Source organism: Carcharhinus amblyrhynchos, chromosome 26 (assembly GCF_965287045.1).
Source record: "Carcharhinus amblyrhynchos chromosome 26, sCarAmb.v2.hapA, whole genome shotgun sequence".
Classification (NCBI taxonomy): domain Eukaryota; kingdom Metazoa; phylum Chordata; class Chondrichthyes; order Carcharhiniformes; family Carcharhinidae; genus Carcharhinus; species Carcharhinus amblyrhynchos.
In genome coordinates this window covers 42,603,616-42,708,311 of record NC_137349.1, presented here as the reverse complement: position 1 = coordinate 42,708,311, position 104,696 = coordinate 42,603,616, and the positions used below count along the sequence as shown (strand labels likewise).

Sequence of the window (104,696 nt, the reverse complement as noted above, 5' to 3'; positions counted from 1 at the left end):
CAGGACCCTAGAGCTGTGAAGCAGTAGTGCTAATCACTGCGCTACCGCGACGCCCCTTATGGACAGAAACTTTGTAGTGCTTTGGTGCAGAGGGATCTGGGTGTCCTTATGCATGAATTGCAGAAAACTAGTCTGCAGGTACAACAGATAATAAGGAAGGCAAATTGAATTTGCCATTTATTACTAAAGGAATAGAATATAAAAGTGAAGTGTTGCTGCGACTGTAGAAGGCAATGAGACCACACTTAGAACATTGGTCCCCTTATTGGAGGAGGAATGCAGTTACATTAGAGGCAGTGCAGAGAAATTCACTAGATTTATTCCAGAAATGAAGAGAGATTGGGCAGTTTATTCCCTGGAATTTAGAAGGACGAGAGAAGATCTAATTGGGGTATATAACATGATAAAGGATATTGACAAAGTAGACGTGGAGAGGATGTTTCCTCTTGTGGGGTAATCTAGTAGAAGAAATCATAGTTTTAGGATAAAGGGTAGCAGATTTAAAACAGGTGAGGAGAAATTACTTCTCTCAAAGGGTTGAGAGTTGGTGTAACTCACTACCCCAGAGTGCAGTGGATGCTGGGACATTGAGTAAACTTAAGGAGGAGATAGACAGATTTTTAATTAGTAATGGGTTTGAAGGATTACAGAGAACGGGCAGGAAAGTGGAGTTGAGGCCAAGATGAGATCATACGGAATGGTGGAGCAGGCTCAAGGGGCTGAATGGCCTCACCCTGCTTCACATCTTCTGATTCTTATGATCTCACTGCAATCATGTTTCACATGGTGGTGACTTCATATTAAAGATCACTCTGCAGCTGCCATAATCTCATTTATCATTATAAATCTCGGTATGTCCTGTCTTTATTAATGTGTTTTATCACTAATGACCAATTTATTGATGACTATTAATTAATTCAGACAGGTAATGAGGGATAATTTCACTAAAATTGACCCTGCTTGATCAAATAATCTTTGTTAATTCTCAGGCTGTGAGCTTCATTGGCAAGGCCAGCATTTATTGCCCATGTCTAACTGCCCTTGAGAAGTTAGCGATGAGCTGCATTCTTCTTATAGTCCATGTGGTATAGGTACACCTGTGGTGCTGTTAGGGAGGGAGTTCCAGGATTTTGACCCAGCAAAAGTAAAGGAATAGCGATATATTTCTGGTTCAGGATGGTGAGTAACTTGGAGGGGAACTTGGAAGCGGCAGCTTTTCTATGTTTCCCTTGTCATTGTCCTGGGCAGTTGTGGCTGTGGATCAGAGAGGAGCCTTGGTAAGTTGCTACAGTGCATGTGATATATGGTGCAAAGTGTAGCCACAGTGTACTCACTAGCGGTGGAGAGAGTGAATGTGTAAGATTGTGGATGAAGTCCGATAAGCTGCTTTGTCCTGGATAGAATCATTCTCCTTGAAAGTTTATGGAGCTCTACTCATCCAGGCAAGTGAAGAGTATTCCATTGCACTCTTGACTCCTGGATTTGGGGAATCAGCAGGTAAGTTACTCTCCAAAGAGTTTCCAGCTTCTGACCCAGTCCCGTCGCTGTAGTTTTTCTATGACTTGTTACGGTAGAGTTTCCGCCTTTATTCCATTATTATTCACTAGCACTGCCTCATCAATAATGACCAAATCTATTGACTCATGACTATCCTGTATTACCAACATATTTAACTGACTACCAGTCTCCATCACTAATTATTCGCTCAATGTCACCTCATTCACAATTATTACTCTGAATTAATAATTACCATATTTGCAGAATGTTGAATCTGTTTCTATTTCTCTCAGTAACTGTCTGTACTGTCTATCTTGCAGCCTTATCTATGATGATGTTGACAGACCAGGTATGGAACTCTTTCCTTTGCTTTGCTTTATTGTTCAATTATTCAGTGAGCTCATTTCTATTTTATTACCAACTTCTGGGAGCTTGTGTGCTAATTGGGAGAGCTGTCAGAATCACCATCACCATTCCTGGACATGCCCTGTCCCACCGGCAGGACAGACCCAGCAGAGGTGTTGGCACAGTAGTATACAGTTGGGAGGGAGTTGCAATCATTGATTTCAGATCCCATGAAGTCTCTCAGCACCAGGCAAAACATGAGCAAGGAAATTTCCTGCTGATCATTGCTACCTTCCATCCCCTCCCATTCTGATGAATCAATACTTTGTTGAACACCACTTGGATGAAGAACTGTGGATGGCAAGGACACAAAATGTCTCAGCATTACCGCCACAGACCGAGCTGGCTGGGTTCTAAAGGGTATAGCTGCAGCAGGTGATGAGGAAACCAACAAGAGCGAAAACATAATTGACCTCATCCTCACCAACTTGCCTGCTACAGACGCATCTCCCCATGATAGTATCGGTAGGAGTGAACACAGTACAGTCCTTGTGGAGACAAAGTCCCATCTCCACAGTGAAGATACTCTTCATCTTATTGTATGGCACTGCCACCAAGCTAAATGAGTATGAGCAGATCTTGCAACTGAAGGCTGGGCAGCTGTTAATGAGGTGCTGTGGTCCACCAGCAGCAGCAGATTTGTACTGACCCACAATCCATAACTTTATGCCATGGCACATCCCCCCACTCTAACATTACCACAAGCCAGGAGATCAATCCCAGTTTCATTTAGAGTCCAGGAGGGCATGCTAGGAGGAGCACCAAGTAAACTTAAAAATGAAGTATCAACATTGATAGGATGCAGAGCTGGGCCGAAAAGTGGCAGATGGAGTTTAACCCAGATAAGTGTGAGGTGATTCATTTTGGTAGGACAAACTTGAATGCGGATAGCAGGGTCAACGGCAGGGTTCTGAGGAGTGTGGAGGAACAGAGAGATCTTGGGGTTCACATCCACAGATCCCTGAAGGTTGCCACTCAAGTGGATAGAGCCGTGAAGAAGGCTTATAGTGTGTTAGCGTTTATTAACAGGGGGTTTGAGTTTAAGAGCCGTGGGGTTATGCTGCAACTATACCGGACCTTGGTGAGACCACATTTGGAATATTGTGTTCAGTTCTGGTCACCTCACTATAAGAAGGATGTGGAAGCATTGGAGAGAGTGCAGAGGAGATTTACCAGGATGCTGCCTGGTTTGGAGGGTAGGTCTTATGAGGAAAGGTTGAGGGAGCTGGGGCTTTTCTCTTTGGAGCAGAGGAGGATGAGAGGCAACTTAATAGAGGTTTATAAGATGATGAGAGGGATAGATAGAGTGGATGTGCAGAGATTATTTCCTCGGGTGGGTGTAGCTGTTACTAGGGGGCATAACTATAAGGTTCATGATGGGAGATATAGGAGGGATGTCCGAGGTAGATTCTTCACTCAGAGAGTGGTTGGGGTGTGGAATGCACTGCTTGCTGTGATAGTGGAGTCGGACACTTTAGGAACTTTCAAGTGGTTATTGGATAGGCACATGGAGCACACCAGAATGATAGGGAGTGGGACAGCTTGATCTTGGGATTGGACATAGCTCGGCACAACATTGAGGGCCGAAGGGCCTGTACTGTGCTGTAATGTTCTATGTTCTAAACCTGATGAACACAGGACTACATGCATGCCAAACATCATAAACAGTAAGTGATAGAGCTAAGCGATCTCACAACCAACAGATCAGATCTAAACTCTGCAGTCCTTCCACACTCAGTCAAGAATGGTGGTGGACACTTAAACAGCTCACTGGAGGAGGAGGATCCACAAATATCCCCATCCTCAATAATGGAGGAGCCCAGCACATCAGGGCAAAAGATAAAGCTGAAGTATTTGCAATAACTCCAGCCAGAAATGCCAAGTGGATGATCCATCTCAGCCTCCTCCTGAGGCTCTCAGCGTTACAGATGTAATTCTTCAGCCAATCTGATTCACTCTACAGCTAAAGGCACTGATACTGCAAAGGCTCTGAGACCTGACAATATTCCAACAATAGTACTGAAGACTTGTGTTCCAGAACTTGCTACTCCCCTAGCCAAGCTCTTCCAGTACAGTTACAACACCGGCATCTACCCAACAATGTGGAAAATTATCATAGAATCATAGAATCCTACAGTGCAGAAAGAGGCCCTTCGGCCCATCGAGTCTGCACCAAACACAATCCCACCCAGGCCCTACCCCCATATCTCCATATTATACCCACTAATCCCTCTAACCTACACATCCCTGGACACTAAGGGGCAATTTCTTAGCACGGCCAATCAACCTAATCCGCACATCTTTGGACTGTGGGAGGAAATCGGAGTACCCAGAGGAAACCCATGCAGACACGAGGAGAACGTACAAACTCCACACAAACAGTGACCCGAGCCAGGAATCGAACCCAGGATGCTGGAGCTGTGAAGCAGCAGTGCTAACCACTGTGCTACCGTGCCGCCATCTTATAAACTATTGCTGGAATATTGCCCAGGTATGTCATGTACACAAGAAATAGGATATATCCATCCCAACCAATTAGTGCCCAGTCTACTCTTGATCATCAGTGAAGTGATGGAAGGGGTTATCGACAGCTCTATCAAGCAGCACCTGCTCAGCAGTGACCTGCTCAGTGATGCTCACTTTGGATTTTGCCAGGGTCACTCAGCTCCTGACCCCATTACAGCCTTGTTCAAGCATTGGCAAAAAGAGCTGAACTCCAGAGGTGAAGTAAGAGTGACAGCCCTAGGTGGCGTTACCCACAACCTGTGACAGAAAAACAAAATATGCTGATCCGAAACTATTCTCTCCTGCTCAGATTTTTAAAATTACCTTCACAGGGTGTGGGCCTCACTGACTAGGGTAACATTTATTGCCCAACCCTAACTGTCCTTGAGATAGCTGCTGAGAGCTTGCTGAGCTGCCTCCTCGATCTGCTGCAGTCTGTGTGGTGTGAATACATCCACAGTGCTCTTAGGGAGTTCGAGTCAGAGATTTACAACATGGAAACAGGCCCTTCAACCCAACTTGTCCATGCTGCCCTTTAAACACCTAAGCTAATCCCAACTGCCCGCACATGGCCCCAATACCCATCTTATCCTTGTAACTGTCTAAATGCTTTTTAAAAGACAAAATTGTACCCCCCTCTTCTACTACCTCTGGCAGCTCGTTCCAGACACTCACCACCCTCTGTGTGAAAAAATTGCCCCTCCGGACACTTTTATATCTTTCCCCTTTCACCTTAAACCTATACCGTCTAGTTTTAGACTCCGCCAGCTTTGGGAAAAGACATTGACTTGGAAAAGATAACCCAAACCATCAGGTCCTGGTAGAATCCTAGTAAATCTTTTCTGCATTCTTTCTAGTTTAATAATATTGTTTCTATAAAAGGGTGGCCAGAACTGCACACAGTATTCGAAGTGTGGCCTTACCAATCTCTTCAACAAGACGTCCCAACTCCTGTATTCAATGTCCTGACCAATGAAACCAAGCATGCCGAATGCCTTCTTCACCACCCTGTCCACCAGTGACTTCACTTTCAAGGAGCTATGAACATGTACCCCTTGATCTCTTTGTTCTGTAACTCGCCCCAACACCCTACCATTAACTGAGTAAGTCCTGCCCTGGTTCAATCTACCAAAATGCATCATCTCACATTTATCTAAATTAAACTCCATCTGCCATTCGTCAGCCCACAGGCCCAATTGATCAAGATCCTATTGCAATCAGATAACTTTCTTCACTGTCCACTGTGCCACCAATCCTGTTGTCATCTGCAAACTTACTAACCATGTCTCCTATATTCTCATCCAAATCATTAATATAAGTGACCAATAACAGTGGACCCAGCACTGATCCCTGAGGCACACTGCTGGTCATAGGCCTCCAGTTTGAAAAACAACCCTCTACAACCACCCTCTGGCTTCTGTCAAGAAGCCAACATGTATCCATTTAGAACATAGAACATAGAACCCTACATTGCAGAAACAGGCCCTTTTGCCCATTTAGATACCTCACCCTGGATCCAGTGAGATTTAAACTTGTGCAACAACCTACAATGCGGTACCTTGTCAAAGGCCTTGCTAAAGTCCATGTAGACAACATCAACTGCACTGCCCCCATCTACCTTCTCGGTTACCCCTTCAAAAAACTCAATCAAATTAGTGACATGATTTTTTTACTCAAAGCCATGCTGACTGTCCCTAATCAGTCCTTGCATCTCCAAATGCCTGTAGATCCTGTCTCTCAAAATACTTTCAAATAATTTACCCTCCACAGATGTGAGGCTCACTGGCCTGTAGTTCCCAGGCTTTTCCCTGCAGGCCTTTTTAAACAAAGGCACAACATTTACCACTCTCCAATCTTCAGGCACCTTACTTGTGACTATCGATGATTCAAATGTCTTGGCTAGGGGACCCGCAATTTCCTCCCTAGCCTCCCACAATGTCCTGGGATACACTTCATCAGGTCCCGGGGATTTATCTATGTTGATGCACTTTAAGACTTCCAGCACCACCTTCTCTGTAATATGTACACTCCTCAAGCTCCAGGATTTTGACCCACTGACAATGAAAGAATAATGATATATTTCCAAGTTAGGATGGATTGTGACTTGGAGGAGAATTTTCAGCTGTGGCGTTCCTCCATAGAGTCTCCCACTGGTTCTGCTCCCTGTTGTTTTGTGCTACCTTGTCCTGAGAGAGAGAGAGAGGAATCAGTGGTTGTGTTGCACAGTATTTCATTGATGTTCCTGCCTCAACTGAATAGGTGAAGGTATGTGGAAGCAGTGAGGGTTATGTGACGCTGATAGCATTAGTCAGTGTGTCAGTACGTGGTGTATTAGCTGGATGTTGGATGTGAGTCCTGAGTTCTGGAGTGTGCTGTTAAACGCTAACACTCAGGAGGTAGAGATTATGTTAAAATGCATTCCCTGACCTCGGCCAGGTGTGTGAGCTCACTCGATGGTGTGTCACCAGCTGCCTGGTCTTTGCACTCAGGCATTGACCTTCCTGATCACATCTTCCAAACCCTTCTGAGGATGGCTGTTGGGAGTCTTCTGGCCCCCTGCGGAACAATGGCCATTTGCCTCATGTGCACCTCCATCACAAAGGCCTCCAACCCTGCATCCTTCACTCTGGAACTATCATTCTGTCCTGGTGTTTCCCCCATTTACAATTGTAACACTAGTATTCGTGATTCAATGCGGTTTCCCTTTAAGAATGGAAGTTTGGTTGCATCACGTGCTAGTACACACTGCTCGGCTCTCTGCTAAATTAGATGGTAGCAACAAATTTGCATACTGCCCTATCTACCTCCAAAGGGGGGGTCGCGAATCATAACTCCTGTCTGAGAAATTGGTACAGACACATTTTTATCCCAATGAGTTTGCTACTGAGCTCACCTTGTGTTTTCAAACTTGTGGAAATTGTCTGTCTCGAACTGACTTGTCCGGTCAAAGCAGTTCGCTTTCTCAATAATATTTCTTTTGACTACAATAGGCATGTACTGCAAGAACTAACAGGCAGAAGAAAACCGCACATTCCGTCAAAGTGTCAGAATTCGGCACTGCAAGGTTGAGTTGAAACGTTACATGCCCTGCAGTTACCTACAAGTGATAACATCACAACATCCTGAAGCTAACTAACCAGCAATGTCCATCTGCAGCCTTGGGGCCTGATTTTACCATTGCGTTTCAGGTGTGAAAACGTGGTCAAGTTGGGTGTGAGGCCATTAACACAATCCGTGCCTGCGTTCGCGCAGATTGCCACTTCACCGAAACCCAGGAATGGCGGCGATCTGCGTCGTGCCCGAAACGGGCGCAACGGCGATTTAAATATATTTGCACGTATTTAAATTGAAATAATGGACTGCCTGCCCAACTTTATCAGCATTTCCCCCTTAACACCGTGTTTGCCAATCTGGACACGCTGAATAGAAGTCCGAGTCAGGCTCTCCAGCTGCTGGGGAGAGCGTTCAGAGCTTCCAACAGCTCCCTGACTCAGACTGGGGCAGAGGAGGGAGGCGGGGAAGGTGTATCTCTGGGGTGGGGCGAATCGTTGTTGGGGGGGGGGGGGGGGGGGAGGGCTGATCATCGCCTGGTAAGGAGGGAGGAGGAGGAGGCAGGTTAGGTGTTCCTCTTGGGGGGGGTGGGGGTGGGGGGGTTGGGTGAGTGAGGCCAGACCATTCTCTGAGGGGGAGATGAGTGAGGCCAGATGGTTATCTGGCCGGAGGGGGGTGGGAGGGGGGTGGGAGGGGGGTAAGATATATCACTGATGGGGGGAAGGGGGGGAAGACCCAAGGCCCAATCACTCACTGGTGGTGGTGGGGGGGGGGGAACGGGCAAATGGATCTCTACTGGGGGTGGACAGGGGGGTCCACTGCCACTCTGTGGGCGATCAGTTGGGGCGGGGAGCGGGGGGGAGGAGGAGGAGGGGGGGCAGGGGTGGCGATTGGTCTGGGTAGCGGGGGGGGTAGATAATGGGGTCAGCGATGTGTGTGGGTAGTGGGGCGTGTAAAGGGGGACAGTGGTGTGTCGGGGGGGGGAGTGGATAAGGGAGACGGTGATGTCTGTGGGGGCCATCGCTCCCGCTTTCACAGTCCGGGAGCGATCCCACACGGGTATGCTTTTTCAATTCTTTTTTCTAACTGCACACGCGCAGTTCAGAGCCCGTAGCGCGAACGGAACTGGCGACTTTATTTTCAGGCTGAGTTTGTACGGGGGCGCCTGAAAGCAGATTTCCGAGTCAGATCTGCATTACGCCCAGATTCAGCATTTAGAATGAAAATGGTGAAATTGGCCCCTGGGTGTCAGAAGCTTCAGATTTTCAATAAGATTTGACCAATCTCAGTAAAACTGAGAGAAATATGAAGTAATTGTTCAGTCAGGTTTGAATGTGTTGGTTGCGGGGGGGGATAGGTGGTGGTTATCTTTGTAGCTGGCTGCCTCTCTCACTCCCTCTTTCATTAAACAATATATAATAAACAAGGTCTTGTCAATTTTTTGCCGTGATTTAACCCAGACATGTACTGTTTTGTAATCACTGACATTTTACTCAATGGCGATTGATGGAATAAATGCTTTTCTTTAACAAAATGATTTGAAAACGTTTCTAACCATCAAATGTGATTGCTGTCAGAAGATGCATCATTCAGATCCATTCTTTAAGAAGCAAATTTTATAATGTAACCAATGGAAACAGGCCGAGGGTGTCAGCTGACTGCCAGACAATGTAACCAATGGCAAAATGATGTGATGGTCAGCTGACCTGGCATAACTAGAAGGCAAATTGTGGGGAACTTGTCTGGCCTGAATGTTGGTACAATGAAGTTTCTTTATAATTGCCTGCATTTGGCCCATATCCCTCTATACCCAACTTACTCATGTAACTGTCTAAATGCTTTTTAAAAGACAATTGTACCCGCCTTTACTTATGCCAGACACTCACCATCCTCTGTGTGAAAGTATTGCCCTCGGGACTCTTCTGTATCTCTCCCCTCTCACCTTAAACCTAAGCCCTCTAATTTTAGAATCCCCTACTTTTGGGAAAAGTTATTGAATATTTAGCTGATCTGTGCCCCTTATTATTTTATAGACCTTATAACTCAAACCATGGTAGAATTCTAGTAAATTTTTTCTGCACTCTTTCCAGTTTAATAATATCCGTTCTATAATAGACTGACCAGAACTGTACACAGTATTCCAAGTGTGGCCTTACCAATGTCTTATACGACTTCAATGAGACATCCTAACTCCTGCATTCAATGTTCTAACTAATGAAACCAAGCATGCCGAATGCTTTCTTCACCACTCTGTCCACCTGTGACTCCAGTTTCAATGAGCTATGAACCTGTAACCCTGGATCTCTTTGTTCTGTAACTCTCCCCAATGCCCTACCATTAACGGAGTAAGTCCTGCCCTGGTTCAGTCTACCAAAATGCATCACCTCGAATTTATCTAAATTAAATTCCATCTGCCATTCGTCAGCCCACTGGCCCAATTGATCAAGATCCTGTTGCAATCATAACCTTCTTCACTGTCCACTATGCCACCAATCTTGGTGTCATCTGCAAACTTATTAACCATGCCACCTATATTCTCATCCAAATTATTAATATAAATGACAAATAACAGTGGACCCAGCACCGATCCCTGAGGCACACCGCTGGTCACAGGCCTCCAGTTTGAAAAACACCTCTCTACAACCACCCCTGTCTTCTGTCATCAAGCCAATGTTACATCCATTTAGCTACCTCACCCTGGATCCTGTGAGATTTAACTTTATGCAACAACCGACCATGCGGTACCTTGTCAAAGGCCTTGCTAAAGTCCACATAGACAACATCAACTGCACTGCCCTCATCTACCTTCTTGCTTACCCCTTCAAAAAATGCAATCAAATTTGTGACATGATTTTCCACTCACAAAGCCATGCTGACTGTCCTGAATCAGTCTTCGCATCTCTAAATGCCTGTGGATCCTGTCTCTCAAAATATCTTCTAATAATTTACCCACCACAGATGTGAGGCTCACTGGCCTGTAGTTTGGCTTTTCTCTGCAGCCCTTTTTAAACAAAGAACAATATTTGCCACCCTCCAATCTTCAGGCACCTCATCTGTGACTGTCAATGATTCAAATATCTCTGCTAGGGACTCACAATTTCCTCCCTAGCCTCCCACAATGTCCTGGGATATACTTCATCATGTTCCAGGGATTTATCTACCTTGATGCACTTTAAGACTTCCAGCACCTCCTTCTCGGTTATACGCACACTCAAGACATCACTATTTATTCCCCCAAGTTTCCTATCATCCATGCTTTTCTCAACAGTAAATACTGATGAGAAATATTCATTTAGAATCTTACTCAACTCTTGTAGATCCGCACATAGATGACCTTGTTGATCCTTAAGAGGCCCTACTCTCTCCCTTGTTATTCTTTTGCCCTTTATGTATTTGTAGAAGCTCTTTGGATTCTCCTTTGCCTTATCTGCCAAAACAATTTCATGTCCCCTTTTTGCCCTCCTGATTTCTCTCTTAACTCTACTCCTGCACCCCCTATTACGCTTCAAGGGATCCACTTGATCCCAGCTACCTATGCACGTCACGTGCCTCCTTCTTCTTGACAGGGCCTCAATATCCTGAGTCATCCAGGGTTCCTTACTTCTATCAGCCTTGCCCTTCACTCTAAGAGGAATGTGTTTACCCTGAACCCTGGTTAACACACTTTTGAAAATGTGCCACTTACCAGATGTCCCTTTGCCTTCCCACAGACTCCCCCAATTAACCTTTGGAAGTTCCTGCCTGATACCATCAAAATTGGCCTTACCCCAATTTAGAATTTTAACTTTTGGGCCAGACCTTTCATTCTCCATAACTATCTTAAAACTAATGGAATTATGGTCACTGGTCCCAAAGTGATCCCTCACTAACACTTCCGTCACCTGCCCTTCCTTATTTCCCAAGAGGAGGTCAAGTTTTGCCCCCTCTCTAGTCGGGCCATCCACATACTGAATGAGAAATTCCTCCTGAATACACTCAACAAATTTCTCTCCATCCAACCCTCTAATACAATGGCTGTCCCAGTCAATGTTGGGAAAGTTAAAATTCTCTATTACCACCCTATTTTTCTTGGAGCTATCTGTAATCTCCTTACATATTTGCTCTTCAATTTCCCACTGACTATTTGGGGGGCTTATAGTACAATCCTATCAAAGTGATTTCCCACTTCTTATTTCTCAGTTCCATCCATACAGACTAAGTAGCCAAACCCTCGGCTATATCCCCTCTCAGAACTACTGTGATGTTTTCCCTAATGAAAAGTGCAGCTGCCCATCCTCTCTTCCCTCCTGTTCTATCTTTCCGATAGCATCTGTACTCTGGAACATTGAGCTGCCAGTCCTGTCCCTCCCTTAACCATGTTCCAGTAATTGCTATAATTTCCCAGTCCCACGTATCCATCCATGCCCTGAATTCATCTGTCTTGCCCATTAGGCCTCTCGCATTGAAATAAATGCAGTTTAATTTGGACTTTCCTCGCTCTCTGTTCTGCTTTTGTCTGTTCTGTCTGGATTACTGACACTGACTTTATAATTTAATGTTCTCTGTTTAACTTCTGTGCTATCATCAACCTTCTCTTCTGTGTGCCGAATGCTTTGGGTCCCACACCCTACCAAACTAGTTTAAACCCTCCGCAATATCTCTAGTAAATCAGGATATTAGTCCCCCTCCAGTTCAGGTGTAACCTGTTCCTCTTGAACAGGTCATCCCTTCCCCAGAAGAGATCCCAATGATCCAAAAATCTAAATCCCTGCCCCCTGCGCCAACTCTCAAGCCATGCATTCATCTGCCTGCTCTTCCTATTCCTACTCTCACTAGCACGTGGCACCGGTAGTAGTCCAGAAATTACTACCATCGAGGTCCTGCACTTCAGCCTTCTGCCTAACCCTCTATATTCACACTTCAGGACCTCATCCCTTTTCCTACCTAAGTCATTGGTACCAATATGTACAATGGCCTCTGGCTGCTCACTCTTTCCCTTAAGAATGTCCTGCAATCACTCAGAGACATCCTTGGCCTTGGCACCAGGGAGGCACCACGCCATCCTGGAGTCTCGAAACACCTGTTTGTGCCTCTAACTAATGAGTGCCCTAATCCTACTGCTAGTTTGCTCTTTGCCCGAACCTGTTCCACAGCAGAACCAGCTGTGGTGTCGCAGGCCTGGCTGCTGCTGGTATCTTCCCCCGACAGGCTATCCCCCTCAACAGATTCCAAACTGTTATACCTGTTAAACCTTTTTCTTTGATTTACTTTGAAGTTAGTTATTTTGTTGCTTGTAACTGAAGTATCCTGACTGCTAAATGAATAACAAAGACAAGACTATTTATTTGTCCTGTGTTTGGTGCTAATTGATCTGATAGAAACTGTCATACAATCTCTACAGTACAGAAGGAGGCCATTTGGCCCATTGAGTCTGTACCAACCACAATCCCACCCAGGCTCTATTCTGTAACCCTCATTTATCCTGCTAATCCCTCTGACACGAGGATCAATTTAGCATGGCCATTCAACCTAACCCGCACATCTTTGGAGTGTGGGAAGAAACTGGAGCACCCAGGGGAAACCCACGCAGACATGGGAGAGTATGCAAACTCCACACAGACAGTAAACCAAGCCGGGCATCGAACCTGGATCCCCCACGCTGTGAGGCAGCAGTGCTAATCTTTGTGCCAGCATGCTGCACGAACTGGGAACCTATTTCCACAAGTAAGTAAGGTTGCCATAGTCCCAGATGATCATAGGCTACTCTCTCCTTTGAGAGGGACAGCTGACTCGTGGTAATTTAATCTGAGGATCACCACATCTCAGGTGAGGGGCAAGGTTGAAAAGGTGAGGCCTTCACAGATAACGTCAGCCACAGGAACTGAACCTATGCATTGTGGCAATTTAATGTCAAATTGATAGGTTCCCAAAGGTAAGTGCTGTATCCATGCTGTTGTTTACTTTGCAATATGGTGCAATTCAGCAGTAAAACATTCTCACTATGGACTTAATAGATGATGAGGGGTTAGATAGAGTGGACATGCAGAAACTATTTCCTCGGGTGGATGTAACTGTTACTAGGGGGCATAACTATAAGGTTCATGGTGGGAGAGATAGGAGGGATGTCCGAGGTAGATTCTTCACTCAGAGAGTGGTTGGGGTGAGGAATGCACTGCCTGCTGTGATAGTGGAGTCGGACACTTTAGGAACTTTCAAACGGTTATTGGATAGGCACATGGAGCACACCAGAATGATAGGGAGTGGGATAGCTTTTGATCTTGGGTTCGGACATAGCTCGGCACAACATTGAGAGCCGAAGGGCCTGTACTGTGCTGTAATGTTTCTATGTTCTATGTCCTATACTCTAATATCCTGGCCTCTTATTGGAGGAGTAGCAACAGCTCAGCTAGTATTCCTGTTTAGATTGATAGCCAGGTCTCCTGTAGGGAAAGGCATGGACGTGGTTATTGGGTTAGGGAGAGGGGTGGACTGAGTAAATAAATTGAGTGGCACAGTGGTTAGCACTGACTACTGTCTCACGGTCCCAGGGTTTGATTCCCAGCTTGGGTCACTGTCTGTGCAGAGTCTACACATTCTGCACGTTCTCCCCTCGAATGCATGGGTTTCTACTGGCTGCTCTGGTTTCCTCCCACAGTTCGAAAGATGTGCTGGTTAGGTGCAATGGTCATGCTAAATTCTACCTCAGTGTAGCCGAACAGATGCTGTAGTGTGGCAACTCGGGGATTTTCACAGTAACTTCTTTGCAGTGTTAATATAAGCCTACTTGTGACTAATAAATAAACTTAGGGCAGCATGGTAGCACTGCTGCTTCACGCTGCAGTGACCTGTGTTCGATTCCCGGCTCAGGTCACTGTCTGTGTGGAGTTTGCACATTCTCCTTGTGTCTGCGTGGGTTTGCTCTGTTTTCCTCCTACAGTCCAAAGATGTGTGGGTTAGGTTGATTGGCCATGCTAAACTTGCCCCTTAGTGTCCTGAGATGCGTAGGTTAGAGGGATTAGCAGGTAAATATGTAGGGATATGGGAGTAGGGAATGGGTGGGATTGTGTTCGGTGCAGACTCGATGGGCCGAAGGGCCTCTTTCTGCACTGTAGGTTTTCTACGATTCTATGATTTCTAAATCATCTAGTGTTGTTTGCTGCTCAGTCACCTCTTACCCAATGGGGCGGCACGGTGGCACAGTGGTTAGCACTGCTGCCTCAGAGCACCAGGGTCCCAGATCTGATTCCCAGCATGAGTCACTGTCTGTGTGGAGTTCACACACTCTTTCTGTGTTGGCACGTGTTTCCTCTGGGTGTTCCAGTTTCGTCCCACAGTCTGAAAGATGTGCCAGTTAAGCGCCTTGACCCAAACAGGTGCCACAGTATGACGATTAGGGGAATTTCACAGTAACTTCATTGCATTGTAAGAAGACTCACCTGATGGAGGAGCAGCATTCCAAAAGCTTGTGATTTCAAATAAACCTGTTGGACTATTAACCTGGTGTTGTGAGACTTCTTACTGTGACCACCCCAGTCCAACACTGGCACCTCCACATCTTGGGCATATAAAGGAGAATAGCAGTGGAAGGATACTTTTCTAACTGGAGGTCTGTGACAAGTGGTGTTGTGATTTTTGAAGGTCTATTGCAGAAGAAAAGTATCCAGTAAATGGTATAGTCCTTAGAAATATTAGCATAGAGGCATGCAGATCCCTGAAGCTGGCAACTCAGATGGACAAGATGGTCAAGAAGGCAAATGGCTTGCCTGTCTTCATTTGTTGGGATGTTGAGTGTAGGAATTGGAAAATCATGTTGCCATTGTATAAGACTTTGGTTAGGCCACATTTGGAATATTGTGTACAATTCTTGTCGCCACACTATCAGAAGGATGTTGATGCATTGGAAAGGGTGCAAAAAAGATTTCCCAGGATGTTGCGTGGTTTGGACGATATGGACAATGAAGAAAGGTTGAACAAACTTGGATTGTTTTCACTGGCGCGTTGGAGGATGAGGGGGGGACCTGATAGAGGTTTACAAGATTATGACAGGCTTGGATAGAGTGGATAGTCAGTCTTTTCCCAGGGCCAAAGGGTCAATTACTCGGGGGCATAGGTTGAAAGTGAGAGGGGGAAAGTTTTAAAAAGATGTAAGGGGCAGGTTTTTCACAGAAGGTGGTAAATGCCTGGAACACGCTGCCCGAGGTGGTGGAAGCAGATTCGAGAACAACGTTTCAAGAGACATCTGGATAGATACATGATTAGGCAGGAAATAGAGGGATATGGACCATGGAGAAAAAAGGAAAATATTTAATTAGAAAGGCATCTGTATCAGCACAGACGTGGTGGTCAGAAGAGCCTGTTTCTGTAATGCGCTATTCTTTGTTCTTAATCCATTACTTCAGCTATGAAAAGAAACAATTGGCCAAAAAATGCCCTGCCTGCTGCAGTTGTAAATGTGTCTAGTTTGGGGGCGTTTAAGAGATCCGTGGATAGGTTTATGGATGGAAAGGGTTTGGTTTAGGTTAGAGGGTCATTGTTTTTTAACTGGTCGGCGCAACATCACGGGCCGAAGGGCCTGTTCTGCGCTGTACTGTTCTATGTTCTATTAAATAAAGAAGATATGATGGTAGTGTCACTTTTCCATGGTGCTGGGTGTGATGGACAGTATCATGAGTAGATTGATCGATCTCAGGTAGTACAATGTTGTAAAAAGTCTGACAACACCAGGTTTCAGTCCAACCGATTTATTTGATAGTAAATTCACTAGCTTTCGGGTTAGCCCCTTCGTCAGGTGAATGACAAAGGGGCTAACCCGAAAGCTAGTGAATTTACTATCAAACAAATCGGTTGGACTGAAACCTGGTGTTGTCAGACTTTTTACTGGGTTTACCCCAGTCCAACGCCGGCATATCCACATCAGTGCAATGTTGGTCATTGATTGTAAATTCACCCTTAATGCATGAATGGACCATGAATGGTCTCAGGCCCACTACAAGTTCTCTGGTAATTTGCACAGACCAATGAACTACAAGGCTATCCTTTTAGCTAACCATTATCCTGGTCTTAAAGGGGAACTTACATTTGCAAGTTCCCCTTTAAGACCAGAATAATGCCAGTAAACATCTCTCAAATGCCTGGTTTAAATGGAATGCATTTTGAGAACCAGGTGGATCTGGTTGATCTTCTGGCTTGTGTAATAGGGTGCCCAGATTGTTCTAGCGATGACTGGTTTGTTTGGGGGAAAGGTAGGGGGGAGTGCTGGAGTGGAGGGTGATACTTGGATTTCGCTGGGTGCACCTGGTCTGTTCTGGAGTTCCTGGATTATTTGTCTGACCATGCGATACTCAGATTGCTCTGAGGGAATAACAGGGTTGTTCTGGGGTTGTCATTCAGGACATCAATGTAGAGATCACAGAATGTCATTTGCCCCAGGAGCATTGCATTGGGGTGACAGAGTCCCAGGTTCAACTGAACAGTTGCTAATAAGTATTAACAAATATTAACACAGGGCTGATCGCATCCAAAGGCGAACAGGGAAGATAGTGATTGGCTGGATGCAAATCCCGTTTTTCGCCCATGCTTAAATTTGGGGATCATATATGGTTCCCATCAAAGGGGACCAGGCATGATGGCCTCGCTGGTGGGACTAGAGGTTATTGAGGTGACCCGGGAGATCAGGGGTGGTTCTCCTTGGGCACTGCCAGCCTGGCACACTGGTAGTGTCCACCAGCATCCTGGCACAACCCAGAGGTCACCAGGCAGTGCTGAGGGGGTGGGACTAGATGGGGTTAGTGGGAGGCAAGATGGGAAGGAATTGGGGGAACTCTGCACAGGAGTGAGGTTGGGGATTGGAGGCCAGCCATTGGGAATAAGAGGGTGGGGGCTGGCTGTTGGGCAGGAGGGGTAGTAAGAGCCAGTGATCAGGGTGCTGCATCCGGCCATCAGGAGGAGGTTGGGCTGGTTGGTGGGGAGGCGGGTGGGGGGGGGTGTTAGCATTTGTCAACCAATCTCCCAGTATACCAGGAGATCCACGCATGTGCACTAGCCCCCTCTGCAATCCGTTGCTGGCCTCTCCAGCAGGATTAGCACCCCCCACCCTCCACTGACATATATCCCCCATTAATGTAAGCCTACTTGTGACACAGATAAATAAACTTTCAGACTTCTGCAAAGCACCTTTGACAACCTCATACACTTTCTCACATTCTGTTGCCCAGTCCCATGTCTGTTTTACATACAGTAAATTATGCAATGGCTTCAATAACGTAGATAAGTTAGGAACAAATTTGTCATAGTCATTTACTAATTCTAGAAAAGGCCTCTCTTGCATCACATTTGTTGGCCATGGTCCATTCAAAATAGCTACCATCTTTTTAGGTGCTTTCTGTAAGCTTTTACTATCAATAATGTTGTGACCGAAATACTGGGCTATTGTTTGGAAAAAGGCACTTTTTTTGATACGCAGACCATGCGCTTGAAGCTTATCCAATATTGCTTCTAAATCATTCAAATACTCTTGTTCACTGGGCCCTGTAATTAGAATAAAATCCAGGTAACATTGTGTTCCAGACAGAGCGTTTAAAATATGATCTATCAATTTTTGCAATGGGGCTGCTCTGGATATTATTCCAAAGGCCTTTACTCATGAAGGTCTTTTTCATTGTAATGATGGAAAGTAATGATAGTGATTCAACAGCTACATGCATTTGTAAATATGCTTGTGAAAGATCAATTTTACTGTATTTCTGCCCACCTGATAACCCAGCAAACAAATCTTCAATTAAAGGAAAGTTGTTTAAAATCACAAATATAAAATGAGCCATCTGGCTTCATGACAGGTATGATGGGAGCAGCCTATTCACTCATTGTAACTGGTACTAACACACCAGTGTGAACAAGTCACACTAATTCTTCTTAAACCTTGGGTCGAATTTCATCTAGCAACGCTCTTGCTTTGGAGTTTATGGTTGACTATTAGGCTTTAGCACTGCTGCCTCACAGTGCAGGGACACAGCTTCAATTCTGGTCTTGGGTAACTGTCTGGATGGAATTTGCGCATTCTCCCCTTGTCTGCGTGAATTTCCTCTGGGTGCTCTGGTTTCCTCCCACAGTCCAAAGATGTGCAGGTTAGGTGGATTGACCATGCTAAATCGCACCTTAGTGCCAAAACTTTGACTTTGACTTTTGAATGGGCCTCCTTGCTCTTTCTCTACACCCTAGCTGTGACTGTAACATTACATTCTGCACCCTCTTGTTTCCCTCTCTTTGAATGGTATGCTTTAGTGTAGAACGCAAGAGATAATACTTTTCAATGTATGATAATACATGGGACAATAATAAATCAAATCAAATAAAGATGTGCAGGTAACATGGATTAGCATTGGTAAATGTGTGGGGATAGGGCAGAGGAGAGGACCTGAGTAAGATACTCAGTCAGACAACTGATGCAGACTCAATGGAGGAAATGGCCTCCTTCTACATGACAGAGATGCTATTCTAGTGTAAAGGGCGGGGAGGGCTAAAGTTCTTCAGGAAAATTTTCTACAGCAGTCTGTGTTGAGCCCAACAGGGAGGATACACTATTGGACTTAGTTCTTGAAAATGAGGTGGGTCAAATAGATCAAGTGTCAGTGGGAAACATTTAGGAAACAGTGATCATTGTATTGTAAGGTTTAAGATGATATTTGAACAGAATAATAGACAATCCAGAATAAAAATGATTAACTGGGGAAGAGCTGACTTCAATGGGGCAAGAACGGAGCTGGGCCAGTTAGACTGGGATAAAAGGTTGGCGGGAAAAACTGTAGCTGAACAATGGGCGACTATCAAAATAGACATGGCCCAGGCAAAGTATATTCCCTTAAAAGGGAAAGGGAGGGCAAACAAATCCAGAAGTCTCTGGATGAGAGACAGGAGATAGGAGATATCCTGGCAGGAAGGTTTGCTAAGACAACTGGGGAGAGTTTAAACTAGAATGGTTGGGGGAAGGGAATCAAAATAAAGTGACTGGGAGAGAGGAGGTTAGCTCACAAATAGAGATTGTTGACAGTGTGAGAGGGAGGAGAGGCAGGTGATGGAGAAGGGGAGCACTCAGACCGAAGGTTTGAGATGTGTCTATTTTAACGCTAGGAGTGTTGCTAACAAAGTGGATGAGCTTAGAGCGTGGATCGCTACTTGGAAATGTGATGTGGTGGCCATTACAAAGACTTGGATGTCTCAGGGACAGGACTGGATACTTCAAGTGCCGTGTTTCAGATGTTTCAGGAGGGACAGGGAGGGAGGCAAAAGAGGTGGGGGAGTGGCACTGTTGACCAGAGATAGTGTCACGGCTGTAGAGAAGATGGACGCCATGGAGGGATTGTCTAAGGAGTCTCTGTGGGTGGAAGTTTGGAACAGGAAGGGGTCAATAACTTTACTGGGTGTTTTCTATAGGCTGCCCAATAATAACAGGGATGTTGAGGAACAGATAGGGAAACAGATCCTGCAGAGATGTAATAACAAGAGTTGTCGTGATGGGAGATTTTAATTTCCCAAATATCAGTTGGAATCTCCCTAGGGTAAGGGGTTTAGATGGGGAGGATTTCGTTAGGTGTGTTCTGGAGGGTTTCCTGACACAATATGTGGATAAGCCTACAAGAGGAGAGGCTGTACTCGATCTGGTATTGGGTAATGAACCTGGACAAGTGTTGGATTTCTCAGTGGGAGAGCATTTTGGGGATAGTGATCATAACTCTATCTCCTTCACACTAGCATTGGAAAGGGATAGGATCAGACAAGCTAGAAAAATGTTTATCTGAGTAAAGGGAATTATGAAGCTATCAGGCAGGAAATTAGAGGCATAAATTGGAAGGAGGTATTCTCAGGGAAACGTACAGAAGTAATGTGGCAGATTTTCAAGGAATGTTTGTCTGGAGTCTGCACGACAACGTTCCGATGAGACAGGGAAGTTTTGGGAGGTTACAGGAACCGTGGTGCATGAAAGTTGTAATGACTTTAGTCAAGAAGGAAAGAAAAGCGTATGAAAGGTTCAGGGAGCTTGGTAATGTTAGGGTTCTAGAGGAGTATACGACTTGTAGGAAGGAACTTAAGAAGGAAACTAGGAGAGCCAGAATGGGTCATGAGAAGGCCTTGGCAGGTAAGATTAAAGTAAAAGGACTTTGATGTTGTGGCCATTTCTGAGACATGGATAGAGCAGGGTCAGGAATGGATGTTGCAGGTTCCGGGGTACAAATGCTTTAGTCGGAGTAGAGAAGAAGGTAGAAGGGGGGGTGGGGTAGCATTGCTAGTCAAGGACTGTATCACAGTGTCGGAGAGAAAGTTTGATGAGGACTTGTCAGTTGAGGTAGTATGGGCGGAGATTAGAAATAGGAGAGGAGAGGTCACCCTGTTGGGAGTCTTTTATAGACCTCCTAAAAGTTCTAGAGAGGTTGAGGAAAGGATTGCGGAGACAATCCTGGTTAGGAGTGAAAGTAATAGGGTAATTGTTATGGGGGACTTTAACTTTACGAATATTGATTGGAGTTGCTATAGTTCTAGCTCGCTAGAGGGGTCAGTGTTTGTACAAAGCGTGCAGGAAGGTTTTTTTTTGTCTCAGTATGTAGACAGGCCAACTAGAGGTGAGGCTATATTGGATTTGGTGCTGGGAAATGAGCCAGACCAGGTGCTAGACTTGGAAGTTGGTGTGCATTTTGGTGATAGTGACCACAATTCGGTTACGTTCACCTTAGTGATGGGAAGAGATAGGCATGAACCTCGGGTCAGCAATTTTAGCTGGGGTAAGGGCGATTATGAGGCTATCAGGAGTGAATTAGGAAGCATGGATTGGATTAGGGGATTACAGGGACTGGGAACGTCTGAAATGTGGAGTTTTTTCAAGGAGCAGCTACTGCGAGTCCTTGATAGGTATGTCCCTGTCAGGCATGGTGGATTTGGTAGATCTAGGGAACCGTGGTGCACTAAAAGAGTTGAGTCGATGGTTAAAAAGAAAAAGGAGGCTTATGTTCGGATGAGATTGGAGGGCTCAGATAGTGCACTAGAAAGCTTTAGATTGGCTAGGAGGGAGTTGAAGAGTGAGTTGAGAAGGGCTAAAAGAGGACATGAGAAGACTTTGGCTGATAGGATTAAGGAGAATCCTAAGGCGTTCTATAGGTATGTCAAGAACAGAAGGTTGGTCAGGGCAAGATTAGGGCCAGTTACAGACAGCAGGGGGAAGTTGTGTGTGGAACCGGAGGAGATTGGAGAAGTATTGAACCAATATTTCTCTTCGGTGTTCACGCAGGGGGACATGAATATAGCTGAGGAGGACATTGGGTTGCAGGGGTGTAAAATAGACAGTATTACGGTTGATAAAGAGGATGTGCTGGAAATTCTTGAGGGGCTGAAAATAGATAAGTCCCCTGGTCCGGATGGGATCTACCCTAGGATTCTCTGGGAGGCTAGAGAGGTGATTGCAGAGCCTCTGGCTCAGATCTTCAGGTCGTCATTGGTCTCTGGTGTAGTCCCGGAGGATTGGAGGATAGCGAATGTTGTCCCATTGTTTAAGAAGGGGAACAGAGACTTTGCCGGGAATTATAGACCGGTGAGTCTTACTTCTGTTGTGGGCAAGGTTTTAGAAAAAATTATTAGGGATAGGATTTATAGTTATTTGGAGTGTAATGAATTGATTAGAAATAGTCAGCATGGTTTTGTAGCGGGTAGGTCGTGCCTTACTAACCTTATTGAGTTTTTTGAGAAGGTGACCAAAGAGGTGGATGGGGGTAAGGCAGTTGACGTGGTATACATGGATTTTAGTAAGGCGTTCGATAAGGTTCACCATGGTAGGCTTCTGCAGAAAATGCAGATGTATGGGATTGTGGGTAATCTAGGAAGTTGGATCAGGAATTGGCTATCAGATAGGAGACAGAGGGTGGTGGTGGATGGTAAATATTCATCATGGAGTGCAGTTACGAGTGGTGTGCCTCAGGGATCTGTTTTGGGGCCACTGTTGTTTGTAATTTTTATTAATGATCTGGATGAGGGTATAGTTGGGTGGATTAGTAAATTTGCTGATGACACCAAAATTGGAGGTGTGGTAGATTGTGAGGAAGGGTGTCATAGTCTGCAGGGAGACTTAGATAGGTTGCAGAGCTGGGCCGAGAGGTGGCGGATGGAATTTAATGCGGAGAAGTGTGAGGTAATTCACTTTGGTAGGAGCAACAGATGTGTCGAGTATAGGGCTAACGGGAGGACTTTGAATAGTGTGGATGAACAGAGGGATCTAGGTGTGTGTGTACATAGATCCCTGAAAGTTGGGAATCAAGTAGATAAGGTTGTCAAGAAGGCGTACGGTGTCTTGGCGTTTATTGGTAGGGGGATTGAATTTAGGAGTCGCAGTGTAATGTTGCAACTGTACACTACTCTAGTGCGGCCGCACTTGGAGTACTGTGTGCAGTTCTGGTCCCCGCATTACAAGAAGGATGTGGAGGCGTTGGAGAGGGTGCAGAGGAGGTTTACTAGGATGTTGCCTGGTATGGAGGGGAGGTCCTATGAGGAGAGACTGAGGGATCTAGGGTTGTTTTCGTTGGAAAGAAGGCGGCTAAGAGGGGATCTTATTGAAACATATAAGATGATTAGAGGTTTAGATAGGGTGGATAGTGATAGCCTTTTTCCTCGGATGGAGAAAGCTAGCACGAGGGGGCATGGCTTTAAATTAAGGGGGGGGTAGCTACAGGACGGATGTCAGGGGTAGGTTCTTTACCCAGCGGGTGGTGAGGGATTGGAATGCCCTGCCTGCTGCAGTTGTAAATGCGTCTAGTTTGGGGGCGTTTAAGAGATCTCTGGATAGGTTTATGGACGAAATGGGATTGGTATAGGCTAGTGGGTCATTGTTTTTGTAACTGGTCGGCGCAACATCGTGGGCCGAAGGGCCTGTTCTGCGCTGTAATGTTCTATGTTCTATGTTCTAAAACCCAAGGCCTTTTATAAGTATGTGAAGAGCAAAATGATGAGATGTGAAGGAATAGGACCTATCAAATGTGACGATGGGAAAGTTTGTATAGAACCGGTAGAAATAGCAGAGGTGCTCAATTAATACTTTACTTCAGTATTCACAGTGGAAAACAATCTTGGTGGTTGTAGTGCAAGTTTGCAGTGGACTGAAAAGCTTCAGTATGTTGACATTAAGAAAGAGGATGTGTTGGAGCTTTTAAAAAGCATCAAAATAGATAAGTCGCCAGGACTGGATGGGATGTACCTCAGGTTACTGTGGGAGTTGAGGGAAGAGATTGCAGAGCCCCTGGTGATGATCTTTGCATCATCAATAGAGACAGGAGAGGTTCCGGAGGATTGCGGATGTTGTTCCTCCAGTCAAGAAAGGGAAAAGAGATAGCCCAGGAAATTATTGACCGGTGAGTCTAGCCTCAGTGGTTGGTAAGCTGATGGAGGAGATCCTGAGAGACAGGATTTATGAATATTTGGAGAGGTATAGTATGATCAAAAATTGCACAGCATTGTCAAATGCAGATCGTGCCTTGCAAGCCTGGTTGAGTTTTTTGAAGATGTGACTAAACACATTGACGAAGGAAGAGCAGTGGATGTGGCTTATGTGGACTTCAGCAAGGCATTCGATAAGTTCCCCCATGCAAGGCCTATTGAGAAAGTGAGGAGGCATGGGATCCAAGGGGACATTGTTTTGTGGATCCAAAACTGGCTTGCCCACAGAAGGCAGAGAGTGTTGTAGAAGGGTCTTTTTCTGCATGGAGGTCGGTCACCAGTGGAGTGCCCCAGGGATCTGTTCTGAGACCCTTGCTCTTTGTGATTTTTATAAATGACCTGGATAAGGAAGTGGAGGGATGGGTTGGCAACTTTGCCGATGACACGGAGATCGGAGGTGTTGTATCTAGTTTGGAGGGATGTCAGAAGTTGCAATGAGACATAGATAGGATGCAAGACTGGGTGGAGCAGTGGCAGATCGACTTCAATCCAGACGAGTGTGTAGTGGTCCATTTTGGCAGATCAAATGGGATGACAGAATATAATATTAAGGGTAAGACTCTTAGCAGTGTGGAAGATCAGAAGGATCTTGGGGTCCGGGTTCATAGGATGCTCAAATCAGCTTCGCAGGTAGAGGATGTGGTTAAGAAGGCGTATGGTGTACTGGCCTTCATCAATCGAGGGATTGAGTTTAGGAGTCGGGAGATAATGCTGCAGCTTTATAAGACCCTGGTCAGACCCCACTTGGAGTACTGTGCTCAGTTCTGATCATTTCATTACAGGAAGGATGTGGAAGCCACAGAAAGGGTGCAGAGGAGGTTTACAAGGATGTTGCCTGGATTGGGAGGCATGCATTATGAGGATAGGTTGAGAGAGCTCGGTCTTTTCTCCTTGGAGAGATGAAGGATGAGAGGTGACCTGATAGAGGTGTATAAGATGTTGAGAGGTATTGATTGAGTGGATTCTCAGAGGCTTTTTCCCAGGGCTGAAATGGTCGCTACGAGAGGACACAGGTTTAAGGTGCTGGGGAGTAGGTACAGAGGAACTGTCAGGGGTAAGTTTTTCACTCAGAGGGTGGTGGGTGCGTGGAATCGGCTGCCGGCGGTGGTGGTGGAGGCGGATTCGATAGGGTCTTTTAAGAGACTTTTGGATAAGTACATGGGACTTAGTAAGATAGCGGGTTATAGATAAGCCTAGTAGGTAGGGATATGCTCGGTGCAACTTGTGGGCCAAAGAGCCTGTTTGTGCTGTAGTTTTTCTATGTTCTATGTTCTATTAAGAAAGGAAGAAAAAATGTACTTACAACAGGTGTCAGGTACAAAATATAGTTGGGAACCAAGAAGAACGCAGGAGATTCAGGGAGAAGTGAAAAAGCCCATTGGAGGAGCAAAGAAGGATTATGAGAAAAGACTGGCAGCCAACAAAGGGGAATCCCAAATTCTTCTCTAGGCACATAAATAGTAAAAGGCTGGTAAAAGGAGGAATAGGACCGATTAGGGACCTAAAAGGGAATTTACACAGCGAGCAGGGGGCATGGCTGAGGTATTAAATGAATACTTTGCATCCGTCTTTACCAAGGAGGCAGATACTCAACAGGCCATGGCGACAGATGAGAAAACTCTCTCCCTAGAAGGGTTCAAAATTGATCAGGAGGAAGTGTTAAATAGACTGTTGGTACTGAAAGTTAACAAGTCATTGGAACTGGATGAGATGCGTCAAGGCTGAGGATGTGAGGATGGAAAGTGAGGGGTACTGGCCATACTCTTCCAATCTTCTCTAGACTCAGAGGAGTTGTCAGAGGAAAGGAGAATTGTAAATATTGCACCCTTGTTCAAAAAAGGTTGTAAGGATAGCCCCAGCAATTACAGGGCAGCCAGTTTAACATCAGTGGTGAGCAAGCTTCTAGAAACAATTATTCAGGATAGAATTAGTCACATGGAAAAGTGTGGGTTGATTTGGAAGAGCCAGCATAGATTTCCAAACGGGAAATTGTGTTTAACTTATCTCCTCAAAAAAACTCCACATTAACAGAAAGGGTTAATGAGGGTAATGCTGTTGATGTGGTATACACGGACTTTCAGAAGGCTTTTAAATCAGCACCACACAACAGACTTATGAGAAGTTGTAGCTCTTAGAATAAAAGGGACAGTAGCAAAATGGACTGAATTATAGGAAGCAGAGTAATGATCAATGGATATTTTTTGAGTTACAACAAGGTTTGTAGTGGAGTTCCACAGGGGTCAGTATGGAGCCCTTGTTTTCCCTAATATATTAATGATCTAGATCTTGGTGTGCCGGGAAAGTATAAAATAAAGGGTGAAATTCAAGGGATCTGGGTGTATATGTGCAGAGGTCATTGAAGGTGGCAGGACATGTGGAGGGAGCAATTAATAAAGCATACAAGTAAGGAAGTTATGCTGAATTTATACAAGACACTAGTTAGACCCCAGCTGGAATACTGTGCACAGTTTTGGGTGCCACACTTTAGAAAGGATGTGAACACATTGGAGAGGGTGCAGAAGAGGTTTATAAGAGTGGATCCAGGAATGAGAAACTTCAGTTATGAGGATAGATTGGAGAGGTTGGGACATATGTCCTTGGAGAGAAGGCGGCTAAGAGGAGATTTGATAGAGATGTTCAAAATCATGAGGGGACTGGACAGAGCAGATAGGGAGAAACTGTTCTCACTTGTAAAAGGATCAAGAATGAGAGGGCAGATTTAAAGTGATTTACAAAAGAAGCAAATGTGATGTGAGAAATACTTCTCCACAGTGAGTGATTTGGTTCCAGAATGCACTGCCTGAAGGTGTGGTGGAAGCAGGTTCAATTGAAGCATTCAAGAGGACATTAGATAATTATCACAATAGAAACAATGTGCAGGGGCATGCTACTAAATCATTATGCTCTTTTGGAAAGCTGGTGCAGACATGGTGGCTCAAATGGCCTCTTTCTACATTCTGTGACATTATCGTCTGATCCAAATTGGGCCAAGGGGATTGGATTTAGGGTCTGCTTGAACTTTTTTTAAAATATACAAAAGCTTGCTGTCCAATTTCCTGCACTGAGGCATAATGGGCAACAGTGAGAGAGAGATAATGAACAAGAACAAAGAACAATACAGCACAGGAACAGGCCCTTTGGCCTTCCAAGCTTGCACCGATCATGTGTTCCTAACTAGACAGTCCGTTTGTATTCCTCTATTCCCAGTCTGTTCATGTGGCTATCTAGATAAGTCTTAAATGATCCTAGTGTGTCTGCCTCAACCAACTTACTTGGTAGTGCATTCCAGGACCCCACCACCCTCTGTATAAAATACATTCCCCACATATCTGTATTGAATCTTGCTCCCCCTTACTTGTGACCCCTTGTGTTTGTCAATTCTGATCTGGGAAAAAGCTTCCAACTGTTCACCCTATCTATGCCCTTCGTAATTTTATAAACTTCTATTCAGTCGCCCCTCAACCTCAGCCTTTCCAGGGAGAACAACCCTAGTTTGCTCAATCTCACCTCATAGCTAATACCCTCCATACCAGGCAACTTCCTGGTAAACCTTTTCTGTACTCTCTCCACAGCCTCCACGTCTTTCTGGTAGTGTGGTGACCAGAACTGGATGCAGTATTTTAGATGTGGCCTAAACAATGTTCTACATAACAGTGACATCACATGCCAACTTTTATACTTTATGTCCGTCCAATAAAGGCAAGCATGCCATATGCCTTCTTCACCATCTTTTCCAACTGTGCTGCCACCTTTAAGGATCTGTGGACTTGCACCCCCAGATCCCTCTGTGTGTCTATACTCCTGATGGTTCTTCCATTAAGTGTATAGCTCCCCCCTGCATTAGATTTAGCAAAATGCATCACTTCGCATTTATCTGGATTAAATTCCATCTGCCATTTCTCCACCCAATTTAAAAAATATCGAGTGAGAACAAGAGCACAACCTGTCCCAATCTTGCTGTCCCAGTGGGAGGAATGGGAAATCCTGATCTTAACTCCCTGCAAGTGAATGGATTTTGACAGATTTAAAATCTTGCTCAGTCCTCTCATTACCAATATGACCAATATGTTCTTTAGTGCATGAAGCCTACGTTCCAGGAGTCACCTCTACATTTATCCAGCAGCACCAACAGGACTCCAAGAGGTGGGGTTTTCTCTTGCTCTTTGACCAGGTGTGTGACACATGATTTATTTACAACAATTTGACTCTAGTGCTGACCTCTGTTAATTTGTAAAGGATAAGAAATGCTCAGTCATTGTCATGTACTGCATCTAGTTCCATTTTGTGTTAGTACTGATCTGATTCTCCTCATCTAATTAACCAAACATCAAGGAAAAGCAAAAAGGACAGGAGTGGCAGAGAGCAGCAGCATTCTTTTTGCCAGATGCAGTTCTGTCCAAGTTCCCCACTGACTGAACTTTAGACTGACGCTTCCTACGACAAAACCTTTTATAGATGTTGCTGCTCAGAATTGAAAGAGACTTTGAACACCATCAGTTGAACATTCACCATTGACCGTCAAGCATTCATTCTGTGGCACAGGAAACATTCTGGGTTTTTGAGGAAAGATTCCACTTCTTCAGTGTGGAAACCGGATTGAAAGGGGGTGGGTTCTGATTGAAGCACTGGTGATCAGTGGAGTCTGCTCAAATCTCTCCTTGTACTGTTATGTTGTTAACAGTAAGACTTGGAGCACAAGATTTTATTCTGCAGTCACCGTTTGCAATTGGGAGCTGGGTTCTGGTAAGTGATTTTTCTGGCTGAATTTTTTGGATTTGTTATCCATGTGTAGGCCCACCTTCAGCTTAGCTATTGGTGGTTTGTACTGACCTGGGGGAGAAAACAGTTTAATAATGTCATTAGCCTGGGCATTGGCACAATGCGCCAGGTAAATAATGATGTTACTCTGCATGTAGCATTGCTTGAAAGCTATTTTGGACCCTCTGTTCCAGCTAACATCTTCTCTTTCTTAACCACCCACATCTGGATATGCATTCAGAAACAGAATAAACTTCACCACGAATCGGGTCCCAGTTAGTCTCCTGAGCCAGATGATTCTCTTCTGCTGTGTTGCTCTTAATGGGACAATCAGCACATCCTTTCCCCTTAACTCCTTTTTACAATCTTCAAGAGCTAAGTTACTCAGTTCTAAACTCTAACTTATCATTATACACACAAGTGGGAGAAAAGTGGGTTTTGAGTCAGGGAGCACTGGCACCAGTCCTGGGGAAAAGCAAACTGTATCACTGGGTCTTCACCTGAACCATGTTGGGTGCAGTATTTGGGTGAATCATACAAGTAGCATTTTATAACAACTACAGCTGCAGGGAGAACTTCAAACTAAATAGTTAACTGGGAGTGTGTGAGGGGGAAATGGCAGGGGTGGGGGGGGAGGTGGAATGGGCTACAGAGGGTTCACATGATGAGATTTGGAAAGTCAAAAGCAATACTGCAAGGTAGTTGAGTTTAGGAAAGCTAGTCTACATGGATGAGTTGGCAGAAAGGCCTGTTTCTGTGCTCTATATCTCTACGACTTTGACGGAAAATGGGCTTGCAATGCAGATAATGGAAACCAGATTGTGATTGGAAAGAAGAGAGTCGACACTTAGGAGGGCATCAAAAAATATGGTCAGGTTAGGGAAAAATGGCTTTAAACTAACAAAGGGAGAGGAGGGTTCAGGTGAAGGGGAAGTTAGAAAACCAACAATAAAAGTTTGAGCAATAGAAAAGTATACCAAGGTGGGTAAAGACAAGCTGCGTTACACAGGAAAAGACAGAGTTTAGCAGTAATAGTATATCAGACAGTAAGGCCCATGCAGGGAATAGTAGTAAAGTAGTAAACTTAGTCACTTTATCCGAATGCTTAGAGCATTGCAATAAAATAGACGAACTAGTGGCACAAATAGAGATAAAGGGTTTACATCTAATCACTATTTCAAAGATACGGTTACAAGATGACCAAGGTTGGGAAATAAGTATTCCAGAGCGCACATTTCACAAAGACAGGCAGAGTGGAAAGGAGAACAGGTGGACCTGATAATAGAATGAGTGAGAAAGGATCTTGGCTCAGAAAATCAGGAAGTAGTATTAGCATGGAGTAGCATTAGGAATAGCAAGGGTCAGAAAATGCTATTGGGAGTAGTTTATCGGACCCCTAACAGTAGAGTATTAAACAATCAATTATTGGAGACTGGAACAAAAGCGATATAATAGTTGTGGAGGACTTTAATCTTCATGTAGATCGAGACAATCAAATTGGCAAGAATGGTCCAGAAGATGAGTTTGTAAAATGCTTTCCCCATAGTTTCCTGGAACAATACTTCATGAAACCAACTTGGGATAAACTATTTTAGATCTAGTCTTGCGCAGAGAGGCAGGGTTAATTAGTAATGTCATTGTAAAAGATTGACTAGGAAATAGTGATCATAATTGAATTCTGAATTAAGTTTGAAAATGACAAACTCTATCATAAACAAGAAGCTTAAAACTTAAAGCCAATTTCATAGGTATAAAAGGAGAACTAGCTACGGTTAATTAGGTAAATAGACTGAAAGGTATGACAATAAATAAACAATTGGAAACAATCAAAGAATCAATCCAAAACCTTCAACAAAAATACATTTTATTTTAAAAGTCAGTGGAAAAGATCCAAATGTGGTTTATTAAGGATATTATGATAACAGATAAGAGGAAAAGATTAATACTATTGCAAAGAATAGCAGCAAGTCTAAGGGTTTAGAGGAAGGGGGCCAGCAAAAAGTTGATTTAAAAAAGAATATAAATGTAAATTAACAAGGAATATAAACGTAAAAAAAATTGCAAGGACATCTACAAATACATGAAAGGGAAAATAGTAGCTAAAGTAAATGCTGGTCCCTTAGTAGCAGAGACAGGAGAATTTATGATTGAGCACATGGCAGAGACATTAATCAATATCACAGAAGTAAGAAACATGCCATCAAAGTTTGGTCTTGCAAACATCAATACATCTCACAAGAAATACTAACAATAGAGGAACCAACAATTCATATTGCATGAGTAGAGAGTGTGATTAGACAATGCAGTTGAGAACAGCCAACTGCCAATCTTTTATTCAAATTCAAACAAGAATAAACAACATGGGCAGCCCCCCTCCATTCTTCCCTCCCCACCCAATTCTTCCTCCTTAATCAATTCACCCCCATATTTTCCCACCCCAAATCACCCTTTTTCACTTCCTTACTCCCCAATTCTCCCCTCCCTTCATTCTGCCACCCACACCTCCCATTACCACTCATTTCTGTTCCCTTCCCCATTATCCCATTTGATCTGCTTCCCTGACCCTTTAGGCCCTTCATTTGCCCTCCTTCCTCAATTTCTCTCCATTCCCCCCACCCCTCAACAAGTGCAAAGAGAAAGTGCATCAGGGAAATTGATAATGGAAAGCAAGGCTGTGGCGGATAAATTAGTAGTAAGAAGCCTCACAACATCAGGTTAAAATCCAACCAGTTTATTTGATAGTAAATCCACAAGCTTTCGGAAACACTGTTCCTTCATCAGGTGTGTGGAAGGTTCTGATCAGAGAAGGACATATAAAGTCACACACAGTTTACAGAATACTGATTAGAATGCAAATCTTTACAACTAACCTGCTATTCAAGTCTTAAAGATGCAGACAATGTGAATGGAGATAGCATTAGCACAGGTTAATTGTATATTGTCTCCAGACAAGACAGTAAGTGAGATTTTACAAGCCCAGGCAAGTCATGGGGGTTACAGATCGGGCGACATGAACCCAAGATCCCAGGTGAGACCGTCCTCATGTGTGCGGAACTTGTCTATCAGTCTCTGCTCAGCGACTTCACACTGTCGTGTGTCGTGAAGGCCGCCTTGGAGAACGCTTACCCAAAGGTCAGAGGCTGAATGCCCGTGACCACTGAAGTGTTCACCAACAGGAAGGGAACAGTCTTGCCTGGTGATTGTCAAGCGATGTTCATTCATCCATTGTCGTAGCGTCTGCATGGTCTCCCCAATGTACCATGCTTCTGGACATCCTTTCCTGCAACGTAACAGGTAGACAACGTTGGCCGAGTTGCAAGTGTACGTGCCGTGTACCTGGTGAATGGTGTTCTCAAGTGAGATGATGTCATCCATGTCGATGATCCGGCGTGTCTTGCAGAGGTTGCTGTGGCAGGGTTGTGTGGTGTTGTGGTCACTGTTCTCCTGAAGGCTGGATAGTTTGCTGCAAACAACGGTCTGTTTGAGGTTGTGCAGATGTTTGAAGGCAAGAAGTGGGGGTGTGGGAATGGCCCTGGCGAGATGTTCGTCTTCATCAATGATGTGTTGAAGACTGCGGAGAAGATGTCGTAGTTTCTCCACTCCAGGTATCATCGATTACGGTCCATTGAGCCTGCACTGACAACAATCCCGTCCAGGTCCTGTCCTCGTAATCCCACATATTTATTCTGCTAATCCCTCTGACATTCAAGAACAATTTAGCATGACCAATCAACCTAACTCGCACATCTTGAGAGTGTGGGATGAAACCAGAGCACCCACCAGAAGAACCCCAGGCAGACACGGGGAGAACGTGCAAACTCACACGGGCAGTGACCCAGGGCCAGAATTGAATCCAGGTCCCTGTACTGTGGGACAGCAGTGCTAACCACTGTTGTGGATAAAGGGGAACCTGTCGATGCGCTGTACTTAGATTTCCAAAAAAACATTGGATAAGGTGCCACATCAAATGTTATTGCAGAAAATGAAAGCTCAGGGTGTAAGGGGTAACATTGACATGGCTCACAGGAAACAGAGCTAACATTTTTTTTCTGGTTGTCAGGATGTAACAAGTGGCATGCCACAGGAACTGTCCCTCTGTTTTATTAGTTTGCACCCCTTTCCGCTCCAAGTTTGATTTGATTTACTATTATCACATGTATGGGATATGTATGTATGTATGTATGAGTACTGTATAAGTCAGGGAGTTTTACAGCATGGAAAAAACTTGGCCCAACTTTTTTTTAAACCCCTAAGCTAGTCCCAACTGCCTGCCCATATCCCTCTATACCCATCTTACCCATGTAACTATCTAAATGCTTTTTAAAAGACAAAATTGTATCCACCTCTACTACTACCTCTGGCAGCCTGTTTCAGACACTCACCACCCTCTGTGAAAAAACTGACCCTCTGGACAATTCTATATCTCTCCCCCCTCACTTTAAACCTATGCCCTCTAGTTTTAAACTCCCCTACCTTTGGGAAAAGATGTTGACTATCTAGCTGATCTGTGTCCCTCATTATTTTATAGGCTTCTATAAGATCACCCCTTGGCCTTCTACGCTCCAGAAAAAAAGTCGCAGTCTATCCAGCCTCTCTTTATAACTCAAACCATCGAGTCCCAGTAACATCCTAATAAATCTTTTCTGCACTCTTTCTAGTTTAATAGTATCCTTTCTATAATAGGGTGACCAGAACTGTACACAGTATTTCAAGTGTGGCCTTACCAATGTCTTGTACAACTTCAACAAGACATCCCAACTCCTGTATTCTATAGACATCCCAACTCCTGTATCTTGTGCACTTATACAGACAAAACATACCATTCTTGGAGTACATAGGGGAGAAGGAAAGGAGAGGGTGCAGAAAGTAGTGTTTTTAGTGGAGTCAAGCATAAAGGCTTTTTCTAGTACTGGTGCTAGTGCCTCATGAATCTCTCACACCACTCTTTCAGCCATACATACTAAACCGTCCTTTTAGTAATTTCCATATGGCTCAGGTTCTGTTTAACTGGATCTTAGGCTGAAAACAACCTCAACCAGAACTTACTTCCTGGTTCTACTTCACTGCTTCCTATTTCATCACCGCAGCAAGGTCCCCCTTTCTGCTAAGTCTTTCTCCATTCAGGAGATGATTTCCTTGAACATCTATCTCGCCCCGGGGCTGCTGTGTAAGGTGGAGCTGAATCTTTCTGGTGTTGGGATCCCCTCTACCCTTGTTTCTCCATACTGGACCCTGGCTAACTCTCAACGGAAACATTCTCACTTCCCTTTCTGACTGTGACATAAGAACATAAGAAATAGGAGCAGGAGTAGGCCATCGAGCCCTTCGAGCCTGCCCCGCCATTCAATAAGATCATGGCTGATCTGTCGCTGCTCAGTTCCACTTTCCCGCCCTCTCCCCATAACCCTTAATCCCCTCTCCTATCAAAAACCCATCAACCCGCGTCTTAAAAATATTTAGCGAGGCAGCCTCCACCACTTTGAGTGAAGAAGTTCCTCCTCAACTCCGTTCTAAACCGCCCCCCTTTTATCTTGAGGCTGTGCCCCCTAGTCCTATTGTCTTTTTTGAGCGGGAAGAGTCTTTCCACCTCTATCCTATCCATCCCATTCATCATCTTATACGTCTCAATGAGATCTCCTCTCATTCTTCTAAACTCTAACGAGTACAAGCCCAGTTTATTCAGCCTCTCCTCATAGCTCAACCCCCTCAACTCCGGTATCAGCCTAGTAAACCTCCTCTGCACTCCCTCCAAGGCCAAAATATCTTTGCGCAGGTGCGGTGCCCAAAAATGCACACAGTACTCCAGTTGCGGCCTCACCAATGCCCTATACAGCTGCAGCAAGACCTCCCTACTTTTATATTCAATCCCCTTCGCTATGAAGGCCAGCATCCCATTCGCCTTCCTGACCACCTGCTGCACCTGCAAGCTGGGTTTTTGCGACTCATGCACAAGGACCCCGAGGTCCCTCTGCACCGTCGCCTGCTGCAGTTTTTTGCTCCGTAAGTAATAGTCCTTCCTACCATTCGTCGGAGGTCCCCGAACTTCCTGTTCCCAGACTCAAGCTAACCGTCAGAGAACCCATGCTTCATCGTGTGTGGTCTCTGTGGGGTCAAAATTAGCGCAGGCTTTTTTGCCTTCTTCCATGGTGTGCGACACTAATTTCCTAGCCCATTTGGATGAATTGGCTTCATTTAATCTAACTCAATCTAATTCCCCATATTGTCCCGTAAAGTGGATCCATAAATGACTGGCAAAGGCAATCGGATGTTCCCCTTTCCTCTGTCTACATTTATTTAACCCATCTACAGGATCCCCTTTATTAAACCCTACTGTAATCAATATCCCTTCCTTGATCTCACTTAAGGCTCCTTCCCCAACATTTTGAGGGGCTGGCAGGGCAGACCATACAGACTTGCTTAAGCACATGACTATCAGTTTCAATTCTTCCCTTTCGTCTAGCCCATGTATTATCTTTTGCTGCCTAACATTCTCAAACTGTGTGGGTCTGCTCAAAAATTGTCGTTTTCTTTGCAATTTCAGCCAATTGTGCCATCATAAACGGGGTCATGTATGTAATACCTGGACCCTGAGACTCTCCTATCCGGCATTCAGTCATCACTGGGTGCAGCGGTACTGGAGGTGAAGCTGGGGGAGTGGTGGGTATGACTTCCCCTGGGAAAGATGGTGGTGGACCCAATCCTCGGTTCACGTAACGTAAAGTTGAGCGTTCTCCTTTAACTCTCCCCAATCTGCATCCTCTACCTCCTCTTCCTCTACTGTCCCGAAGGTACACATAAATCCGTTTTGAACCTATAATAGGTATTCCAGCAGCGAAATTTCTTGCTGGCATTTGGAGTGGTCAGTGGTTGCCTGTGTCTGTTCCTTACTGGCTTGATATAGCGCTTTTATTGCCACCTGCAGACTGGTGCACTTAGCTTCCAATCATGCTATGCAAGCTTGGCTTTACCTTTGGTCAGGTAGGCTCTCTCATACTGGGTCTGAAAATTGCCCAGATGTATTAGATTTGACTGGTTGCTTCTCTTTAATTCATCTATCTCTCTGTCCTTTTTGGCTCTTATTTGTTCTATCCTCTCCTGCTACTGTTCCTTTAGTTTCTTAAGCTCTTCCTCTTTTCCCTCCTGCACCTGCTTCGATTCCTCCAGTTCCTTACAAACTGTGTTTAACTCCTTTTCTGTTCCTAGCAATTGTCCTAAGCAGCTCACAATCACAGTCGCTTTCTCACATTTGCCTGCCCATTTTCCCTGAACTTTTCCTCAGATTGTACCAATACTTCTGTCCTAGGGATCGCGGTCAAGTCTCAGTATAGGCACAAGATTCTGCCCATAGGGTCCACCCTTTCTCCTGAATACATTCCCTGATTTTTGTTTCCCATATGGGACACTTCTCTATCTCTGTGCTGTTTCCTGCCATTCTATATTTTTGACGACAAAGGGTAGGGAGTTGATCAGACTGAGGATACGGCTTAAGGCTACGTTCTGGTCCTAATCCCTCCAGATTCTAATGTAAACCTAAGGCGTTTACCCTATCATCCTTGTTAGTACCAACGCATGCACAATAACAATTTCCCAAAAGCAGTAATTTGACCAATAAGGAGTCTGCACCTGTTTGGTCTGATGTTTAAAATAATCGTTCAAAATAGACCTTCTACTCCCTTCGATTTACTTGAGATCCTGGCCATCACATGGGGCATTTGCTGTCTTAATTCGGACTCACGCTAAATCTCCAGGAATATTAGGTTTTGTGGGATTTGATATCGGAGCAACAAAGTTACTTCTTGTCGATGTCAAGACAAGGAGAGGCAATACGAAAATAAAGGTTTTGATTGTAAAGCATGCGCAAGAACTGAAAGACCTATGGGTGAGACGGCAGGTTGAGAAAGTGGTTAAAAAGACACAAAGAATGCTGGAAAACTCTTAGTTCAAGCTCAACTCAAGGTTATATCTAGTTCTGGGACAGCTATTTACCATTTATGTAGATGATCTGGAGGAGGGGGCTGAGTGTAGGATAACGAAATTTGCTGATGACACAAAGATGAGCGAAAAAGCAAACTGTGCGGAGGGTGTGGAAAGTCTGCAGAGGGATCTAGATAGGCTGAGCGAGTGGGCGAGGACCTGGCAGATGGAGTACAATGTTAGCAAGTGTGAGGTTATCCACTTTGGCAGAAATAATAGTAGGAAGGATTACTATTTAAAGGGTGAAAAGCTGCAGCATGCTACGGTGCAGAGGGACCTGGGGGTCCTTGTGCACAAGTCGCAAAAACCCAGTCTGCAGGTGCAGCAGGTGATCAAGAAGGCGAATGGAACGCTGGCCTTTATAGCGAGGGGGATAGAATATAAAAGTAGGAAGGTCTCGCTGCAACTGTACAGGGCACTGGTGAGGCCGTAGTTGGAGTACTGTGTGCAGTTTTGGTCGCCGCACTTGCGCAAGAATATTTTGGCCTTGGAGGGAGGGAGAGGAGGTTCACTAGGCTGATACCGGAGATGAGGGGGTTGGACTATGAAGAGAGACTAAATAGACTGGGTCCGTACTCGTTGGAGTTTAGAAGAATGAGGGGGGATCTTATAGAGACGTATAAGATAATGAAAGGGATGGATAGAGTAGAGGTAGAGAGATTCTTCCCGCTTAGAAAGGATAGCAGGACTAGAGGGCACAGCCTCAAGATAAAGGGGGGGCAGTTTAGAACTGAGTTGAGGAGGAACTTCTCTCTGGAATTCTCTGCCCGTTGAAGTGGTGGAGGCTACCTCGCTGGATATATTTAAGTCACGGGTAGATAGGTTTTTGACAGACAAAGGAATTAAGGGTTATGGGGAGAAAGCAGGAAAGTGGAACTGATCCACTTCAGATCAGCCATGATCTTATTGAATGGCGGGGCAGGCTCGAAGGGCTAGATGGCTTCCTCCTGCTCCTATTTCTTATGTTCTTACTATGACAGCACATTTTAGGAAAGGTTTGAAGGCTTTTGAAAGAGTGCAGGAATGACTTAAGAGGATGAGATTAAGAGGAAGAGTTCCAGGCATGAGGATCTCCAGTTTCGTGAGTACATTAACAGCAAGTGTTCCCTGAAAGTGTGGTGGAATCAGATACAATTTGCGTTTTAAAAGGGAATTGGCAAAGTAGATTGAAGATAAGTGGGTTTTTTCCGGGTGCTCTGGTTTCCTCCCACAGTGCAAAGATGTGTGGGTTAGGTTGATTGGCCATGCTAACTTGCCCCTTAGTGGCCTGAGATGCGTAGGTTAGAAGGATTAGTGAATAGAATATGTAGGGATATGGGGGTAGAGCCTATGTGGGATTTGGTCGGTGCAGACTCGATGGGCCAAGTGGCCTCATTCTGTACTGTAGAGTTTCTATGATTCTATGATGATAAAATAACATTTGTCAGTCTACAGCAAAAGGTTTGGAGTGGCCAAATTGCTCATGGAGAGGGCCAGCATAGACATTACCTCCTACGGTTGAATGACCACCTCTGATTTGAGATTGAGAAAGTGCACCACCTTCACCCTCTACAGCAAATTCTTAACTTCTCACAGTTAACATTGCTCAGTTTATTTTGCTGTAAAGGATCTGTATTACCTTTGATATGCCACCTGCCTATCACAGGCCTCACTCCTCACCTGGGCACTGCCTCTCACCTAGCAACAGGTGCCCACCTGGCCGGCGCGTGCGCAGTGTTGCAGCCGGCCGTTGAGCGCTCGCGCGATAGGCCGGCGCTGGCTGGGTGGGCGCATGCGCAGTGGCGGTGAGGCCGATGCTGCTTTGAGAGCCTCGGGGTCGGGTACGGGAACCTTCGCCTGTCAGAGCGGCGAGTGCGGCCTCGGAGGCGCAGGATGTCTGTGCTGAGCCCGGTGCAGATTAAAGAGGCGAACGCTCACCTGGCAGCCGTGCACCGCCGGGTGACGGAGCTGGAGCGGAGGCTGGAGGCGGCGGAGCGGACGGTGCGGGAACAGGCCGAGCGGCTGATGGGCAAAGACCGGGAGCTGCAGGCCGCCATCCGGGAGCTCACCCTGCGCAAGGAGCGGTCAGCACAGGCCGGAGCCGGGGGAGAGAGAGAGACCGGGGTGGGGGGAGAGAGAGAGAGACCGGGGTGGGGGGAGAGAGAGAGAGACCGGGGTGGGGGGAGAGAGACCGGGGTGGGGGGTGGGGGGAGAGAGACCGGGGTGGGGGGAGAGAGAGAGAGAGACCGGGGTGGGGGGAGAGAGAGAGAGAGACCGGGGTGGGGGGTGGGGGGAGAGAGACCGGGGTGGGGGGTGGGGGGAGAGAGACCGGGGTGGGGGGTGGGGGGTGGGGGGAGAGAGACCGGGGTGGGGGATGGGGGGAGAGAGACCGGGGTGGGGGGTGTGGGGAGAGAGACCGGGGTGGGGGGTGGGGGGAGAGAGACCGGGGTGGGGGGTGTGGGGAGAGAGACCGGGGTGGGGGGTGGGGGGAGAGAGACCGGGGTGGGGGGTGGGGGGAGAGAGACCGGGGTGGGGGGTGGGGGGAGAGAGACCGGGGTGGGGGGTGGGGGGAGAGAGACCGGGGTGGGGGGTGGGGGGAGAGAGACCGGGGTGGGGGGTGGGGGGAGAGAGACCGGGGTGGGGGGTGGGGGGAGAGAGAGAGAGAGACCGGGGTGGGGTGGGGGGAGAGAGAGAGGGGGTGGGGTGGGGGGAGAGGGGGTGGGGTGGGGGGAGAGGGGGTGGGGTGGGGGGAGAGGGGGTGGGGTGGGGGGAGAGAGAGAGAGACCGGGGTGGGGAGAGAGAGAGAGACCGGGGTGGGGGGGGGGGGGAGAGAGAGACTTGGGGGGGGGGGAAGAGAGAGACTTGGGGGGGGGGAAGAGAGAGACTTGGGGGGGGGGGAGATTGAGACTGGTGGTGGGGGGGGGGAGAGGGAGAGAGAGAGACGGGGGGGAGGAGATGGGGAGAGACGCGGGGGGGGGGGAGGAGATGGGGAGGGACCTGGGGGGAGGGGAGAGAGAGAGAGACCTGGGGGGATGGGAAGTATAGAGTTGGAGAGGGGAGTGGGGAGGAGGAGAAGAGGTAATAGGTGACAGGAGAGAGGGCGGGCAGGGGATATGGGAGAGAGGGGGAAACAATGAGCATAAGAGGTGTGAAGAGGGATGGGATAAAAGGGGAACTGGGGGATGGTGAATATATCTGAATTAGGAGTAGGCCACTGCGTGTCTTGAGCCTGCTCCATCATTCAATAAGGTCATACTTAACCTGCTTATAGCCTCAACCCCACATTCCTGCCTCCCCCTGCCAAACTTGCATCCTGTTGTCAATCAACAGTCTATCTTGTTTTGCTTTAAAAATATTCAAAGAATCTGTTTCCACTCCCTTTTGAGGAAGTGTTCCAAAAATTAACAATACTCTTTTTTTTAAAAAAAATCCCCGTCTGGAATGAGTGACCCATCATTCTAGATTTTCTAGCAAGAGGAAACATCCTTTCCACGTCCACTGTCAATCCGCCCATTCCTGCTATTAGTTTGGTAAACCTTCTCTGAACTGCTTTTCACATATTTTCATCTTATATAAAGAGAACCATGCTGTACATAATACTCCACGTGTGGTCTCACCAATGTCCTGTATAACAGAAAAATAACCTCCCTACTTTTATAATCAATTCCTCTCCCAATCAAGGGTAACATTCTATTAACTTCTAAATTACTTACTCAATTTGTCATATTTTTGCCCACTCAACCTACCTATATCCCTTTGTATCCTATGTCCTCTTCACCCTTTAATTCCCTACTTTTGTGTCTTCAGCAAATTTAGCAACCATCCCTCCCTTCAGTTTCTTAATCCGAGTCATTTAAATAAACTGTAAAAAGTTGAGCACTAATTGATATGGCACCTTTGGAAATCTAAGTGCAGCACATCAACAAATTCCCCTTTATCCACAACAGTGGTTAGCACTACTGCCCCACGGTGCCAGGAACCTAGGTTCAATTCAACTACTGTGTGTCCTTGAGAAGTATGTACCCCAGCCAGGGAGAAAGTGGTCGAGTGAGGGAACCGTGGTTTATTAAAGAAGTTGATTTTCTTGTGAAGAGGAAGAAGGAGACTTATATGAAGATGAGACGTGAAGGCTCAGTTAGGGTGCTTGAGAGTTACAAGTTAACCAGGAAGGACTTAAAGAGAGAGCTAAGAAGAGACAGGAGGGGGCATGAGAAGTCTTTGGCAAGTAGGGTCAAGGAAAACCCTAAAGCTTTCTATAGGTATGCCAGGAATAAAAGAATGACTAGAGTAAGATTAGGGCCAGTCAAGGACAGTAGTGGGAAGTTGTGCGTGGAGTCCGAAGAGAGAGGAAAGGCGCTAAATGAATATTTTTCGTCAGTATTCACACAGGAAAAAGACAGTGTTGTTGAAGAGAATACTGAGATACGGGTTATTAGACTAGACAGGATTGAGGCTCGTAAGGAGGAGGTGTTAGCAATTCTGGAAAGTATGAAAATAGGTAAGTCCCCTGGGCCAGATGGGATTTATTCTAGGATTCTCTGGGAGGCTAGGGAGGAAATTACAGAGCCTTTGGCTTTGATCTTTACGTCGTCGTTGACTTCAGGAATAGTGCCAGAAGACTGGAGGATAGCAAATGTTGTCCCCTTGTTCAAGAAGGGGAGTAGAGACAACCCTGGTAATTATAGACCTGTGAGTCTTACTTCTGTTGTGGGTAAAGTTTTGGAAAGGATTATAAGAGAGAGAATTTATAATCATCTAGAAAGGAACAATTTGATTAGGGATAGTCAATACGGTTTTGTGAAGAGCAGGTCATGCCTTACAAACCTTATTGAGTTCTTTGAGAAGGTGACCAAAGAGGCACATGAAGGTAAAGCAGTTGATATGGTGTATATGGATATCAGTAAAGCATTTGATAAGGTTCCCCACGATAGGCTATTGCAGAAACTACGGAGGCACAGGATTGAGAGTGATTTTGCAGTTTGGATCAGAAATTAGTTAGTTGAAAGAAGGTAGAGAGTGATGGGAAATGTTCATCCTGGAGTTCAGTTACTAGTGCTGTACTGCAAGGATCTGTTTTGGCGCCACTGTCGTTTGTCATTTTTATAAATGATCTGGATGAGTGCGTAGAAGGATGGATTAGTAAATTTGTGGATGACACTAAAGTCGGTGGAGTTGTGGACAGTGTGGAAGGATGTTGCAGGTTATGGAGGGACATAGATAAGCTGCAGAGCTGGGCTGAGAGGTGGCAAATGGAGTTTAATGTGGAAAAGTGTGAGGTGATTCACTTTGGAAGGAGTAACAGGAATAAGAGTAACTTTGGAAAGAGTAACAGTATTGGGCTAATGATAAGATCCTTGGTAGTGTAGATGAACAGAGAGATCTTGGTGTCTATGTGCATTGATCACTAAAAGTCGGTACCCAGGTTGATAGGGTTGTTAAGAAGGCGTACAATGTGTTAGCTTTTATTGGTAGAGGGATTGAGTTTTGAAGCCATGATGTCATGTTGCAGCTGTATAAAACTCTGGGGCAGCTGCACTTGGAGTATTGCGTACAGTTCTGGTTGCTGCATTACAGGAAGGATGTGGAAGCATTGGAAAGGGTGCAGAGGAGATTTATCAGAATGTTGCCTGGAATGGTGATAAGGTCTTATGAGGAAAGGCTGAGTGACTTGAGGCTGATTTTGTTAGAGAGAAGAAGATTAAGAGGTGACTTAATAGAGGCATACAAGATTATCAGAAAATTAGATAGGGTGGACAGTGTGAACCTTTCTTCTCGGATGGTGATGGCTAGTACGAGGGGACATAGCTTTAAATTGAGTGTTGTTCGTCCATCGTCGTCGATGAGGACCTCGACACCATTAGTCATTTTGAGGCTGGTTGCGGTGTGTCCGAAGATGACTGATCAGGCCGATTCGGGCACGGATTGTCCTGGCACATATTAGACAGGCTTGTGTAGACACTGTAGTTGTTGCACTGGTGGCTCTGGACTTGCGCAGCTTGCGCTTAAGTTGTGCTTCAGCAATACACCTTGCTTCGTGAGCTTGACAGCCTTTGTGGATGAGGCAGTGCCAGGTAGGGCAGTTTTGTGCCAGTGTTTCCCAGGTGGTCATGTCAATGTCAAGTGACTTCAAGGAGGCCTTGAGTGTGTCTTTGAAAGGTTTCTTCTGCCCTCCATGCGAGCGTCTTCCAGCAGAGAGTTCCCCAAAAAGGAGCTGCTTGGGTATGCGCTCGTCTGACGTACAGTTGACATGACCTGCCCACCGGGTCTGTGCTCTCATCAGCAGTGCGTGGACTGATGGTAGACTTGCTCTAGAGAGAACTTCAGTGTCTGGTACTTTGTCTTGCCATCGGATGCGTAAAATTCTGCGAAGACAAGTCGTGGAAATGATTGAGCTGCCTTGCACGCCTTCATACACAGTCCACGTTTCACAGGCATACAGGAGGGTAGTGAGTGCCATGGCGCTGTAGACCTTCAGTTTTGTTGCTGGGCTGATTCCTCGACGTTCCCATACAGTGGGGTGCAGTCTAATGAAAGCAGAACTTGCCTTTGCTGTCCTGCAGTTAACTTCTGTATCAATAGTCACTGCTTGGGAGGGGGTGCTGCGAAGATAAGTGAACTGGTCCACCGCCTGTAGTTTCTGCCCTTTGATTGTGATTATGAGTTCTGTGTACGGTGCACGAGGAACAGGCTGGTGCATGACTTCGGTCTTTTTAATGTTGACGGTGAGTCCAAAGTTGTCACAAGCCATGGAAAATTTGTCCATACTGACTTGCATCTCTGGCCCTGAGCCAGCATACAGGGCGCAGTCATCGGCAAAGACGAAATCTCTCAGAACAGTTCTTTCACTTTGGTAATACATAAGAACATAAGAAATAGGAGCAGGAGTAGGCCATCTAGCCCTTCGAGCCTGCCCCGCCATTCAATAAGATCATGGCTGATCTGTCGTGGCTCAGTTCCACATTCCCGCCCTCTCTCCATAACCCTTAATCCCCTCGCTTATCAAAAACCCATCAACCCGCGTCTTAAAAATATTTAGCGAGGCAGCCTCCACCACCTCAACGGGCAGAGAATTCCAGAGATTCACCACCCTTTGAGTGAAGAAGTTCCTCCTCAACTCCATTCTAAACCCCCCCCCCCCCTTATCTTGAGGCTGTGCCCCCTAGTCCTACTGTCCTTTCTGAGCGGGACGAGTCTCTCCACCTCTATCCTATCCATCCTATTCATCATCTTATATGTCTCAATGAGATCTCCCCTCATTCTTCTAAACTCTAACAAGTACAAGCCTAGTTTATCCAGCCTCTCCTCATAGCTCAACCCCCTCAACTCCGGTATCAGCCTAGTAAACCTCCTCTGCACTCCCTCCAATAGCTTGAAGTCTCCTCAGGTTGAAGAGCTTCTCATCCACTCTGTACTTGAGGCTGATTCCAGCAACACTGTCCTGGAAGGCAAATTGAGGGGTGATAGATATAGGATGGACGTCAGAGGTAGGTTCTTTACTCAGTAGTAAGGGTGTGGAATGCCCTTCCTGCAATGGTAGTGGACTCATCAACATGAAGAGCATTTAAAGGATCATTGCATAAGCATATGGATGATATCAGAATAGTGTAGATTAGATGAGCTTTAGATTCGTTTCACAGGTTGGCGCAACATTGAAGGCCGAAGGGCCTGTACTGCGCTGTAATGTTTTATGTTCTAATTCTGGCCTCGGGTCACTGTCCATGTGGACAATGTTCTCCCTGTGTCTGCCTGGGGTTCTTCCGGGTGCTCCCTGTGTCTGCCTGGGGTTCTTCCGGGTGCTCCAGTTTCGTCCCACACTCTCAAGATGTGCGAGTTAGGTTGATTGGTCATGCTAAATTGTTCTTGAGTGTCAGAGGGATTAGCAGTATAAATATGTGGGATTACGAGGATAGGACCTGGGTGGGATTGTTGTCAGTGCAGGCTCAATGGGCCGAATGGCCTCCTCCTGCACTGTGGGGATTCTATTTGTGACTCCCTCAAAGAACTCTAAATTTTGGTTAAATTTTGGTCCCTTTCACAAAACCACGTTGGCTCTGCCTGACTGCTTTTAATTTTTTCAAGTGCCTTCGATAAAATCTTTAATTATGGCTTCTAACACTTTCCTATGATAGATGTTGGGTTAACTAGCCTGAATTTTACTGCTTTCTGTCTCCCTCCCTTTTTGAATAAAGAAGTTACATTTGTTATCTTTCAGTCTAATGGAACCTTCTCTGAATCCAGAAAATTTTGGAAAATTAAAACTAATATATCAATTATTTCATTAGCCATTTCTTTCAGAACTTTAGGGTGAAGTCCATCTGGGCCCAAGGATTTGTCAGTCTGCAGACATGACAAGTAGCTCAATAACACTTCTCTGGTGATTGTAATTTTCACAGGTTCCTCCCCCACCCCCTTCTATTTCTGGGATGTTACTTGTGAAGACTGATGTAAAATACCTGTTTAATTTATCCGCCACAGCCTTGTTTTCCATTATCAGTTCTCCAGATGCACTTCCTCTTTGCACTTTGTTTGGGGTGTGGGGGGATTGAAATGGAGGGAAATTGAGGAAGGGGGGGCAAATGGAAGGCCTAAAGGGGCAGTGATGCCGATCAAGTGAGATAATGAGGAAGGGGCTTAGGAGAAGGAATGAGAGGTAATGGGAGGTGGGGATGGCAGAATGCTGGGAGCGGAGTGGGGAAGTGAAGGGAGATGAAAAAGGGAGAATTGGGGAGGGATTGAGATGGGGAAAAGTAGAGGGTGGTGAGGGGATATGAGGTGAATTGGTGGTGGGAGAGGGAATGGAGGAATGGCTGCCCATATTATTTATACCTGAACTGAACCATTTCCATTGCTGTTGTCCATGTGCTGCAGGGAGATGGTGGATGTGCAAGAGAAACTGCAGGATTGTGAAGGGACAGTGCAGAGGCTGCAGACAGTGATGAAGGAGAAGGACAGTGTGATCGCCCAGCTCAGACACCGCAGTCAACTGCTGGATAAAATCACTCGCAGCCGGCCCCTCCTTGATAACCTGCTGTCCTACATGGCTGAGGCTGAACGCTCGCAGAGTATCCACATCTCAAACCTTGACTCTCACCCTGGCTACCCTGACCATCATGCCCACTCTCTCTCGGGAATCAACGGATTAATCAACACCAGTACCAATGATCGCAATTTCTCTGTCAGTGAGGATGATATGGAGGAGCCAGGTCAAGATGATGCAATCTTTGGGACCACAGTTTAAACCTGCATCCAGAGGTCTGACCCTCTCCTGCTGAGAGATGTTGGGTAGAGTCCACAAGTGCCTGTTGTTTGCACAGTACTGCAAGTTACCATACCAACACCTGTGAATATCAAACCTTCCATCGGTGTCACTAGATAAAAGAAGTGAAAATCAGAAGCACGTCTAAATTGTGTGGGGTCCCATTTTTGGACTTACACTACATTCCAAAGATTCAGGGGACTTTTTACTGTAACTTGGAACTGAGGGGTTATTTCGGTGAATGTAAAGAAACAGACTGTTTATCAATCTCTTGGTGCAGTTATGAATAATGTTGGGTATCACTGGCTTTAAATAAGCTTCCATCTGAAAGGCTGAGTGAAGAGGTCAGGAGGAGCCAAGTAATAAACTTTTTGCAGGTAGAGCACAAAGAGGAAACTCTAGTCTCTTCCCTTTCTAGGTTTCTCCCAACTGTTGGAGTCTATAGAAAATAATCATGTCACCAGAGTAATAAATGTGGGGATTGTTCCCAAAGCCTTTTGAGTTTAGCTAGGTGCATTGAGTGTTTGCAAGGGTGGGAGTCACGATAATGTGATAGCCAATTCCATTTGAATCACAAGGTAGTCTGGAACATAACTCCACAACATAACGATGTTGTGGAGTAATGCTAGTCTTCAGGATCAGTTTAATTCCAGTTGGGATTGGATAAAGTCTTGGACCTTTGTGGATAATGAGCAGCGTAAGTATTATTGGAAATGGAGAAGATCCCCACTTACAGAGCTGCCTGAATTGTTAACTTTCTTGTCCAGAGATTCTGTTCTCAGTACAAAACTACGTAGCCTGAAATTGTTTCAACTATCTATATCCATCAGTGTGGAGATTTGGAACTTCACTCTGGGACTGTGGTCAGTGTTGAGCCAATGACGTTTTCAGGGTTCTATACCTCACCATTTCTGAATCATGTTTCTGTCCTGCCCTTTGAGCAGTGGAATGCATCCCTGACCAAACTGATCTGTAAGGTTCTATCCTCTGCCCATCTTCATGAAATTAAACTTGTGTTTTTTCTTCAGAGTTAACCGGGTGCTCATGATAGCAACCTGGAATGTCATGGGATATTGGCCAGAAATTTGCTCGCTGCTGTTCCACCGCTGTCACATTGCCGGAAGTACAGCTAGCATTGTTGTTTGTGAGAACAGGACTTCCAGCAAAGTTATTGTGAGGATCAGCAGAGGAATAGATTCCTGGCCATTGAGTTACGGACAGTCACTTTAAACATCAAATCTCACCAGTGAGAAACAAGAAAGACCCACTGGACTATTGAGTTGTAATGCCTTTGTATATTAATAACAAGGAGAAGAAACTTTGTTATGGAGAAGGCTCCTGCAATAGTTCCCTGCTCAAATTCTGCTATAACCCAGAGTGTGGTCCAGCATTATTACTGTCCATTGATTTCTTTGTTGGTAGGTTTTGCATTTGTTTCCTGGATTTTAGTGTTTATGACTCTTAGTGGCCGCTGTAGATTCACACAGCATGCAGGCTACAGACTGTGTCTGTGGTGAGTCTGTCCTGGGAACATGGCAAATGGCAATAAGAGATTGAGTCTGAGGTGGATGAGCTGATATTCAGTGTACAATAGAACAGTGACCAAACTTCAAAAGCACTTAATTGACTGTAAAGCACTTTGGAATATCCTGAGGTGTGAAAGGCATTATGGAAAAGCAAGTTAGTTCACCCAGGAGGTACCCAACAGTAACCTGGTCATCCTAAACTTCAAACTGACCTCCACCTGGAACCTCGGGTCCTTTTGTTCCATGTGGCGCTGTTACTGTAGGCTGCAGAAAATGTGTTTTTGGTCACAATGAGCAAATATGAATTTAATTTCTCCTCTAGTAAGATTTGCACTTTATTCCATTGGAATTGCACAATAGAAGTCTGTCTGCACGTGCATTCAGTAACTTGTAAGTAGCTGTGAAATTGAAAATCGTTAGTCGAGGTTTGGTGAGTTAGACACAGTAAGAAATTACACAGCGCCAGGTTAAAGTCCCACAGGTTTATTTGGAATCATGAGCTTTCAGAGTGCTGCTCCTTCATCAGATGAGTAGAGAAGTAGGTTTCACAACCATGGCATATATAGACAGACAAACCTGCAAGATAGTTGTTGGAATGCAAGTCTTTTCAGGTAATCAAATCTTTACGGATATACACAGTACGAGTGGAAAGAGGGATAATAGATTAAATAGGTGTGAATTGTCTCAAGCCAGGATGGTTAGTAGGATTACTGAGACAATTCATACCCCCTAATCAGTGATTATTCCCCTCTCCGTCTACCTGTAAAGATTTACATGTCAACCATTATCTTGCAATTGTGTTTTTGTCTATATTTGCTGTATTTGTGAACCTATCTCTCCACTCACCTGATGAAGGAGCAGTGCTCCGAAAGCTCATGGCTCCAAATAACGTGATGTTGTGAGATTTCTTACTGTGCCCAGCCCAGTCTAACACCAGCATCTCCACATCATGAGAGTTAGATTGTCAGTGGTTACAGAACTATGCAATTGATTAGCAGAGAGCATAATCTGCCCCACATAGTCCTTATCTGGTCTGTGATGGGATTGAAAATGTCTTCATCTTTACCAGCTGCAACCTCATCTGACTACATCAACACTTCATCTATAAACAGAAATGGAAAACGAGCACGATTATATCTTAAAGGGAGCTGCACAAGTTATATAACTATGTTGCAGGAAAGAGTGTGCTGTGTTTGCAGTGTAGAGTATCTGAGTCCTGGCATTCAGCCCAAGGCAGGAATCTAGTGAAGTTTGTTTCTTTATCCATTTTAACCAGTTGCTGTCTCATGAACTTATAAAGCCTAAGTCACGACAGTGAGATAGGGGCTGGTATGAGCCTGGAGTGGTCCAGGGAAAAATGAAAGTAACAGCATGTGGGCCCAGTCTCGAATGTGGTTTCTGGTAAAGTACTGCACGTTATCACATGATAATGTCATGGTAATAAGCTGACATCAGGCACAGACTGTTGGTGTGCCCTAGTTATTAGAATCTCCATTTTCAAGGGACAAGAGGTCCTCCATATATTCTCTGGGTTCAATGACCAGTCACTCTTTGCACTTGTGCTCTTGATAAACTTGTAATCATTCCCTGCAATGTATATAAATTACTCCTATTAATATCTGCTCCACGAGCTAATTTATTGTCTATTGAATGATTACCCAAGTAATCACTCTCTGACAGCCATTATTCTATGTAATCACATTGATATCCATTGTTGTGTATGTACTTATTCTCTAATGTTCATCATTCTGTATAATCACTCTGATATCCATTATTCTCTGTGTAATCACTCTGAGATCCATTATAACCACTCTGAGATCCATTATTTTGTGTAATCACTCTATGTATTATTTTCAATGTAAATTGCTTCTCATATTCATTGTTCTGTGTAAATCACTTCTCTGTCTTCTGTGTGTGTCTTTTGGATGGTGGCTATTTTCGAACATCCACAAGAATTCTCTGTGTTGTCACTGTATATATCAATCTCAATATAATCACTCAAGACAAACTAACATTCACTCCTAAACCATTATTTTCCACAAAATCAAACATCATAATTTTCCATTACATAATGTGAATTATAATGTGAATCTGCTGGAACTCTGTTCAGTAATTTGGTTCTTCAGTTCTTTTAGTTTTTGGATGTTTATTACAAAATAGATGAAAGGAAGTTACAAGGCAGTTGACTATCTTGTTTAAGCAACAGCTAACTTTTTCAAAGTAAAGCTTGAACTGATTTGGCAAGTTCTTTGAACCCAGAGGTTGGGTGGGAGGTAGATTTACTCTGGGGATTTTGTTACAATATGTCATTGCCGTTTTCTCATTTAATGTTCATGTTGCTAATTTAGCTTTGTTATTTGCATTGCATATTACCTGCCTGCAGCATTGCTCTAAATCATATGAGTTAGACGGGCAGGAAACTATTGTGAAGTACATATTGAAAATGATAATACGTGGTTTTAAGGAGAAGGTATTCTTGAGTTTGCTTGTAGATTGCAGGAATATGTGCAGTACTAGCTTGTCCATGTTCCCTTGAAATATAATACTTTGTTTAGAGGGATTTGGAACTGTGGTATGATCCTTGTTTTAAAGTTACTGGGTGAATACCACAACTCGCTCAGGGCAAATATTTCACATTTGCAGTTTTTGATCATTGTTTGTAGACACAAATCTGATAAATTGGTGCCTTTTATAAAACTGTGCAATATCTTTTTAAGTAGTGTGTGTTTAATCTGTGTGCTGTGAGTTTTCAATGCTGCCTCAGGCCATGATCATGGCTAATGATTCACAGTTGGAATTTTGGAGCCTGATCCTGAGTCGTCATTTGGCCTCCTGTGTACCAAGATCGACAATGGAATTTCTCCAAACATCCTGTGAACTTTCAGTTTTCAACCTGTATCCAAGAAAAGTTCCCCAAATGAGTAAGGAAAATGGAAGTGAAAAGCAGCTAACTGTTTTATCCCAACATGATGGTGCCTGTCTGTCATTGCTACAGAGTGAGAAACTGAGGAACCTTATCCTGTAATGTCGGGATGTAAGACAGCAACATCAATGTCACAGCCAGAGGAAGGAAGTGAATGCCTATGCCACCTCTGCCCCATGGCCCCTGATATCTTGATTTATTTCCTGGAATGTGGGTATCTCTGGCAAGGCCAGCATTTGTTGACCATCCCTAATTGCCCTTTGAGTGGCTTGCTAGCCCATTTCACAGGGCAGTTAAGAGTCATGGAATCATACAATTCCTGCAGTGCAGAAGGAAGCCATTCAGCACATTGAGCCTGCACCAACGACAATTCCACCCAGGTACTATCCCCATTACCCTACATATTTATCCTGTTAATCCCCCTGATACTAAGGGGCAAATTAGCATGGCCAGTGCATCTAACCAGCACATCTTTGGACCGTCACCACATTGCTGTGGATGTGGAGTCATGTAGGCAAGACCAGGTAAGGATGGCAGATTTTGTTCACTAAAGGACCAGATTTTTAAAACAAAAAACAATTGATAGCTTTTGTTCCAGATTTATTAATTTAAATTCCGCCAGCTGCCATGGTGGGATTTGAACCTATGTCCTCAGAACATTACCCTAGACTTCGACTGGCCCAATCACATGACCACCATCTCCCGTAGATACTTCCCCATAGCCCTGCAAATATTTTATCAAAACCCCTCAAATTTGAACACTACTATTAAATCTCTCAATCAGACTACTCCCAGCTGAACAACTCTAGCTTCTGTAACTGAAGACCCACGTTCCTGGTTTTCTAATGAATCTCCCCTGTACCCCCTCCAAGGCTATGAACTCTTTTTCCAAAGTAGAAATGATTTCAAGTCTCCCTGATGGGCTTTAGGTAAAGGCAGAGCCTGCTGTTGCCTTTGAATCAGAAGGCAGAGGGTTCAAAATCACTGACCCTTGAGCAGAATGCCAAAAACATTACTAGGCCAGTAATATATCAGAAGTGAGATATCAATGGTGGTTCAGGTGGCTTAATTTAGATTATGGGGTCCATGATCTAAATTAAGAAGGATAGGGAGTTCTGTTATTCTCATCAATATTCCATCTTCCACTGCTGCAATCGCAGAATTGTTATGATGTAGAAAGCAGGCTATTTGGCCCATCGTGTCTACATTGGCTTTCCAAACAAGCATCATGACTTAGTGCTATTCTCTTGTCCCACATTTGTTTCTATTCGAATAATCATCTAAATACCCTCTTGAATGCTTCAATTGAAACTGCCTCCACCATACTTCCAGGCAATGCATTCCAGATCCCAACCACTCACTTTGTGAACAATTTTTTTTCTTGTATCACGTTTGTTTTTTTTTGCAAATCACTAAATCTGTGCCCTTTTTTATGAATGGGAAGTTTCTCCCTATCCACTCTGAACTGCCCTCTCATGATTTTGAACATTTCTATAAAATATCCTCTTAATTTCTCCAAGGAGAGATCAACTTCGCCAATCTATCCTCAACATCTTGTTGAAGTTGTACAAGACATTGGTAAGGCCACACTTGGAAAACTGTGTGCAGTTCTGGTCACCCTATCATAGGAAGGATACTATTAAACTAGAAAGAGTGCAGAAGAGGTTTGCCAGGACTTGATGGTTTGAGTTATAAGGAGAGGCTGGAGGACTGGACTGGGGTAAACACAGTAAAAAGTCTGACAACACCAGGTTTAAGTCCAACCGATTTATTTGATAGTAAACTGACCTTCGGGTAAGCATTCTCCAAGGCGGCCTTCACAACACACGACAGTGCAAGAGTCGCCGAGCAGAGACCGATAGCCCTTACCCGAAGGTCAGTTTACTATCAAATAAGTCGGTTGGACTTAAACCTGGTGTTGTCAGACTTTGTAAAAAGTCCATGTAGACAACATCAACTGCACTGCCCTTACCTACCTTCTTGGTTACCCCTTCAAAAAAACAAATTTGTGAGACATGATTTTCCACTCAAAGCCATGATGACTGTCCCTAATCAATCATTGCATCTCTAAATGCCTGTAGATCCTGTCTCTCAAAATACTTTCCAACACTTAGCCACTACAGATGTGGGGCTCACTGGCCTGTAGTTCCCAGACTTTTCCCTGCAGGTAAATAAAGACATAACATTTGCCACTCTCCAACCTTCAGGCACCTCACCTGTGACTTGATGATTCCAATATCTCTGCTGAGGGACCCGCAATTTCCTCCCTAGCCTCCCACAATGTCCTGGAATACACTTAATCAGGTCCCGGGAATTTATCTAACTTGATGCACTGAGTCCATCAGACTCAGTGAGTATGTGACACCCTTAAGTAACTTGGTCAAAACCCTGGACTGGTCTATCTACATCCAGACCACATGGATTGCAATAGTTTAAGTCGGCAGCTCACCTTCAACTCTTCAAGGGCAATTGGGGATGGGCAATAAATGCTGTCCTAGCCAGTGAATACAATATTATTTTTCCTATGTGTATTTTTTTCCCTGATCTATATCAATTTATGGAGTCATGGAAACTCCTGTTATATCCGTATCTTCAGTTATGTAATTTAGTTTCTCTGAAAGTGGATCAAATTATATCAGTTTAATTTTAGTTCACTTAAATACAAAAATAAGGACCATCCATATGTTACCCTACTACAAAGGCTAATTACTACTTGTAAACGCATGAACTGTCCCCGGTCAGACCAGAAGCTCAAAGAATGGCTTAAAGGAACAAAATGAAGAGGTGGGGTTTAATGAGGAAATTCCAGATTTGCACGTGAAAACACTTTCACCAATGGTGCAGTAATTAAAATCATGGATGCTCAAGGCCAGATGTGGGCTCAGAGGGACAGGCTGTCTCAGAGGTCCACATAGGACCAGCCCAGTTCCTGCCTTTGAGGTCCTTAGCCACAATAAAAAATTGAAGATACATGCAAACAAAATAGGTCACCAAAAAAAAGAGATAATTTGAATTTGTTTAATTAACAAATGCTTTTCTAGCTTTTTTCTGTGCAAATGCACTAATTATTGAGGAGGAATCCAGCTTTTGCACAATGTCACAGTTGATATTATGCATAGCAAGTCCATTCAAACCCTCATGTCTCAGTTGAACGGTGAGAATTCTTTACCTGCTTCAACATGTTAGAAGTACATTCACCTGAAGCTGCAGATGCAGACAAAAATACACAATGTAATTGTGGTGTTAGGAAACACCACAAGTGTGAGTGAGAGCAGGTTAAGTTTAAGTTTATTTTTGTTTCTTGGTAAGGGAAGTAATAGGGATGGCAGCGCAGGCAGTGCGAAGTTTCTCCTGTGGGATGTTGGAGGTGAGGGACACTGGTAGTGTCCCAGCTGATTACACCTGCAGGAGGTGCATCCATTTGCAGCTCCTTGAGGACCGTGTTAGGGACCTGGAGCTGGAACTGGAGGAACTGAGAATTATTCGGGAAGCAGAGGCAGCTATTGACAAAAGTTACAGGGAGATAGTTGCTCCCAAAAGTGATGAATGGGTGACTGCTAGAAGGGGTAAGAAGCAGTCAGAGTAGCGATCCCCTGAGGCTGTTCCTCTCCAGAATAAGTACTCTGTTTTGGATGTTATTGGGGAGGAAGACTCAGCTGGGGTAAGGCATGGGGTACAGGTCTCAGGAGTAGAGCCTGTCCCTGATGCTCAGGCAGGAAGGGGGAAGTAAAGAACAGGATTAGTGACTGGGGATTCCATTGTTAAGGGGATAGATAGGAGAGTTTGTGGGAAAGAGAGAGACTCACGGTTGATATGTTGCCTCCCAGGTGCCAGGGTCCATGATATCTCTGAGTGAGTGTTTGAGATCCTTAAGGGGGAGGGGAACCAGCCCCAAGTTGTGGTTCATGTAGGCACCCATGACATAGGTAGGAAAAGGGATGGGGTTATAAAACAGAAACTCAGAGAGTTAGGGTGGAAGCTCAGGGCTAAAACAAGCAGAGTGGTTATCTCTGGTTTGCTACCTGTGCCGCGGGATAGCATGGAGAAGAATAGAGAGAGAGAACATTTGAACTCGTGGCTAAAGGGATAGTGCAGGAGGGAAGGGTTCAGATACTTGGACAATTGGGGTTCATTCTGGGGTAGGTGGGACCTCTACAAGAGGGATGGTCTGCACCTGAACCAGACGGGAGCTAATATCTTGGGGGGGAAAGTTTGCCAATGCTATTCAGGGGGGTTTAAACTGATTCTGAGGGGGGATGGGAATCTGAACTGTAGCTCCAATGTACAGGAGGATGAGAACAGAGAGGTCATGGATAAGGTTTCTCGGTCACAGCAGTGTATTGGCAGGCGGGAGGGTGGTTTGAAGTGCGTATACTTTAATGCGAGGAGCATACGCAATAAGGTGGACGAACTTGCAGCCTGGATTGGTGCCTGGGACTTCGATGTTGTGGCCATTTCAGAGACATGGATGGAGCAGGGACAGGAATGGCTGTTGCAGGTTCCGGGGTTCAGATGTTTCAGTCAGAGCAGAGAAGGTGGTAGAAGAGGGGGAGGCGTGGCATTGTTAGTCAAGGACTGTATTATGGTGGCAGAAAGGACGTTTGATGTGGACCTGTCTATTGAGGTAGTATGGGCTGAGATTAGAAACAGGAAAGGAGAGGTCACAGTGTTGGGAGTTTTTTTATAGGCCTCCAAAAAGTTCCAGAGATGTAGAAGAAAGGATTGCAAAGATGATCCTGGATAGGTGCGAAAGTAACAAGGTAGTTGTTATGGGGGACTTTAACTTTGCAAATATCGATTGGAAAAGCTATAGTTCAAGCATGTTAGAGGGGTCAGTTTTTGTCCAACGTGTGCAGGAAGGTTTCATGACACAGTATGTAGATAGGCCAACAAGAGGTGAGGCTACATTGGATTTGGTACTGGGTAATGAACCAGACCAGGTATTAGACTTGAAGGTAGGTGAGCACTTTGGTGCTGGTGACCACAATTCGGTCACGTTTACCTTAGTGATGGAAAGGGATAGGCATATACCGAAAGGCAGAAGTTATAGCTGGGGGAACGGTAATTATGAGGCTATTAGGTGAGATTTAGGATACATAGGGAGGAGTAGGAAATTGCAGGGGCTGGGAACAACTGAAATGTGGAGCTTGTTCGAGGAGCAGCTACTGCGAGGCCTTGATAAACATGTACCTGTTAGGCAGGGACGAAGTGGTCGAGCGAGGGAACCGTGGTGTACTAAGGAAGTTGAATCTCTGGTGAAGAGGAAGAAGGAGGCTTATGTAAAGATGAGACATGAAGGCTCAGTAAGGGCACTGGAGAGTTATAAATTAGCCAGGAAGGAGTTAAAGAGAGAGTTAAGAAGAGCTAGAAGAGGACATGAGAAGACTTTGGCAGATGGGATCAAGGTTCCTAAAGCTTTCTACAGGTATGTTAAGAATAAAAGATTGGTTAGGGCAAGATTAGGGCCAGTCAGAGACAGTAGTGGGAAGTTGTGCGTGGAGCCTGAAGAGATAGGAGAGGCACTGAATGAGTATTCTTCATCGGCGTTCACACAGGAAAAAGTCAGTGTAGTCGAGGAGAATACTTCAATACCAGGTTGTAGACTAGACGGGATTGAGGTACATAAGGAGGAGGTGTTGGCAATTCTTGAGAGTGTGAAAATAGATAAGTCCCCTGGGCCGGATGGGACTTACCCTAGGATTCTCTGGGAGGCTAGTGAGGAGATTGCAGAGCCTTTGGCTTTGATCTTCATGTCGTCATTGGCTTCAGGTATAGTGCCGGAAGACTGGAGGATAGCAAATGTTGTCCCCTTGTTCAAGAAGGGGAGTAGAGACCAACCTGGGAATTATAGACCAGTGAGCCTTACTTCTGTTGTGGGCAAAGTTTTGGAAAGAATTATAAGGGATAGGATTTATAATCATCTAGAGGGAAATAAATTGATTAGGGATAGTCAACACGATTTTGTGAAGGGTAGGTCGTGCCTCACAAACCTTATCGAATTTTTTGAAAAGGTGACCAAAAAGGTGGATAAGGGTAAGGCAGTTGATGTGGTGTATATGGATTTTAGCAAAGTGTTTGATAAGGTTCCCCATGGTAGGCTACTGCAGAAAATGCAGATGCATGGGATTGAGGGTGATTTAGCAGTTTGGATCAGGAATTGGCTAGCTGATAGAAGATAGAGGGTGGTGGTCGATGGGAAATATTCAACCTGGAGTTCAGTTACAAGTGGTGTACCTCAAGGATCTGTTTTGGGGCCACTGCTGTTTGTCATTTTTATAAATGACCTAGATGAGTGTAGAAGGATGGATTAGTAAATTTGCTGATGACACCAAAGTCGGAGGAGTTGTAGACAGTGAGGATGGATGATACAGTTTGCAGAGGGACATAGATAAGCTGCAGAGCTGGGCCGAGAGGTGGCAAATGGAGTTTAATGCGGAAAAGTGTGAGGTGATTCACTTTGGAAAGAGTAACAGGAGTACAGAATGTAGGGCTAATGGAAGGACTGTTAGTAATGTGGACGAGCAGAGAGATCTCGGGGTACATGTGCATAGATCCCTGAAAGTTGGCACCCAGGTTGATAAGGTTGTTAAGAAGGTGTATGGTGTGTTAGCTTTTATTGGTAGAGGGATTGAATTTCGGAGCCGTGAGGTCATGTTACAACTGTACAAAACTCTGGTGCGGCCACACTTGGAGTATTGCGTACAGTTCTGGTCACCGCATTATAAGAAAGATGTGGAGGCATTGGACAGGGTGCAGAGGAGGTTTACCAGGATGTTGCCTGGTATGGTGGGAAGGTCTTATGAGGAAAGGCTGAGGGACTTGAGGTTATTTTCATTGGAGAGAAGAAGGTTACAAGGTGACCTGATTGAGGCATACAAGATGATCAAAGGATTGGATAGGGTGGACAGTGAGAGCCTTTTACCTCGGATGGTGATGGCTAACACAAGGGGCCATAGCTTTAAATTAAAGAGTGGTAATTATAGGACGGATGTCAGAGGTAGGTTCTTTACTCAGAGGGTAGTAAGGGCGTGGAATGCCCTGCCTGCAGCAGTTGTGGACTCGCCAACTTTAAGGGCATTCAAATGGTCAGTGGATAGGCATATGGATAACATTGGAATAGTTTAGGTTAGAGGGTCATTAGATTGGTTCCACTGGTCGGTGCAACATCGAGGGCTGAAGGGCCTGTACTGTGCTGGAATGTTCTATGTTCAATGTTCCATTTCTTGAAGCAATTTCTTTGGCTTGCAATCCAGAGAAGAGTGTTTTCAATCTTAGGACTTTAAGTTGAAAAACTATCCATTAGAAAGAGTTATTATAAATTAATAGAACAACTTCAACCGTGTGCTAGCTCTGCTGCCTTATTGTATGCACGTACTTACACCCTCCTTCACGAGCAAATAGGATAGGCTGCATAGACACTGCCTGATGTACAATATGGGACAGCAAAACCTACTTCCTTTTCCCATATTATTTTCTTATGTGCATAAAAAGTGGCTGTGAAAAATCAAATGCCAAAAGCTAGCAACTGTCTAGGGTTGAGGCCCAGGCCAAATGGCTCTCTGGGCCTCCCCTGTACCTAAGCAGGTATCTCAGAGGGTTGTAGGGCTGGATAAGGTTCCAGGGATTGAAAGGTTGCTTTTGAAATTGAGGACAGAGATTTTAAAATTGAGACATTACTGAATTGTGAGCCAATCTAAGTCAGTGAACATGGGCTAGGATTTTGGATAGCAGAGTTCTGGATGTGCTGAAGTTTATGGGGAGTGGAAAATGGAAGGAATTTGATTTATTGTTGTCACGTGTATTAACATACTGTGAAAAGTCTTTTTTGCGCTATACAGACAAAGCATAATGTCCACAGAGAAGGAAACAAGAGAGTGCAGAATGTACTGTTACAGTTATAGCTAGAGTATAGAAAAAGATCAACTTAATGCGAGGTAAGTCCATTCAAAAGTCTGACAGCAGCAGAGAAGAAGCTATTCTCGAGTCAGTTGGTATGTGACCTCAGACTTTTGTATCTTTTTCCCAACAGAAGGTGGTAGAAGGAGGAATGTCTGGGGTGTGTGGAGTCCTTAATTATGCTGGATGCTTTGTCGAGACAGCGGGAACTATAGACACGGTCAATGGATGGGAAGCTGGTTTACATGATGGATTGGGCTACATTCACAACCTTTTGTAGTTTTTTGCGGTCTCGGGCAGAGCAGGAGCTGTACCAAGCTGTGATACAACCAGAAAGAATGCTGTGTGCATTGAGCTGCAGTTCCTAAGGGACCGCATTAGGGAACTGGAGCTGCAGCTCAATGAGCTCCATCTGGTCAGGGAGAACGAGGAGGTGATAGAGAGGAGTTACAGGCAGGTGGTCACACCGGGGCCATGGGAGGCAGGCAAGTGGGTCACAGTTAGGAAGGGAAAGGTCAGGTACTAGACAGCACCCCAGTGGCTGTGCCCCTTAACAATAAGTACTCCTGTTTGAGTACTGTTGGGGGGGACAGCCTACCTGGTGGAAGCTGCAGTGGCCGTGCCTCCAGCACAGAGTCCAGCCCTGTAGCTCAGAAGGATCAGGAAAGGAGGAGGAAGGCCGTATTAATCAGGGACTTTACAGTGAGGGGATCGGACAGGTGGTTTTGTGGAGGCAGTTGAGAAACTTGGATGGTAGTTTGCCTCCCTGGTGCCAGGATCTGATCGCATCCAAGATATCATGAAGTGGGAGGGAGAAGAGCCAGAGGTTGTGGTGCATACTGGTACCAATGACGTAAGTAGGAAAAGGGAAGGAGTCGTGAAAAGAGAATATAGGTAGAGAGTTGAGAAGAAGAACCGCAACGGTATTAATCTCGGGATAGCTGCCTGTGCCATGAGACAGTGAGAGCAGGAATGGAAAGAGTTGGAAGATAAATGCGTGTCTGAGGGATTGGAGCAGGGGACAGGGATTCAGGTTCCTGCATCATTGGGGTCTCTTTTGGGGCAGGTGTGACCTGTACAAAAAGGACAGGTTGCACTTGAATCCCAGGGGGACCAATATCCTGGCCAGGAGGTTTGCTAAGGCTACTGGGGAGAGTTTAAACAAGAATGGTTGGGGGGTGGGAATCAAACTGAAGTGACTGGGAGAGACGAGGTTAGCTCACAAATAGGGAAAGCTTTTTGACAGTGTGAGAGGGAGGATAGGCTGGTGATAGAGAAGGGGAGCGCTCAGGCCAAAGGTTTGAGATGTGTCTACTTTAAAGCAAGGAGTGTTGTGAACAAAGTGGATGAGCTTAGAGTGTGGATCACTATTCAGAAATGTGATGTTGTGGCCACTACAGAGATTTGGATGACTCAAGGACAGGACTGCATATCGCGATGGGAGATTTTAATTTCCCAAATATCGATTGGTATTTCCCTACGGTGAGGGGTTTAGATGGGGAAGAGTTTGTTAGGTGTGTTCTGGAGGGTTTCCTGACACAGTATGTGGATAAGCCCACAAGAGGAGAGACTGTACTTGATTTGATATTGGGTAATGAACCTGGTCAGGTGTCAGATCTCTGTGGGAGAGCATTTTGGACATAGTGATCATAATTCTATCTCCTTTACAATAGCATTGGAGAGAGATAGGATCAGACAAGTTAGAAAAGTGTTTAATTGGAGTAAGGGGAATTATGAGGCTATCAGGCAGGAAATTAGGTGCATAAATTAGAAAGAGATTTTCTCAGGGAAACGTACAGAAGAAATGTGGCAAATTTTCAAGGAATGTTTGTCTGGAGTTCTGCACGACAATGTTCCAGTGAGACAGGGAAGTTTTGGTAGGTTACAGGAACCGTGGTGCACAAAAGTTGTAATGAATTTTGTCAAGAAGAAAAGAAAAGCTTACAAAAGGTTCAGGGAGCTTGGTAATATTAGGGTTCTAGAAGAGTATACGGCTAGTAGGAAGGATCTTAAGAAGGAAATTAGGAGAGCCAGAAGGAGTCATGAGAAGGCCTTGGCAGGCAGGATTAAGGAAAACCCCAAGGCATTCTACAAGTATGTGAAGAGCAAGAGGATAAGACGTGAAGGAATAGGACCTATCAAGTGTGACAGAGGACCCCAATATCATAAGAACATAAGAAATAGGAGCAGGAGTAGGCCATCTGGCCCTTCGAGCCTGCCCCGCCATTCAATAAGATCATGGCTGATCTGTCGTGGCTCAGTTCCACATTCCCACCCTCTCCCCATAACCCTTAATCCCCTCTCTTATCAAAAACCCATCAACCCGCTTCTTAAAAATATTTAGCGAGGCAGCCTCCACCACTTCAACGGGCAGAGAATTCCAGAGATTCACCACCCTTTGAGTGAAGAAGTTCCTCCTCAACTCCGTTCTAAACCGCCCCCCCTTTATCTTGAGGCTGTGCCCCCTAGTCCTACTGTCCTTTCTGAGTGGGAAGAGTCTCTCCACCTCTATCCTATCCATCCCATTCATCATCTTATACGTCTCAATGAGATCTCCCCTCATTCTTCTAAACTCTAACGAGTACAAGCCCAGTTTATTCAGCCTCTCCTCATAGCTCAACCCCCTCAACTCCGGTATCAGCCTAGTAAACCTCCTCTGCACTCCCTCCAAGGCCAAAATATCCTTGCGCAGGTGCGGCGCCCAATCTCTTCCTTTTTAATTGCAACATGACTCAAACTATCTCCACACCCTTTCCCAGACTCATCATCCATCAAGTCCTTCTCTTTGGTGAATACTGATGCAAAGTACACATTTAATACCTTGTCCATTTCCTTTGGCTCCACACATAGATTCCCTCCCCTGTTCTTGAATGGGCCAACCCTCTCCCTGGTTACCCTCTTGCTCTTTATATATGTATTAAAAAGCCTTGTGATTTTCCTTAATTCTGCTGGCCAATGAACTTTTGTGACCCCTTTTAAACTGTCTTATTCCTTGCTTAAGTTTCTTTCTACTTTCCTTGTATTCCACATTTGCTTCGCCTGTGCCCAGCCTCCCAGCCTTGACAAATGGTTTCTTTTTCTCGTTGATTAGGCTCACAATATCTCTCATTATCCGGGTTCCCAAAACTTGCCATACTTATCCTTCCTTCATCCTTTCAGCAATGTCCCAGTCCTGAATCCCAATCAACTTACACTTGAAAGCCCCCCGGACACATGCCAGATGGTGATTTGCCCTCAAACATCTGTGCCCAATCCCAGTCAATATAAAGGAAGTTATAATCTCCCAGCACAACAACACTGTTACTTTTACACCTTGTCAAAATCTGCCTACATATCTGTTCCTTTATCTCCCGCTGGCAGTTGGGTGGCCTGTAGTAAACCCCCAACATTGTGACTACACCCTTCCTATTCCTGAGCTCTATCAATATTGCCTCGCTGTATGAGCCCTCTGAGGTATCCTTCCGCAATACAGCTGTGATATTCTCCTTAACCAGTAGTGCAACTCCCCCACCCTTTTTACATCCCACCTGAAACATCTGTATCCTAAGCTGCCAATCCTCTCCTTCCTTTAACGAAGCCTTTATAATGGCAACAACATCACAGTTCCAAGTACTAATCCAAGCTCTAAGTTCATCTGCCTCACTCCTCGCATTGAAGCAAATGCACTTCAGTCCATCAGACCCTCTTTGATTAGCAACTACACCCTGCCTGCTCTTTCTCTGAGTCTTACTGACCCTGCTCTCTTGTTCCCCTTCAGTTAATTTCCCTTTGTTTTGGTTCCCATCCTCCTGCCAAACCAGTTTAAATCCTCCTGTGTGACACTAGCAAACCTCTTGACCAGAATGTTTATGCCCTTCCAGTTTAGATGCAATTCTTCTTGTACAGATCCCACCTACCCCAGAAGAGATCCCAATGGCCCAGATACCTGAAACCCTCCCTCCTACACTAGCTGTTTAGCCACGTGTTGAGCTGTTCTTTCTTCCTATTTCTAGCTTCACTAGCACTTGGGACAGGGAGTAATCCTGAGATTACAGGTTTAGAGGACCTGCTTTATAACTTCCAACCAACTCCCTAAATTGCTGCTGCAGGACATTACGTCTCCTCCTACCTATGTCATTAGTACTAATATGTACCACAACCTCTAGCTGTTCACCCTCTCCTTTCAGAATGCTTTCTGCTCATTCAGGGACATCCTGGACCCTGGCACCAGGGAGGCAACATATCATCCTGGAGTCTTTTTCATGTCCACAGAAGTGCTTATCTGCATCCCTAACATCAAGTCCCCTATAAATATTGCCCTAGTGTGGTAAACACTTCCTCCACAAATGTTATCCAGGACACAGGGAGCATCCTGGAGTTCCCACATTGCACAGGATATGCACTCTCAAAGTTGAAGCTGCCCTGCACTCCTTTACTTATTATTCAAACTTATTACTGCTAAAAATTATTCTCAATATGAATAAAGCTTAGTTATTAATAAACTTTGCTACAATTATAAATCTAATATTGATAAAAACCTACTAATATTTGATGCACTTTATAAGTAGTAATAAACCTTACATAAAAATTCCTACCTAATATGTTCATTTGCTGGTTGTTTAGACTCAGACCCTAGGCAGCCAAACAAATTACAACATTCTTGTGATGTCACACCTCAATGGTTAGTGGTTACCACTGCTCTCTCACAGCGCCAGGGATCCAAATTGGATTCCAGCTGGGGGTTTGTCTGTATGGAGTTTGCTCATTCTCTTGTGTCTATGTGGGTTTCCTCTGGGTGCTCTGGTTTCCTCCCACAGTTCAAAGATATGCAGGTTAAGTGGATTTGCCATGGTAAATTGCACCTTAATGTCTCAAGATGTGCAGTTTAGGGGTGTTAGTTATGGTAAGTGCATGGGGTTACAAGAACAGGGCAGGATAGGACCTGGGAAAGGTGCTGTGTTGGAGAGTCAGTGCAGACTCAGGAGGCTGAATGGCCTTCTCCTGCACCATCTACTCTGACTGTCCATAGCCTAATCCTAATCCAAAACCCAACCCCAAACCTCCCAGCCTAACCTTTAAAGCCTTAACCCACTAAACCGAAATCCAACTCCTACATGAAACTCAATCCCTTCTCCTTATTGCCCTTATTGCCTAACCCCTATCTCTTCTCCCACCCTTAATGTTCCACCTGACCCCCTCCCCTGCTTCTCAACCGCATAAAAGCCAACATATCTCCATCTCTCTTCAGTTCCAAAGAAGGGTCATATTTGTCTTTAAATACTAACTCTGTTTTTGTTTCCACAGAAGCTGCCAGAATTTTACTGGTGCTTTCTGTTTGACTCTCTACGCAGTCAACCTTCCTGTCTAACATCTGGAAATTTGTGCAAAATTGGAAGAACTCTCTCACAGACTAGTCTAGCAAGAGTCATACTCACTGAATCATTGCCTACAGCCATTGTCCCAGACTCCTCCATCGGCAGTTATATCCTGCATGTCCCAGAATCAGGCTATATGCAGTAGTCTAAAGCCCATGATATTTCATTGCATCAGGCCAAACAAGGAACCCAGCTGGTTAGCATCTACTGACCTCCTCAGCTGACAAATCATTACTCCTCCACATTGAACACCAACTGGGGGGGAGCATTGAGGTTGCCAATGGTACAAACTTTGGGTGGAGAACTTCAAAATGGCTCAATAGCACCACGATTGATTGAGCTGACCGTGTTGTGAAGGATGTACCTGCCAGGCAGGGCTTGTAGCAGGTGCTGAGAGAACCAATAAAAGTGCAGGGTTTAAAGGAACCGGAACTTTTAGACTAATAGATTACAACTGATTCAAGAACTGCTTCTTCCCTGCTGCCGTCAGACTTTTGAATGGATCTACCTCGCATTAAGTTGATCATTCTCTACACCCTAGCTATGACTGTAACACTACATTCTGCACCCTCTCGTTTCCTTCTCTACGAATAGTGTAATTTCTCTGTATAGTGTCAAAAAACAATACTTTTCACTGTATGCTAATGCATGTGACAATAATAAATCAACCCAAATCAAAGAAGTTGGCTGCCCCAACAAGAAAACAGGCTTCGAGCAACAAGAGGGCAATATATATCATTGCCTCTTGGGATTTTGGCTAAGATCATTGGATCAAGCTCAGGACAGGGTGCAATATCTTATCTTCTCACTTTGGATATTGTTTGTCTCTTTAGTGGGACCATGCGTGGATTCAGATTGAAGTGGAGATTCAGTGCTAGGGACCCAGGTTCAATTCCAGCCTCGGGTAACTGCCTGTGTGGAGTTTGCATGTTCTTCCTGTGTCTGCATGGGTTTCCTTCAGGTGCTCCAGTTTCATAGAATCCCTACACAAAGAGGCCATTCGGCCCATTAGAACTATACCAGCCACAATCCCACCCAGGCCCTGTCCCCAGTACATTTACCCTAGCTAATCCCCCTAACACTAAGGGGCAATTTACCACAGTTGACCTAACCCGCACAGCTTTGGAGTGTGGGAGGAAACCAGAGCACCCGGAGGAAACCCATGCAGACACGGGGAGAATGTACAAACTCCACACAAGCCCAGAATTGAACCTGGGTCCCTGGTGTTGGGGAAGTATTGTTAACCACCGCGCCGCCTGTTTCCTCTCACAACCCAGAGATGTGTGGGTTTGGTGGATTGGCCATGCTGAATTGCCCCTTAGTGTCAGGGGCATTAGCAGGGTGAATATGCAGGGTAATGGGGATGGGGCCTGGGTGGGATTGTGGTCAGTGCGGGCTCGATGGGCTGAATGGCCTCTTGCCTGTGGACAGGCTGTCCTCCTGTTGCTGGGCAACGCTCCCCCCAGCACACCGCGCCTGACCTTTACCCTCTGAGGGGAGGTCACCACCTCCGCCCCGCCCCAACACGTCACTGCGTCCCGGCAGTGACGTCATTGCCAGTCAGTGGCATTCTGGGAATCACAATGGCGGCGCGCATGGTGAGAGAATCCCGGAGAAAAACCCGGAGAATCGGCGGGGGAGAGAGTGGGGGGTGCCCGGGGTGGGGAGAGAGAGGGAGAGCAGAGTGTGGGGGGTGGCGGGGGGGGTTGGGGGTGGGGGGGGGGTGGTGCCGGGTGGGGGGGGGGGGGGTTGGGGGTGGTGCCGGGTGCCGGGGGGGGGGGGGGGGTGCCGGGTGCTGGGTGCCGGGGGGGGAGAGTGGGGGGTGCTGGGGGGGGAAGAGTGGGGGGTGCCGGGGGTGGTGGAGGAGAGTGTGGGGGTTGCTGGTTGGGGATGGGGAGCGTGGGGGGTGCGGGGAGCGTGGGGGGGGTGGGGGGTGCTGGGAGCGGGGGGGGGGGGTGGGGGGTGCTGGGAGCGGGGGGGGGGGGTGGGGGGTGCTGGGAGCGGGGGGGGGGGTGGGGGGGGGTGGGGGGTGCTGGGAGTGGGGGGGGGTGGGGGATGCTGGGGGGGGTGGGGAGTGGGGGGGGTGGGGGGTGCTGGGAGTGGGGGGGGTGGGGGATGCTGGGAGTGGGGGGGGTGGGGGGTGCTGGGAGTGGGGGGGGTGGGGGAGAGGGGGGCTTGGGGCGCGGGCTGGGGGTGGTGGGGGGGGAGAGGCATGGGGGTTTTTGGAGGGGGGAAGCAGTGGAGGGAGGTGTGGGGGTTGGGGAGGAGGTGGGGGCAGAGGGAGTGGAGGCTGGGGTGGGGCAGAGGGAGGGAGCTGAGGGTGGAGTGGAGGGAGGGGAGTTGGGCATTGAGCAGAGAGTGGGGTTATATGGGGAGGTAGTTTGGAGTAAGGCTGTGGGAGGAGGGAAGAGTGTGCGGGGAGGGGTGTTGAGGTAGAGGGAGGGGAGTGAGAGATGCAAGTGAGCAGTGTTGGATGTGGTGGCGAGAGAGGGGTGGGATGAAGGGGAGTGGGCAGTAAAACTGCGGGTGACGAGTGGCAAGTAACATTTATACCACACAAGTGTCTAGCATTGCCCAACAAGAGAATCTAACCATTTCCCGTTGACGTTCAATGACGTTACTTCTACTTTGGATATTAATGTAGAATTGGCCAAACTAGTTAGGCAGTTCCTCGGGTTCCTCTCCACTTCGATGGCTGATGAGGTTCTGCCACATGGGGAAGGTGGTGCCTTGTGGGCCGGGTCAATGGGCTGGTTAGAGCTTTGTGCACTTGTTAAAAAGGTTCAATTTCACTTTTGCATGTTTCTGATAAAATCTTTGGGTTTTGATGCCTCCCCAAATGTACCTTCTCCATTTAAGTCAGTCAGTGGCTCTGTTTGACCTTTTTTTTGGTGATGCTTTGAGTACATCTGTCCTCCTGGGAGTCTCCTGCTCCATCCGGGTGCTGAGTAGACTAGTTGTTCCTGGAGTCAGGAATACAAACAAGTCAGTTAAAGGCTGAGCTAGCATACTGGTATCGATGATGAATGTAATCATCTATGTTTATCTCCAATGAGCAGAGGGTCCCACAATTTGGAAAATGGTTGTTGTTTACCTGGAAGCGTTGTGCTATGGGGTCTGATTGAAATCATGCATAGCTGGTTGGATGAACCACTTTATTTTATAAACGTAAGTTTATTTGTTAGTCACAACTAGGCTTACATTAACACTGCAATGAAGTTATTGTGAAAATCCCCTAGTCGCCACACTCCAGCACCTCTTTGGGTACACTGAGGGAGAATTTAGCACGGCCAGTGCACCTAACCAGCGTGTCTTTTGGCTTCCGGAAGGAAACTGGAGCACCCGGAGGAAAGGCATGCAGACTCCGCACAGACAGTGACCCCAACCAGGAATCGAACTGGGTCCCTGGCACTGTGAGGTGACAATGCTGACGTCTGTGCCACTCTGGCAATGTTTTTGTATTTTCTCATTCTCTCCCTCCAGCTGTCCAAAGACATTGCTGATGTTCAGAGTTCCTTTTGTCTGAATTCCTCTAGACTATCTCCAGAATTGTAATTCCACTTTTAATCATGTGTAGGTCAGTGGGGAGAAACACAGCCTCAAGGTAAAGGGGGGGGCGGTTTAGAACGGAGTTGAGGAGGAACTTCTTCACTCAAAGGGTGGTGAATCCCTGGAATTCTCTGCTCGTTGAAGTGGTGGAGGCTGCCTCGCTAAATATATTTAAGACGCGGGTAGATAGGTTTTTGATGAGAGGGGATTAAGGGTTATGGGGAGAGGGCGGGAATGTGGAACTGAGACACGACAGATCAGCCATGATCTTATTGAATGGCGGGGCAGGCTCGAAGGGCTAGATGGCCTACTCCTGCTCCTATTTCTTATGTTCTTATGCTTTCTCCACCAGGAATTCACCAGTCATTGTGATGGATTCCCACGTGGACTCTGTTTAGATGCAAATGACTCCTAATCCAAGTTCTTTTTAGCTTTGGGCAAATCACCATTAGACTGAGAAGAGTGGCCAGAAATGTGGTTTCTCTTTTGTGTTAAACGCTGTCATTCATCTTGCAGTGTAATTTGCTTTATTTTATTTTACTTGCAAATAAATTGGAACAAATATTTTAGCCTGCCTTTCACTTGACATTCTGTTCTCTTCCCAGCTGCCATTGGATTGAAGGGAAAAATCCCAGATAATTGTAACCGACAGAATTCATGGTAATTACTGAATTGCTGACCGGCTGATCAGGAATAAAGATTGGGGTTTGTGTTTGTAAAAAGTGGAAGTTGCTCCAGCGTGAGCAAGGGACACGTGTGCGTGAGAAATGGGCTGAATGGAGACACTGGATTGATGCTGAGACATTCTCTGGGCTCATTGGCTTGCTGATCATGTGATAGAACATTCCAGCGCAGTACAGGCCCTCTGACCCTCGATGTTGCACTGACCTGTGAAACCACCTAAAGCCCATCTAACCTAAACTATTCCAATATCATCCATATGTTTATCCAATGATCATTTAAATGCCCTTAATGTTGGCGAATCCACAACTGCTGTTACAGGCAGGACATTCCACGCCCTTACTACCCTCTGAGTAAAGAACCTACCTCTGACATCTGTCCTTAATTATCACCCCTCAATTTAAAGCTATGTCCCCTTGTGTTAGCCATCACCATCCAAGGAAAAAGGCTCTCACTGTCCACCCTATCTAATCCTCTGATCATCTTATATGCCTGTATTAAATCACCTCTTAACCTTCTTCTCTCTAACGAAAACAGCCTTAAGTCTCTCAGTCTTTCCTCATAAGACCTTCCCACCATACCAGGCAACGTCCTGGTAAATCTCCTCTGCATCCTTTCCAATACTTCCACATCCTTCCTATAATGCAGCAACCAGAACTGTACGCAATACTCCAAGTGCGGCCGCACCAGAGTTTTGTACAGCTGCAACATAATATATTTGATATATTTGCGAACTCAGTTGGGGTCTTCATATTTCAGCATTTTTCAATTCCTTATTCTGTTTTGGGGCTGCAACTGTATCGAGAATCAGAGCAAGTGATAACAGGAAATTGAGCAGAAGGACCAGTGTGTATTTAGCAAAGTGTTCAATAAACGTTCATGCTTTTTTCTTCTTCTTTGTGTTTATTCAGGAAGGACAGAATATGCAAGAAAGTTCCGGTGTGTGTGAAGCTGCTCAGGAGGCATCCTTGACCAATGAGGTAATTGCCATTTCCCACCGGGAGCACGGAGTTGACAGTGGGAATCTGGGCCTGCCCCTTCGTTACTGGTTTCGGTTGTGGCTCTGTGTGGACTGCTGTGTTCTGAGTCACAAACTCAGCTTGCTGTCTCACCCCAGACACTTGAACATCGAATCCAGTGGAGGTTAAAGGACTGTTGCGTTATATTTTAAATGAGATCTTAAACAGATGGATAGAAAAGAACTCCTGACATTTGGAGGAAGAGCAGAATTCTCCTCTGTACCCTGGCCAGTAAAGTATGCCTTTAAAACAAAGCAGCTGTGCTGCATATTGGTTATATTGCTGTTTATAATTTCCTGTATTAGGAATGACGGATAGAAAGTAATTTATTGGCTGTAAAATGCTTTGGGTTTTGTTGAGGTTGTGATAGATGCTAAATAAGTGCAGCATTTTTTTTTGGAAAGAAATAGCGCGTTTATCGCTTTAAACAAATGGATTGCTTTGACAGTTGGTTTGTGTGCAGTACGGAGACGTGATTAGGTAGTGAATAAATAACTAACTAATTGATTTGGGTGCTGATGATTGAGAGAAAATGTTGGCCTGGACATTCCTGCAGGAATCTTCCCCACAAATTACAGCAAAGCCATTCAACTGATCAGTCTGTGTCAGTGTGTAGCCCCTGTGCAACCAAATAGTCCTCCTCATGTTTATCTGATCTGTTCCCATATCCTTGGAACCTCCCCTTCTTCATGCACTGATCCGGACTAATCTTGAATATTGACTTCCTTAATCCACGATCTTGGAAATAAATTTCACAGGAGCATCCTCTGCTCTGTGCTAAAACTCTTATAATTATTCCTTTATCACTGGCTCCATGTTCTTTATCCCTCAACACAATGTGCACTTTTTCATCCTTTGAGGAAGGTGGGGTTTTGGTTTATTGAATCTTCTGATAGTGTAGCTCTCCCTCAATCTGCACTGGCGTCTCAGCCTGGGTTATGTGCTCAGGTCCCTGGAGAGATGGAATCCACTGCAGATGCTTCAGTTTAAACAATCCAAACAATTTCACCAAGGACCTTTAGAACAGAGAGAAAAGCTTTCTCTCAGCCAGTATTGCAGCTAAATCTCAGATGATAGGGCACCTCACTTACTGATTATACTACACTTACTCTGATTACACAGAGCTCCTGCCTGAGTTTAATGATTTTGTACCTTTGGGATTGTTTGAGGACCTGTGATTTGCTGAAGCTGACCATATTCCTGCCTCTAACCTCTTGCCCTGACAGGATGATTCTGAAGATGAGGAGGTGAAAGAGCCCAGAGTGAGAGAGACTCCTGAAGACATCACTTTTGATGCAATTGTAAATACGATAGACTTTCACCCAACCCGGGATGTCATTGCAGCGGGAGATGTGGATGGAGATGTTTATGTGTATGTGTTTCACTCTAGTCTTATCATCATTATCAGAGCAATCTGCTCAATGTTTAGCACAGGTAAAAAAAAATGCACATGTATAAGTTGAATTTTTGAAATGTGCACACGTGTGAGGCCAACTCTCACCAAAAGATAAAGTAAAAACAAATGGTATATGACGATCCCGGAGTAAAATGCAACATATTCTGTTAGGGGAGCATTGTGGCTGTAATTGTATCACTGGGTCATCAAGCAGTCAATTTCTGTTCCCTTTGGGTCCCTCGGAGACCAACTGCAAGACAGGCTTATGAGTTTCAGGCTAACTTTCTTCCTAAAATGTGAATTTTAATTTCATGGGTTGAAATCCTTGTTGGTAAAGTCAATGTTTATTAGCCAGCCCCAGTCTCCTCAAGATGGTGCTGGTGGGGAAAGTAGAGACAGCAGGCTTCCTTCTCTCCAGGGTATTGGTGAAGCATTTTCTTGAGATTCTGACAGTTTTTTGTGGTCAATATTCTCAGTTTTTTGTTTCCATATTTTTAAAGTTTAGCTTGGGGAATGTTAAGAAAGTGGGGTTTTGCTTTGGTCCCAGAAGCATGCACAGGGATCTCTGCGAGCAGGAGAGGAGTAAGAGGAATTGAACCTTAAGTCTCAGCCTATCAGGCTCCCCTTGTCTCCAACATCGCTCCCCTTGTCTCCAACATCGCTCCCCTTGTCTCCAACATCGCTCCCCTTGTCTCCAACATCACTCCCCATCACCAGGTGGGTTTTTACAACAATCGACAATAATTTCACAGTCACCATTAGACCTTTAATTGGGAGATTTTGTTTTTATTGAATTCAAATGTCACCATCTGCTGTGGCGACTTTGAATCCATGTCCGCAGAGCATTGATTACTAGTCCAGTGACAATATCACTACCTCTCCTATTCATGTATAAAAAGTTAGCTTTAAAACCCCATCATAAATGCTGTCATTCTATTAGAAATCTCTCCCTGACAGAATCTGAGACTGATTTCTTTTGGCAGAAAGGAAACCAAAATATTATTTATTTAACACAGATTTCCTTCCCTGATCCTCGCACGTTAGGCGTAGACTAAAATCATGAATAGGTCACTGAGATAGTAGGACGGCGGCGCGGGCTCATTGGGCCGAAGGGCCTGTTTCCCGTGCTGTGATGTTCTTTGTTCTTCTTTACATGAACATCCTTCAATGAATAATTAAAATTATCAATGCATTTTTAGCTTTAAAAGGGTTTTATGTGAAAGAAATTATGTAAACAGTTTGAATAGTATTAACCTTTGAACAATTGTGATTTGTTTTGGTTGATGGAAAGTGATAACAGTTAAAATGGTAATGATTGATAAACTCATAAGTAAAACAATGGAAAATTGTCGACACTCTGTACCTAGGGCAGTTTTCAGGAAATTACCCCCAGATTCCCACACCCACTCTGTCAGATCTTTGCAGATTAACTTGTGCTTGTTCCACATATAGTCCAAGACATCGAGGTACACAGATAGTGAGTTCAAATTCCAACTGTTCCCGACAGTCTGCTGCCCTTGTCCTTCCAGGTGGTAGAGATTGCAGTTTAGAAGGTGCTGTTGAAGGAGTCTTGGTGAACTGCTGCAGTGCTTCATGTAAACGGTACACGCTGCTGCCATTGTACAACAATGGTGGAGGGAGAGAACGTTTAAGGTGGTGGATAGAGCTGACTTGCCCTGGATGGTGCTGAGCTTTGAGTGTTGTTGGAGCTGGAGTCATTCAAGCCGATGGAGATATTCCATCATACTCCTGGCTCGTACCTTATAGATGGTCGAGGTTTCAGGGAGTTAGAAGATGAGTTACCTTTTTCCACTCTGCTTCAGTGGTGGAGGGAATGATTGGTTATGGATGGAGTTTTTAAAGATTCTTTCACAGAATGTAGCTGTCACTGGTGAGACCATCCCTCATCCCTAATCACCTCAGAGGAGGTGGTGATGAGTTGCCGCCTTGAACGCACAGTGTGGGGGTGGGGCAGGCTTAGTTGGAATGCTCTTTCAGAGAGTTGGTGCAATGTGATGGGCTGAATGGACTCCTTTGACACTATTGGGATTCCATGGTGGTACTGCTGTTGAATGTCAATAGGAGATGGTCATTGACTGGCACGTGTGGCACCAACGTCAGCCCGAATCTCAATGTTCAGGTCTTGCTGCACATGGACATAAACTGCCTCATTATCAGAGAACTGTGAATAACACAGTAGTCAATGGCCATCTGCATTGCCATTTTTGGCCTTAAGATAGAACACAAATCATTGATGAAGCAGCTGAAGGTGGTTGGGTGTGGGAGTTTTCCACTGCAGGAACTCCTGCGGTGATGTCCTGGAGTTCAGATGATTGACCTCCAACCACAGAGCCATCTTCCTTTGTGATTGGTGTGATTCCAACTAACAGAGTTTTACACAGTGACTGTGACATTGAGTGAGGGGGAATGGTGAGTGTGACAGTCGGAGGGAGGAGGGGGGGAGCGTGACAGTCAGTGGGAGGAGGGGGGAGCGTGACAGTCGGGGGGAGGAGGGGGTGAGCGTGACAGTCGGGGGGACGGGGGGGGTAGTGTGACAGTCGGTGGGGGTCGCTATCAGTCTGTGGGGTGGATCTGGGATCATGAGGTTGTGTTCTGTTTTTTCATGAGCAAGTCCCAGCCTGGGACTGAGAGCAATTTTGATTCCTTTTTTTTATTCATTTATGGGACATGGCGTCGCTGGCTGGCATCTATTGCCCATCTCTAGTTACCCTTCTTCAGTGGACAGTTGAGAGTCAACCACATTGCTGTGATTCTAGAGTCACGTGTAGGCCAGACCGGGTAAGGACGGCAGATTTCCTTCCCTAAAGGATGTTAGTGAACCAGATGGGTTTTTTCCCAACACTCAGCAATGGTTTCATGGTCGTCAGTAGATTTCTAATTCTAGATTATTTTCATAGAATTCAAATTCCACCATCTGCTGTGGCGGGATTTGAACCCAGGTCACCGGAACATTAGCTAAGTTTCTGGATTAATAGTCTAGTGATAAAACCACTCGGCCATCACCTCCCCCTCCTTACTTAAGGAAAGATATTATTTCATTGGAGGCCGTTCAGAGAAGATTCACTCAGATGATCCCACGTATGGAGGGATTGTCTTATGAAGGAAAGTTGAACTGATTGGATGCTGCTGGTTAGAATTTAGAAGAATGAGAGGGGATCTCATTGAAACATATCAGCTTCTTAAGGGGCTTGACAGAGTAAATGTTGCGAGGATGTTTTCCCCCATGGACCAGAGGGAACAGAGTCTGGGACCAGAGTCACAGTGTAAAGAGTTTAGAGGGGGTGGGTTTCATGAAATTTTATATCAATATGTGGAAGGCCTAACAAGGAATGGAGCAGTGCTGGATCCGGCTCCGGGGAGCGAGGCCGGAAAAGTGTTCAAGGTGGCAGTGGGGGAGCATTTTAGAAATAGCAACTTCAACACGGAATGGTTCAGATTTGTTCCAGACAAGGAGAAAAATGGCCTGCAAAAGACAACTTTGGACTGGGAGGAAGGCAGGTTTTATTAAAATAAGCCAGGATTTGGCCAAAGAGGACAACAGCTCCTCACAGGAAAATCTACAGCGGAATGGTGGGAGGCATTCAAACAGGGACTGGGGAGAGTACAGGTTCAACATGCCCCCTGTGGGGGTAAATGTAGGAGTGGTAAGTTCAAGGATGTCTAGGACAATTCAGGACTGGATGAGGAAGAAGACAAAGCCTTTGAGTAAGTCTGAAGGAAGCAATTCAGCTGCAGCACTTGAGGGATATAGGAAGTGCAAAAAAGGGGCATTTAAAAAAGACTTGCAAACATGATTAGAGAGAATCCTAAAATATTCTGTAAATACATTAAGGGGAAGAGGTGAACCAGGGTAAGAGTAGAGCCCATCAGTGGCCAAGAGAACGATGTGTGTGAAGCTGCAGGATATTGGAAAATAGCTAAATGAATACTTCTCATCGGTTTTCATTCAGGAAAAGGAGAACCATAGGTACAGAATTCAGGAAAGGGGATACCGAGCAACTTGTATAGTTTGACATAGGAAATGAAGAGATATTGGAGGCTATGGCGGATTTATAAAAGGACAAATCCCCAGGCTACTGTGGGAGGAGAGGCAGGAAATTGCAGGGGGCTCAGACACAAATTTTTAATTCCTCTTTGGACACAGGGGAAGAGGACTGGAGGACGGCTAATGTGGTTCCAGTTTTCAAGGAGGGTAGAGATGAACCAGGAAATTACAGACCAATGAATCTCACGTCAGTGGTAGGGAAACTATTGGAGAAAATTCTGAAGGAGTGAATTAATGTCCACTTGGAAAGGTAAGCGTTATTTAGGAATAGTCAGCATGATTTTGTCAGAGGGAAGTTATGCCTAACAAATTTGATAGAATTTTTTTAAAGAGTGATCGAGTGGATGAAGTAAGTTCAGGATGATATAGTTTATATGTATTCTTGCAAAGATTTTGAAAAGGTTGAAGCACGCAGATTTCAGGGAAATGTGGCGAGCTGGATCTGAAACGGACTTGATTTGGTTTATTATTGTCACGTGTTAACATACAGTGAAAAGTATTGTTTCTTGCGTGCTATACAGACAGAGCATACCTTTCATAGAGAAGGAAATGAGAGCATGTAGAATGTGATGTTACAGTCATAGCTAGGGTGTAGAGAAAGATCCACTTAATGCAAGGTATGCCCACTCATAAGTTTGATGGCAGCAGGGAAGAAACTGTTCTTGTGTTGGTTGGTACATGACCTCAGATTTTTGAATTTTTTTCCCAACACAAGGAAGTGGAAGAGAGAATGTCTGGGGTGTGTGGGCTCCTTAATTATGCCGGTTGCTTTGCCGAGGTAGCGGGAAGTATAGACAGAGTCAATGGACGAGAGGCTGGTTTGCGTGATGGATTGGGCTACGTTCACATAGAAATATAGAAGATAGGAGCAGGAGGTGGCCATTTGGCCCTTCGAGCCTGCTCCACCATTCATTATGATCATGACTGATCGTCCAATAGCCTAATCCTGCTTTCTCCCCATAACCTTTGATCCCGTTCAGCCCAAGTGCTATATCCAGCCGCCTTTTGAATACATTCAATGTTTTGGCATCAACTACTTCCTGTGGTAATGAATTCCGCATTTTTTAGATTAAGAAACATTCCCTCACCTCTGTCCGAAATGATCTACCCTGAATCTTCAGACAGTGACCCCTGGTTCTGGACTACCCCACCATCAGGAACATCCTCCCTGCATCTATCCTGTCTAGACCTGTTAGAATTTTGTAAGCCTCCATGAGATTTCCCCCCTCATTCGTCTGAACTCCAGTGAAAACAATCCTAACCTGGTCAATCTCTCCTCACACATCAGTCCCACCATCCCCGGAATCAGCCTGGTAAACCTTCACTGCACTCCCTCGAGGGCAAGAACATCCTTCCTCAGAAAAGGAAACCAAAACTGCACCCGATACTCTAGGTGTGGCCTCACCAAGGCCCCTGTATAATTGTAACAACACATTCCTGCTTCTATTCTCGAAACCTCTCACAATGAAGACCAACATACCATTTGCCTTCTTTACCGCCTGCTGTACCTGCATGCTTACCTTCAGTGACTGGTGTACAAGGACGCCCAGGTCCCTCTGCACACCCCCCTCTCCCAATTTACAGCCATTCAAATCGTAATCTGCTGCCTTGTTTTTGTTTCCAAAGTGAATAACCTCACACTTATCCAAATTATACTGCAACTGCCACTGATTAACCCATTCACCCAACCTATCCAGATCGTTCTGAAGGATCTTTGCATGATCTTTTGTAGTTTCTTGTGGTCTTGGGCAGAGCAGGAGCCATATCGAGCTGTGATACAACTAAAAAGAATACTTTCAATGGTGCATTTGTAAAAGTTGGTAAGAGTCGCAGCTGACATGCCAAATTTCCTTAGCCTTCTGAGTACGTAGAGACATTAGAACATAGAACATTACAGCGCAGAACAGGCCCTTCGGCCCACGATGTTGCACCGACCAAAGTGAATTACCTCACACTTCTCCGCATTAAACTCCATCCGCCACCTCTCGGCCCAGCTCTGCAACCTGTCTAAGTCTCCCTGCAAACTATGACACCCTTCCTCACAATCTACCACACCTCCGACTTTGGTGTCATCAGCAAATTTACTAATCCACCCAACTATACCCTCATCCAGATCATTAATAAAAATTACAAACAGCAGTGGCCCCAAAACAGATCCCTGAGGCACACCACTTGTAACTGAACTCCATGACGAATATTTACCATCAACCACCACCCTCTGTCTCCTATCTGCTAGCCAATTCCTGATCCAATTTCCTAGATTACCCTCAATCCCATACATCTGCATTTTCTGCAGAAGCCTACCATGGTGAACCTTATCAAACGCCTTACTAAAATCCATATATACCACGTCAACTGCCTTACCCCCATCCACCTCTTTGGTCACTTTCTCAAAAAAATCAATAAACATTGGTGGGGCTTTCTTAACTATAGTGTCGGCATGAGGGTACCAGGACAGGTTGTTGGTGATCCGGACACCTAAAAACTTGAAGATCTCAACCCTTTCTACTTCGCCACCATTGATGTAGACAGGGGCATGTTCTCCTCTATGCTTCCTAATGTTGATGACAAGCTCCTTCATTTCGTTGACATTGAGGGAGAGATTATTGTTGCCGCACCAGTTCACCAGATTCTCATTCCTGTACTCTGTCTCATCATTGTTTGAGATCCAACCCAGTATGGTGGTGTCGACGGCAAACTTGAAAATTGAGTTGGAGGGGAATTTGCCACACAGTCAGAGGTGAGCTTTGTAATGTTGTAATTACAGTGCGTACTACATACGTACTCTGTTCGAATGACTGGAGGCAAGTGTCCAGTGGCGTAACACAAGGCTCAAAGTTGGGACCTTTATTGTTTGTTGCTTACATAAATAATATAGATGATAATGTGGGGGAATGATAAGCAAGTTTGTAGATGGCAACAAGAGTGGTAAATAGTGAAGAAAAATGTTATAGGTTACAGGAAGATATAGGTGGGCTGGACAGATGAGTGGCAGATAGTATTTAACCCTTATAAGTGCAAGCTGGTACACTTTAGAAGAGATAAGACAAGGAAGTACTTAATGAATGGCAGGAAGCACCTTGGAGTATTTATTCATAGATCTCTGAAGGCAACAGAGCAGGTGAATAGGATAGTTAAGAAGGCATGTGGGACACACTCTGTACAGCTTCAACATAACATCCTTGCTCTTATATTCTATGCCACAATTACTCTATGTCCCACATAGAGTAATTGTGGCATAGAATATAAGAGCAAGGATGTTATGTTGAAGCTGTACAGAGTGTTGTTTAGGCCACAGCTGGAGTACTGTGTACAGTCCTAGTCACCTCACTGTAGCAAATATGTGATTGCCTTCGAGGTACAGAGGACATTCACCAGGATGTCACCTGGAACGGAGCATTTGAGCTATAAGGAGAGACTGGATAGATTTGATCGTTTTCTTTAGAGCAGAGAAGGCTGAGGTGGGTGGGGGGGGGTCATGATTGAGGTGTATAAGATTGAGGAGTGCAGATAAGGTGAGGGGCAGGAGATTCAGAGGGGATTCACTCGGGGTGGTGGGAATCTGGAATGCACTGCCTGGGAAGGTAGTGGAGGCTGGAAACCTTACAAACTTTAAAAAGTATTTGGATAAACACTTGAAATATCATAATATTCAAGGATATGGACAAGGTTGGTATGGTAGCAGAGTGGTTAGCATTGCTGCTTCACAGCTCCAGGGTCCTGGGTTCGATTCCCGGCTTGGGTCACTATCTGTTTGGAGTTTGCACATTCTCCTCGTGTCTGCATGGGTTTCCTCCGGGTGCTCCAATTTCCTCCCACAGTCCAAAGATGTGTGGGTTAGGTTGATTGGCTGTGCTAAAAATGCCCCTTAGAATACTAGGATGCTTAGGTTAAAGGGGTTAGTGGGTAGAATATGTAAGGATATGGGGGTAAGGCCTGGGTGGGATTGTGTTTGGTACAGATTCGATGGGCTGAAGGGCCTCTTTCTGCACTGTAGGGATCTATGATTCTATGAAAATGGGATTAGAGTGATTTTAGTGATAGTTATTGTCAATGCAGAGTTGTTGGGCCAAAGAACCTTTTCTGCATCTCTCTGACTCCAATAGTTTCAGAATAAAGGGGTGCCAAATTAAGACTAAGAGGAGGAATCTCCTCTCTGAGGTTTGAGCATCTTTGGAACCTCACTGCCACAGAGCTGTGGGAGCAGAGTCCTTAGTATTTTTAAGGCTAAGATAGATTTTTGATCAGTAAGGGAATCCAGGGTTTGGGAGAATGTTGGATCAGCCGTGGTCCTATTGAATGGCGGAGCAGGCTGGGGGTTGCTGTTGGCCTTGTGTTTCTATTGCTGATGGTCTTCAGTTGGGGGTAACACTGAGCAGTGTCCACAGGAACTAATGGAAACTCGCTGTGAATCAATTCCAAGGAGACTGATCTACCTCCCATCTTGTTGCAGAATTTCGTATTCTTGTGAGGAATCTGCAAACCAGGAGCTTTGGTCATCAGGACATCATTTGAAATCCTGTCGACAGCTGGCATTTTCCTCAAATGGGCAGGGTAAGCCTGGTTGAGCTCAATACCTGCAGCAGTCAGGAATTCAGTAAACTTTCACTGCAAGCTGCGTCTTAAAGTAATACTTTTAACAATACTGCCTGCTTCTCACCTCCTGCCTGCTGCTCAGGGTGGCACAGTGGTTAGCACTGCTGCCTCACAGTGCCAGGGACCCAGGTTCAATTCCTGTCTTGGGTTACTGTGCAGAGTCTGCACATTCTCCCCATGTCTGCGTGGGTTTCTTCCGGGTGCTCCGATTTCCTCCCACAGTCCGAAAGATGAACTGGCCATGCTAACTTCTCCCTCGCTGTACCTGAACAGGCGTCAGAATGTGGCAAATAGGGGAATCTTCACAGTGGCTTCATTGCAGTGTTAATGTAAGCCTGTGTGTGACACTAATAAACTTTAGCTTTAATCCCTTTCAGTGATATTGTGCAGCTTTAGCTGGAGCTAGTGGTGGGGATATTGAAGTGAGCACTTTCTGCTTTTGAAGGGTTTCATGGATTTTTCAGTTGGATTTTTACTGCTCCCCTGTGAATGTTTTACACCTCTTCCAATTTAGTGTGATTGAAGTTGTGAATATTTGAGCTACTCAGCGCGTGTCTGTCAGAATTCACCCTGTTCTTTCTCTTTCAGAACTTTTCACAGTTTCCAAAGACAAGTCAATTCACATTCTCAACGTTGAAAGGGGCAAATTGATGACAAAGATTCCAAAAGCTCACAGGTTTGTGATGTGGCTGATTACCAGCCTGTGTGAGGGTGGGGATTGGTGAGTGAGGGGTGCAACAAGTGGGAATGAGTGAATGGGGAGGCCAGCAGGATTTGAGCTCAGGCGTGGGGAATATATCTATATGTGACAATATCTTTCCTCAGTTTACATCCCTTAGCTGCATTTCATTCCCTTATAGGTAGTTGTTTCCCAATTGGTTTGCTATTTGTGCTATCCCTTGGTCATGTTAAACTTGTTAATCAGGTTATGTTAGAAACCGGGAAACACTCTCAGTCCTTTGCGGCTCTTGTTTTACTTTTGACTCTGCTTTCCCCCCAGTGGCTGACCTTTGACTCTGCTTTCCCCCCAGTGGCTGACCTTTGACTCTGCTTTCCCCCCAGTGGCTGACCTTTGACTCTGCTTTCCCCCCAGTGGCTGACCTTTGACTCCAGTTCCATTGTCTTTGTCCCCTGCAGTGCTGCCATTAATAGCTTGAAGATTATCGATGAGAATCTCTTTGCCACTGGTGATGACGATGGTCAGTTGAAAGTGTGGGACCTGCGTAAGGGAACGTCCTTCATGGAGATGAAAAATCATGATGATTACATCAGTGACATCGCAATTGACCCGAACAAAAAAATCCTGCTTACAACCAGGTACAAGAGTCCCTCGGGCCGGGGTACAAGTTTACGCTGACCACTGCTCTCAGCTGAGATACCTTCCCCCATGCCGAGCTTCCAAACTCTCAGCCACTGCATTTAGTATCTCCAGACTTGATGATTTCAACAATACTCCAAGGTTGTTTCTCATCTTCTAACATCTGGAGCTCATTCAAACCTCTGCCCCTAACCCACAACAAGTCCCCTTCAATCAGTCTACATCGCTCTCAGATCACAAACACCTCAAATTTAAAATTCTCATCTTCGTGGTCAAATCCATTTGCGACATTGTCCTTCTTCATCTGTAAATTCCTCCAACACTCTGAGAACTCTGTGTTCCTGCACCTCTGGCCTCTTATCACAGTAAAAAGTCTGACAACACCAGGTTTTAGTCCAACCGATTTATTTGATAGTAAACTCACAAGCTTTCGAGGGGTTTCCCTCTTCTTCAGGTTCACCTGAAGAAGAGGGAAACCCCTCGAAAGCTAGTTGTCAGACTTTTTACTGTGTTTACCCCAGTCCAACGCCGGCATATCCACATCACTCTTACCTATATCCCCATCCTCTTGATTGAAGTGTTTATCTCTAGCCATGGAAGCCCGCCTGCACCACCCCCACCCCCTGCCACTCACTCCAAGCTCTGGAATGTCCTCCTTATTCCATTTCTCTCTCTGCTCCTTAAGATCACATTAAACCCTGCTGTCAATCACACTGTTATCACCTGATAGCTCTATCAGTTTTAGTTTGATTAATTACATTTGGATGTTTTCCTCTGTTAAAGGCATTACAAAATGTCAGTTTTTGATTGTCCCGTCTTTATCCTGCCTGATAACGAGAATAAGCAGTCTCACACATCTACCAGCAGATGGTGACGTGTTCACGCTAGAACAAGCTACACAAACTATAAGCCATTGCAGATTGAGTTTTATGATGCTCTCTGGACAATTCAGAGAGTTTCCAAATCAGTGAAGTACTTTAGAAATGCGGTGATTATTGTTATGTGAGTGGTGCTGTCCTATCTTCTTCATGTAGGGAATAGGAGCAGGAGGAGGCCCTTGCAGCCTGCTCCATTCTGATCATGGCTGATCATCCAACTCAATAGCCTGATCCCCCCCCGCCCCCTCCATATCCTTTGCCTGATGAGCGATATCAATGTTTTGGCCTCTACTTCCTGTGCTAGTGAATTCCCCAGGCTGAAGAAATTTCTCCTCATCTCTGTCCTGACCTGTCTATCCTGTATCCTCAGACTGTGACCCCTGATTCTGGACTACCCCCACCATCAGGAACGTTCTCCCTGCATTTCCCCTGTCCAGTCCTGTTAGACAATGAGACTCCCCGTCACTTTTCTGAACTCCAGCATAAACAATTCTAACCTGGTCAATCTGTCCTCACACATCAGTCCCACCATCCCTGGAATCACCCTGATAAACCTTCGCTTCACTCCCTCGAGAACAAGAACATCCTTCCTCAGAAAAGGAAACTAAAACTGTGCACAATATTCCAGGTGTGGCCTCACCAACGCCCCTATATAATTGCAACAACACATCCCTGCTCCTGTACTCGAATCCTTTCACAAGAAGGCTAACATACCATTTGCCTTTTTTACTGCCCACTGTACCTGCGTGTTTACCTTCAGTGACTGGTGCTGAAGGACACCCAGGTCTCAGTGCCCCGAGGGGGCGCCGCGCTGGTGAGGGATGGCACTGACATTCAGAATGATCCGGTCGTACATTGGGTTTCAGTTTGCGTTAAGTTCTTAAGCTCCTGTGAACACATCTATTTGTTAGACGGATTCTAAACAGCAATGGAACAGTTGTTTGAGGTTTTTTTTTCTTGAGATGTGAGATTTGCCAGCAAGGCCAACATTTATTACTCACTCTGCCCAGTTTATTACCTGTAGATAGTTATGTTTATCGCTTTCACACTTCACTTAAGATATTAACTTTTTACCTTATGACCCTGAGGTCATTGTAGAACTTTTAGAACTTGTGACCCTTGGGTGATTAAACACGTTACTGAATGTGGCTATATAAACTTCATCCTTATCAATAGACTGTCCCTTTGTTGTTTTAGACCCTGGTCAAATTTAATCTCACACGTGTCTTGTCAAAATACCTTCCTGTGCAGCTGTTAATGTGACCTATTTAAAATGTTAATCTTCTGATTCCACTATAGTTTGCACATCTGTCTCTGTAACTTGCTACAACTCTCGGATCTCAATGCTCTGTGAATTCTGGGTCCTGCTGTTGATGGTTGCTCCTTCAGCTGCTTGGACCAAAGTTCCCTCCATAAATGCCTCTAAAACCTACCATTCTGGCAAAGCCTGCCCCAATATCACATTTGGACTGATGTCACATTCTGTCTGATAACTCTCCCGTGAGTCCAGAGATGTGCAGGTTAGGTTGATTGGCTGTGCTAAAAAAAAATTGCCCCTGAGATGCGTAGGTTAGTGGGTGAAATATGTAGAGATGTGGGGTTAGGGCCTGGGTGGGATTGTGTTCGGTGCAGACTCGATGGGCCGAAGGGCCTCTTTCTGCACTGTAGGGTTCTATGATGCTTCTTGGGACATCGAAACATCGACAACAGAAGTAGGAGGAGGCCATTCAGCCCTTTGAGCCTGCTCCAGTGTTCATCTTGATCTTGGCTGATCGTTGAATAACTGATCAAGTCTCTCCTCATTTGACAGAGCTGCCATCCCAGGAATCAGCCTGGTAAACCTTTGCTGTGCTCCCTCTATAGCAAGAACATCCTTCCTCAGATAAGGAGACTAAAACTGCGCACAATATTCCCAACGCCCTATACAATTGCAGCAAAACATCCCTATCCCTCTACTCAGATCCTCTCGCTATGAAGGCACTAAAGTGATTATATAAATCCCAGCTGTCCTTGCTAACATGACCCGTATCGTCACACATCAGGACAACCCGTAACACCCACATCAGCTGTCACGTCTTAGCTTCAGCATAAAAACTGCAAAAACAAATGTGCATCCTCCGACCTCATCACGTTAATATAAATCAAAATACTGCAGATGCTGTAAATCTGGAATAAAAATAGAATATTCTGGAAAGGCGCCATTCTGAAATGTGTCACATGACCCTGAAGCATCCTCTCTACCCCCAGGTGCTGACAGAGCTGCTGAGTCTTTCTACCATTTTCTGTCTTTGTTTGAAGTCACGGTGCGGGATCTTGCTTTGCTGCAAGGAATTGCTGTGAGACGGCGCTGCAGAGAACGCAGCCTTTGTTTGCTCACTGCCCTCCCGCTTCCCCCCCCGCCCTCCCCTCTCTTCCCCCCCGCCCTCCCCTCTCTCTCCCCCCCCCGCCCTCCCCTCTCTCTCCCCCCCCCGCCCTCCCCTCTCTCTCCCCCCCCCGCCCTCCCCTCTCTCTCCCCCCCCCGCCCTCCCCTCTCTCTCCCCCCCCGCCCTCCCCTCTCTCTCCCCCCCCCGCCCTCCCCTCTCTCTCCCCCCCCCGCCCTCCCCTCTCTCTCCCCCCCCCGCCCTCCCCTCTCTCTCCCCCCCCCGCCCTCCCCTCTCTCTCCCCCCCCCGCCCTCCCCTCTCTCTCCCCCCCCGCCCTCCCCTCTCTCTCCCCCCCCCGCCCTCCCCTCTCTCTCCCCCCCCGCCCTCCCCTCTCTCTCCCCCCCCGCCCTCCCCTCTCTCTCCCCCCCCCGCCCTCCCCTCTCTCTCCCCCCCCCGCCCTCCCCTCTCTCTCCCCCCCCCGCCCTCCCCTCTCTCTCCCCCCCCCGCCCTCCCCTCTCTCTCCCCCCCCCGCCCTCCCCTCTCTCTCCCCCCCCCCGCCCTCCCCTCTCTCTCCCCCCCCCCGCCCTCCCCTCTCTCTCCCCCCCCGCCCTCCCCTCTCTCTCCCCCCCCGCCCTCCCCTCTCTCTCCCCCCCCCGCCCTCCCCTCTCTCTCCCCCCCCCGCCCTCCCCTCTCTCTCCCCCCCCCGCCCTCCCCTCTCTCTCCCCCCCCCGCCCTCCCCTCTCTCTCCCCCCCCCGCCCTCCCCTCTCTCTCCCCCCCCCCGCCCTCCCCTCTCTCTCTCCCCCCCGCCCTCCCCTCCCTTCCCCCCCCCGTCCTCCCCGCCCTCCCCCCCCCCCCCCCCCCCCCCGCCCTCTGTGAGTAATATGTCTCTGTCTGTCTGTGCAGTGGTGATGGTACGATGTGTGTTTTTAACATTAAGAGGCGTCGCTTTGACCTGCAGTCGGAGTTTCAGGATGGTGATCTCACATCACTGGCTATAATGAAGGTACGTTCTTTCAGCATTGTAATGTATGCAGACCGAGTTCTGGGACCTTCTCATTGTGGGATCACTGGGAACAGTGTTGAGGTTTAGTCAGATTGTTGCTGTTAGGGCCTGGGATCTTTACTCTCTGAACTCCGAATGGATGCACATTCTGCTCTGACTGTCTGTAACTCAGCACTGGGGTGAGGGCCTCTCCCTCTCCAAGTAATGGCCAATGAGATGAGGACAGTGACACTGGGCTGAGGCCCAACTTGCTGATGTGCTCAGGTTGACATCCAGGATTCAGTGGGGATTGTAGGATTAGAGGCAGCCAGCTGAGGGAAGGACTGAGTGAGTTGATATTGCATGCTGCTTTTCATCTCCATTGTCCTGGTGCATGCCCTCAGAGCAACAGATTCAATTCCAGTTCACCAGTTGGGATTGGAATTCCTGATCTTGTTGCTAATCCAATGATTCTGTGGACATAGACTGTAAAGTTCATCAAGTAGATCCTGGTGAATTAAATAATCTTTAGGAAGATTGCCTTCTTCCCCATTCCTGTCCCCAGCTCCCCTTCTATCCTGATTCATAGTTTGCTGGCAGTTTGAGTGGCACAGTGGTTAGCACTGCTGCCTCAGCGCCAGGGACCTGAGTTCAATTCCAGCCTCAGTCACTGTCTGTGTGGAGTCTGCACATTCTCCCCGTGTCTGCGTGGGTTTCCTCCCACATTCTGAAAGAGGTGCTGATTAGGTGCACTGACCCGAACAGGCGCTGGACTGTAGTGATTGGGAGAATTTCACAGTAACTTCATTGCAGTGTTAATGTAAGTCTTACTTGTGACTAATAAATAAACTTTAAAAGATGTGCAGGTTAGGTGCAATGGCCATGCTAAATTGCCCCTTAATGTCTAAAGATATGTAGGTTAGATGGATTAGTCATGGGAAATGGGTGGGGAGAGGGCATGGCTAAGATGCTGTGTCAGAATGTTGGTACAGACTTGATGGGCAGAATGGCCTCTTCTGCACTGTAGGATTTCTATGAGTTGCTGACTCTGTTTCTGTGTGTGATTAGCGGGGGAGTAAAGTTGCCTGCAGTTCAACAGAGGGAATGATCTACCTCTTCAACTGGGACGGGTTTGGTGCCACCAGTGATCGATTCTTGGTGCCAGGTGAATCCATTGACTGTGTTGTGCCCATCACAGATAAAATTCTGTGTGCAGCGTCGATGGATGGAGTCATCAGGTGAGAATAAACAGCCACGTCCACTGCCCACCACAACATCTCACCGTGTCACACTCACTGAGCCAGACACTTATAACAGCGCCGTGCCACGCCTGTCATACCATCCCATGTATCACGTAGAGTAACCACCCCCTCAAACCCCTGGGCCTGCCCCCAGCAGCCCCCCCACCCTGCTCCCTCATGGCCCCTCCTCAGGAATAAAAAATTGTTGACTTATTTTAAACTCGGGGCTAGGAGCCTCTTTTCTATGTAAACAGTTAACACAAATATAAACAGATTGAGGCAAAGTCCTGTAGATGCTGTAAATGTTTAAGAAAAAGAATTCAGTGGAAATATTGAAGAGGTCAGGCAACATCTGCAGAGAGAAAGCAAGTTAACAGTTCAAATCTGTGACCTTTCATCAGAACCAGGAAATGTTAGAAATAGGAAAGGTTGTGGGTGGAGTGGGGGGGGGTGTAGGACTAAGAATTCTTCCTCCTGATGTCTCTGCCTTTATATTTGTTTAATCCCTGATTCCTCGCTACTATCTGTAGTGTTGAGCATTTCCAGCATTTTATGTGATAAAAGAACAGAAAATTACGGCACAGGAACAGGCCCTTCAGCCCTCCAAGCCTGCACTGAACTAAAACCTCCTACCCTTCCGGGGACCATATCTCTCTATTCCCATCCTATTTATGGATTTGTCCCCTTAAAAATTGCTATCATATCCACTTCCACTACCTCCCCCGGTAATGTGTTCCAAACAGCCATCATCCTCTGTATAAAAAATCTGCCTCGTACATCTCCTTTAAACCCTGCCCCCTCGCACCTTAAACCTGTGCCCCTGAGTAACGTAGAAAGAATGAAGCAGATTTAAACTAAATAGAGGCACAGAGCCCCCGGCGTGTATGTTAACAAATCTTCAAGGCTGTCAGGATGAATTGAGAAGGATGTAAGGCAAAGCATACAGGATCTTTGGATTTGCTACAGAGGGAAGATTATAAAAGTGAGGAAGTTATCCAAAAGTTTTATAAAACATTGCTCGCGCTCGGCTGTGTTCAGTGTGGAGATGGTCCAGAATGATAGCAGAATGACTTTGCTTATCTAGAGAGACTGGGATTGGTGGGATTGTAGTAGAATAGGTTAAGAGCAGATTTAATAAAAGTTTCAAATCATGAAAGGTCAAGTAATTAAATAGGAATTATTTACTGTAGCAGAAGGTTTGGTAACTAGTAGACTTTGATTACTGTAGGTCTGTAGATTCTAGTCTAATGATATTCCCACTATGGCACAGTGTATGAAACATGCTGTAACTATGTGTAACTATGTGTATGCGTGTGTTTTTACTGAGATATAACTGTTTACCTGTGTATACGAGCAATCCTCTAACTGTGTGCGCATCATTTCCAGGGCAGTGAATATCTTTCCCAATCGGGTGATTGGGAGTGTTGGGCAGCATGTGGGAGAACCCATAGAGCAGATAGCCAAATCCCACCAGAGCCGCTTTCTGGCCAGCTGTGCCCATGACCAAAAAGTGAAATTCTGGGATATTTCTAATCTCCATGGGATTGTGATCGATGACTACAGGAGACGGAAGAAACATGGGAAGTTGAAGTCACTGAGCAAGAAGGCGTTTGGTTGTGGAGATGATTTCTTTGCTGATCTTGTGGAGGGAGGTGGAGGGGAAGAGACTGAAAAGGCTGAAGAGAGTGAAAGTGAGAGTGAGAGTGACTGAGAGCAGGACTCCCAATTGGATGAGGACTTCCCAAAGCATGTTCCCTGCTCAGCACTCAGTTTGCTACCAAATAAATCATAGCAAATAAATCATTTGCTATCAGATAAACCTGTTGGACTTTGACCTGGTGTTGTGAGACTTCTTACTGTGTTTACCCCACTCTGGGTCCGCTCCAGTCCAGTCTGGGCTCTGGGTTCCTGGTGCGGCCCGAGCTGAAACCCAGTCCAGTTTACCAGTGGCTGACACTCACCCCATTGCATTGATTTGGATTGTCCAGACCAGGGTTGTTCAAACTCCAGCCGTGGAATCCCTTCGACCTCCCGAGAGTCCTGCAGGAATCCCTGAGAAACATTCCCAGTGTGCTAAAGTGATGGGTAAAGACATACAAAAACCCTAATTTATAGAAGCCTTTCTATTTCTTGTATACGTTTATTATAATTAAAACGTTTTTACTAAAAATGTTCTTTGGTCTCATCTTTTTGTCATTTTAATGGGAGGAGTGCTGTTGGGTTCTCATCTTGGATACAGGTTTGTGTGCTCGCCCTCACCTCTCTCAGGGACAGGTCCTGCTCCCATTTTCTCTCTCACCCCATCCATGCACTCCCCCCCCACCCCCCTCCCCATGCCTCGTGTTGCCCCACTGCAGGCCCCGTATCACCCCTGCCTGTGCACCCCTGTATCCCCGTGCTCTTCAGCCACAGGCCCTGTATCCCATCCCCGCCCCCACAGGCCCTGTATATTCTTCTCTCCCACCCACAGGTCCTGTATTTCCCCCTTCCTCCCCCCCACAAGCCCTGCCGTCCATGCTCACCCTGAGGAAGTAGCCCCTGATTGGACAAACTAGGAACAGCTGGAAGCTCTCACTGTATCGATGGGAAAAGCCTGAGAGGCTCTTAGATTCCACGGAATCCCGTCTGGGAACTCTGGGTCGAATTGTGCAAAGACCCTGTACTGTGGGGCCAAACTCAGATTGGAAGCAAAAACTGACAGTCGGTAAAACTCATTTCTAATGATTTAGTGGTATTTGAAAAGATGCCATTGTCAGTTGTGTAAATATGAACAATAATAAGAAATACCCACTATGTTCAAGGGTAGAGCTGTCTCCATACTGATCCTGACATACTTAAATCTCAGCTGTTGTAATGATGTGTCAGTGTTAGTGCAGACCTGGGGCAGTCTGAACAGTCAGAACCATTCATACTGTGACCTTCACCAGTTTTATCTCACACTGCAGTCTGATTGAAGGATTTTATAAACACTGAGTCTCCTCACAGAAAGGCCAAAGATCTCCTATTTGTACAGACTCACTAGCTTATTGAGGTATAAGTCAGGTAGGGAATAAACCAATTTGTATATAGCAAGTTATCATGAACCATGACGAAATGATCTACTTTGGTGGTGTTTGAGGAATAAATATTGATCAGAATACCAAAGAGAACCTCCCACCCTTTCCCTAAATGGTGCCCTGGAGATGTGAGGCTCAGTTTAGCACCAAAGCCACAACAGTGCAGCACTTCCTCAGCACTGCCCTGGATTATACATCCCAGTCTTTGGAGTGGGACTTGAACCTTTCTGACTCCAAAGTGAGCGCTGCTAACTGAGCTGTGGCTGACTAAACAATCTTTGAGCTGCCGGTGATACCTTCACCAATAAATGGGGAACTCAGGATAATTTACCCCAAAAATGGTGAGAATGTGGAACCCAAGCACACGCAACTGCTGAGGCAAATCTTGTTGCATTCAAGGGGAATCTAAATAAAGACAATGAGGGAGAAAAGGATAGGAGGATATATAGATAGGGCAGTAGGGATGAAAGTTTCTACAATCACCCTGATGCAATGAATTCTATGTTCCTACCACTCTCTGGGTTAACATTTCTCTCCCCTCTAATTCTCCCACCAATTAGGTTAAACCCAAGCTCCCTGATTTTTGACTCCTATTTACTCTAAGCTCTTCATAATTTTATACACGTTAATCAGTCACCCCTCTGCTCCCTCCTTTGCAAGGAAAATAACCTCAGCCATTCCCATCTTTCCTCACTACTAAAGTTTTGTGATCCTGATAACAGCTTTGTAAATCTGTTTATTGCTCTAAACTTGAGTCACATCTTTCCTGGAATGTGATGACTAGAATTGTATGCAGCACTCCAGCTGTGCTCTTATCGCCACTGTTTTACAGTCTTTAAATGTATTTGCTTATGGGATGTGGGTATCACTGGTTAAACCAGCATGTAGACCAGCAAGGAAAGGTAAGGCAGATGAACTTAGAGCTTGGATTAGTACGTATAACTATGAGGTTGTAGCTGTTACAGAGACTTGGTTGAGAGAGGGACAAGACTAGCAGCCAAAGTCAACCAGGGTAAGAGTGAGGCTATGTTCTTTGGGAACTGGGCTGACAAATCCTTTGTCCCCTTCACTGTCAGGGCAGACTACCTGAAGGTGCTGCGGATATGGTTTGGAGTGGCAGGGGCATGCGCCAAAAACTGGGACGAGCGCATCACAAAAGCAAAAACTGGGCTTGTGGGAGCCACGCTCCCTCTCCATCACCAGAAAGAACCTGGTGATTCGATGCAAGGTGTTGTCTGTGTTGTTGTACATGGTGCAGGTGTGGCCTATCCCCAAATCCTGCACTACAGCAGTGACGCGGGCCATCTTCAAGTTTATCTGGAGATCAAAGATGGGTTGTATCCGGAGGGAGGCGATGCACAAATCTCCAGAGAATGGAGGGAAAAACATTCCCAACGTCGCCCTCATCCTGATGGCCACCTTTGTGTGTGGCTGCATCAATCTGTGAGTAGATCCTCGGCACACTAACAGCAAGTGCCACTACTTTTTGAGGTTCTACCTGTCCCAAGTGTTGCGGAGGATGGGTCTGGCCACACTGCCGCGGAACGCTCCGAGTAGTTGGACTGTACCGCAGCACCTGTCCTTCGTGGAGGAATTTTTCCGCAAAGACACCTTTGACCACACGGCGATTAAGCAGTGGTCAGTGCGTAACATCCTTGGGGCCCTGAGAGAAAAGGAGACGGCGGATCCTGTCGGATGGTTCCCTGAGCGGACTGTCAGTGTCATCTGGCAGAACGCCTCATCACCAGAACTGACAAACAAGCACCAACATCTGGCTTGTTTGGTGGTGAGAAGGGCACTCCCCGTCAGATCCTTTATGCACGCTCGAGGTCTCAGCAGCACCGCACGCTGCCCTCGAAGCGGCTGCGGGGCTGACGAGACGGTCGCACACCTCCTTGTGGAATGTGCCTTTGCAGAGAAGGTCTGGAGCGAGATGCAGTGGTATTTATCGAGGTTCATCCCGAGCAGCTCGGTGACGCAGGACTCTGTGCTCTACAGGCTGTTTCCAGGGACGCACACCAAGACAAATATCAACGGCTGCTGGAAGGTCATCAACTCGGTGAAGGACATACTTTGGTCCGCCCGAAACTTGCTGATCTTCCAGCTGAAAGAACTGTCCTCGACCGAGTGTTGCAGACTGGCACATTCCAAGGTCCAGGACTACGTGCTGAGGGACGGGCTGAAGCTTGGGGCAGCCGCCGCAAAGGCACAATGGGGAAAGGCCACACTGTAAGGCCTTTTAACGGAGGCAGACCGAGGGCCCGGGAACTACAGAATACCCTCGACCTGCGTAACTGAAAAGTAACAGCACACAGAAAAATCTGATGTATGTATAGTTTTAAGTTTTGAAGTGTAATGAATGTATTATGTGAATAAGCATCATATTGTACTGTAAAAATGACTTTTTTCCTGCACTGTTTGTAATTATTGGATATGTTGTTTTGCAATGGTTTGAGAGTTTTTTTTGTGAATAAAATATACTTTTGAAATAAAAAAAAGGTCAGTTGATTAGAGTTCAGGACCAACATGTTTCTGTGAAAATGAAGGACAGGAATTGGCAAGATTTGGGAAACTTGGAAGACGAGAGGAATTGTGAGCTTAGTTGTAAAGGAAAAGGAGGCATTCAGTTTAGGAAACTGAAGATAGGCAGAGCCCTCGAAGAATATAAAGAAAATAGGGAAGAACTGAAACAGAGTTTGGAGGGCTAAAAGGAGACATGAAATGTCCTTGGCAATCAGGATTAAAGAAAATCCCAGGGCATTTTATATGTACATAAGGAGCAAGAAGGTAGTTAAGGCAAGGGTAGGTCACTCAAGGATGAAGGACGGAACTTATGTGTGGAGTTGGATGAAGTGGATAAGGTCCTTAATGAATAGTTTGCATCGGTATTCACAAAGGAGAAGGACATGGTGAATGGTCTCCCAGATACCACTGGTAGCAACCTGTGCCAGGAGGGTTAAAGACACACTGCAGCCAGGAAAATCACGGTTAACTTATTGCTCTAAACTTGATTCTCAACAGCCCAATTTTAATGGGATATAGCTGCAATTCTAGGGTCTCATGCATTGTAGAAGAAACTTGTTTGCAGCTGCAGATGGCATTGTGTATGTGGAATAAACAAAGCCTTCACTGGTGCAGTACAGACAGTGCAAATTCCTGTATTGATTATTTAAATGACACCATCAGCAACTGGCATTGATTAAAATGTAACATTACATTGGTCACATTCTAATAATGATGGAAAACACATTTAATACCTGCTCACAAATTGAAGTAGGGAAAGGGTTAATGGATTTTGTATCTAGAATATGTCACAAACATAACCCTTCACCATGACTCCTATAGCTTATAGTGCTCCTGGCATCATTATAAATTATTTGTTCATATCTTACACGCTTTAACTCTCATTTTTATAAAGATAGTTTAATGTGGCTGTTATTTTGTAGACTTTGCAAATCTTACCTATTTGTGTTAGTTGGACATTGTTACACAGATGATAGTTTATGATACCTGCTTTTAACAGGAAGAGTCCTGCTGGAACAGCCACGATCGCACAAGTAACTTCAAAGACTGGTACTGCTGCAGAAGAGTTTTGAATCGTGACCAGATTGAAGACTGTGTTGTGACGGCAGGAATGTGATTCCTGATTAAATCTAGGGCTGAATCATGACCAAGGAAGGAAATTACAGAGTTGTTCCCCTTCATTTCTCAGCCCTTCTATGAAGGTAAACCCTCACAGTTCACTACCTTGTAATATCATGTCGCAGGAGAAAGGATTAGAAGATAGTAGGCCGAAGTTTTTAACTTCTGGAAAAAGTCTGTTAATGGTTTCAATGTCAAAGGAGCTGATAATTAGCACCCAGCCAAGCTAGTGTTGTGAGATGTGAATAAGAAGATTTCCTTTGCAGCTTTCCTGTGACAGCACAGTGACTGTGGGAGAGAACAGAAACACATCTGCAAAACTTCAAGTGACAATTCATTCCATTACAAAATGGCTTGAAGAGGGTATTGAAGGAGTTGTGAGGAAAGGAGTATGTGGCATGCTTTCTCTCACAGTAGGGATAAGCAGTGAGCTAACCCCTGCCATACTGTAAGATTTGATGATTTTAAGTGTTTACTCTTGTGTCATTGTCTGAGTTTAGACATTTTTTAAATATTTGGTCAGCATTTACTGCCTATTCCTAATTGTCCTTGAGATGATGATGATGAATCATAGAAACCCTACAGTGCAGAAAGAGGCCATTTGGCCCATTGAGTCTGCACCAACCACTATCCCACCCAGGCCCTACCCCCATATCCCTACATATTTACCCGCTAATCCCCCTAACCTACACACCTCAGGACACTAAGGGGCAATTTTAGCACGGCCAATCAACCTAACCCGCACATCTTTGGACTGTGGGAGGAAACCGGAGCACCCGGAGGAAATCCACGCAGACACGAGGAGAATGTGCAAACTCCACACAGACAGTGATCCAAGCTGGGAATCGAACCCAGGTCCCTGGAGCTGTGAAGCAGCAGTGCCAACCTCTGTGCTACCGTGCTGCCCTGGTGGTAAGCTGTTTTCTTGAATCGCTGCAATTTGTGATGTAGGTACATCCAGAATGCTGTTTGGGCAGGACTTCCAGAATCAAACTACACTTTTCAATTAATGGGTATAATCTACTGGGATAAACTCAGTAAAAGCTGGACTTTAATATGTCTGAACTGGAAGCTGACCAAACCTCAAACCAGATTTGGAACTTTTCCTACATACTGTCCAAAAAAGAGACCAGTAGATGGGAGTGTGAAAAGTAGATCTCCCTCTACACTGACCCCATCAAACACTCCCAGGACTAGTGCAGCACAGGATTAGAAACAGAATAAAGTTCTCTTTACATTGTCCAGCTTCTACAATGTCCGTATCTCTGTAACCTCCCACAACTTCTACTCCCCTCCCTATCTCTGTAATCTCCTCCAGTCCCTAGAACCTTTATATCTCTATGATCTTTTCCAGCCCTTACAACACTCCCTATCTGTGTGTGGATGGGGAAAGTGTGGGTGGAGGGGGCAGGGGGAGTATGGATTTGGGGGGTGGGGGGGGGGGCAGTGTGGAGTCCAGCAGCTGCAGATTGTTTGGAAAAATTGCCTTCCATCCTCTCCTAGTTCTCCCCGTCCCCACCACCAACACCATCCCCTTCCTCCACTCTCCTCCCCACCCACCTGCAACTCGCCAGTCCCTCCACTCCAGCCCCACCTTGCTCTCTCCACTCCACTCCTCCGGGCTCTTCTCCACCCGGGGGCAGTGATAGGAAAAAGCTGGTTGAGCTGGGGAGGGTGGGTGGGGATTACTACAAGTGTTTATCAGTGAAAGATGAGCCCCTCACTCCCAATGTTTGGGTGTATTAGGAGTGTTATCCTGGGATGTGACAGCACTGAGAGTCCTGAAAGACTGGGAGCCCAGCTCCTGAAGCTCCTTTTGATATTGATTTTTTTTTAATTTCATTTCATTTATTATTGTCACATGTACTACTATAAAGTGAAAAGTATTGTTTCTTGCTAGCTATACAGACAAAGCATAGAGAAGAAAACAAGACAGTGCAGAATTTAGTGTTACAGGCATAGCTAGGGTGTAGAGAAAGATCAACTTAATGCAAGGTAAGTCCATTCAAAAGTCTGACAGCAGCAGGGAAGAAGCTGTTCTTGAATTGGTTGGTACATGACCTCAGACTTTTCCCGACAGAAGAAGGTGGAAGAGAGAATATCCATGGGTGTTTGATTATGTTGACTGCTTGCCAAGGCAGCAGGAAATATAGACAGAGTCAAAGGATGGGAGGTTGGTCCTCACTGCCCTCTCCCCACCTCCCTCTCAGGGAGATTCTTAGTTGGAAACAGACCAGAGCTGGACAGGTGTGCCTGACAATAGGCAAACCCCACTCTGAATCAGGCAGGTTAGACAGTGCAGCATTCTTTCAGATCACTTTGGTCCCTACAATGAGCCCCAAGTTATTCCTGAGCCTAAATTCACAGGATTGGTGGGATTTTTTAAAAATTCATTTTTGGGACATGGGTATCACTGGCCAGCCAGCATCTATTACCCATCCCTAGCGATTGATATGACTGAGTGGCTTGCTAGGCCAAAGGGCAATTGAGAGTCAACCACAATGCTGTGGGCCTGGAGTCACATGTAAGCCAGACCAGGTAAAGCCAGCAGATTTCCTTCCCTAAAGGGCACTAGTGCACAAGATGGGTTTTTCCCAACAATTGACAATTGTTTCATGGGTTCTTAATTCCAGATATTTTTATTGAATTCAAATTCCACTATCTGCTGTGGTGGAATTTGAACCCAGATCCCCAGAACATTAGCTGAGTGTCTGGATTAATAGTCTAGCAACAATACCACTAAGCCACTGCCTCCCCCATCAAACACTGGTCTTCAGACTGGAGCTAACAAAGTTACCTACAGAATGGAAGGCTGAAGGTGGCACTAATGATTGATAATATGACACGGACTCAATCTTTGTAAATATAGGACAAAGGTGAACAAATTATCCAAACAGTTCCTTCCTGAGCCCCAGAGTTTATTCTCAGAATTGCTGTTCTTGGATTGTTTCCAGAATTAGCTCATACAAAGAAAGCAAACACGAGTCCACTCCGAATCTGTACTCAGACTGAGCAGAGAGGTGTACACACTCAACCCAACCACTGTTCAGAGATGTGGAGAGAATCAGTGATTATTCTTCTTAGATCAGAGGTGATTTCTTGGGTTTTTCAAAATTGATTTACAGATTGGTAAATAAGTTCAGTGGTAACTAGAGGACACAAATTTAAGGTGAAAGTAACCAGATGGGTTGTGATAATCTGAATTGACTGCCTGAAAAAATGATGGAAACAGATTCAACAGTAAAATTCAAAGTGAATAGTGTAAATAGATGGGGGTCGTGGGTAGAGACGTGGACTGGTGGTGTTGAGATGGCGGCGCGGGCTCGTTGGGCCGAAGGGCCTGTTTCCCGGGCTGATTTTTGTTCTTTTTTTGTTCTAAATACTTGAAGGGAAATTTTTACAGGTCTATGAGAGAACCCTGAGCAGGAAAATGGGAATAATTAGAGTGCTGAGGGATTATCCTATATTTTCTTTTTTCATTCAAGGGATGTAGGCTTGGATGGGTGGCATAGTGGTTAGCATTGCTGCCTCACCACACCAGGGACCCAGGTTTGATTCCCAGCTTGGGGCACTGTCTGTGCAGAGTCTGCACGTTCTCCCCTTGTCTGCTTGGGTTTTCTCCGGGTGCTCTGATTTTCTCCTACAGTCCAAAAGGCATGCTGGCTAGCTACATTGGCCATACTAAATTCTCCCTCAGTATACCCAAACAGGCACCGGGGTGTGGCAACTAGGGGATTTTCACAGTAACTTCATTGCAGTGTTAACATAAGCCTACTTGTGACACAAAGAAATAAACTAAAACTTTGCTGGCTAGGCCTGTCCCTTAGGAGAGGTTGGACAGGTTGGGCCCATTTCCATTGATGTTTGAATGAATGGGAAGTGTAGAATTTGCTGACAGGGATTAGCTCTGGGAATGGAAGGAGAGGGAGATTAATGCTTCCTCCCTCCTCCTCTGCTACAATGATTGGTAGGTTTGTCCTACTTCCAATTCCTTGTCTGCACAGGGATTGACTCCATCTTGTTGAGTGCAATGAAATGGTGCAATACACAGCAACTATAGTGAGCCTCAACACTGTAAGGGCCAATCTCAGCAGTTCCAGTTTGCACAGATAACAGATAACAATTTAGAGGGTACTCCTGGTTACTAAGTAACTAGCTAGATATCTACTTCTGGCTCAATATTCCCAGGGTAATTGAAAACCATTGCGGAAGCTTTCTTGCCCCTGTATTTGGCCCATAAATATAACATAGAATCATGGAATCCCTACCATGCAAAAGGAGGCTATTTGGCCCATCAAGCCTGCACTGGCAGCAATCCCACCCAGGTCTTATCCCCATAACTCCACATATTTACCCGGCTCATTCCCCTGACACTAAGGAGGGATTCAGCATGGCCAATCCACCCAACCCGTGCATCTTTGCAGAGAAAACCAGAGCACCTGGAGGAAACCCGTGCAGACCTGGGGAGAGCGTGCATACTCTACACTGACAGCAACCCAAGCCCAATATCTTAATAGATGATGGTGAAATCCCAGTTACAAACCAAGATATTGCTTGCATTGTAAATTTAACACTAATGGATTCTATGATTGGAGTAAGTATACTGCAACAATTACACTGAAAGGTCTCCCCCTATTGTTTATTATACCTAAGGAAATAATCATTTATACAAATCAAATCAATAAGGGTGGGTTCTTCAAGATGATTAAAATGATGAAGGCATTCAACAAAATAGAAAGTGACAAATGCTCCCCTCTGCTGGAGGAATCCACGATAAGAGTATACATTATCTAAAAATTAGAACTCAGTCCTTATTGAAATTAGGAAGAACTTCTTCGCTAAAGGAGTAAGAAGTCTCACAACATCAGGTTAAAGTCCAACAGATTTATTTGGTAGCACGAGCTTTCAGAGCGTTGCCCCTTCATCAGGTCAGTGAAGAATTCTGTTCACAAACATAGACGCAAACTCGATTACAAGATAGTGGTTGGAATGAGAGTCTTAACAAGTAATCAAGTCTTTACAGATGCAGACAATGTGAATGGAGAGAGGTTTAAGCACAGGTTAAAGAGATGTGTATTGTCTCCAGCCAGGACAGCTAGTGAGATTTTGCAAACCCAGGCAAGTCATGGAAGTTACAGATAGAACATAGAACACTACAGTGCAGAACAGGCCCTTCGGCCCACGATGTTGCGCCGACCAGTTAAAAAACAATGACCCACTAACCTAAACCAATCCCTTTTCGTCCATAAACCTATCCACAGATCTCTTAAACGCCCCCAAACTAGGCGCATTTACAACTGCAGCAGGCAGGGCATTCCAATCCCTCACCACCCTCTGGGTAAAGAACCTACCCCTGACATCCGTCCGATAACTACCCCCCCTTAATTTAAAGCCATGCCCCCTCGTGCTAGCTTTCTCCATCCGAGGAAAAAGGCTATCACTATCCACCCTATCCAAACCTCTAATCATCTTATATGTTTCAATAAGATCCCCTCTTAGCCGCCTTCTTTCTAGTGAAAACAACCCCAAATCCCTCAGTCTCTCCTCATAGGACCTCCCCTCCATACCAGGCAACATCCTGGTAAACCTCCTCTGCACCCTCTCCAAAGCCTCCACATCCTTCCTGTAATGTGGGGACCAGAACTGCACACAGTACTCCAAGTGCGGCCGCACCAGAGTTGTGTACAGTTGCAACATGACGCTGCGACTCCTAAATTCAATCCCCCTACCAATAAGCGCCAAGACACCGTATGCCTTCTTAACAACCTCATCTACTTGATTCCCAACTTTCAGGGACCTATGTACACATACACCTAGATCCCTCTGTTCATCCACACTATTCAAAGTCCTCCCGTTAGCCCTATACTCGACACATCTGTTATTCCTACCAAAGTGAATTACCTCACACTTCTCCGCATTAAACTCCATCCGCCACCTCTCGGCCCAGCTCTGCAACCTGTCTAAGTCTCCCTGCAAACTATGACACCCTTCCTCACAACCTACCACACCTCCGACTTTGGTGTCATCAGCAAATTTACTAATCCACCCAACTATACCCTCATCCAGATCATTAATAAAATTACAAACAGCAGTGGCCCCAAAACAGATCCCTGAGGACTGTTTTGACAAACTCCATGACGAATATTTACCATCAACCACCACCCTCTGTCTCCTATCTGCTAACCAATTCCTGATCCAATTTCCTAGACTACCCTCAATCCCATACATCTGCATTTTCTGCAGAAGCCTACCATGGTGAACCTTATCAAACGCCTTACTAAAATCCATATATACCACGTCAACTGCCTTACCCCCATCCACCCCTTTGGTCACTTTCTCAAAAAACTCAATAAGGTTAGTAAGGCACGACCTCCCCGCTACAAAACCATGCTGACTATCTCCAATCAATTCATTACTCTCCAAATAACTATAAATCCTATCCCTAATAATTTTTTCTAAAACCTTGCCCACAACAGAAGTAAGACTCGCTGGTCTATAATTCCCGGGGAAGTCTCTGTTCCCCTTCTTAAACAATGGGACAACATTCGCTATCCTCCAATCTTCCGGTACTATACCAGAGACCAACGACGACCTGAAGATCAGAGCCAGAGGCTCTGCAATCACCTCTCTTGCCTCCCAGAGAATCCTAGGGTTAATCCCATCCGGACCAGGGGACTTATCTATTTTCAAACCCTCAAGAATATCCAGCACATCCCCCTTATCAACTGCAATACTGTCTATTTTACACCCCTGCAACCCAGTGTCCTCCTCAGCTATATTCATGTCCCCCTGCGTGAACACCGAAGAGAAATATTGGTTCAATGCCTCACCAATCTCTTCCGGTTCCACACACAACTTCCCTCTGCTGTCTGTAACTGGCCCTAATCTTGCCCTAACCAACCTTCTGTTCTTGACATACCTATAGAACGCCTTAGGATTCTCCTTAATCCTGTCGGCCAAAGTCTTCTCGTGTCCTCTTTCAGCCCTTCTTAACTCACTCTTCAACTCCCTCCTAGCCAATCTAAAGCTTTCTAGTGCAATACCTGAGCCCTCAAGTCTCATCCGAACATAAGCCTCCTTTTTCTTTTTAACCAACGAATCAACTTTTTTAGTGCACCACGGTTCCCTAGCCCTACCAATTCCTCCAGATAGTGTGACATGAACCCAAGATCCCGGTTGAGGCCGTCATTATGCGTGCAGAGCTTGGCTATCAGTTTCTGCTCAGCGGTTCTGCATTGTCTTGTGTCGTGAAGTGTCATCCAGACACATGGAACAACTATGGGGAACAAATTTGCACTTCAATATATCAACTTCTTCATGCACAGGTTCAAACAAGACTTCTTGTCTTCTATCAGGAGAGGCCTGATGGAAGTCTACAAGATTATGAAAGGTATGGACAGAGTGGATAGTCAGAAGCTTTTTCCCAGGGTGGAAGAGTCAATTATTAGGGGGCACAGGGTTTAAGGTGCGAGGGGCAAGGTTTAAAAGAGATGTACAAGGCAGTTTTTTTTTTATACAGAAAGTAGTGGTGCCTGGAACTCGTTGCTGCGGGAAGTACTGGAAGTAGATAAGGTAGTGACTTAAGGGGCATCTTGACAAGTACATGAATGAGATGGGAATAGAGGGATATGGTCCCCAGAAGGATAGGGGGTTTTAGTTAAGTCGGGCAGATTGGTAGGTGCAGGCTTGGAGGGCCGAAGGGCCTGTTCCTGTGTTGTAATTTTCTTTGTTTTTTGTTCTTCACCACATAGGATCTTCAACCAATGCTATACACTAGATACATTGATGACATTTTCTTCCTTTGAACTCATGGCAAACAATCACTGAAACAACAATATGATGACATCAACAAGTTTTATCCCACCATCAGACTCACCATGGACTATTCTCCAGAATCGGTTGCATTCTCGGACACACACATCTCCATCAAGGACAGTCACCTCAGCACCTTACTGTACCGCAAGCCCACGGATAACCTCACGACGCTCCACTTTTCCAGTTTCCACCCTAAACATGTTAAAAGAAGCCATTCCCTATGAACAAGCCCTTTATATACACAGGATCTATTCAGATGAGAAGGATCGCAACAGACACCTACAGATACTGAAAGACGCGCTTGTGAGGACAGAGTACGACGCTCAACCCATTGATCGACAGTTCCAACGTGCCACAGTGAAAAACCGACCTCTTCAGAAGGCAAACACGGGACACAGTGGACAGCGTACCCTTTGTCATCCAGTACTTCCCCGGAGCGGAGAAGCTACGACATCTTCTCCGGAGCCTTCAACATATCATTGATGAAGACGAACATCTCGCCAAGGCCATCCCCACACCTCCACTACTTGCCATCAAACAACTGAGCAACCTCAAACAGACCACTGTCTGCAGCAAACTACCCAGCCTTCAGGAGAAGTGACCATGACACCACACAACCCTGCCACAGCAACCTCCACAAGACATGCCGGATCATTGACATGGATGCCATCATCTCATGTGAGAACACCATCCACCAGGTATACGGTACATACTCTTGTAACTTGGCTAACGTTATCTACCTGATACGCTGCAGGAAAGGATGTCCCGAGGCATGGTACATTGGCGGGACCACGCAGATGCAATGACAACGGATGAATGAACACCGTTCGACAATCACCAGGCAAGAGTGTTCTCTTCCTGTCATAACCTCTCCACTGCAAGCCCAGGCAAGTCATGGGGGTTACAGATAATGTGACATAATGTCACCCTCTCTCCACTCACATTGTCTGTACCTTTAAGACTTGATTACCTGTAAATGTTCGCGTTCCAACCATTATCTTGTAATTGAGTTTGTGTCTATTTATGTCCGTTTGTGAACTAAACTCTTCATTCACCTGATGAAGGGGCAGTGCTCCAAAAGCTACCACATAAATCTGTTGGACTTTAACCTGGTGTTGTGAGACTTCTTACTGTGTTTACCCCAGTCCAACTCCAGCATCTCCACATCATCAGTAAAAGAGTGGTAGAAATCTGAAATTCTCCCCAAATACCCGTGGGTGTTGGACTTCAATCGGAGCTTTCAATACTGGGAGAAGAATTTATTGGGTAAATAAAGGGATGATAGAAAAAAGGCAAGTAAATGGAGTTAAAATTGAGATCAATCATGATTTGATTAAACAGCAGAACAGCCTTCTGTTCCTATAGTAATTTGGCCGACTCCCTGCCACTGGACACTGAGTAATAAACCATTTTTGTTGCTGTCGTTCAGAGGGAATTCACAAAGTCACATCAGTTCCATTGATAACCAGCTGGGCCTAGTGAAATCCAGGGTCCATTGGTAAAAACATCACCTGCAAAGTTCATCCTCCTGGTTAACTCTGCCAGGTCATCACAGATGTCACATCTAAAGGTGCAGAGTAGTTGAAAAGTTTGATTGGTCAGTTGAGTTGGTTATATACCCTGACAAGACTGATTTTGATGTTTTGGAGCTAAGTACTATAAAGAAGCATCCTTAACATCGAGGACGTTATAAACGTAGAAACATAGCAGCAGGAGGAGGCCATTTGGCCCTTCCAGCCTGCTCCGCCATTCATTATGATCATGGCTGATCATCCAACTCAATAGCCTAATCCTGCTTTTTCCCTTTGATCCCATTCGCTCCAAAAGCTATATCCAAAGGCAAATAAAACATTTTTTAAAATTAAATATCGAGAAATGTGTACTCAAGTTTCCATCTTGATGACCCAGAAAACATGAAATTATTATTAGCAATTTTTCTCATCGGAATCTTCCGGATGAATACTTGGCCCATCGAATCTGCACCAACCACAATCCTACCTAAGCCCTATTCCCGTAACTCTACATGTTTACCCCACTAATCCCCCTGACGCTAGGGTCAATTTAGCATGGCCAATCAACCTAACCTGCACATCTTTGGATCTTGGGAGGAAACCTGAGCATCTGGAGGAAATCCACGCAGACATGGAGGGAGTGCAGAGGAGGTTTACTAGGCTGATACCGGAGTTGAGGGGGTTGAGCTATGAGGAGAGGCTGAATAAACTGGGCTTGTACTCGTTAGAGTTTAGAAGAATGAGAGGAGATCTCATTGAGACGTATGAGATGATGAATGGGATGGATAGGATAGAGGTGGAAAGACTCTTCCCGCTCAAAAAAGACAATAGGACGAGGGGGCACAGCCTCAAGATAAAAGGGGGGCAGTTTAGAACGGAGTTGAGGAGGAACTTCTTCACTCAAAGGGTGGTGAATCTCTGGAATTCTCTGCCCGTTGAAGTGGTGGAGGCTGCCTCGCTAAATATTTTTAAGACGCGGGTTGATGGGTTTTTGATAGGAGAGGGGATTAAGGGTTATGGGGAGAGGGCGGGAAAGTGGAACTGAGCTGCGACAGATCAGCCATGATCTTATTGAATGGCGGGGCAGGCTCGAGGGGCTGGATGGCCTACTCCTGCTCCTATTTCTTATGTGCAACTCCACACAGACAGTGACCTGAGGCCGGAATTGAACCCAGGTCCCTAGCACAATGAGGCAGCAGCGTTTACCACTGTGCAGGGTTCCCTGCATGCCTTGTGTCATCATTCTTTGTGGGGCAACATACATCCTATAAAAAGCATGAATGAAAAAAAGAGTAAGAATTGGCTACGCTAACATAAAACAAATTTAAAAAATTTAAAAGTTTATTAGTCACAAGTAAGCTTACATTAACACTGCAATGAAGTTACTATGAAAATCCCCTCGTCGTCACACTCCAGCACCTGTTCAGGTACACTGAGGGAGAATTTAGCATAGCCAATTCACCTGACCAGCACATTTTTCAGATTGTGAAAGGAAACCAGAGCACCAGGAGGAAACCCACACAGACATGGGGAGGACATACAAACTCCACACAGGCAGTGACTCAAGCTGGGAATCAAACCACAGTCTCTGGTGTTGTGAGGCAGCAGTGCTAATCACTGTACCACCATGCCACCAATGTTAGAAAATAAAGGAAATCTCCAAGATCAATTGGGTTGGTGCATGTCATCAATGATGCTTGCGACTAGAGAAAGATTGCAATTGACACAGATGGGGTCAAGAAAGTCTTCAGCAGAGGAAAAAGGCTGCAAGTGGTTCTCTCTATGCTGGATAAGTGTCTAATCAAGTTCAAGAAGCCAATCCAACAGAAACCTAGCAGCAAACCGACATTGTAACACATGCATCTGACTGGATTCAAAAAGCTAGCAAACCTTTCTAAGGCACATTTAAAATCTACACACAATCCAAGGTCCCTATCTGCTTCAAGAAGATGATCATCATCCCAGGACCTATGAAAATCCAGGCAGCATGCCTTAATGACTATCGGCCAGTGGCTCTGACATCCATCATTACGAAATGTTTCAAAAGTCTAGTCATGGCACAAATCAATTCCAGCCTCTCAGGCTATGCGGATCCACTACAGTTCACCTACTGCCGCAACAGGTCCACAGCAGATGCCATCTCCCTGGCCCTGCACTCAACCCTGGAATACCTAAATAACAAAGACACCTATGTCAGACTCCTATTTATTGACTATAGCTCAGCCTTCAACACCATTATTCCCGCAAAACTTATCTCCAAACTCTGTGGTCTGGACCTCGGCACCTCCCTCTGTGACTGGATCTGAACTTCTTAATCCACAGACCACAAGCAGTAAGGACAGGCAACAACACCTCCTTCACGATGATCCTCAACACCCGTACCCCACAAAGCTGTGTTCTCACCCCCTACTATACTCCTTATACACCTATGACTGTGTGGCCAAATTCCCCTCCAATTCGATTTTCAAGTTTGCTGATGACACCACTAGTGAGTCGGATCTCAAACAATGATGAGTACAGGAATGACAATCTGGTGAATTGGTGAGGAAACAGTGATCTCTCCCTCAATGTCAACAAAACAAAGGAATTGTCATCGTCTTCAGGAAGCATAAAGGAGACATACCCCTGTCTACATCAGCAGGGATGAAGTAGAAAGGGTCGAAGCTTCAAGTTTTTAGGTGTCCAGATCCCCAACTAGTCCTGGTCCCCCCACATGCCGACGCTTTAGTTAACAAAGCCCACCAATGCCTCTACTATCTCAGGAGACTAAGGAAATTTGGCACGTCAGCTATGACTCTCACCAACTTTTACAGATGCATCATAGAACTCTTTCTTTCTGGTTGTATCACAGCTTGGTATGGATCCTGCTCTGCTCAAGATCTTCCAAAGGTCGTGAATGTCCATCATTCAAACCAGCCATCCATCCACTGACTCTAAACTTTCCGCTGCCGTGGCAAAGCAGCCAGCATAATTAAGGACCTCACACACCCCAGACATTCTCTCTTCCACCTTGT

The 104,696-nt window shown here is 45.7% G+C and overlaps 2 protein-coding genes across 5 annotated transcripts; both read left to right on the top strand.

Moving 5' to 3' along the window:
* The first annotated feature begins 28,262 nt into the window (after positions 1–28,262).
* wdr55 (WD repeat domain 55) lies at positions 28,263–87,492 on the top strand. 4 transcript variants are annotated; one of them, XM_080213304.1, is made up of 10 exons: positions 28,263–28,647; positions 67,725–67,779; positions 68,712–68,780; positions 70,046–70,191; positions 78,735–78,835; positions 79,466–79,553; positions 80,015–80,194; positions 84,339–84,438; positions 85,486–85,655; positions 87,045–87,492. In XM_080213304.1, the coding sequence occupies exons 2-10, from the start codon at positions 67,777–67,779 to the stop codon at positions 87,367–87,369; spliced, it is 1,182 nt and encodes a 393-aa protein (XP_080069430.1). In that variant the 5' UTR covers positions 28,263–28,647; positions 67,725–67,776; the 3' UTR covers positions 87,370–87,492. The 4 variants fall into 4 exon arrangements, with proteins under 4 accessions (XP_080069430.1, XP_080069431.1, XP_080069428.1 ...); XM_080213305.1 differs by lacking the exon at positions 28,263–28,647 and adding an exon at positions 53,578–53,595; XM_080213302.1 differs by lacking the exon at positions 28,263–28,647 and adding an exon at positions 65,099–65,168.
* On the top strand, positions 38,431–50,109 carry vmac (vimentin type intermediate filament associated coiled-coil protein). Its single transcript, XM_080213306.1, has 2 exons — positions 38,431–38,699; positions 45,484–50,109. Exons 1-2 carry the CDS (start codon positions 38,509–38,511, stop codon positions 45,851–45,853), a joined length of 561 nt encoding a protein of 186 aa, XP_080069432.1. The 5' UTR covers positions 38,431–38,508; the 3' UTR covers positions 45,854–50,109.
* Positions 87,493–104,696: the final 17,204 nt, after the last annotated feature.

Bases quoted from the DNA above. Each gene is read 5' to 3' on its own strand.
- vmac (XM_080213306.1), top strand. From the start codon at position 38,509: ATGTCTGTGCTGAGCCCGGTGCAGATTAAAGAGGCGAACGCTCACCTG. The intron at 38,700-45,483 runs GTCAGCACAGGC...CATGTGCTGCAG, and splicing joins CTCACCCTGCGCAAGGAGCG to GGAGATGGTGGATGTGCAAG.
- wdr55 (XM_080213304.1), top strand. The intron at 79,554-80,014 runs GTTTGTGATGTG...TGTCCCCTGCAG, and splicing joins AAGATTCCAAAAGCTCACAG to TGCTGCCATTAATAGCTTGA. The intron at 80,195-84,338 runs GTACAAGAGTCC...CTGTCTGTGCAG, and splicing joins AAAATCCTGCTTACAACCAG to TGGTGATGGTACGATGTGTG.